The sequence below is a fragment of the Cryptomeria japonica genome, chromosome 8 (assembly GCF_030272615.1).
Source record: "Cryptomeria japonica chromosome 8, Sugi_1.0, whole genome shotgun sequence".
Taxonomy (NCBI): Eukaryota; Viridiplantae; Streptophyta; class Pinopsida; order Cupressales; family Cupressaceae; genus Cryptomeria; species Cryptomeria japonica.
Genome location: NC_081412.1, coordinates 272,576,186 through 272,720,364, shown reverse-complemented (window position 1 = coordinate 272,720,364; position 144,179 = coordinate 272,576,186). Strand labels below are relative to the sequence as shown.

At 36.2% G+C, this 144,179-nt stretch overlaps 2 protein-coding genes and 3 non-coding genes across 12 annotated transcripts; 4 read left to right on the top strand and 1 right to left on the bottom strand.

The window, feature by feature from the left end:
- The first annotated feature begins 35,381 nt into the window (after positions 1-35,381).
- Positions 35,382-78,937, top strand: LOC131072436 (uncharacterized). 3 transcript variants are annotated; one of them, XM_058008591.2, is made up of 6 exons: positions 35,382-35,656; positions 35,752-35,856; positions 37,834-38,421; positions 61,662-61,801; positions 78,130-78,234; positions 78,329-78,937. In XM_058008591.2, the coding sequence occupies exons 3-6, from the start codon at positions 38,224-38,226 to the stop codon at positions 78,738-78,740; spliced, it is 855 nt and encodes a 284-aa protein (XP_057864574.2). In that variant the 5' UTR covers positions 35,382-35,656; positions 35,752-35,856; positions 37,834-38,223; the 3' UTR covers positions 78,741-78,937. The 3 variants fall into 3 exon arrangements, with proteins under 3 accessions (XP_057864574.2, XP_057864576.2, XP_057864575.2); XM_058008593.2 differs by having other exon boundaries at positions 35,408-35,656; positions 35,778-35,856; XM_058008592.2 differs by having other exon boundaries at positions 35,408-35,656; positions 35,738-35,856.
- Positions 78,938-83,300: 4,363 nt separating this feature from the next.
- Positions 83,301-114,228, bottom strand: LOC131072435 (uncharacterized). 6 transcript variants are annotated; one of them, XM_058008585.2, is made up of 7 exons: positions 114,077-114,228; positions 113,687-113,853; positions 111,835-111,969; positions 111,385-111,700; positions 93,498-93,637; positions 84,147-84,251; positions 83,301-84,043 (listed from the first exon to the last, which is right to left on the bottom strand). In XM_058008585.2, exons 4-7 carry the CDS (start codon positions 111,580-111,582, stop codon positions 83,632-83,634), a joined length of 855 nt encoding a protein of 284 aa, XP_057864568.2. In that variant the 5' UTR covers positions 111,583-111,700; positions 111,835-111,969; positions 113,687-113,853; positions 114,077-114,228; the 3' UTR covers positions 83,301-83,631. The 6 variants fall into 6 exon arrangements, with proteins under 6 accessions (XP_057864568.2, XP_057864570.2, XP_057864571.2 ...); XM_058008587.2 differs by having other exon boundaries at positions 111,385-111,838; positions 111,930-111,969; XM_058008588.2 differs by having other exon boundaries at positions 111,385-111,838; positions 111,930-111,969; positions 113,753-113,853.
- On the top strand, positions 88,012-88,082 carry TRNAV-AAC (transfer RNA valine (anticodon AAC)). The gene has a single exon. It is a non-coding gene; the product is annotated as a tRNA-Val (tRNA).
- TRNAV-AAC (transfer RNA valine (anticodon AAC)) lies at positions 88,210-88,280 on the top strand. Its single transcript has one exon. It is a non-coding gene; the product is annotated as a tRNA-Val (tRNA).
- Positions 88,408-88,478, top strand: TRNAV-AAC (transfer RNA valine (anticodon AAC)). The gene has a single exon. It is a non-coding gene; the product is annotated as a tRNA-Val (tRNA).
- Positions 114,229-144,179: the final 29,951 nt, after the last annotated feature.

Here is a 144,179-nt window from a genome sequence, read left to right as displayed (position 1 = left end):
CAAATCAGATTGTTTCATCGAATAAATCAAGTTGAGGTAGGATCCTATTTGTAATATTATATACAATTAAAAAATTTCATAGAAAGATAAAGATCTCTATTAAAAATGTATTTCCTTCATCTTCTTGGATACTTCTGTTATATTGAAATCTCTTTCAAATGATGGACTTTTTCGGTTGATAAGAAATCTCTTTTGGTTAAACAAAATATTTGTCATGTTGAGTTTGAATCAGTACTGTGTGATTGTTTGAAATGTGTGTGTGTGTGTGTGTGTGTGTGTGTGTGTGTGTGTGTGTGTGTGTGTGTGTGTGTGTGTGTGTGTGTGTGTGTGTGTGTGTGGTTATATCAAAATGTTGATATCTCTGTTTAAAAACAGAACCTTCACTTTGTGAATCATTGAATGGACATATATAAATATGTATATACATATCCATATATGTATATACAGATTTATATATTGTTAGCTTGTAGAAAAACCAGGAATCTAAAAACAAGTATTTTTCAGACTTATATGCAAATGAAAAACAATTCCAGAATACCCATCTTGTAAACTTTTCTTGTTCAATTTACCTTTGAAAGATATATGGTCATAGCTTAATTGTCTTATTTTATACTGAAATTCACAGTGTTAAATCATTGAAGAACATGTGTGTGTGTGTACATATATATGTATATACATACATATATATGTATATGTATATGTATATGTATATGTATATGTATATGTATATGTATATGTATATGTATATGTATATGTATGTATATACATATACATATACATATATATAATACACACACACACACACACATATCTGTGTGTGTGTGTGTGTGCACATATAGATATGCAAATACATGTTGAATAATGTATGAAATGGATTTCTTTGTATGATTTTCGTGTATTTTATCAGACTTCAAACTGAGAAGAGACAACTTCTGAAACTTAGTGAATATTAGATTATCTTTGGGATACCTACGCTAAACACAAGAAAATATAAATTATTAGAATATATATGAAAATATATATTCACTTGAACATCAAACCTTGAAATAGATTATTGATATTATTTTCCTTTGAAAACTGAAACATAGAAGATGAATGACAAAACTTGGATTTTTTGCATGCTTAACATAGACTTAGAATACTTAAGGAACTTTAGATTTTAAAGAATGTGTGCTCATATCTTCATTTTTGTGTTCTGTTTATATGCAATATGTGCATACATGTGTTACACCTTCTTATTTTTAAAACTTATCTTATCATGTTGAAAAATGAAAGATTATTTATACCAAAATTGTATTTGGTTTATTTTGAATAGAAATAAAATAGGCATAATAGATGAATGATTATGCTAGACATGTGTATGTGGGAAAGTTTATCTTTCGGGACGGATGTCGAATGTGGAAATTAGAGAGAATGGTTTGCTTTTCCGAACTATGTTTTTATTTCTATGCATGGCATTATACTCGGACGAGTAACTTATTGACCATTGGAATAGATGGTGTGTATGGTGAAAAGTGGATAATGGAAACAACAATATTGAAAGACTAAATGAATTCAAACACAAAACCCCAGCCTAACAACAACAAAGATCCACCATAACATATGAAGATTACCTAAGACAATGCAAATCAACAAAATCAAAAAGATTATGCCATCACATGTCCACTAGGGTTTGAATCTTCATTCGTCCTATCTCCATTGATCTTGTTTGATATGTTTGCTCTCAGATTTTATGTGTGCACAAGAGATCAACAAAGAACGAAAATGTGGTTGATAGCATAAGATTGATTAGACACCTTGATTAGATGATTAGAGTGTTCATTAGTTGATTAGGGTCGATAATGAAGGAGAGTATCCTCTTATATAGAAGACACTGTGAGAAATGAAGGGATAAGATAAAGAGGTGTAAAGATAAATGGTTGGCTAGGATTAAAGGGTAGGTAGAGGAAATAATAAAATGATAAAGCGGGTAGGTAGTGTAGGAATTAAGAGATGAATGACATGTGTCATGGGAAGAAAGGGCTAATGAATTAATTAAATAAATAAATATTTATTTAATTAATAGAAGAAGTTGGATCGATTAAATAAAAGTATTTATTTAATTTAGGAAAAGGACAATTTAAATAAATAAATGTATTTATTTAAATGAGAAAAAAGGCTAGAAAAGGATAAATGAATTAATTAAATAAATAAAGATTTATTTAATTAATAGAAGACTTAGGATAAAATAATTAAATAAATAAATAATATTTATTTAATTAGATAGGACAATTTTAGGTGTCTACATTTTGCCCCTCTTTGAGACAATGGAGCTTGTCGCGTTGGCTCAAAGAAGATAAGATGAACTGATACAAAGTTGCCCCATGATGGGAATGATATGCCCCCTTGAGAGATTGGATCAATTTTGTTTGAAAAGATCATAGACAATCTCTCGATAAGAAAGAAAGGCTAGAAAGGACTGACAAGATAGGGTGATAAGGTCACGCAGGAAAAAGACTGACTCGAGAGGAATCAACAAAATCGTGTCTATGTCTTAAGAGGCCAAAATTGATAGTTTTGTGATGAACATATGCTATCAATTGGATAAGCTGCTGAGATGATTCACTCAAACAAGTGCCCTAGGGAAGACAACTGAAAACAAGGCTAGAATTGACAATTTTGTGATAAGCATACGTTGCCAATTGGATAAGCTGCTGAGAGGATTCACTCAACAGGTGCCCTAAAATAGGTAGGTTTGCTAAGCTGAGTGTAGGATAAGCCATTGAATTGATAAAATCCGGCAAGTTCTCTATAAAAATAGGATATAGTGCAAAGTGATAAACATATACACTAGGATGCAGCGCCATGTGATAAGCATAAGCACTAGGATAGAACCTGATGAACAACACCATGTGATGGACATAGGTACCACTAGGCTAGGATAGGATAAGATAAGCAACACTATGTGATGAACATGAGTACCACTAGGATTCACACGATTGATTTGATTGGATGCAAGAGTACTTACCCCAGATTGAGTCTAGAGAGCGATTCCCTGTGACACAATGGTTACAAACAGATTTCACTGTCAAGGACCACATCGTGATCAAGGCGATGGGACTGAGACACATTATGAATATGCCTGAGATTTGGGCAAACACAAGACTGTTAACTGCTTTAGTGAAAAGATGGTCCCATAGGGTCTGCAAGAGGGGACATATGAGATGATTCAGGGGTTGTATCAGTTTTTGTATGATGATGTAGACACCTTTGGCTGATTTTGTAGCCATATGAGATTTTGACATCATTGTATCATGACACTTTATTATTTTGATATATATGAGATGAGATGATCCATCCTTGCAGAAGCCATATGCATGTGTTATATGTGTTTATATTTCTATATGCTTTATGATGATTTTATGATGCTTATGATATGGATGCAAATATGTACATGATAAAATGCAATATATTTTTGTTCTTTTTCTGGGTTTATATGCAGATGTAGATACTAGCCAATGATATATGCAAGATGTGATGCGATTGTGATATATATATATATATATATATATATATATGAAATAAGACATGTTATCATGTGATGATGCAAGTGAAAACTACATGAAATGCAGATATGTTTGGCGTGTCATTATACTCAATCATGCGATAGCGAGCTACACAGACTCAAGAAGGATGATGGAGGTCAATCATGAAGGGGGGATGTAAGGTAGAAGATATGGAAGTGAAAGAGCTTCTTGTGCTTTATCATCATTGAGCTTTATTATGGCAAATAGGTTATGACAATCGAGGTATAGGTTCGACCCAAAAATTCATTATACCCATTTGCATAGAGATCAGACAGTCACAAACAAGGAATGCCCCAATTCACACTAGACTCACAACGTCCTCATATCCTTGGACAAGTCATAGCATTACTAAGAGACAATCCACATACAAAAAAACAATAGTAGGTGAATCATATCCCATCCTTGCCTTTCTAGTCAAAGACATCCTAGAGATATAATCTCTAGTCAGAGACATCCTGGAAAAGCTAAAAGACATGTCACCAAAAGATAAAATCAAAATAAAACAAAGACTTGACACCAACACACAATGAAATCTTCAAGTTATTTGTGTTTCTTGCCACATATGCTAACATGTTTGATTTGGTCACAATGTTGTTATCCTAATAAAGGACCGATTATACTGAAAAACCATGTTGTTGCCAAAGTCTACTGAAAGATTTGATTTGTTGAAAGCCCATTGTTGCTTGTGTCTCATCTGAAACTGACCGAATCCATGAAACTGATACTTTATTTTGGAGAAGAATGAAACTTTATTATGGATTGGCGATGCAAGTGATTTGATATTACGGATTATGCCTAAAAAGAAGGAGGAACGAAAAGACGATGCTCCTCAAAACATGCAATGCTCGGGGTACCACTTCCATCACTAGATTTAGGATTTTTCCCCCGTTACAGATTGGACCTGATGTATTATGGAAGGAAGGGGGTGAAAAGGGAGGGTTATTATGAATGGCTAACCAATCTTAGGTAGATCAATAACAAGCCATGATGGGAATGGGTAAGTTTATTATGGATGGATAGGTTGTGAGTGTGTGCAAGGTGAAAGGATGAGATTGAATCCTGAAGGAGGGAGGAGCAATGTCTCTACACATGGCGCCAGTAACCTAGTTTTTACCATGGTACTTTCCCAAGGCACCACTGAAGTTGTTTTTACCGTTGGATAAATCTATTTCTCTTTAATTTTTTTGATTTTTCAATTTATTTTTTTGTCACAAGGTGCATGTTTGTGAGGTTTTCACCAAGTAAAGATTTTTTATTTTTATGACTTTTTTTGTATTTTTGTATTTTTTTAATTTTTTGTATTTTTGAATTAGGATATTCTGAAGAGCTATGTGTAAAACCTATGAAGGTGCATGTTGTTGATAGGATCCTCCAAAGATTCTCCATCTGGTGTTGAGAGATGATTTGCACCTGATCCATAGACAATCGTGATGACATAGGGACCAAGCCAATTTGGTTCAAACTTGCCCTTCTTTTCTCTGTCTTGCTGATTTTTAAGATTTTTTCTTAGAACTGAGTCACCCACCTCAAATGTATGAGACTTTACCTTATGATTGTATTTGCATTGTTCCTTGACTAAATGATATGTAGCTTGAGTGACTGTCTTCCTTGATAAAGGAACTGAGATAGAATTACTAGTGTGTGGACTACACAGGCCCGTATGTGTCACCTACAGAAGTTTGGGCATCCCTGATAACAAAGTCCCTCGAGGAAGCTCCACTAAAGGTCCATGATGAATCGCCAAAAGGGGATGGATGTGTTGAACAAGTGGATGAGGAATGAAGGCTTATGATTGCAAAAAGAAGTGAAAGTAGGATAGCATGATGGAGACTTAGGATCAACAAGTATGCTTTTTTACTTAAAATTGTAGAACTTTTGCCCCTAATTATTTTGATATTAAGGGAGATCAACTCTTTCTCTTTTTCTTTCATAGGATTTTTATCCTTGACCTTGATTTTTTTAGAGTCCAATAGTTTTTTATTTTGATTTGGACTAAAGGCCTTTTCTTTATTTTTGACTTTTAGATTTTTCTTTTCAAAGCTTGATTTCTAATCCCTAATGAGTAAGGGATTTTCTAATTCTTGTTGATCCAAGTTTGGGAGAGGAGTGGAAATGGAATGAGTGGATGAAATGGTAAAGCTATGTGAGTTCTCAAGAGGGCTGGTGATACACTCAATAGATTCTTCACTGGAACCACTCTTAGGACTATTGATATCAAGAGCTACTTGCACTACTAGAGGAGATTTGCATTCAGACTTAGTAGCCACAATAGTAGATGGTTCACACCTAATTCCTTTATATTGTAAATTGTTTGTAGGTTGTTCCTGTTGACTAAATGTCTTAGGAGATAGTGGGAATTAATCAATATGAAAGATATACTCACCACACCCCATGTCTTTAACCTTGAAATTTTCTTTTAGCTCTACTTGTCTGGATGTAGAAGGTTTTAAGGATTCTGGATCCACGTATGCTGATGAAGGAATAGCCTCTCAATTGATTGGGATTGTTATTTCTAATCTTGGCTATAAGTTGTTGCAATATATAAATGGATTCAGATCACCATTCATGGTCACTTAAATCCCATTATGTGGAAACTTGATACACTGATGATATGTTGAGGGAACAACTCTCATTTCATGAATCCATGGGCATCCCAAGAGTATATTGTATGTGAGCTCTAAATCAAGGACTTGACATACCACATCCTTTGTAACTGGCCCAACTCTAAGAGGTAAGGTGATTGTGCCCTTGGATGAGTGCTCTTCGTCATCATATGCTTTTATGGTGATTGCATGTGTAGAATTCACAGCCTTTTCAAAATATCCCAATTGCTTAATAGTGTTCAATGTACAAATGTTCAGACCTGCTCCTCCATCTATCAAGACTCGTTTTATTCAGCTTTTATGGAGAAAGGCTTCAATATGTAGAGGTGCATTATGAGGTTGGCTTACAGATGCATCATCAACTTCTGTGAATGTGAGGCTATGTGGAATAGAAAGGTATCCCACCATTGCTTGAAATTGGTCCACGTTCAAATCAGTGGGTACAGAGGTCTCTCACAAAGTGTTGACAAGGATGGACTTATGTGAGGCAAATATGCGTAAAAGCTCAAGGATGGAAATGAGGGCAGGTGTTTTCCCTAGATGATATACAAGGTCATACTCACTCATTGTGGATGAAGAGGTTGTGGACTTGGACGGAACGCCTTGCAAGGTGACTTTACCTTGATGGGTTATGACATTACATTCAGAGGTTTCATTTTTAGAAGATGAGGAAGATGGTCCAATGCCTTTTAAGACAACCTTACTCCTTTGGGTAGGACCTTCGAGAGTTTTATCCTTGATGATGATGGTTGAAACATGGTTGTCCATTGAAATGTGATTAATGGTAGAATCATAGTCATAGGGAGTCTTGGTATAATTGGCTTGATTATCAGTAGTTTTTGCTTTTCCCTTGTCATGTTTAGGAAATGGCTCCTTGAACATCGCATGCTCTTCATTGGAGGTGTAACCATCAACCTCTATGTCACCTCTATCAATGAGATCATGTATGATACTCTTCAATATGTGGAAATTGCTAGTAAGATGTCCTTTTCTCTTGTGATATTCACAATATTCATCATCATTCCACCAATTTGGCTTCACTTGTGGCTCATATGGAAGATTATCTAGTAGTGTTATGAGCTTGTTTGCCACTAACTTCTTGAATGCGGTTTCAATTGGTTCTCCCAACAGGGTGTATTTTCTTCGAGGTTTTGATTGCCTTTGATTGTTCACTTGATTATTTGAGTTAGAAGAATTTGCATGAGGGAAAGTTATCTTAGGTTTCACAATATTTGCATCTACTACCCCATCATTGACTATGTTCTTATTCTTGTTCCAAAAATGGACTTTGTCTTTCCCATTTGATTCCTCTTTGTTTTCTTTGAATATCTCAATGACTCCTTGTTCAATAAGGACTTTCTCTATCGCCATTCCTTTCTCAATGACCTCTTTGAAGGTAGACAAACATGCTTTTCTTAACTCATATCGGATATCCTTGTTGACATTTTGAGTGAACATTTCTACCATTTGTTTTTGTGGTATATCACAAGAGCATCGACTAGAAAGATCTCTCCATTGCTGTAAAAATGAAGAGAAATATTCCCCATGTTTTTGCTTAGTATTGCATAAGGTGGCTACTGACACATTTGTTTCAATGTTATATGAGAAGTGTTGTATGAAAGCCTCTACTAGATCACCCAATGACTTGATTCCAGGTGGAAGTTGGGAGAACCATTCCATAGCTTGTTCACCTAAGCTTTGTGGAAACAATCTCATCAAGTATCTTTGTTTTGTTGCTACCTCAATGCAAGTTGTGAAAAATTGTCTTATGTGTGCCTTAGGATCCCCTTTGCCTTTGTATTTATCAAACTTTGGTGTCACAAAATGTAGAGGGAATAGAGGCATTGGAATGCTTCTATCAAATGGGTAAGGACATATATCTCTCATTGTGTATTGTGGCTTTGGTGTATTTATGTTTTCCATTTGCTTTTGCAAGTCCTTTATCTGTTGTTGCAAGTCATTCTTGGGTGGTGTCATTTCTCTTCGAGCTAGTCCCATCCTTGAGCCACCAGGCAAAGGAGGAGGGATATAATGCATATATGGATGCTATTGATCATAGATGTGTTCATATGGAGGAGGGATATAGTTATATCTTGCATATGGACCACTTGGTATGGTATTATAGTGAGGAGCACTAGGTCTAGGTCGACACATGTCATGATCATGGGGATAGGAGGTGTTATAAGAATGATCTTGGATATTGCCCCCAAATCTTACACAGGGTCTCCTCATGTCATGATTTTGAATGTTTGCTTGAGTGTAATTATATACATTGGTATTATCTTGGGTTTCATCATGGTTGTGCATGGTGGTAGTTCTTCTCCAAGGAAACGACGACTGTGGGGTTGTTCATGAGAGGTTCTATCATAATTGGCATGAGAATGAGTGTATGTGTTTGGAATCTCAGGTTTTTGAAATAGGGATGAAGGTGACTCAAGCATGAGACGCTCTTTCTTACCACCACTATTTTTGTCTTGTGTTAACTTGATTTGCTCGGTTTGGATCATCCTCCAAAATCTTTGACATATCAAATCCATGAGGTATTCTTGTCCCACTTTGTGCCATGACTTGTAGGAAATACTATCTATCCCTTTTCATGATTTCTTGAACCAATCTATTAAAGTGGGGATCCATGATAGTTTCCTTAACTTCTGTAGAATCCATGGATGCATTGCCATTGTCATTATCATTTCCATTGTTATTGTCATTATTGTCATTGTCTGGTATATTACTGCAGTTTTCAAATGGATTGTAAAATCTGTCTCCATCAAACTCATAGGTACTCATGTTTAAAAACCTCAAAGCTTCCCCAACTTCCCTTCTAGACTTTTGTGAACGGATTTCAACCATGGACTAAAGTCTTGACCCAAAAATGAAAGGTAGGATGAAAATGCAAAGACTATAGAAGACCAAGAGGTGTATAAAATGTAGATGAATCTAGGGTAAACTTGCAATGTCCAAGAGTGTAAGACCAAAGTAGGAGAGTAAGGTGTGGCTTCCAAAGAGATGGTGGATCTCTCGATGAGGTAAGTTGACCTTGACTCCAAGTATGTATGTTTGAGAGCAAGGTGTGGCTTCCAAAGAGATATGGATCTCTTGATGAGGTAAGTTGACCTTGACTCAAGAAGACCAAATGAGACCCTAAGATAATAGATCTTGATGCGGGACTCACCTAGTGTTGTGTTGTAGTAGGTTCACAAAGTTTGATGAGGACAAGAAAAGTAACCTTTTGACTCAAATTTGGAAGATATGTATGAGGGCAATGCAAGTGAAGGAAAATGATTGACTATGTGTGACCAAGACAAGTTGAATAAAGAATGAAGCCCTATAGGAAGCAACCTTGGAAGCTCTTTAGATCTAAAAACTTAAGTCCTTATTGTTCTCAAGAGTTTTCTTGTAATCTCTCAACTGTGAATGCAAACGCAATTTTAACAAACCCAGACATGATTTTGAAAATGTTTTTCAATTTTATCCAATTGTAAAGTTGTTGAATGTGACCAAATCTCAATGTTTTGACTTTTTAGTGGCAAGAAGACACAATAACAATGAAGACTCAATGTTTGAAAGTGTTTTGTCTTAAGGATCCAAAATGTTTCCAAATGTGAAGTATAATGTGAAATGTTTTTGCATGCACTTGAAAATATGGTAGACACAATGTTTCTTTTTTTTTGTTGAAAATGTTTGAGTGTTTTGATCATGCAAGCACAAATCCTAGGGTTGGCTAAGACAATAGTTGTTGACTCTCACGTGGGGGGTTACCCCGAGCTACGCAATTCAAAGCGGATACTTAGGTACTTGACCCCACTGGCTCCACCCTCAGGACTTACTTCTCTGGGGAAGCCAAGCACCAATCCCCATGAAAACTCCCCGTGGCAAACTTTGTCTCTACTAAGAACCGTAAGAATGTGAGCCGCTTCAGAGGTCCAACCTCTTGCGCCAACAACTAGAAGGTTTTTGGTCTTTTTAAAACAAAAAGGTGCTAGTAAGGGTTTCCGTTAGGAGACTAACCTTTGAAGTCACACAAGCACGATTGAGGCCTATAGCCCAACAAAGTACCAAACACTTTAGTAGTCACACAAGCATGATTTATACCTCAAGGGCCCTACAAAGCGCTTGATATGAGATAAATCTTAGATAGCTCCAACCTCCAAAATTTTCATCCCAAGAGGCCTATTTATTATAGTGAGTTGGAACGCTTGGGTTTTAACCGTACTCACTTGGGTCATTCCCTCCTCACTAGCAATCCTAGTGACCACACGGAGAGGCAGGCCCTCTAAAGATAAACACAAAACAGTCTAATGCTCAAAACACAAAAGACACTGGTTCAATTTTAATGCACCAATTGAAGTATTTGCTAGACTAAGAAGACAAAGCAAGCAATTTTAAAATCAACACTTTGCCAAAGTTCCTACAACAAGATTATTAGTAGTTTTGAAATAATACCCCTCCTGCAAGCACACAAGTTGGGTAAATTTTAAATCCAAAAGACTATGAAATAGGAGCCTTCAACAAGACGTTTTTTTGATAGATTCAAAGATCTGAATTTCCATGAGTTCTTTTGCATCATAAAAAACATACCACTTGTAAAATTTCAAGACATTTCCAGAAATGTAAGAAAATGCAAAAATTTTCTAATTTTCTCCAAAAATTAATTTTTTATGAAAAATCAAAAATATTCATATAAAATGAAAAATTGATCCAAAAAATCTAATTTTTTTACTAGAAACTCTTGATAGCCTTCCAAACTTTCATAAAAAAATGTTGCAAAAATTCCAAGCCGTTTGTAAGATATGATCAAAATAATGCAACACCCTAATTTTTAAAGATCCGATTTTTTATGAAATAGTTGCATCAAAATTAAGATCACAAAGAACAACTCCTATGTATAATTTTGAGAAATTTCTAAAACTGTAAAAAAATCCAAAAAATTCGCTCATTTGCTCTCAAAATTAATTTTTTATGAAAATGCATAACAAATTCATAGAAAATTCAAATATGCTCCAAAAAATCTGATTTTTTTACTAAGCACTTCTAATACTGTTATTGACCTATAAACAAAAATTTATGTAAAAATTCCAAGTTGTTTATGAGATCTAGTCAAAATAATGAAAAACCCTAATTTTTAAAACTCTGATTTTTTATGAAATATTTTGCATCAAAATTTAAATCACAAAAAATAGACCCCCAGTAGAATTCTAAGAAATTTCCAAAACTATAAAAAAATCCAAAAAATCCAAAAAATTCGCTCATTTTCTCTCAATTTTTTTAATGAAAAATTATAATAAATTCAAATATGCTCTAAAAATTCTGAATTTTGGTTTGAGAGCTCTCGATACTGTTCTCGACCTACAAAAAATAATTGGTGTGAAATTTCTAAGCCGTTTGTGAGATCGAATCAAATCTCTCCAAGATCTTGATCTTGTGTCCAAAACCCTAGTTGCATAGGGTTATTCTCCAAATTGTTTTACAAAAAAACAATACAGGGTTAGAAAAACCTACAAAAAATATAGATCTAACAAAAATCCATGTCCCACCGAGCATGCCAAAATGTGTATGGTGAAAAGTGGATAATGGAAACAACAATATTGAAAGACTAAATGAATTCAACCACAAAACCCCAGCTTAACAACAACAAATATCTATCATAACATATGAAGATTACCTAAGACAATACAAATCAACAAAATCAAAAAGATTATACCATCGCATGTCCACTAGGGTTTGAATCTTCATTCTTCCTATCTCCATTGATCTTGCTTGATATGTTTACTCTTAGATTTTATGTGTGCACAAGAGATCAACAAAGAACAAAAATGTGGTTGATAGCTTGATCACATAAAGGCTTGATTGCATAAGATTGATTAGACACCTTGATTAGATGATTAGAGTGTTCATTATCTGATTAGATGATTAGGGTCAATAATGAAAGAGAGTATCCTCTTATATAGAAGAGACTGTGAGAAATGAAGGGATAAGATTAAGAGGTGTAAAGATAAATGATCGGCTAGGATTAAAGGGTAGGTAGAGGAAATAATAAAATGATAAAGTGGGTAGGTAGTGTAGGAATTAAGAGATGAATGACATGTGTCACGGGTAGAAAAGGCTAATGAATTAGTTAAATAAATAAAGATTTATTTAAGTAATAGAAGAAGTGGGATCAATTAAATAAAAGTATTTATTTAATTTAAGAAAATGATAATTTAAATAAATAAATGTATTTATTTAAATGAGGAAAAAGACTAGAAAAGGATAAATGAATTAAATAAACAAATAAAGATTTATTTAATTAATAGAAGACTTAGGATAAAATAATTAAATAAATAAATAATATTTATTTAATTAGACAAGACAATTTTAGGTGTCTACATATGGATTTATTTATTACTCTATCAGATCCTTGTACTGTGTGTATTGATCCATATATTTTGGTAACTAACATGCTATGCTGCTCGGATGGATGTGCATGAATTGATGAGATGAAGATTCAATATTTCTTCGTTGGGGACAAGAAGATTGATGCGTGTGATCGCCACTGTCACGGTGCTCCTTGAATTTAATCCTTGAAGTTCAAACTTTGGCAAGGTTAGAAAAAACTTTTTTAAAAAAAACATTAGAATTTGCCCTAAATTTCATAGAAAAAATGGCTAGGGCTTTATTACTAAGTTGGTGGTAGGGGAATAGGCCGAGGAATGAGATCCAGGTATGTTAGTATGATGGTTTTTTCTTTGTGCGATACAAAAATTATACATTGGTGACTATACAAAATTCAAAATATATTTGATACTTCATACTAAAAATTAAATAATAGAATTGAAAATACATTTCACAATTCATTCATAATCTACTTATCACATCATTACAAAACTTGAAATAGTATATTCTGAGTTATTACATGGTTTCTATGAAATCTTGATGTTTGCCTTTGTAATGAAAATTGCATTACATGCATTTTGTAATTAGTGAAAATCTTGATAAAAGGTTTATTGTATTAGCAAATATGAAATTCATTTATCATGCATTTTACTAGATTTAAGATAACATTATCTTATGATTATTGTAAAGGGTTCATGTAATAGCATTATCTTTTATCGAATTTGCATTATTTGTTGTAAAATCTGGTTTTGCTTCATTAAGTTGCTCATATTTTATTGTCAATCTAGTACAGTTATTGGCCTATAGTTAGGTTGATAAATGAATTGAGATTTGTATGCTTTAACTTAATCTGTTATTTATTTTGCTTTGAAGAAGCACCTTTACTTTCTTTTGTGGTTATACTACAAATATCTACTTACAACTCCAAAAAATTTGTAATATCCTGATTTATTTTCAAATATGAAAAACCCTAGTTTCCAAATATAATAATTTGCACAATTAGCATAAATATAAAAATTAACCTAGAAATTGTAGTTTAACAATTTATTCTCCAATTAGATACAATGTTTAGAATACATCTTAGAAAGGCCAATTTAATTTCTTGTAGTAGTTGTTGTTTCACACTGATCTATTAATTGTTGAAAATGTCTTTTTTTGTCCTTGTATTGCCACAAAATATGTTCCTTTTTCAAATTTTTAGTTAACTTTTTATATAAGTGCTAAAAATTTGAAGTTTGCAACTACATTGACCATTTGTTCAATTTTTTATTTTATTTTAAAATTCTATATTTTAGGCTATTTGTGGCTTTTTCTCCATTTGACTGACTTGTGCAATGTCTACATTTGGCAGGAACTATGCTGCCATGTGGCTCTTGTTTATATTATTATATGTGAATGTTTTAATTAAATCGTTATAGTATATGGTATGATTTTGATTGATTTGGTATTCATTACTTATGTTTATATTTAAAATATTATTGTATTTTTAATTTTTTTTATATCATAGTTTTTCAACGAGCATCAAAATATAAGTTCTTATATTAGTTCATCTTAGCACACATTGCACTTTGTTTAGGCCGCAAAACCCTCATTAGCTTAACCACATAATTATGAATTAAATTTGTTACTTGGCATGTTTTCCAACTTTATCAAAGTGATTGAATTGATTGGTCGAGCTTCACTAAGGCAAAATATTGGAAGTTAGTCACCTTCCTCTTTTAGCATACAAAGTTTCAACAATGTTCTTCAACATCACCAAGTCTTCTCTTTGTAGGTGTAGGTACACAAATTTTTTTCCTACAAGTATCAAATATTTCAAGACATCGAATTTAAAATTGTATCAAAAGTTTAAAACCACAAATATTATGTTAGAATTATAGGTATAATATAACATTGACCTAGGTTTGTTCATAATCATTAATTTCATAAAGTATAGTTATCTTAAAATGTTCATCTCAAAACTAATTTCAAAATTGGGTAGTAGTTACTTGTCATAGCCAAATCCATCTCTCTCTTTAACACCAAGATAGACTTTTATGTTTGTTATATATATTTTCAAATTCAACCATGTACACATCTCAAGAGCTAGCTCTTTTGATTTACTTATTATTTCTTTGTTCCATTTTTGTATCCTACGTATTTATGTAGAGTCATTTTATTATCCTACATAAAATAGTGATCCATTTGATCTTACATCCCATAGGGCTTCACCTTGAGATTTTATCTATCTATGTTACTGTATACACCTAAAAATGGTCTGGAGATAATTAATTAAATAAGCAATTATTTAATTAATCTCCCTCCCCAATTTAATTGAATTCACTAAGCAATTTGATTAAATTCCCCTTTTCATCTACTTATTAATAAATCTAAGGATTTATTTAATAGGTTCATTCCAATAATACCCTTTGATTAATTAATTCAAATTAATTAATTTCCCCCATCAAATTCATTTCTTCTAAAAATCCTTAATTAATTAAAACAAATCAAATTCATGAATTGTTGAAATTAATTAGCCTTTTCCTATTATTTGAATTCCTAAATTCAAATTATCCTAACTTCTACCACTCCTAAACCCAACCACTCCTAAACCTAACCCATTCTACCTACCACCATGTCCCCTTTCATCCAACATCTTCTAGAACCTTTGTGACACTTGTCACTAAGTGTTCCCTTTCATCTAACCTCTTCTAGAATCCTATCGACACTTGTCACCATAGAGATGACATATGTTCCTTTTAATCCAACCCCTTTGCCATCCACCTCCAATTTAACCATTGATATCTTCAGATCAAATCTCGACCGTTGATTCTTGCCACCTCACCCGTAGCCTTGGAAATCCTATAAATAGACCTCATTTTGGAGCACAAAGGGTCCCAATTTCATATCGTTTTTGCATATCATTTGATTCGTATCATTTGCATTCAAGCATTGTTACTATAGGCATCTAGCTTCTAGTTTATCATTCTTAGCAATGTTATCATGCTCAATTTTAGCTTAATTGCATCTTAATCTTAGTTCATTTTCTAGATCAATCATGAACTCATATAGCTTAATCATGATATTCTTGCTAGATCATGCATTTTCATCATTCAAATCCTCCATCTAAGTGTAGTCAAGTCACCGTAATACGCATGATCAGATCTGAGAGCATTTTTCATACTCGCATTTACTAGGAGGCAATAAGCCGATTAGCTATGGTTTTGTCTTTCATTGTTTCAATTTACTAATCATTGCTTGTAATGATTTATTGAGTGCATTGTGGTTGCAGGTACAGGTACACTTCATAGAGAACGACAATTGCTATTTAAGATATGATATTTTTATTGTTTGCATCTTAATTTCAATTCTAATTGACACTAATTTTGGTTTAGATCCACCCCCTCATTGTGATTTATTGCTTGATCTTTCATATGGATTGTACTTAGCCCTTAGCCCTTATCTTTGACTTAGTTTCATTCCTAGATGAAGGATCCTAATGTCTTTTCATTATGTGTTGTGCCTCACCCATAGACCCTTGAAGACATTGTCTCCTCTTACCACATGGATGATTCTCCAATATCTATGAATGCATTGGCTCATAGTATCTCCCATTTTCCAACTTTCATAAAGATTGTTTGCATCTTTCCATTTATTTTAGAGGAATTTTATTCATTTATCTACTCGGTTCATGAGTATTGTACACCTTATGTGACAAATGATAATGAGGAATTAACACTACCTTTTCATGGTACATGTATGGATCTTACCTTGTGTCACGTTGTTATAATATAGTGCAAAAATTACACTCCAAAAGAAAACTTGAGCTTGTAACTAGAGGGAAGTTGACAAAAAAATTAACCATGAAAGCATCATAGGTTAGAAAAGAGGATAGTTTTGAAAATACTTTGATTGGTCAATTTGGTGTTCCTTTTACTCTACCTTTCTTGTTTTTGATAAAAATGTTGTCTTGACAAAGAACCAATGAGTTAGAATGATGCTACACCTAAAAAATAGGATAAGGTTGTAGCCTTCACAAGCTCATTGACGATCCAAACTCTCAAAATTAGTGCACGTGTACCCTTTTGGCATGGAATGAATCTCATATTAGATGAAACATAAGAGGCAACAAAGGTGGCTTGTAATGATGGCTTGAACTTTCATTCTCTTCAAAAGTGTTAGAAGGCCAAGAGCCTTGGAGTCTTCTTGAAGTAGGCAATAAGCTTCAATTTATTTGATAGGCTCAAGATGTGGATTCGATGGATCATATTGAGGCTAGTTGTACAATCATTATGTGAAGTCTACAATGTAGATGTAAAAAAACTATTAGTGTTTTTGTTTCACCAATTTAACAAATCTCGGTGATAGATGCTTTGTTTTTTATAATGAAATTATTTCAACAAATGTTACATATGTATGAAGTTATGTTAGAAAGTAAGATCTTAAGATACTAATCATTACGAATAAATATTAACAAAATAAAATGAGAATTACAAGATACACAAATTAAATAGATTACACAATATAAATAGGGGGAAATCCTTTATGGAGGGAAATAACTAAAGGGTATTAGTCACACCAATTCAAAATTTGTCATTTATAAATAATCAATAATATAAGATTTATTAGACTATAATTATTTTAAAAGGTATATGCTTGATAAAATATTAAATATATACAACTTATAACCTTACATTAGAAAAACGTAAAAATGTTATTAGGGTATGACCCCTAATAAAATTATCTTCTACTAGTCTCCATTAATGTTTTTGATTAATTAAAAACAGGTTTTAAAGGACCCGAAACCTAGATACAAAAGAAAGATATTCAATAAAGCAACAAAATACTACAGCATCAAAACATCAGCAAAAAGACCAGCAACATAGGAAAGGATAGCAAAAGGCCAGCAAGAAGTTGGCCCCAAGCCTAGCGAAAAACAAAATTTAGAAATTCTTCATGGTTTCTTCTGCATCCTATACCAAAAGCATCATTGCCTTTGCCGCTTCCCTCAAATCAGTATTTTCCTGAGCAGTCTGGCTATCTTTCATCTTCATTTCCTTCTCCGTCATAGTCTGCCTGGTTCTGCGCCTAGAGGTCTGGTGGCTTAGGCTGGAAGTAGGAGCATCTTCAATAACCACCAGGTTCTTCTCCTGGTTTTTCTTTTCCAGGTGATTCACCAGCGCGTTCATGTTCTGGGAGGAGACTTTTAGAACCTGGAGGCTATGATCCATAAGGCTTTTTAGGGCTATGATCCATTAGTCTCCATTAATGTTAGTAGGGGTATCACCAATAATTTTTTATAAAATAAAACATGAAGTACCTCCAATAACATAGGTATTCTTTTAATTTTATCAAATTTCCACAATCCATAACTGAATTACTTAGCTGTTTTTGGATTTGATTGTGTGTATCTTTTTTGCATCAATAAATGAATAATGCATATTTCAAACTATATGAAAGTCATCTCGTCATAATTGAAAATCCTAGAGTTTTAAAATTGATTCTTTATACAAGGCCTTACAAAGCTTTAACTGGAGCCCACAACTCTTTAAACTAGCCTCACCCAGTTTCATTACATAATTATTTTTGGTCTTATATATAATGTACAACACTTTTACAAGTGGATGATTTACAAATAGAATAACTTGTACTATGTCCAAAGGAATTTTACATATAATACCTAGAGGTCTTATGTTATACTTGTTAGGTATTACATCCAATATTTACCTACTAGGTGGTGTCACTGATATGCACACTCCCCCTTAATGGCATCACCTATGACCAAGCATGATGAATTTGGATCACACAATTCCTAGAGGTTTTATGTAATGTTTGTTAGGTCTTACATCTAGGTTTTAACCACTAGGAGGTGTCATTGACATGCACACTCCCCTTGAATGGAATCACCTTAAGACCAATTACGTTGAGTGAAGTAACCACGATCTTTATGTGCTTTTCTCTTTTTTTATTTTTTGTTGGACACGTGAGCATTTAGTAAAAGTAAAATAACTCCAATTATCATATATTAAGGTGGTTCTCTTACAAGTATCCAATTGAAACTCTTAGATAAATCTTTAAAGGCATTTGTACAAAAAAGTTGAAAATTTTGATTTTTTTAGTATGTCAATCTTCCCTTTGTTCATATGCTATTTTGAGTTGAATTGCATGTGGAAATATTGTGAAATGACTATCCAGCCATCAAGATGCACCATTGCATCTATGACTGGATGCTACATAATTGAAGTTTTGACTTCTCATTAATGAGAACTATTGTTATTCATTTGAGGTGATGGTACAATGAAAAAGTTGCAATCGATCTTCATTGATGATAAGTCAAAAATTTAGCTATGTAGCATTCAACTATGAATGTCATGGTACATCCTATGACTAGATAATTGTTTTTGAAATATTGGCTTATACAACCTATTTGGAGGATTGTTTTGACACTATTCTAGACATTGGTATAAGAAATAGGCCAGATTTCTCTCTTTGTGTTAATTCCCTCCAACCACATTCTACAATGATATAATGAAAAGACGTGGATCTTTTGGTGCGAGGGTTTCATTCACTAGTTGGTCAATACTTCTGACATATTTAAAGGAGAATTTCCAAAATCGACTTCCATTTAAGAATGACAGTTTCACATAGTTTGCATGCCTCTTTCACATGGTGCAACCCTCCATATTTGCCCAACACTCATTTTTTGACAATGCAATCAACTTTAGACTTCACAATGAAATTTGGGTGTAACGTCAATGGGCCCTTGGTCTACTGGTGAAGTTGAATGGCTCCAAATGAGCCCACCAAGGATCAAGTCTTGCTAAGTGCAAGGCTCCGACATCATAAGGGATGAGGTTGGGATCATGCCCCGGGTGAATTTGGCGAAATGGATACCCCTCAGTCCTTGGCTCTTAGTCGAAGAGGTTCAGCCTATTGGCTCGTGCCCCCATATCGGGTAGCAAAAAATACTTTGTGAAGGCCCTCGTTGGGCTGACAGCTCGCGGACTTCATGCCCTTGTTGAACTGTTGTACTCACAGATCTGAACCTCCATCAAAAAAAAAATTGAATTTAACTTTCATAAACATGATGTTATTGGTATTTTTGTTGTTCACAACAGTGTGACCTCTTTTTTGTGGGCTATTATCTACTAAAGATCCCTTCACTTATCCTACCCTCCACGTTGTCTTATACAAGTGCATATTGTGATTTGTTTATTGGTGTAAGTTCATTAGTGCCAAGTTTTTGACTCAATCAAAATGCCCTCCATGTCAAACTCCACTTGTTGGCTTCTTGGTCCCCTCGTGATCTAGTTTGAAGCTTCCTCGTGGCAGCAACTCATTCCACCTCTCATGCAACTAATTCTTATCTACTTTAACATATCTTTTAAGAATCCTCCCGTGGATCTTCCACACTTGTACGTGGCATTACTTCAACCTTTGATGACCTCTCATATCAACAAAGACGTTGAGGAAGATATGTTGTTGGCAAAAGCGTAGAAACATATGGTTTATGACTATTAAATTTATAATTGTTGTATTTGGGCGTCCTCTATTCACCTTATTGAGGCATGATGAAGCATTTCGACTTGCAAAGTTTACACATTCTAATCAATATTGGCACTCAAAGGGACATTTACCAGTTCATTTTGTTGTGTCGTTGACCTTTCGTGTCAACAGATTGAAATATGAATTAGGCATATTCTTTCTTTTATTTTTTAGCAGATCAACTCATAGTTTGGTGTGTGGATTGACCAAAGTAATTTCCTATAAATTTCAATGAACTTGCTAGAACAGGTCGAATCCATTTTTACATCTAAATGTTGTTTTCAACCTACACTCCTAACACGACCACCTCTCAGGCATGAAAACTTTCTCATTAACCTACACTTTGGATGTTTGGGCGACAATTTGTATTTTCAACTTCCAAATTTATTTCTATTGACTGCTGCATATTGGAATTGCATTGTTAGGCTTTTGAGCTGTTGCATATTAGAGACTTGGAAGTATAAGAAGATTTGGAAAAATTGAAGTTTGGTGCTTTGACAACGCTTTAACCAATGCCTTAACTCCACTTTGGCGTGGAAATACTACTCTTTCTTGGTGTAACTTAACTTTCAACTAATGTCTATTGAAAGCACCTAAATCAAAAATTGTTTTAGGCGACAGATCAAATTTTGTTTGGTTTGACATTTGCATTGACTTGTTTGATTTGTCTACTGACCTACAAACTATCATTTCAACTTGTTTTTTTCCCTATGTACTACACCTCAAGTGCACCAATTTTGGCATGAATTCGACCTTTGAGTTGCATCTCCAGATTGACTTGCAATTGTAATCCACTCATTTGAGTTTTCATCGACTATCCTTTTTTGTTTGGGCAAGAGTTATGGAAATTTGAAATTGGTTTGGGTCTGTAATTTTTGGTCATGGGCATCTAACCTGAGGGCAGAAGAGTCATTGTTGGCTTTCATTTTGGCATTTCATTCTTGTTTTTTTATATTGAAAGAAGCAAATAAAAGAATTACATAATAGAAAAAAAATTCAGAAAGGAACTACAACAGCTACAATATAACCAACTGACCTTTCATTTTGGCATTTCATTCTTGTTGACCTTCTGGTAGATGAGTTTTTGGTCGCGGGGAGGCACTATTTGTGGTGGTGAAGAAAGTCGACCTTTGCTTTAGATGGTCAATGATTTGGACTGAAATTCCAAATTGCATTTGGATATTTGCATTGGTACATGCATTTGTTGTATTTTATATTTCATTTTAAGAATTGCATTGCTCGACTTTTTTTATGACGTTTGTATGGTCATCAAGTCTAATCCAATTGGTTTGAGCACTTTTCACTTGTCAAATTGGAGAATTGCTTATTCCAACAAAGCCTCATTTTCTCCTCTCAATTTATAAAAGCAAATAATTTTGGAATTTTTTGCAAGGTATTTATTAATTTTTTTGTAATGCATTTTTAGTGGCAAATCAGGAAAATTCAAATTGACACAACATTTCAAAAATATCTCAAAATTGAGTGTCAATTTTTGAAAGTGGTCAATTTTTTATGCCTATTCCATTGGAGTAATTCAAATTGTAAGGGGGTCTCTAATACTAAATCAAGGAAGGGTGTAATTTGTGTTGTGTCTTATATGCTTCCACTCTTCCTTACATATTTTTTTTATTTTAAGACTAATTGAGACAATATGGGGATTATTCATTGTAAATGATCTATGACTAAACCACAATTACATCCTTTTGTTGTCAAACTAAATTTAGAGAACTATTTGTCCTGAAAATAAGCTATATTGAATCACTGTCATGAGCATTGTCTAATTACCTATCTCGATAGACTCGTTCCTAAGTCAAATGATGAATGGCAAAAATTCAAATGGTTTAACAAACATGATAAGGTTTGTGACCTAATAAGTATTATAATTTGGGACATATATTTTCATCACAAAGAGCACACAAAGTGCACTTTCATTACTTGAACCCACATGGTTTTCTCCTCTTCTTTATAAGGTACATTGTAATTGGGTACCTTGTTAGGCTTTGAAGTTGGGTCCCACTCTTATTCCTCTCTTTCTTAAGGGGGGGTGTTAGTCTGTTAATCATGTTGTGGTGGTTGATTAAGTGAAAAGGTAGGTAGGGTGGTAGGTAGGATAGTTTTCCTATAGATGTACCTCTTACAATGCATTTTCGTCAATCTAATATCAATCTTATATTTTGCTCTTGCAATTTGCTATTTAAATTTTGCCTTGTATTTTTGGTAAATTCCTAGACCCAAAATGATTATTTGATGAATTCTTTTTTATTGATTTATGAGAGATAGGTTTGGATGAGAATTTTATGAATTACTAAGATTAAACCTAGAACCTTAGATCTGATCCATTATTTGAATGATTGATTGGGAGACATGGCAAGCATAGAAGAGTTGCATATTGATTTAATTTCCAATTAAAACAATTAGCTCAATGTGACTAGATTTGAATGATTAATTTTCACATTTGGTTGAGGATTGATGGAGAGATATGGCATGCATAGAAGAATTGCATGTTAATTTATCTTCAATTAAAATAATTGTGTCAATGTGACTAGATGTGAATGATTCATTTACACATTTTATTAAGGAGATAACTAATTGAATGAGAGAATCGAGGGGAGTTGATCATTGCATGCATAAGTTAACTAATTGTGTGGGTGAGTGAAATTGATTTGAGTGATAAGCCGGATTGAGAGTAACTTTGAGTGAATGGATTAGACTAGATAGTCAACCATCTATGAGGTGGAATTGATTAATTTAATAAATAATTAATTGGATTATTTGTGTACATGAGGTGAAAATTAATATTAAATTAATTTAATAATAAATAATGTGTGGATAAACTATTAATTAAGTGGATAAATATGTGGATAATTAATCTATTAATTGAATGAATAACAACAATTAAATAACATAAATTTCTTAATTAAATTATCAAGCATTGGGGTTCCTAGGTGATAAGGTGATGACGTGTGCATACTAGGTAATAAATGAATAAATTAGACAATGATTGGATGAAATCATAACATAGACAATTAGGTGATGACACACTGATTAAATAGACAATAAGAGGGTCTAAAAGATGAATAAGGAGATTAGATAAAGTGCATGATTAGTGGATTAGTGATTAGGTGAAAGCGACATTTTTAGGTGCCTAGAGGAGAGAACTATAAATAAATAAAAATTCATGCTTGAAATAAATATTAAAAGCTCACCACATGAATTGTATTCAAACAATAGAAGTATGCGGCTAAGAAATTCATGGGGTTTTTGCTTGGTGGGTATGTCCTATTTTATTTTTGTTGAAGGCTTTTCCTATGGTAGATAATTTCATGTTATATCTTGTAGTGTCATTCTTTGATTTTAATAATTATAGATAAAAAAGACACGTTTTTTTACATTTAATTTTTTTTGAGGTCTTGCTCTTGCTAAGAGATGCCAATTTGGCCTATATGAACATTCATGGGAAAATTTATGTCTACTAAATATTTTTCAAAATTTTCAGTTCTTAGTTTTGACCTCCCTCCTAATCTTTGGGGGTGAACAATACTTTTGTAATTGTATGATGTGTAATATTTTAAATTGATGATTTGTATTTTAATTTTAAACTCTTGATGTTACATGGTTATCCTATTAGTGGTGGTGCTATTCTTATGGTACTACATGTACCGAAAGTTTTGCCTATCTAGTCTATAAGATTTGGGATTATAGTATTTTAGTTAACATAACCTCCTTTTTTGTATTGACATTACCCATAATTGTAGTGTAATTCTATATTGTTATTTTTACTTTGTTGTTGTTATCTATATGGTGTTTGTAGTTTTCAAGTGCTTATTATGGTGGATAGTCTATATAAATGAGATTTTTGTATTATAAAAATAAAAGTATTTTCAAAGGCTTGTAAGGACTCCATCACTAACACTACATTGATCATCACCTACAAGTCTTATATAAGACAACCATAACCCTAACTAAAAAATCAACAATTTAAGGTAGAGCTTTTATGATATTTTATTCGAAATAGATATGAAATTGTGCATCTAGATTCTATTCAAAGAAGAACAAATGAAGAGTTTGTATAGCCTACTAAAATTTAAAATACACCCCATGACCTTGGAGTAAAAATTTATAATTTTTTATTAGATTGTCAAGGTATTTCTTATTATAGAAATTTGATAAAGCATAATGTAATATGAATTTTGAAATAAGTTTGAGATAATGATACAATGAAATCCAAACAAAACCCAAAATAGAAAGTGTCTTAGTGTGGCTAAAAATGATGTTTCTTTCTTGGTCTAACACAATATTAAAAAATAATCTAAAATTATTATTAGCCAACGAAGTTGATCAGTTGGTTCGTATATATGAATTTATATGATAAACTTTCTACTTTCACAAATGATTTACACCACCACAAATAACAATATCATATAGAATACAACTCATAATTTGTAGTCATAAAACTATATTTATTAACTCACGAGAAGATATTAGGTAAAGTTTTTCCTAATATTTCAATTGAACTAATTTGAATTATCACATACCATAATTAGAGATGCCATTTCAAGTATAAGAGAATACAAGGGCACATGTGTGCAAAAATAAAAAAATCGATATTAAGAAAACTAGAGTAAAATACAAACGAATATAAAGGACAAATTTGTGAGAAAAATGGACCCCAACAATGAAACATTATAAGGACATTTTTACTATTTGTAAAAATACTATAAACAATAGTTAAAGAATAATACTAGTATTATATTACTTATAATAAATATCACACTTATTGATATTCTATTATCAAATATAAATTTTATTTTTTTTATTTTTTTTATATGTTCTAATTAATTATAACAGATAATAGTTTTAATATTTATGTTATACTAATTATGTACTTCAATTTTTAATTGGCACAATAAATATACAATTAAAAATATCATAGCAATATTTTGGTGAAGAATCAAAATAATATTGTAAAATATCTCTACAAACTAAACACTTCACTCAATACTTTCTTCTTACATCAAAAGGAGTACTAGTGCACATAATTCAAATAAAGCTAAGTATTATAACTCAATAATTAATTACAATATATATATATATATATATATATATATATATATATATATATATATATATATATATATATATATATATATATATATATATATATATATATATATAAAGTTGACAACTCTCGCAATAAAAGATAATTGTATCCTCACACAAAGACTCTTTTAAAGTTACTAAGTTTTGATATAATAACTATTAGAATTATGATAAAGTTTATCATAATTTGTTAATTGCAATTGTATTGCCCCTTCTAATAGGTACCCATAACTACATACATCCCTTTACATTTTGTTGCATGTTCCAAAAATAACATGGTGGTGTCTGCTGGTGGGGATCTCCCCCCACCACCCATGGCCCCTAGTCTGGACCCTGCCTTGCTGACACTATCTGCCACATCTTCTGTTGGTCCCACTGCGGTTCCTCCGTCCGTTCTGGCAGTGCCTCAATTTGATGGTCCTCCTTTGGAGAGCCCTCAGGACACGAGCCTAGCTTCAAATTTTGACCCTATTCCTGCCATGTTGATTGTTCTATCCTCAGAGCCTCTGGCTGGCAACATGAATCTCAAAGGATGGAAGAAAGCGTTGGTCAGAAAGTCGGACACTGTGGACCCCAACTTTGTCCTAGTTTACTCACAATCTGAGGAGGGAACATCTTTTGAGCTTCCTGACGTTGTCTTGGACCATATTTTGCAAAACATGACTAACATTCTGGTGGGGAAGTTCTTCTCCTTGCGCCCCATAGTGGAGATGGTCCAAAAATGGGTCAAGGACAAATGGAAACTGAAGGGGAGTGTTTATGTCAGTGTTATGCTTGGCACCCTATTCCTCTTCAAATTCACTATCGAGGAGGATGTCGTCCATGTCCTCTCTGGTTGCTGGTCCTACGTTCGTAATAACCTCTCCATCTGTCGCTGGAAGGTTGGTTTTGACCCTACGGTTGAGTTGCAAAAAATTGGCCTGGTAGGGGTTCGTCTCCTGGGGCTCCCCCTTGAATACTGGGACGAATCCATCTTCAAATGGATTGGGAACTCATTTGGCCACTTTGTAGGTGTTGATGAAATCGCCAGATCCAAATCACACTTGGTCTATGCTCTCTTTTGTGTCCAAGCTACTATGAGCAAGAACCTCCCCAACTTCATAACCCTCAAATCCAGGCTGGGCAGCTGGACTCAAGCTTTGGTTTATGAAAATGCTACCCTCTTTTGCTAGAAGTGCCACAAATCCGGGCATGCTATCTCTCAATGCAAGGCCCCAACACCCCCTCTCCTCAAGCTCAAGGGCCTGACCCTGGGGGAGGACTCGGTGCCAAATACTCCTATTATTCACCATGACCTTGTTGTTGGGCCTGTTATCCCCCATACTCCTAGCCTGGACCTGCCTCCTTTGGCTGCTGAAGACCCCATTATAGAAGAATACCCATTTGCTGAGAGTATCATCAACCTTCTCCAGTCTCCTGCAAAGATTATGGAGGAAGCCTCTATTCTGGCCCGAATGGTCCAGTGCATGTCCCTGACGCCCAGCTTGGTTTCTCTGGCTGATCAATTGGAAGATGGTGAGATTGTGAGGGACCCCTCTCTCGTCCCGGAGACAACTCGCTCCCCATTGGTGGTTCCTACCCTAAACCAGGGCTTATCTTCTCCTGGTACCACTAGTGCGTCATCTAGTGGTTGCATGACCCCTGCTGATGAGGGTTGGATTACTCAAAGACGCAAGACCAGGATTGCTAAGCCTGACGTGGGGATAGATCCCAAAGCGGGATGATCGCCACAGAGACTATCAAGACAAAAGGAGACAACAAGGGACATTGCCAACGATAGGCATAGGACCTTGGAGACAACCATAAAAGGTAAGAAATGAAGGTCCTCTCTTGGAACATGAGGGGCCTGAACAACCCTCAAAAGCAATATGCTCTAAAAAAAGCATTTTTGAAAATAAAATTTAAAAAAATGCATTTTTGAAAATAAAATTATGGTCCTTCTTCTTTAAGAAGTTAAGATTTCTCTGTCCTCCTTCTCCATGGTGGCTGGGAATATCTGGCCTGGTGCTAAGTTTTTTATTAGTGAGGCTACTGGAGCCTCTGGTGGTTTGGTCACCATGTTGGACCCCTCCCATTTTTCTTGCAGTTTTCTCTCCTCCTCAGCCAACCTTTTGGTTTTTAAACTCTCCTCCCCGATGGACTCCTGCATCCTTGTTAATGTTTATGCCCCTAATGTCCTATCTGGTAGATTAATGCTCTGGAATGATATAACAACTCTAATACAAAATGATGCCAATGCTCATTGGCTGATTGCGAGTGATTTCAACTCCTCTTTGATTCCCTCTGAGAAGCTGGGAGGCCTTCTTGAATACTCTGACGACATGACATATCTACCTAATTTCATTGGCAAAAATGGGTTAATGGATGTGGAACTATCGGGGCAAAAATTCACTTGGTCCAATCTTAGGAAGGGAAAGGATCTTATCCAGGTCAGACTTGACAGATTTCTCATCTCGGGTAACTGGGGAATTGGTCTAGCCTTGAAGCTCACTGCCCTCCCTAGAACGGTCTCTGACCACAACCCCCTGCTCCTATGGAATACCACTAATGCTGCTAGGAGGAAGTATCCTTTTCGGTATGAAATTGTGGATCTCTCACCCCGATTTCAAGGACTACATTAAAAGATGGTGGAATACCAACATATCTGGTACTCCTATGTTCAGGATTGCTTAGAAGCTCGACTTGACCAAAAGAAACATCTGGGGCTGGAACAAATACACCTTCAGGGATATATTCAAGCAAAAAAAGGAGCTCAATAGTAAACTGACTGCTATACAAGAGCGTATTGACCAAGGTGACCCCCTTGAAGCCACCCATTTGGAGGAGGCAGTCCTTCGCAGAAAATGGAAGGAAAATTCCCACAAAGAGGAACTATATTGGAAACATAAATCCAGGGTTCAATGGCTCAAAGAGGGTGATAAAAATACTACTTTCTTCCACAGATCTGCTTCTATCCACAGGCGTAGGAACCACATCTCTTCCCTCATGGACAACAATAATCTGGTAGTCAATGACGTTGACAGCTTGGGTCGTATGACTACCAATTACTTTGCAACCTTATTTCAGGATGATGACGACTGGGGGGACCCTATGGGAGAGGACCTTCTTAATTGCCTCCCACCACCCCTCTTGGCCCCTGTCTCTGAGGAGGAAGTCAAGTCTACTATTTTTGCTATGGGCCCCTTCAAAGCCCAAGGTCCCGATGATTTCCCCCCAACTTTTTTGCAAGATTTTTGGGACGTGGTGGGTCCTGATGTTGTTTTGGCTACTAGAGATTTTTTCAGATCGGGAAGGCTCCTCAACAAACTCAATCACACCTTCATTGCTCTTGTTCCTAAAACTCAAGAGGCATCTTCTCTCAAGGACTTCAGCCCCATCAACCTCTGCAACACTATTAATAAAATCTTCAGCAAAGTTCTTGTCAATAGGCTCAAACCTTTTTTGGATCCTTTGATTAGCCCATCCCATAAGGGTTTTGTTCATGGCCGACAGATTCTTGATGCGGTCATCTCTGCTCATGAGATTATTCACTCCATGAATAAATGTCATCAGGCGGGGATGGTTCTCAAGCTTGACATCTCTAAGGCTTGTGATAAGGTCAATTGGAACTTCCTCTTCAAAGTTCTCAGAGCTATGGGGTCTGGAGACAAACTTATCAAACTTATTGGGGAATGCATTTCTACTGTCACCTATGTTGTGCTGCTAAATGGGAACCCTCTGGAGAAATTTAGGGCCTCCAGAGGGCTGCGACAAGGGGATCCTCTATCCCCCTACCTTTTCATCATCATTGCTGAAGTGTTGGCCTCTAACCTGAACTCTTTGGTTCATAGGGGTACTCTATTGGGTATCAAGCCTACCTCTACGATGTCCCCCAATGTTCTATAACAGTTTGTTGATGATACGATCCTTTTTGGTGTCTCCTTTGTTTGGGAAGCTAAGGCTTGGAAATCCGTTCTTAACGCCTATGCTCTAGCTTCTGGCCATCACATTAACTATGATAAGAGAAGCATTTACTTCTTTCACACTAATGCCCAACTCCAAGATAAAGTCTGCAGAATCCTTGGCTGTCAAAAAGCCTCCCTCTCTGGCGCCTATCTTGGTCTCCCATTGACTGTTAAGGATGTCTCTAATTCCTTTTGGATCTCTATCCTTGAAAGAATGTAGAAAAAGCTGGCTGGCTGGAAAGGTAGATTCCTGAGTAGTGCGGGGAAGTTGCATATGCTTTCCTCCTCCCTCTAGGGGATCCCCGTGTACTTTCTCTCCCTGTTCAAGATTTATGCGGCTATGGCTGCTAAGTTGGAAAACATAAAAGACTTTCCTCTGGATGAAAATGGAATAAAAGAAGAGGCTCAGAGGCTCGCCTTGGTCGGTTGGGACAAAGTGTGTCTTCCCAAGGCCATGGGCAGTTTGGGAACTCGTAAGATCTCAAGATTCAATAAGGACCTTATGACTAAAATTTCCTGGAAGCTTCTGAACAAGGATACATATTGGAGTAGGATCATCAGGGCTAAGTACATGGGTAATGCAGAGTTTTCCTTTGTCCTAAAAGAGGAGGACCTTCCCAGGGGCTCCAAAATATGGAATAACATCTTAAGTTGCAAGGACCCTTTATCTCATGGTTTGAAGTGGATTATTGGAAATGGTAGGAACATTTTTTTCTAGGAAGACTGCTGGTTAGGGGAGAGACCCCTTGCTCCTTCCCCCTTCCTGAGACGGTTACAGGAAGCCACTAAAGGCTTCTTCGGTGAAAGGGTTAGTGACTACTTCAATAATTACACTTGGAGGGCCTTGGAGGACTGTTGTGCTGACTTCCCCTTCCTCCTTCTCGCTGCTAGAGAGCTCCAAAAGCTTTTGGCTAGTATATTCCTCCCCCTGTTCCCCAGGGATGACAAACTTATTTGGAAGTGGGACCCCTCTGGAGACTTTTCTATCAGGACTACCTACATCAGCTTACTCAGGGAACCTGTTGTCTCCTCTATCCGGAAAGAGGTCTGGAATCCCCAACTCCTCCCTAAGGTTAATTTCTTCTGGTGGACAACTTGGTCAAGAGGGGTTTTCATTTCCTTAATAGATGTATCCTCTGCAAAGATGATGAAGAAAGTCTAGCCCATCTCTTCCTCCATTGTGCCTTCACTCGGGAGCTTTGGGGGATGGTCTATAGTAAACTTAATATCAGTTGGGTTATGAATGACAATTTGCTAAATCTGTGCCAGGAGTTTTGGGGCCCCTCTTCCAACCCCCTTATCCAACAACTGTGGAAGTAGATCCCCCCCATGTTAGTTGGTGTATCTGGAAGGAGCAGAATGACAGGATATTCAGAGACAAAGAGACCTCTGTGGAAATGGTGTTTGCTCGGTTCCTCAATCTAGTTCTTAAGAACGTCTCTATTTCAAAAACTTGAATGGCGTCCAAGCCCCCTCTATCTGGGACTGGGGAATTGCCAGATGCTGGAACCTCCCCCCCTCGTTCTCTCTTGTTGACTCCTCCAAGAGACTTATAAGACAATGCACGATCTGGTTCCCCTCGGCTACCAATTTTAAACTCAATTTTGATGGAGCTGCCGGGGGGGCCTAGTTGGTGGTGGTGGGGTGATCAAATCCCATCTGGAGGCCCTCATTGCTGCTTATGCAAGCAACCTAAATGTTCATTCCTTTAATTAGGCTGAAGCGATGACCTTAGAGCGATGACCTTAGCTTGGGGAATCCGCATTGCCCTCTCCATGGGAATCCTGATTATGGACATTGAGGGGGACTCCATGCTCATCATTAATGTTGTCAAAGGGCAGAATAAGCTTAATTGGACAATTGAGGGAACCATCAGGGACACCTTGAGGCTTATCTTTGGGCTTGACTCGTTCAAAGTTATGCATATCTATAGGGAAGGCAACCATGTGGTAGACGCCATTGGCCTAAACCTCTCGGGACTGAGATGTTGGAGGAGTCACAAATCACTCCCAGACCATGTTAACTTCCTCCTTTAGGAAGAGAAATTCAGGATCCCCACTAATGATTGAGTGGCTGCTAAATGCTTCCCCCCCCTCCTTTTTTTCCCTCGGGTCTATCTGGAGGTGGTGGATTTATAATTTAAATAATGAGAATATTCCTTAGATCCCTTCGGATGAGGTGGTGACTCGTTCGACCAAGCTAGAGATGACGCACGCGTTGCTGTGCTGGCACTTCACTTAGGCTTGCAAAGCCATGATGAAGTATGACTAGATTGGAAACGTGTTGGTTGTCGCTAGTATTTGTTGGCTCTTAATGCCTCGTAACCAACAAATCATTACTAAAAGTGACTTCTTTTTTTCCCATGCGCCCAACCTCATTTCTCATTTATTGACGCTGGGATTGCACATTCCCCATTTTCTCTTCCTGGCTTGCTTCTCGAAGGGTCTCTGCAACTTCATCGGTTTTATGACTAAGAAAGCTCTGTTGGTAGACAAAATGGGGGGTGACAGAGTGAGATATGAACTGAACAATCCAGATGATTTAAAAAATGACCCTCTCATCTGGAATTTTTGTGTTGAAGGTGGAATTGCTGATTTACTAGACTACCTGAAGGGCCATGATGAGAAGCTCTCGACTGCTTTCACCTCCTCCTAGTCTGGAAGACGGGTCTCAATTGGCGGCATTACCTTTGATGTCTCTGAGGAGACCATTGCCCAAGCTACGAAGCTGACCCTGTATGGCTGTCGTTGGAAGCGTACCAGTCATGTTACAAATAGTGAGGGTTTGAAATGGTTTTTCCGCAACCGTGATATAAGGTATTCTACTACTACCATTTGCCCCTCCTCAATCACTTCCGCAATAATGATTTGCTTTGTTTGTCATTTTATTTACTGCACTCCATAGAGAGCTCTATTAAGGACATTATGGACCCTAAGCATGGGGATAAACCTCCTTTCCTCCTCCACCAGGGTCTTATTTACATGTTGTATAAATTCCATGAGGCTCTCTGCCCCCCTAGGAATCTTTCGCTCTCTCAGCCCCCAATGTCGACACCCCAACAGCTCACGGCCCTATCTCTGGCTTTCCCTAAATTCTTCCAATATCCCTAGGAGGGCTTTGCCACGACCACCATGTCCCTGCTTGCCTATGCCTTGGTTGTTTCTCTTTCGGCAGTCTCCCCTAGCTTAACTCTACCTGCCTCCCCCAGTGCTTCTCGTTCCCTGTCCAAGGCAAAAAGCAAAACCACCGCTAAATGCAAACACATTGTCTATGATGACAATTCTTCAACTGAGGACATTGAGGACGACAACCCTTCCCCGGACTCAGAGGTTAAAAGGAGATCCTCCAGACTTGCTTCCAAAGGCCGTAGGAAGAAGACCCCGGTTATTGAGAATCTGGACTCTGAGGAGGACCCCACTGGGGACAAGAAGGAGGAGGGCCCTAAAACTAAGGAGGCCCTTGATGGGGATGCTGATAATGTTAATATGACTAGGGACCCCATAGTCCCGACCACTGTTGGTGTTATTGACATGACTACCCCTAAAAGGAAATCCTAGGAACTCATTGATGATAAAGATACGACCCCTATGAACATGGACATTGAGGGTCTTATGAGTGTGTAAATCACTGACAACAATGCTCTGGATCCTGGAAATTTGAATAAGGATTTAAAATTGGCCAAACAGGTGATGCATTCTATCCCTCTGATGGACCTAGTTAAGGATACTGACAACTCCATTGTTGGTGGCGAGCCCAAAGAGACTACTAAAACTACTGATGACTTGGCTGATGAGAACCCCCTGGAGGCCCCTACTTTGCAGCAAATGGAAAAGCTAAGCACGGATGTGCTGGACATCACCGTAGAGAATTGAAAACCTCGACCCTGTTCTCGATCTGCAGTCTATCAAGGAGGAGGTCAAACAACTCAAGAACAAGATGGAGACTTGGGAAGCCCAAATGGTGGGCCTGAACAAATTCCATTTGCAGGTGTTACACATCTCCGCACTCACCCTCTCTCTGTTGAGGGAACACTATGTTGACACTGAGGAGGACAAACAGGAGGCTAGAGACCTCTACAAATTCATGTCTACCGAATGGAGTAGTACCATGGAGGCCACTGGGGTGCACAAGGCACCCCTGTAGTTTATTTTTTCTGTTGTTGTTTTTATTGTTTAAAAGACTTGGTTCCTTTTTGATGGATGGTGTTGTTAATTGTTGTTATAGTGTTGTTTCTGCGCTATGATTGATAGTTCTCCTATGTAAAGGGTCAGTGCCCTTGTTCTCACTGCTTTTTTAATAAAAAACATCCTTGTAAAATATATTGCTAATTACAAGTTCCATAAGAAATAATACTATCATCACTTCTAAATCTAACCATATTCACTGAATCATTGACAAATACCACATGAAATGTGTCTCTTGCTTAAATAATAGTATAATATTTCTTTAAATATGTATAAGTTTATAATTTTATATTATCTAAATCACAATCATGTGTGTGTGTGTGTGTGTGTGTGTGTGTGTGTGTGTGTGTGTGTGTGTGTGTGTGTGTGTGTGTGTGTGTGTGTGTGTGTGTGTGTGTGTGTGTGTGTGTCACACACACATATACATACAATAAACATATAGACATACACATATATTACATATACACATATGCATATATATACGTATACTATTAAATTTTGAGTTTTTTTTGAAAAAAATGGTTTAATACATTTAGTTTTACATATTGATAAATTCTTTTGTCAATTACAATTTTTTTTAAACATGACCTCATCTTATCCAAAGTATTCAATACATTTCCACATTCCACAATCATAAAGTCAATCCTATTAAAATAGACAAGAAAATACATGGCTTTGACAAATATAGTGTTTGGTATGAAACATAAAGTGATGACATTCTTCTTTTCAACGTCATTTTTTTTTATTGAATAAATCCAAGAACAAATACATATAAGAAATAATGAGCAGCTCAAAAAGAGCGGCAAGAAATGGAAAGAAAAGAACGAGATCTAATGTACAATGTACAATGCATAACAATATCTTTTTTGTATTGATTGAAATTGTTGCATCATGTTGCCTATAATTTATTTTTTATTTCAATAAACAAATATACTATTTATTGAATACTAAAATGATTTCTTTGAGAAAAATATACTTCATACACTTTTCAATATTATTTAATAACCCCACTTAATATACTTACTATCTAAGAAAAAAAGTTATACTAAATATAATTTTATACAGTTAATATAATTCAATTACCATTATCTTCACTTCAAAATACAATTTCATATTTATCAACTACAAAGGTATCTAAACATTTTATTAGAGGAGGTAAGATTGAGTAAAATTCATTAAGAGAAAGGAGTTTACAAAATTTATAAAACTTTAATGTGCTTCTATCTTAGAATGACGCCACAATTGTTCTTAATCCCATAAACTATTGTGATTTTGTAAACATTATTAAAATAAATAAACTATTGTGATTTTGTAAACATTATTAAAATATTTCATTTATTCAATCATTAATACAAGTCAATTGTCATTATTCTCACTTAAACATACCATTCCAACAATGACTAAGCAAATTGAACACAATCTCTTGTTTAATAAAAACCGATAAAATTATTTAATTAATTATTTTAAAAGTATTAATTTTTTTGTAACTTTTTTATATTGAACAAAACAATTTTTTTAAAAAGTTACTAATAAAAATTGAAAGAGATTTATATAAATGGATAGATTGAAAATGTTGTTATTGCACTCAACAATTGGTGGAGAGAGAATGACATTACATATAGAGTGTTCAACTTAAAATAGATAAAAATATTTTAAAAGTATTAAATTTGTGGAATTTTTTTATATTGAACAAGACAAATTAAAAAAAAAGAAGGATACTAGCAAAAATTAAAAGAGGTTTGTGTATGGACATATAGATAATGTTGTTATTGCACTCAAGAAGTTGTTGAGAGAGAATGGTATTACATCATTGAGTATTTGAGACGCTAAACGTGAACATCTTGACTAACCTATTTGAAAAAAAAGGATAACAAAAATTGCTTACTTCTTGATCAAGATACATGATAGAAAATTCAAAGTAGAGAGAGAAAAAAAAAATGAAATAAATAAGATATTATTGATCTTTTGTTAATGATTCATTTATGCTTATGAATTTGTTGAATGAATTGGATAAACTATTTCACCTTATAAGCTAGTAAAAACATTCATTCATTAAATAGTTTTAAAAATATTATTAAGTGTCAATATTTGCCTCGTACACGATGGCTGTAACATTTTCCCGGAAGAAAGTACCTAAGTAGGTAGTATTTATCAGAATTCCCTATGAGGCTCAAATAGCTTTTGGGTGGGACGGTAAGCATTCACTCCTAGTATTGTGGAGTAAATCTACAGCTTCCATTGCCTGGTTATTTGAGCCGTTTAACGCGTTCATATAAATATAAACATCAGAAAAATCGGTAGAACTGTTCAATTTAATCAAAGAAGCTGTGGCGTAATGGGACTCTGTTAACCCTTTGCCTCAGGTATTCTAATTTATCATACTTTGAGATTCTCCAGGGTTTCAAGAACAATTTCTGTCAGCCAATGTCAAAGTTTGTTTAAAGTTTTGATTTCGCAGTTTTTCTTCTTGGCGAGGGCTTTCAGTTCCACACTTCAGTTTTGCCACTGCTTTGCGAATTATCGAGATTATAGAATATAATCGAAGCATTTACAACTATACCAGGTACGGGGGGATTTTATCAGTATTCGTACATTAGAATTGTTTTTTTGTGCTTTAATATTTTTTAATTTCTAGGATATTTTCTCTAGGGTTTGAGAGATCTATCTCCTTCCACATCAAAAGGCTTGGGTAGAATGTGAAGGTGATTTTTTTTTTGTATAATGTGAAAGTAATGAATTACGGCAACGACGAAACCTATTATTTAGAAAACTTGAAATTGTTATTTTTCCAAAGTTTTTTCCATCAAACGAAATTTTCTTATATCGAGCTTTCAATGAATTATTTGGTAACGCTATCTGTATACATGCAATTAGGGTTGATTGCTCAGAATTTACATTTGTAATTATAGATATGATTTTATTAGGTTTTTCGTTTTATAATACTTCACCTATACCGCATAGCAAGGCCACTGGTTGGCATTTTAAGGTCTTCAATTTTTATTTATTTTGAAATGTATTCTCGTCAAGGATTTTAACTTTTAAAGCAGTTTTTGACTTGTCATTGACAATGACGATCTTGTGATGCACTTCCATTAGCATGTTTATCACTTTGGATTCGTAGATAAATTAGTATCATGAGAGATAGTTATTTTAAATATAAATTGACTGCAAAAGCAGTAGCATGACTTTGGATTTGTAGATATATCAGGATGATAAATATGTTATTAACAATTGTGCTAAATGTGGTTGCACTACAAATCTTTACTGCTATTTTGGATTCCTAGATATATTATGATGACGTGGGATAATATACTTAATATAAATTATACTGCAAAAGCTTTATGGTGTGTTAGGGTAGTTCTGTTAAATATAAAGTTAACTGCAAATAGTAAAATACTCTTTATACATTTGCAAATTTATGATAAAGCATTGTACTTCCATTCATTAGCATTGTACTTCCATTCATTAGCATTACCTACGTACTAGACTATTACATAAATTAGGATGACATGGGATAATTTTGTTTAACATGAATTTGACTTCTAATGCTGATTTCCTCTTTTAATGCACTTGTGAACTCATGGTGAATTATGTATTGCACTTCCATTTATTTGTATAGTGCCACTTTGCATTAGATAACTTTGGAGAACATGGGATAAATAAATATAAATTTGATTGTCAACTAAAAAATCCTCTTTCCATAGATTAAGATGAAATACAAATCTACACAATGCTGTTGAAGCATAATGTTTTTTTGTAAATACAAGTCAAATTTATCCACAATATTCTTCGGCCGCAGCTAAAATGGCTCCAAAATGGCACGAAAAGTCAATAACACAAATTTTGTCAAAAATTACAGATCGTCAATCATGATCAGCAGAATTAGGCTTTGATTTTTCAAATTTTTTGAAAAAGTCAATAACACGAGTTTTTCATGCCATTTTGGAGCCAGTTTAGCCCCGTCCATATTCTTCTGAGCAAATGAGGCCTTTTCCATGTAGATTTTTTTAAGCTTAACCATAAACTAGTTCCACTCTATTTACCCTATTATTTCATATATTGTTTGATCTGCAGGGTTTGTTTATATGATGCTTTGCAAAAAACACGACACTGAGGAATTTTGGAACATTTTGAAGCTAAGAGCTGTGAATTGAAACAACATTAGTATGCAATACTCTATATCGTATGACAGTAGCAAACAAGCATAAGATCTTTAAGCAATAATGCTGCATGGCATAATTTTTTCAAATATTTATGAAATCAATAATTAGATTTGAACAATAGCAGAAACTCCCTAAAAAGAGGACCATTTTTTAATTTTCTTTTATAAAATTCTTATGTTTCTGGAGAGTGAGTCAATGTTAACATTCAACCTACTCTATTTAAATTTCATCACCTCAATAAAAGATTCTATATGAAGAACGTTCTACATGCTTTATTATATTTGCTTGAAAACAATTTTAGTAACGTGGCTGCTGTGGTTTAAACATGTCAAATGTTGCAATTTTAATATGAATACTTTCTGCTTATGTTTTGGCAGGCGAAGATAAAAAGAGATAGATACATACACAATTATGGCGGTATTCTTTCTGAAGGTTCAAGCTGCTATTATATTAATTTGATTGCAATGATTGGCCACATCTTTCTCTTTATCTTCTTGTCTCAGTTGGACAGGCAGGTGGATTCATTTCCTCCCTGTTTGGAAAGGGGAAGTCCTACGGCAACTACTATTGTGGAAACATTTTCAAGGAAAACACATGAGTTGGGTCTTGACTCTACAAATTCGTCATTTTCATTAGGTTTTCCAGATAAGGATTCAAATCTTCTCAAGAGCCCTGGTCCAGATAGGCTGTTTATCAGTGGGCCTCAACCTTTCTTCTCATAGAGATTTCATATTTGAATTATTGTTAAACTCTTGTTAAGTTCGTCCATGGAGAATGTATCTATTGAACACTTCACATTGGACGCTTCTTGCAAGGATATGCAAACTTCTTCTGAGATTGTTCAAAATGAAGAAAATCTTGCTGTTACATGTAAACAGCACTGTTTGGAATCAAGTCAGAGGTTCAAGGAGGTATTTCTTGAGGAAGGAGCTGGAGAAGCAATATTGGAATCATCTGGCAAGAAGGTAAAACTTACATTTTAGCATTTCATTTTGAGTATTAGCTCAACAGATATGTATAAAATGCTGCTTTTTATTAGACATCAGTGCTGATTGAGCCTTGTTTTCATTTTACCTACAATCAAGTGGACTGATTAAAACTAAGCTTTTTGAAAAATGGTTAAACTGAAAAATGAGAAGAATGCCATAACTATTGATAGAAAGAACAGTCATTGCATTGATGGGTTGTATTTTAGATTCGAAATCATGAGGGAAACAACATTGTTAATGCTCAATAAACAAGATATTTAATAGAAAGCAAACCTATTCAATAACACCAGGAAAGTACCAGAAATAAACATACAATCGCCGTTTATATTAATAATTAAAGTAAAAAGTAAAAACATAACTTTGTAAAAAATTGCTTTTAGGAAAGAAAAACAAAAAAATTCTAGAGAGATTGTTGGGGATATGCAATCTTCTCTTTGCACAGCCTTACCAAAAACTATTTGTTTTAAAATATAATGAACAATGGAAGCATTAAGTTTTTAATCAAAGTACATATTTTTAGAGTGTCATATGGATTGCATTTTTTAAAACTACTTGAAAATTAATTTAGAATCAATTCTAAGGTGGTATACGGTGCCTTTACAAATTACTCTACTTGCTTGTACTGTAGGAGTTAAATGAAATTGCTATAGCAATAGTTGTGCAGGTAACTTAGTTGTTTATTGGATCCAGGATCATGTTGGGTGACCTCAAAAACTCAAATCTTCAACATCCACCATACAACAGGGGAACTCACTATTAACTTCCATGCCCAGCTCTGTCACCCACATGGTCTGTAGTGTTGACAAGTTTTTTAGTTTAAAACTTTAATCCATTGTTCCATGCAGTTTTGAAGATTGGAGGTGGAGGATGATTTTGGTGCAAAAATACACACATATATGTATTTGAGGGGCAGCATGTCCAGCATGGCTGTTCCTTGCGGGGTCCAGGGGCAGCACCCCTTGCATGTTCCCTGTTGAAATACAGGTTTGTATGGAGGGGCAGAGCACCCACTACTAAGTTCAAATTAAGGCCTTTAAGACCAGACAGACTTTAATGGTGCTTGTCATTTTCATAATTTTATCACTATGTTTTCGCCAACACCAATTCCTCATCAGTTCTAACCAAATCTTTATTTTTCAGAGATCTAATGGTGAAGCTGTAGAATCTGAACAGTCTAAAATTTAAATGATGAGGACTGTGCAGTTGAAGATAGGGATATTGGCATTCTTGAATCTTTATAGTTATTTTCTGCTCTGCTTTGTAATAGATGAGCTTTTGGAAACTCCTTACAGCAGTCAGCAGAAACTCACAGACATTTGTGAAAACTTGATAACATCTGCCACCTCCTACATTGTATTAATTAATCTACTCTCTACTAATCCCAAGGTGTGACTGATGTATGAATTAAGAAATATTTGTGTACCAACTTCCAAAATTTAATAAAGTGTGGATCCAAGTATTAAAAAATGATAACAGCTGTTTCAATAGTCTATTTTACGTCCAAATATGTAAATATTCCTTCTTTCTTCCAATGCCAACCATTTGTACATGCTAACATGTTGTCTACCTGTTACCTAGTCCTAGGTTCATCCCATTCAATTGAATGAGGTATCAAATAAAATAAAAGGCGATGATTCACTTTCCATAATCTCAGTTCCATCAATAATCTCTTTTCATAATGCCATAACAACCATGACCAAGCATACTCACTTGCCACGTTACCAAGAGAGCGGATCCACTTGATCCCATAAAGGTACTAAATCACATGGAAGGTACAAAGCATTTATTCAAGATATCCATAAGTACTCAAACATCCATTACAAGTTTCCCATAAGCATTCAAACAATCTTTTCACTTACTCATATCAAGAATCAACAACTATTGCACCCGAAGAAGGCATAAGTCAAGCAATCATATAAATCCCAATGCAAATCATAATGACAACATCAAATACATCCTCTAAAGCATAAATACATATACTCAACATCATAATAACATCCCAAGAGGTCAAATAAACAAGGCATCACAAGGCCATACTCAAGGAGCAGCCTCTAGGTCTCCGAGTCAAGAATCCCATTATGGATTGATTCCAAATCAAGCATACGAATACAATTCTTCATGACACAACTGAAAATCATACAAAATTCACTGTAGGTGACTAACATGAGGGTCAATAGGGCACTAAGAATCAATTAGGAGGCAAAACAGGGTCAACAAGGTCTACTGGCCAACCTAGGTCAAAAGCACCATTATGGTGATCAAATGCGCCATTCTCGGGATCAATTGCGCCAATTCGGTGATCAAATGCGCCAACACTCATCAATTGTGCTATTATGCTTAAATCAAATGCACCATTTTGTAGCAAATGCGTCATTTTTGGTCAAAAACTCAATCGGGGTTTGGGAGGCTAAGTAGGGCACCCAGTTGGACAAAAACGATGCATGGGAGGCCAAATTGGAGACCAAACCATTTGAGAACCACCTCATGACACTTCAAAAACATATAAAAAAACTCATACAAGTCTCCCACAAAGATTGCGCATCAATTTCCCAAAAACGTCCCATTTTTACATCCAAACCCCACACCCACGTTCAAAGCAACCATACAATCTATCAAACACATCCAAGGTTGGGTTTCATTACACATAAGGTTTTCAAATCCACGGCGAAATACATTTCAAGCATTCCAAGAAACCAATTTGAAAGACAAGGAGGAGATTGGAGTCCCCTACCTCAACTTGGAGAGAAACTGTAATTGCAAACTGCATTCCGCACTCTCCATCCTTGGTCACAAGATTCAAACTGCAACATGACCCCCCCAATCCAAATCCATCAACACCATGCCAACATAATTTCCCTTCCAAAATCATCCAAGCCCCCCCACACCATTTTACCATGAAGAGGGTTTTTGAGAGCAAACATGGAAAAATACACTAAGCATCGAAAGAGACTCCCAATTACACACTCTAAACTCACTTTTGGATTGGGATATAAAAATGCTAATCAAATCAAATTAAAACTATTTATCAGATAAACTCCCTAAAGGCCCCCATACATAATCATTCAAATCTCATTTAATCCATTACAAACAATATAGATTTCTCATTTGAATATCATTAATATATATACATTTACTAGCAATAATACACATATGATTGATTATGCACAAACAATCATTACAGACTGACCCAACATGACCAATAGATATCTGAAAGCTACCAATTATGGTTGTTGAGTCGTAAAACCATAAAATAATTAATATCATCAAAATAGCAAAACCAGGGAAAATTGCCCTCATAGGTTTAGGCTTGGGATAATTGGCCAATGTGCTATCTCCTGTTAACCACAGTCAGGGAATGTAGGCACACTCAGACCTATGAAGCCAGGTGGAGTCGATGCTTGGTACTTGTAGTCACTAAAGCATTCACACGTCAAGTGTATCTGCTCATACATATATTTTTAACCACATAACTCGTACCATTGAAGGGAATTCTAACATCGTATGCATTCTCATATAATTAAATGTTACGATATCATCCCTTTCACATCTAATCATCAATTAAACGTCATAGTAATAATTTTAATGTAATTAACTGCATGAAATATCATCATCAATATCTTACATTTGTAACACTAAGCATATAAATGTTCCCCGAACAGGGTCAACATCATAACACCGTTAGTAACATGGTATCTCTCATAAAATCAAAATATCACAAACATGATTCATTACTTTTAAATCAACGGATCTAGTCAACATCATATATCTCATTCTAATCATTACTCAAATAGCCTTTCACATACGATAATACCAGATCATGAATAGGTCTATATCATGCCATAGTAACAACCCAATGAAACAAGCATGCATCTCAATGTGACAATATCATGCAGTCACCATGAAGCCATCCAACACATCACTGGTCTTAGAAGGATCACGAAACATATATCAAAATTGAGCATAAGACAAATACTCAAAATCATATACACTGCAATGAGGAAGAATTCAAAGCAGAACCAAGAACCACAAAGAGATCCACATCAAGCTGGAAAAGATACAAACTGTGAGCACAAGGCCAAGTCCACATAAAGAAGGATGGAATGCAGAAAGCAGACGGGAGGAGCATTACAAATTAAGCTAGAAACTGCATTTAGGAAAGGGGGAGAAGCTTTTACAGTCTAGACTAAATTCAATCCATAATTCAGAACAGAGTTAAAATATTAAACTAGGGAGAGAACGTTTGACTGCTTCAACAGCATCCTCTCATCTGTTCTTTTTGTGGTTGTAGCTTTACTGTGAGTTGTAATTGTCTCTGGTAAAAGACAAATTGAATACCTGAGTGGGGAGATGAACTAATAAGGGCGAATAGTTGTTCACTTAGTCTTTGTCACGTGATATTTGGATGTGCAGTGGCATTCATACCTTGAAATGAATGCAGATTACCACATGAATGGTTACAGGATTATTAAAGCTTGCTTTTGGCATACATGAATTTGGCTTATTTGCAGTCAAAACATGCATTTGGTGTATTTGCATGGCCACCTGAGGAAATACTACTGGGACTAATGTTCATATTTGCTCCCTTATCATACTATCAATTGTCAAACAGGCCAATTCAATGTTTAAAGCCTATAAAATTCTAAATTGTATGCTTTCTTGTTAGATTCACATCTTTATTTGTTAAGCCATCAGTAGGTATATCACTGCATTTTATATGCTGTATGAGTTTGTTCTTGACCGTATCAACTACAAGTGAAGATTTTCCTTTGTTTTCTTGAGCCCCACAATCAATGCTCGAGTTTCTGATAGATTATGAGTGCTTTTCTCATAATCTTGATAACATATTAACAAGGATAATCTTTGTTTGATCTGTGAAAACACCACCCCTTCCAACAGGGTTTGGGTTTCCTTTATCTGCTCCATTAGATGTAGTTTAACTGTTATACGCCCCTTACTTGTGGAATCCATTTCACACTAACCACTTTAAAGTTATTAAGAACACATCCTTTATCAGGGAGGCTTTGTTAGTTCTACTTCTACCCTAACGGTAATTCTTTTCTCCAAATTGTTAGTTCTTTTCTCCATTTTGTAAGCTTTGCTTGACAGGCTGGTTTTTTCTAAGGTAGTCTCTACAAAATTCTATACAATTTGTGACAACATGCCTCCTTAAGTGAACTTAACAATTGATTAAAGCAATCCAAATTCAATGTACAATATTTGCATTGCCAATCAATTGCGAGTGTTGAAAATAGATAAATAACGAGGATATCATGTACAGGTAATTGGATGGTCACATCTTCGAACTGATGGAAACTATTAATAATGTGTTGGTAACAATGGGGATCATTTGTGCAGCAATCAAACTAGTTGAAAAAAAAGATACAATTGGACATTAGTGGAACACTTAGTGAACAAGTTGTCGAAACAAGGAAACAGTAGGAAGTCCAATTTAATGGCAAAATCAATTTCAATAGCACCATACAACTGAATCAAAGCATTTGAATTAAGATCAATCATTTCAAATTTGATAGAGAAATGGGATGATGTGAATGGATCAGCAAACATGTAATAATATTTCAACAAGCACAAATTTACAGATAAAGAAAAAGTTATGGCAGCACTATGGATTATGGAAGGGTGAGCACACACTTGGGGTGTGATAGATGGAACAAATGAAACACCATAGCCATTTATGTTTAGAACAATTTTGTTAAAGAGTTTTACTAAAATTAGGCTAATGTTAGGCTGATTTTTACATAGTTTGAAAGTACAACCTACTCATTGCATCTAGAATAACAAGTCAGAAGATGATCGAACATAAGAGTTCAAATGTATAATTAATGTTGACAATGTAATGAGCTTTACATCAGGAATTTATGATTGAAGATTTGTTGCTAGGGTTACAGCATTTCTTTCACCATCAATTGAGCAAGCAATTGATTATGCATTCCTCTTAGAGGAAGAGTTGCAAAACCTCAGAAGACATTTTTATTTTTAGCCCCATAACGCTCTTTTCATAATGGCCATTGAGAATGAAGAACTCCATATCATCAAACAACAAGGTGCCCTAAGTCTCAAGTCAAATTATCGAGGACATGCATGCAACCCAAAAAATTGTTTATAACCCAAGTTGTTAGAGGTGAAGAAAACGATGACAACTTCAAGATTAACATTAATTGGGATACAATGCACAACAACATAGAGCCTCGAGAGAGCTACCATCTCCTAAGATAATCTACAAAAAAATGTTATATATTACAAGAAGTCCAAATTGCACTTTTCAAGGAGATTGTAGTATTTTCTAGGTCATTTTTCTGGATGGATCCCATTTATGGACCAATCCTTTACACAAGTTGACACCATCTAAAATGATAAACATTTTGTTTTTGCTAATGGCTAGATTTGCAAGTAAGTTTACTGCTTTGTTTGCATCTTTGACGGAACGACAACATTGGTAAACAATAAAAGAGTTTAGCAAACTCCAAAGTTCCATCAAAATGTCATTCGACTTTCAATTAAGAGCTGATTTTTCTCCTAACTATATTGATTATGGTCTATGCCATAGGGTTCAATTTCATACATAAAATTTGAAATTCGGTGAATGTGAACACAAACATACAAATTAATTTAAATTTGCATCCAAATGCCGTCGCAGGAATGTGTACAATTAGGTTTTTTATTTTTTTGTTCATGTGCACTCCAACTCCTTCCAATTTGTTTTGTCGTGTGGCTGTTGCTATGAATGGGATTGTGGGCGAATCTTGTGAATGGGATGAAGTTTATTAACACTAGTTTCTTTATTTGTAATAGCATGGACAAGTTTCAATGTTCTTGGTTTCCATGTTAGGGTTTAGTTGTACTAGAGTTGATCAAATCTTGCAATAATATATAAGCTGCAATGAATAGATTCTCTACCACAAGGCAATCTAAGACATTCATGTTGTCCATATCGAATTTTCTAGCAATGATAGTCCATTGTGGCTGTTGATACAAAGCTCATGTAGTTCAAGTCTTCTTTGTGGGGACAAACACATGTATGACTATATATTTTTTAATTTAGTATTGATTAAGATTTAAGTAATAAATCTAAAGTTAGATATAATATTTATAAATTATTATTAATATTAACTTTTTCAATAGTTTATAATGTATTATTAAGTTTAATAATTAATTTGATTTTTATATTTTTTTTTAATAAATGTTATATTCAAATTTAAAATTATTCATATTTAATTTTAATCAACTTCTTTGTTTTTAATAGATTTTAGTGTAAGTTATATATATATATATATATTATCACTCATGAATTTGTCCTTAATTTGTTTTCACTAACTTGAACACAAACATGAACTTTGTGACATAGATAATGATCATCAAGTCACCTTTGATGAGAAGATGTATAATACCACACTATCTTGCCACCGTGAGCCTAAGTAACATTGCTTGTGCTTCTACCTCATTGTTTGCCCCTTAATTCAATTTCATGGAGTTTAATTCAATTAACAAACCTTGTGAATTTGTTATCACACACCTTGCTCTAGAGGGCCTCAAGCTACCTTTCAAGGCGCCACCAAAGTTGAGCTTGAAAACACCATTTTTTAGAGGAATTCATAGACTCTTGAACAAGAGGAAGGTTGATGTGTTTCCACGAGGATAGGTTTAGTGGTCCCAAGAAGAGAAGCTTTTGTTCTTTTGGGAGAGCTGGGTTATTGTGGCATCATTACCTTTGAAATGTCCAATTCCAATTTGCAAATGACTTCTTCCTAATTTTTCCTTTTATCTTTAAATATTCTCATTCCCTCTCCCTCCAAATTTCCCATATAAGTAAGGAAGGAGTAGCCACCTAGTTACAAGCGAAAGTTGCTTTTCGATGATTCCTAGACCACTGGTGGAAGAGTTGTAGAGGATTATTAAGAAGCCCACATGACCAATTAAGTTGTATGCAGAACCATGATTAGCACCTTGTTGTAAATGAACAACTTACACACAAATAGTCTATTGTTTTAGTTTCATTTTTATACAACACATGTGAAGGGACCCAACTTCCTAGATTTCATTAGCTTGTCTCTTGTTAGAATTCTATTGTGCATAGCCAACCAATCAAATGCTTACCTTGGGAAGCGTTGTGACGTTTTCACACATCACCCCATTCCAAATGGGGACCCCCTACCTTTTTGGTCCTCTTGGTCTTTTAGTTTTGGTTCTTTGGGTCTTTTCGCAGCAATCCCTTCCGTCTCCTTGATTTGCAAGTGTTATTGCTGAATTTTGATCAAGTCTACAAGTGTTTTGAGCAAATTTGACTAAGTGTGTAGCTTGTTTTGTCTATTTTAGGGTTTTGTCTTTCAAACATAGATTTGAGGTCTTTTCCTTCAGGTTTTGGAAAATCTGAACATTGCAATGAAGTTAGAGCCCTTCAAGGAAGCTACCAGTGAAATTTGAGCAAATATTAAGCACTTACTATTTTTAGTAAGTTTCATTGTGTCCCAGATTGGCCTAATTTTGCATTTAAACAAACTTAGTATTTTTAGCAGTGTCTATTTTTAGTGAGTCTATTTTTAGTAAGTGTCACCTTGACTCGGTTTACCTTAATATGATGTTTAGAAGTACTTACTATTTTTAGTAAGTCTATTTTTGGCAGGTCCATCTCAAGCAGTGGTCACGACACTGAAGGTAGAGCATTCCTGAAAATCCAAGTCTAAATCCGGAAAGTTGAAAAACCAGGGAGTTGATTTGAAAAAATGGCTGTGTCTGGAATTCTTTCCTCAAGTGGCAAAGGCATGGAAATCTATTCTTAGGCATGGAACAATTCCTCCACCCAAAAATGGAGTTCAAGACAAGAAGGTGTACATTTCACCTAGCATGGAGGATTTTCCAAAATCTTCAAAATTCCTCCACCTCAAATTAGCACTCAAGGAAGGTTGATGGGTCTAAAATCAAGACAAGGAGGAATTTTCCTCTCCAAGGAAATTCTTCCACCTCCTCCAAATTGCGCCCAAGGATAGAGGAGAGCGCAAATATCAAGTCATGGAGGAATTTTCCTCAAGGAGGAAATTCCTCCACCCCAAGAATGCACTCAAGGAGGACTCCAGGGCGCCAAAACCAAGTTAGGGAGGAATTTTCCTCTCCAAGGAAATTCCTTCCCCGACTCTGAAATGCACTCCAAGACAAGAGGATGGCGCCAAAACAAGGTCAAGGAGGAATTTCTAGTTTTCACAAATTCCTTTACTATGGCAAATTTGCACCCAAGGACTAGTTAAGAATGTGGATTCCATGCCATGGAGGATTTTTTCCTCAATGAAATTCCTTCCTTCAAGACAAAATTCCAAGAAAGTGAAAAATCGACTAAGTGTTGGAAATTCCTTCCTTCAGGACAAAATTCTTGGAAAATGTGAAATTTGGCCAAGGCATGAAGAAATCCGTTACTCACGGGCAAAGTAGAATCAAGGTTAAGGTTAGGCACCAAAATGAGGTTAAGGAGCAATTTTTCCTGCACATCAAAAATTCCTTCACCATGGAGAAAATATGCTCTAGCAAAGGAATGGGCACCAAATCCAAAGCAAGGAGGAAAAATAAAAAAGTGCCAAATTCCTCCATAAGGCAAAATAGCGCCCAAGTTTGGGGATGGGCACCAAATGGGGGTCATGCAAGAAATTCCAAGTCTAGCAAAAATTCCTTCACCAAGGTGGAATCCCACGCAAACAAGGAGATGGGCACCAAATCAATGAGAAGGAAGAATTTTCCTCCAAAGTGAAAAATCCTGCACATGGTGGAAATGGCACCCAAACTAGGAAGAGAGCGCCAAAAAGGCATAGAGGAGGAATTTTCCTACAAGGGAAGAAATCCTCCTCCTAGTGGAAATTCCGCCCAAGACTAATGTAGGGCGCCAAAACAGGGTAGGGGAGGAATTTTCCTGCATGCAACAAATTCCTCCACAGGGTCAAAATTTTGCCCAAGTTGAGATTAGGGCACCAAATCAAGGTTAGGAAGGAATGCCTTCCAAAAGTCAAAATCCTCCTCCATTTGTAAATTCCCCCCAAACTTGCAAGTGGGCACCAAATCAAGGAAGACGAGGAATTTTCTCCTCCAAACAAAATTTCTTCATCAGATGGAAGTAGTGCCCAAAGATAGAATTGAGAGAAGAATTCATGGCTAAGGAAAAAAAATTCAAAATATCTTCCTTAAGGAAGAAATTCGCCCAAGTTGAAGAATTTCAGAGAATTTCCAAGGCACAAGGAAAATTAGCTAAGTGAGGATTTTCTGTCTCCAGAATTTTGGAGAAGGTAGATTCCTCAGATAAAAAATATGGTCAACCTTTAGGATGAGGTGTGCGCAAGAACACAAAATTTTTCCTTCAAGATAAAAATCTCTCTAGAAAGAATTTTCTCTCTCCTAAAATTCTAGACGAAAAGGATTCTTGTAGGAACGGATATATTTGTTAAAATTCTTCCAAGGCAGTAAAATCTTCCAAAATGTCTTTTGTGAGCCCGGAATGGAAAGATTCTTGTAAAGGATGAGTTGGCGACATGCAAAGAGAATATTCTGTATTAATGGAGCACAATCTGAAAAATTATAGAAGTTCCTATGACGGCGGGGTCCACTTACATGGCGAGAATCTATTGAGCGCATGGCAGTATGGTGGCCCATTCATTGCTGGAATATTTGACCAAATGGCAGTTGAGTCAATGCATGGCGAGATAATGGAGCATTTATTGCATGTTGCTGATTTTGGAGATGATGGAGCATTTAGTGCATTATGGGCAATTTTTGCTTGATGGAGTATTTATTACACATTAGGTGAATTTGAAAGAAGTGCATTTAATGCACAACGGATGCCATTTTTGGCAGGAATATAATTAATTGCTAATGGGCATGATGGGTCATTAATGTTTATTCCCACCTTGTTGCATCATGTGTGTGGAATCTTTTGGGTCAAACTCTAATTAGGGTTTGTATGTAATCAAGGCTGGAGGCCTATATAAGGGGATCACCCCTTTATTTGTAAAGGGGAAAGATTTGTATGAAATTGTTGTGATAAGTTATTGATATAATAACAACGATACATTGTTCTCTGATGGTGTTCACTTAAGTTATTTTTTGAAACTTGCATGGTTTCACCTTCCTCACTTCGAGTAGAAATTTATTTTCAAGCATTTAGATGAACAAGGTTGATTGCAATGTTTTAAGGTGAAGATCGCTTGCTCATACCTTTTGTTGATAGATGATTTTTATCAACAGTGCAAGGTTGGACTAATCTATTTTATGTGTTCACTTAATCTGAATTGTGGGATGAACATTGTTCTCTAATGGTGTTCATCAATGGTTTAAAATCTTTCGAGCACAACCTTTGAAGATTGCACCCGCTTCATGTAGTTGTCTTCTAGTGGCGAAGTGAAGTGTGGTTGATCTCATCCGAAGCATTGCTATCCATTGAGTTCTTAGATTTAGCTTAGTCTTCCTAAACCCTTTCTCCTTTAATTTCAGTTCATTCCAATTCAGTTCGTTCAAAGCAAAAGCATCATAGAATTGCTATATCTGATGATAAAGTTCCATCCACAACAAAGATGTGAAAGATTGATCAACAAATGTAAGTCCCCTTGGATTACCAACAAACATCAAAACCAAACGAGTCTAAACCAAACGAGTCTATATCCACAGTAAAGTCGCTTGTACGCAGTTGGAACCTTGGAGTCAATGTATGATCTTCCTGCAATCTTAGCATACATTTGATTTTGATCACGAGAGGATAAAGTGACCGTTGGAAAACTTTATTCTGTGTTGGTGTGCTCACAAAACGCACATCAATAGAATTGGCGCGAGGAGGGCCAACATCAAATTGTTCATTTTCACAAATGCAAAAATTCAAGTTGGCCGGAACTAGTATGAGCTTTCAAGTGCCAAATCAGAGATATGTTAGATCTTTTATATGTCAAAAAATTCAAAAAAAGTGGAAAATCCAAAATCCAAAAAAAATCAGAAAATAGAAAATCAAAAAGAAAATTTCTCAATGGATGGGTGACCGTTTCATATTTCTTGCTATCAATACAGTCTCCTTGTGGACATCGCTCAATTTCAAGAAAATTTGAATGCACAATTGCACCTCAGTATTTGTCTCGATTTGCCTTACCAGGGGAGGTGCTGGATTCATGAAACCACCAAGCATGATGAGATGAATTGCTTGACATTCTTGTCAAGGATAGAATTTGGGATGCTCCAAAACCAGAATTGTGCATAAAGCCTAATGATGAGGTCAATGGAAATGATCTTTTCTCAAGATATAGGTTGAGAATTCAAAATCAAAAAGAGTTGGGCAATGAACGACTTGAAAGCATGTTGCTTCCTTGTTGGTTTCGGATTCACTAGGCACATCACTCAGAATTCACTTGTTCAATATGTGAAGGGGCCATCAACCAACTAGATGTAGTTGGGATTATCAGAATAGAGTGATTTTGTTCAAGAGAGCATAGAGTGTCTTTGGGTATCTTTATACTGTGTTCAATGTGTCGTAAAACATGCACCAACACTATCTACTCCTATAGGGCAACCACTATGTCTTCCTCCTATGCTTCTCTAGCTTGAATGCTGACCTAGGGAAATTTATTCACCTCAAAATCTCCCTCTATCATCATTTTGCCACTCTTTTGCTTGAACACCTCTTGTTCGTGCTCCACTAGTGTCATCTATGGGAGACTCTGTCTACCAATTGAAAGTGGACTTTTGCTTCGACATGCCTAGGGGCACTAAGATGTGTCTTGGGGAGATTTGAACCTTGGTCTCCAACATGAGAACCAATTGACCCTACCACTTGACCACAACGCCTTTGAATATAATTATTTATGATTGTGAGAATTTGTTGAAAATAGCCAAGATCTAGAGCTCAATGAATAGCACAATAGAGAGACAAAATAGATTGATAAGAATAAACTGTATTCTAATCAAGATGCAAAATATTGATCAACTGGATCATCAAAAAGTTACATACAATGTATGATGAGCCTGCTTATAAAGGCAAGGCTAAGAGACAAGAGAGCACACAATGATGACATGTGGCTCAATGAGATGCAAGGGTAGGTAGAGGTAGGTGGAAGAAATAGTAAAATATTTTACATGAGGTGGATCATCCACCGAAGGTGGAATTTTCACTCCACAATAAGTGGATATGATAAAGTAAGAACAAGATCACACCATAAAAGGTGGAAATTCTTCTACATACACACTCTCAATGTAGCACATCTCCCTGAGTGTCTCATGTGAAAACTACAATGTGGTGCATGTACCTAAGTAAATTTTATCCAACATGAATAAATAATTACACCAACACCCCCCCTTAAGTGCAACTTAGGGGAATGCACTCAAGTCTACAATGCAACTAAGCAATGCAAGATGGGTTCCGACTACAACGCCATGTTAGGTACCCATGTACAAATGCAAATGCAATCTCCCATAAAGCCAGGAAAGAGAGAAAAACCCAATGGGAAAAAACCCTCCCCCAAAAGAGAGATGAAAAGTATATACAAAGGAACTCTCAAAGAAGTATGTGAAGGACAAAACCCCATGTGAGGAAAAAGTCCCCCCCCATATGAGAGAAGAAGAGAGACCAAGTAGCCCCCCCTCAATGTAAAATCTGCACCAATGGTAGAAGGTCGAAATCGAATGAAGAAACTGCTCCATGATCATTGAACAACATTCCTCCCCTTGAAAGAAATAAAACCAAAGGTGTATCCATGAAGTCTCCCCAATCATGAAGGGAAGATGTAGGAAAAAAAACTCATGATGAATGGAGTCTCTGAAAACTGCTCAAGTGTCCCCATCTCGATGCTGAAAGTTGTTGGTGTTGGAAATAAGCCACACCTGGGCCGACAATGGACTGGTCCAAGAGGGGCCAGTAGCTCAGTGGTAGAGCACTCCAGCAGCGTATGGAAGGTCCTAGGTTTGAGTCCTAGCTGGTCCATGTCTCAACATGGTATTAGAGCCAAGTTAAGGAAGATCAAATTAAATTCTGTAACGATCTTATAGACTTTCACCCGGCCCTTAGTAGATCAGATTCTTATAATCCTAATGGCAACCGGAGTTAGGTTTGAAGATCGATTAGATGGAGCATCAAATTTTGTATCTTGGAAATTTAGGATCATGCTTGTTTTGAAAAAAAATAAAATTGACTCCCATGTCAAAAGTGAAATTCCTGAACCCTCTGATGATACAGAGAAAATTCAGTGGAGCAAGGACAGTGAGAAGGCTAGAGACCACATTTTGCCAGTTATCTCTAAATATGAGACAGCTTTTCAGATGTTCAAAGCCCTAGCTGACATTTATGAAATCAACAACACTAGTAGGGCTCTCACCTTAAAGAATCAACTACATCATATAAAGATGAATAAAGGAGAGACAGCTACATCCTATTTCTTGAGGATCACTGAGCTTAGGGATTAACTACCCACTATTGGACATCTAGTAGACAACAAAGAACTTGATGGCCCTAAATGGACTTCCTACCTCATGGGAATCATTCATTCAAGGAATCAATGCTCGTTCTAAATTTCCTAAATTTGATAGATTGAAAACTGATTGCATTCAAGAGGAATCTCGGCTTGTCACAAGAGGAATAAAACAAAACAATGGTAATGAAGACATTCAAGTTCTAAACTCTAATTCCCACAAGAAAGGAAAGAAGAAGAACTTTAAGAGAAAGAGGGACAACGACTCAAATGGAAAGAGGTCTTCAAAGAAGAAGAGAGACATTTCTGAAGTACAATGTTTTAGATGTGACCAATATGGGCACTATGCAATGAAGTGTCCAGATAGGATCAAGCAACAGGCTTCAATGGTAGAAATTAAGAAAGGGAGTGATTCCAAGAAACTAGTCTTCTACTCAGTCCTCTCTAGTCAAGTCACCTCCAGTTCCAACACATGGGTGATTGACAATAGAGCATCTCGACACATCACTGGATTTCATGAGCATCTAGATACACTTGTGGAAAATTCTAATGAAGAAGTGACAATTGGTGATGACTCAAATTATCCAGTTATGGGAATAGGAATTTGCAATATCAACCTAAAGTCAAGCATATCCCTACAGCTGACTGGAGTTCTATTTGTACCTGGTATAAAGAGAAACCTTGTATCAGTTTCTGCACTTGAAGATAAGGGTTATAGATTAACCTTTATGGAAGGAAAGGTACTTGCTTGGCCAAAGAACTCCACCATCAAGAAAGCCCACACCACTGGAGTAAGACAAGGGAGCCTCTACAGACTTTGCACCACTCCACCTCAAGCCTTGATTCATGAAACTCCAGATTCAAATGAACTTTGGCACAGAAGATTAGGGCACCTTCATTTCCATGCCCTACCTAAGATAGAGAAGATGGTGATTGGCTTACCCAAGCTAAGTCAAAATTCTGAAGGAGCCTGCAAGGGGTGTGCCTTGGAAAAGAATACTAAAGGGTCTTTCAATTCTAGCAACAGTAAATCCAAAAATGTATTAGAATTAGTTCATTTTGATTTATGTGGACCCATGTCTGTACCCTCCTTAGGGTTTTTTTTATATTATGTAATATTTGTAGACGATTATTCTAGGAAGACTTAGATATATTTTTTGAGGTACAAAGAGTCTGAAGAAATCCTTTCTAAATTTAAGGAATTCAAAGCTCTTGCAGAAAACATGACAGGTAAGAAAATCATAACCTTAAAAACAGACAATTGGGGGGAGTACACTTCTAATATGTTTAAAGATTATTGTATAAATGCTAGGATTAAGAGGGAGTTAACTGTACCTTATAACCCACAACAAAATGGGGTAGCTGAAAGAAAGAATAGGACTATAGTAGAAGTTGCTAGGGCTATGTTGCTTGACCAAAATATAGAAACCTCATTTTGGGCTGAAGCATCTAGGACAACTGTGTACATTCAAAATAGATGTCCTCATTCTCTTCTTGATAATAAAACCCGTGAAGAAGCCTTTACTGGGAACAAATCTGACATAAGTCATCTTCGGATCTTTGGGTGTTCAGTCTATATTCATGTCCCCAAAGAAAAGAGATCAAAGTTAGAATCTTCAGGAAAGAAAGGGGTATTTGTTGGGTACAATGAAACCTCTAAGGCTTACAGAGTATACATATTTGGTCAAAGGCAAATTGAACTAAGCAGAGATGTCATCTTTGAAGAAGACATAGCATTCAGGAGGTCCAAAAGCTCTAATGAATTAGAACACCAAGATCCTCCTACAAGCATGGATGAGGATTCCACCCCGGAGATTCAGAGGGAGACCCTTGAAAACGCTGAGCATGAAGTTCAAAACTTACCTTTAGAAGAACATTATCCCAAAACTAGGAAAAGACCACTTTGGGCTAAAAAGATGCTTCAAGAAGCTGAAAATTATGCTGCTCCAAAGGGGACCTTCAGAGAAAGTAAGAGACCTAACCTAATTTCCAGTTATACTGCCTTGATGAGTGAGATCATTGATGCAAAACTTTCCTGTGTTGGAGATGCTCTCAAGCATCAAGTTTGGAAAGATGCTATGTCAGAAGAGTATCAGTCAATTCTGAAAAATGATGTCTAGGATATTGTGTCTAGGCCTAAAAGTAAATCTATGTTATCTTCTAAATGGCTCTTCAAAATCAAACATGCAGCAGATGGCAGCATTAAGAAACACAAAGCAAGGTTTGTTGCCAGAGGTTTCTCACAGAAAGAAGGTATTAACTATGAAGAGACATTTGCTCCTGTTGCCAGATACACTTATGTCCGAGCAGTTTTGGCTATTGCAGCATCTGAAGGATGGAAAGTCCATCAAATGGATGTTAAGACTGCTTTTCTGAATGGTAAGATTGAAGAAGAAGTTTATTTGGAACAACCTGAAGGTTTTGTGATTCATAAGGCTGAATCACATGTTTGCAGATTAAAGAAAGCTCTATATGGACTGAAACAGGCCCCCAGAACATGGTATCAGAGCCAGGTCCAGGCTACGAGTCCCAAGCACACGAGAGGTGTGGCTTAAGGGGGGGTGTTGGTGTTGGAAATAAGCCACACCCAGACCGACGATGGATTGGTCCAAGAGGGGCCAATAGCTCAGTGGTAGAGCACTCCAGCAGCGTATGGAAGGTCCTAGGTTCGAGTCCTAGCTGGTCCATGTCTCAACAAAATTTACCCCCTCCAAAGGTGGTATATTGATCACACTGCTGAAAAAGGCACTCCAAGATCTAGTGGAGATGAATGTAGAACAATATCCAAAGACTCACTTGTCTCCCCTAAAGATAAAGAGACCTCCTCCAATTATTGTACATAAGAATCCACAATCATGTCAACCTTGAAAGAATGAACAAGAGTGTCAGAGTGTTCCCTCGTAACAATCGAAGAAGGATCATCTTCATCAAAGAGAAGATGAATGTCATCAATGATGTCTTCCAAATCTGCAATGTAGGACTCCACAAACAAACCTGCAATGTCTATCAAGTAGTCATCCCAATGAACGGAAGTTGGAAGACAAGGAATATCTTGCTGCACTGAATCACAAAAAGATAAAACTGTCACAACATTTGCATCATCAGGTGCAATAGGTGGTGTGATATCAATAGGAGGAGATGAAATGCAAGGCTCAAGAACAGGGTCACATGTGAGAATCCCCAAATTCAAGTACCCAAAGTTCTCAAAATCGGAATCATGATGTGAAGAATCAACCTGATCAATAGGACCAAAATGTGAAAAGGAGTACAATCGAGACGCATGATCAACCACCCCAGTCGCAATGATAGCTCTACTCTCCAAGTCTCTAATGATAACTGAATCAGGTGTGAACTCCATAGTTTTCCTTGTTGCCCCATGTGTGATTTGATAGATGGAAAGAAGATTGTTTGTCGAATGGGGTACACCCAACACATCATTGAAGGAGTTATCCCCAATGGCAATAGGTCATTTCCCAATCACATCCATATATGTATGATTGCCCATCAAAATCTGCAGCATGGTGCAAGGCTCAAATGAAGAAAACATAGATTGTGAAGATGCCATATGATGAGAAGCCTCTGAATCTAGAAGCCATCTCCTTGAATCATGACTTGTAGTAGCACAAAGAGCTTGTCCCTTTCCTTTATCTGTCCCAAAAGTGTGATCCTCCCTTTATCCTTTTCTTTGGAAGAAGAAGCCGATGAAGACATTCTAGAAGGCAAACTGATTTTATTCTTGTTCATCATGTCTTGACTTCTTGCAATATGCACAAAAAAGATTGTCCTTATTTGATTTCCTCTTGGGCGAGGATGTAGAATCACCTTGTTGTGGAGAGGAGGATTGTGCTCCATCTTGTTTAGGCTTAGGTTGCTTTTGGTTCTTGCCTTTTCCTTGATTGCTTTGATGCCCTTTATTAGCCACCAAAGCTTGTGACTTTGAAGATTTAAGAATCCCCATCTTAGTCAACTTAGATTGCCCAAGTATCAACATCTCCGTGAATGCATCAAAGGATTGTGGAGTGTAGGAGGCACCTTGAGCCAACCAATGGGTGTGAAAGCTAGAGACAAAGGTTGCGTACTCTGATGGAAGCTTGTATCAAAATCCTTGGGATCCAATGTTGTGAGTTCACTATCAAGCTTGTAGCCCTTAAAATCTCATCAACTTGACCATATAACTTCTCATAAATATCCCAAGCCTCTTTGATTGTTGTACACTTCTCAATGTGAAAAATGAGGTTATCTGATACATACTTTCTCAATGTTCCAAGTGCCATAGAATTTTTTGTGAGCCATTCAACTTGAGCATTAGGATCAGCCTTAGGATCAAGTGGTGTTGTTATTGTTCCATTTACATAATGAATGAGTCCTTTTTCCATTAGTTTACTCCATGCCTTAATCTTCCATAATGCATAATTATGTGGAGTTAAAAGTGGAAATTTAGGAGAACCCATAGCACCAAAATGAAAAAACACAAGATAGAGAGAGGCACAATCACACAAGACACCCCCCAAAATTACTCAATCAAGAACCCCCCCTCAAAAAAAATAAAAATGATGATTTGGCACTTTATACTTAGTGCGTATACAATGGGCCACTTGCAAAAACTGGCAAAGTGGACTTCTGATTTCAACTTTACAACTGCCTCAAATAGGCTATAAGAGACCCCAAGATGTACTGCAAGTGATCTAAACTGAGATCCAAGCAAAATACAAGTACCAAATACTGAAAGTACAATTTCTTCTCAAAATCACTGCAAACTGATAGCAGATTATGAAAGTAGATGAAAAATTATGCACTTTCAAAAAAAACGACACCTGAAAAGGAGGTTGTATGACCCCAAACGAAGCCTTTGAAGTTGCAAAATTGAGGATTAGACAGGTACAATCATCAAAAACTGCAAATTATGAAAAATTTGTCCATCAAAATCAGAAAATTTCTCCACCATTGTGAAGAGCACAAAAAATTAGCCCAATTAAAAAAAAATTGCACCAAAAAAGGAGCTAAAATGAGCAAGATATAGCCTCTTGAAGTTGAATTGCAAAATCAAAAAGCTCAATGAGAGGGGGGTAAATTTTTTTTAAAAGTTGACGCAATGCTGACATCAGCATTTCAGTAACTTAAAAATTGACGACCATCTGACCATCATCTGGCCATTGCATCCCCTGCACAAGATGTCTATACCATATAGACTGATGACGTGTCGAAATCCGATTGGCTGGAACATATGATGTGTTGTACGGATGGGATGATGTGTTGTTGACTAGAGTGTACGACAAGTACAGGTGGCTGGATCGTACGCTGACTATGCACTACGTGGCCGTACAGAGGATGACGTCAACTACTAACGTTGTGTACGGGCGCCGATGTGGCGGTCGACATGGCTAATAACAGGATCGTCCATATGGCTGACGTGTGTTGACTAGGTGTACCCGTGGAGGAATCGGCATCTGCCACGTGTCTCTATCCGTTGACTGTGCAGGCTGCATGGCGGTTATGTGTGGGCCCATCGGGAGCTGAGTCATAGGGCGGCTGGGTGACAATTCATTGTGTGGTGGCTAGTCTACGTCCGCCGCGTGGCGGTGATATGGCAGGGGCCGGCAAAAATAGTGACCGATGGCAGGCATGGTGGACCGGCGGTGCAGAAGCGGAGCGAACCACAGGGTCGGAGGACGGCAGAACGGGAGCCGCGGGAGGCAAGGCGGAGCAACCACGGGTGACAGTGGAGGGAGCAAGAGCTCGGGTATTGGCGTGTGGAGCGGAAGCAAAAACCGGCAGCCGGGAGGTGGAGCGGGGCGTTGAACAGCGACGTTGTAAGTACGCGAAGCATCGACCGGAGCAGTGGAAAAGCCAACAGGAGGGTGCCGGGGAGGAGCCGGGGCACTGGGGCCCAAAACAAACACGATGTTGATCGGTACGACAGCTGCCCCTGCAATTTTTGAGTCGAAGTGACAGTATGGTATAGAGGTGGGGTCATGGGATCCCCCCGTAATATATATATTTTTTGAAAATAAAACTTCTCACAAATAAATTATTAAAAAACTGCGAAATTTAAAATAGTATTGAAATAAAACATATTTCGCAGAAAAATAATTTTTAATATATATTTAAAAAAAAATAAAATCCATGCCATATATAGCCTTGTAGGCTAAAACTTTTTCTCCAAAAGCCAAAATTCACTTTTCATCAAAAGTAGGCAAATTTATACTCGATTTTTTATGGAAACGGCCTTCTAGACTCAACGATGAGGTCAAAATCGCCAAATGACGCACCCAAAATGAGCAGCTTCCCAGATCCTAAAATAGAAACCTCCAAAAGCTCTCTAAAAAGACTAATCAATGAAGCCCTATAGGCTTTGATATCATGTGAGAATTTGTTGAAAATAGCCAAGATCTAGAGCTCAATGAATAGCACAATATAGAGACAAAATAGATTGATAAAAATAAACTATATTCTAATCAAGATGCAAAATATTGATCAACTGGATCATTAAAATGTTACATACAATGTATGATGAGCTTGCTTATAAAGGCAAGGCTAAGAGATATGAGAGCACACAATGATGACATGTGGCTCAATGAGATGCAAGGGTAGGTAGAAATAGTAAAATATTCCACATGAGGTGAATTATCACTCCATAGTAAGTCGATATGATAAAGTAATAACAAGATCACACCATAAAAGGTGGAAATTCTCCTACATACACACTCCCAATGTAGCACATCTCCCTGAGTGTCTCATGTGCAAACTACAATGTGGTGCATGCACCTAAGTAAACTTAAGTAAAGTGTAATTATATCCAACATGAATAAATAATTACACCAACAATGATTGATGATAAATTGTAATTTTTTTACTCTTTTTAATAGTTCATTTTTCAAATATATTTTATTATATATTATCTGCACAACTGTCCACCAGCCATCCCCAAATATTAAAAACAAAATTCCCATCCTTGATGAGAATTTGGCTTGAATTTGTTGAGATTTTGTCATTGATGTCAGATATTGTTGATCAGACTACATTCTTGATAAGACAAATAAGATTCAAAATGACAAGGGATTACTCTAAGATTTGCAAACTTACTTCTCAGAAGTAAGTGACTGTGTAAGCAGCAGTAATACATTAGATGCAGAAGTAATATATTATATACACAGCAAACCTTTGTAAAGTATTTTAGAAGAGGGCAGTCTGTTATCTATTACACAGCCCACTCAGAAGATGGAAACAAAGACATCACAAAAGCAATGACTTATACGTTGTTTATTAACAACAAGACCCGACTCATTATATGTGCCACCAATTATCCAAAGAAATATTTTTAAACGTAGGTTTGTTTATTCTTAAAAACATGTATTTATGAAAGGACGTGGATTAGTCAATGGCACGACTTATGATAAGACTATATCTATTTTCCTTTCTAAGAAGCGGTTTATTATAAGAAACAGTGTGGATTAGATTACCTCAATGGGTGGCAATAATAAACAAGATATGAAATATTAATTTTGGTTCCTAATTGCCATGGCTTAACAAAAAGTGTGTCTCTTTGATAAACAAAAGGTATGTCCTTTGGTGTAGAAGCATATATATTTGAAGGCTCACAACGCAGATTGTTTTTGAGTTTTTGAAGTGAATAATTTGGAGGTTGCATACACCACGTTCAGTCTGAGTTATATCAGATTTAATGACAGAATTATATGAAGAAATTATGATTAGTTCACAGCAGAATTGAAGAATGTATTGGTAGACCGTAGAAGAGACATTGTGTTTATGTTGTGAGAGATTTTGAGAAAGACATAGTAGAACTGGTGATCAGACTTCTGGCAGATTTGGGTGAAAGTATATCAAATTGAAAAGAAATTATAACTCTTGTGAATACTATTTTGGAATGAGGGGTTGGTGCCTCTAAGTTGAATGAGGAGTTGGTGCCTCTACAAGTTGTAAAGACTATTGTTCATATAAAGCAATTTTATTGCCGTGGTTTTCTCCCTATTCAGGGTTTCCACATATATATTGTGTACTTGTGTTCTTTGCATTTAAGTTGTTGCATTATTTGATTAATAAAGTTTAAATTTAAAGAAGTAAGAGTTATGATGATCCACCCACTGCTCGCCCCTCCCTGCCCCCCCATCCCCCGCCCCTCAGTGACTGTGGGCCTAACAGAATTCTATGTGCACTATGGATCAAAGCTAACCAAGTGATAGCATACAGTTAAGATATACCTGAAAAAACTAGAATAGACAATGTACTCCATATATCGTGACCCAAAAGAAGCCTGGAAGAAAAATTCAGGGACAATGTACTAGTTAAAATCTTGCAGAGAGAATCATTTTGTCCTCCAATTAGTAGATTAGCTATATACATTATTGTGACATCAGAACTTTTATCTCCTCATCTTGTAAGAAAACCAAAGAAATTTTAGTGTGTTTGAAATTTTAGTTTTGGCTTCTTAAAAGTGGATTTAGTTATTTGTGATGATAATGTTGAGTAGCATGTTTGGGGGCTAGTCTCTGGAGATGTTGTTTATGTTAGAGTAGTTTAAGTTGTATCTGTTGCTGAAAATTTGTCTGCCAATTTGGATGAGAATATTAACGAAAATGCTCCGTGGCTTTTCTTCATATGTCATTATCACATTCTTTGACCCAACTTGATGTGATTTATTTCTTTATCATGCCTTTGCAGTTTCTTTATTTATACTTTCTATATCTTTATTGTCCTAGAGTCTGATTTGCAGTAGAAGATGCCATCTTCCTTTATGACTAAAAAGAGTTTTGTAATCATGTCTAGGAATATGATGACAAACAGAAAGGAATCCTCAATAACAGTATGCAAGAAAATTCGGATGATTTTTGGTTTTGTGCAATTTGTCATGATAGAATCATGCTAGAGGAGATTGCTCAGATAAAAGGTTGTGAGCATGCTTACTGGTTTGTCCTACACTCTTTATTCATTATTCATTTTTAATTTAATTTATTGTTTTCTGTTGCCATTTGTTTCGTTCTACATTTGCTCTTTATTTATGGTTGGATAATGTTGCTTCCAAATAATTTTGTTGGATTGAACCTAAATAAATTATAAACATTTTTATATGATTTGACTTTGTATAATTTGTACATATTTTCTATGATCTCTAAATATCTTGTAGAATGGAAAATGAAGTTTGTTTCTGGAGCTATAAAGGAATGAAATGAATGATTTTAATAATGTCCACAAAGCCAAGCAGTCAGTGGGACCAATAACAGTAACAACAGAGCAACATGCACAAATTCAACTCCGAAACAGAAGTCTTCCCAAAAACCCTATGAAGTTCTTAAGCCCATTTTGATATTGGATCTTCTATTGTGGATCATGATTAAGAAGTTTGCAGTTTTGTCCAGCCTTGCCTCCTCAAACAAGTCATTTAAATTGTTTTCTCTCAGGTTTTTGTTGTACTTGATATGGATATCACTGTATGCTGAGCACTCTATCATTTAATGCCTTTCTGTTACCAGTATTCCCTTCTTGCAATATAGGAATGTTCTCATTTCCCACTTCTCCTTAGGGATTGTTCACTTCCCAGTCCTGCATCTAAGATGACATGAACTAATCCTTAACTGGGACATCAACATTTTCTCTTTCCACTTTATTTCTGGTCCTATCTTAAGCTTTTTCACTATGTCCCTATAGAGGACTAAATTATTTGATATAGTGTACTTTTTTCCTACCAATTTCCTTTGTCCACATGGAAGTCCTGAGTTTCTCTTACATACTTTTTAACGTAGTTGAAAAACTCAGACTTGGCAATAACTCGGCAAATATTTCAAACATAAAAAAAATAGTAATACATGAATTTTCATAAATAGTTTTGAAAAACAGGCATATAACTGAATTTATATAACATATTACTGATTTTCATAATGTATAGATTAAAATTAGACTTTTACTGAAATATTAGCTCAATGCATATGGATTCCGATTTCAATATCAATGAATGTTTCATATCCATGATCAACCATGTGAAAATTGCTTATTATATTTCAAAACTCAGCTCATCCCATTTAATCTCCAAAATCAATTATATAATATATACCAAAAATATAAAGAACGTTAAAAAAAGAACACCTAAAAACCAGTCCATAACAAAATCATTCTAACAATTTATCAATCTTAAAAACATGTCATACACAAAATGCTTTATGCCATATGATCAAGTGAGAGGTGGCAAAGAAGGAGGAATGGATTGGAAGATGGGTGACAAGTATTCGCACATGGCTGCCGTAGAATAGGGTGAATAAATTGTGGTAGAGTTGAGCTCACAGATTTAAACACCATATGTGATGGTACAAACTTGTATTGAAGCCACATAGTTATGATTAGAACTAAAAACCAGATCCATTAGGTGCTTAGCTCTATTTATTGATTTGCTGCTATGATACTGCTACTCGTCAACCACCCTCAGCACCCAGCAAAACTTGCCAAAATTTTGTTCAATGCCCACATCCAACCTGTAAAACATTCAAATAACTGCCCACAAAAATTGCTATTGGCCGATTTTTTTGGTCCTAGTTGTGAGTTGTGGCAAAATAACTGGTTAATTTTGCATTCCATTAGGTTTTATTTTGCAACTTGCAATCTTCATTTTTAGATTTATGCTTGGATTTCAATCCAAATTCACAAGCATCCCTATAGGTTTCTCCTATGTAGGAAATATGGAGGAAGTCCATGTTGGTCTAGATATAAGGTCTCATTTGTGTCTTATACTTGAAAATGAGATTTTATTTGGACTCTGGAATGTTCAACTTAGATGTTATAGTGTGGAATATATCATTGTATTATTGAATACACTGATCGTGACCTTGGTGGAGTTAGGAATACTTGTATTTATCCTCACAATTTTTAAGAAGGAATCAGTTTTCTTTCAAAACATATATGAAACCATCCTCGATATCTATAGGTGTAATGTCATTGTCATTGGCTGTGTAGCAGTTATTATACCAAGTCTTATAGGTAAGGAAACCCTCAGAAGTGCAGAGGTTTTTTGTTTTCTTGATTATAAAATTGATTTACTGGATAATTTTCTTGTATAGTATGTGTACATTTGTTTTATTTGATGCTGGAGATGTCAAGTCTGCAAAAGTTGAGCAAAGTGATTGATAATTCCTCCTCTTTTATGTTTATAATGTTGCTCTAAGTTGTCTTTCTCCATTACAAAGCACTCTATCGTCTTTGAAACTTTTTTAAAGTTAGCATCTTTGACGTGGATTTGTCTGCCATGTGTTGAGACTTGATGGGGAGACGTGAAGGGTTGTGACTCTGAGGACCAAGCTTTTTGTACTCAGACTTGCGTTTGTGGGCATACGCACTACATGAAAGGATTAAGATAGTTGTGGTTTGATACCATTGATCTGAGACCTAGGGTTGCTTGGGGAACACTCAATCTAGTTCAAATTTGTTATGAATGGAAGCGAATTATGCAAATGATAGATGCAGACAGTATTAAACAGCCAGAGAAGTTCAAGAGAGATAAGACACCATGTTGGAATTGTAAATTGCAAGATGGCATTTTGCAGAAAAATTTGGTGAGAATCTGCGAGAGCAGATCTGCTAGATGTCTATCTGCTGCAATTGTTATTAAACCATCAATTTATGAAATAACAGTCATGGTACTGTTGATGGTGTTTTTACGCACTATGCAACACAGAATAAAATACCAGAGGCACTCTATCCTCTCTTGAATAAAGATTTCTCAAATGCTGAAGATTGGCAAAAGGATCACTTGAGATGACTCCACTATTGTCTTGTTGAAGCTCACCTTACCTAAAGGCCCAACCAAGTGAAGAGGGAGCAGGATTACACTCACCCACCTTCAGTCTCTAACACCCATCAACCACATTCCACAGGCAGTCCACAACCTACCGGAAGTGTGAAATGCAAAAAAATGGAGATATAGAGGAGTTTCAAGATGTTGGCGGCATGGACCCGACAAGGTTCTCGATGTTAGGTCTTGACGTGTTGGATAGCATCAATGGTATGATGTGATTTGCTGTACCTGCGAGGGGACGTACGTAGTATCTTGATTCAATCTCAATGGTATGACGTTTTTCAAATGATGTTGCAATATTGCTCTTTCTACTTCTACTGATCGTTGATAAAAAAAAAGTGAAAAGGGAGTAGTGTTTGGGATTGCTATTCTAAACCAAGAATGCAAGACAATGGACAATCTCAAGTGAGCTCAACTAAGCTTTTGCTTTGACATTTTATGAACATCTCCACAACGCTAGTGCAATCTTCTAAGGGTAGCTCAATGATTTTCAAATTACTAACTCAAGCATAGACACCTTCAAAATGAAGCATGTCAATGATGAATAACAATTGAAGTTAAGCTTGGGTTGAATGATTCCAGTTGACCACGCAAGGTGAGTGCACAATCAACAAACTGCTAGTGGTATGGATAATGGAGCTTCACCATCAATCATGCACATGCATCTTTCACTCATCTAAAATACTCAAAACAAACTCTATTCTATTTTTTTTTTCTTTTCAATTATAAGCCCTCACAAAAGGAATGAAGAAACAAGCAAATGCTCCAAAACTCAATAAGTCAACTACACTTCAATGATTTTATTAATTTATGAAACATCAAGCAACAATTCTTTCTGATTCTCAACTTCTAATCACAATTCTAATCTCTCATTCTAATAAGATACAAATGAAATGAGCTGAGCTTATATAGAGCTCTCAATTACAATGGATGGCCAAGATTAAATCAACATCAAGGGCCTATATTTTAGGGTTTGCTACAACAAAATACCTAATTTATTCCAGAACATTAAATGCCAGCCAATGGGAATATGACATCCATTTGGCACAAAATATGAGGAAAATCTTCCAATAGGAAAATTCGATGGCACATAGGATCATAACAAACTTTCTTCTAGAATCTTGTTACCCTTATCCTTTTCTCTTTTTGCAAATTCAACAAATCTGGACGTCATTGATTCTATTTCGGTTATTGGAACTGCAGGCATGTTCTTCAATTGTTCTTTTAGGCAGCTGACATCATCCAAGATCGAAGTGAAAGTTGTCTCCCAATCTGGCCCAAAGTCTCTTGTCTTGTTGGCAAGTATGGTGAATGAATGGATAGCATCTAGCTATTTCTCGGAAGGTGCTCCATTTGGTTCAAAGAAGATAATCTTCACTTTCTCCATCAATTCTTTGGCAACAATGTCAATTCCTTCATTCTTTCCTTTCTCAAGAATAATCTCAACTACTTCTAAGATCTTATCATGTATTGAATTGATTGCTTGATCCACCTGGGTGCATCCACTGCTGATGTCTTCGAATATGAGCCTCCTCATGCGAAGCAAGTTACTCCACTGCTGAAAATCAGGTGATTGCCCATCTTTTAATATTCCTTCATCCATTAGTGTTTACCTTGGTGTAGTCTTCATTACTTGCATGATAGGTATGGTGAAGTCTTTGGTGTAGACAAAGGTGTCGAATGCCACTTTGAGTGCTTGTGTTCTTTCAAGAATCATCATAGTTCTGTCAAATATCTTTACCAATTCTCTAATGAATGCTTTTGCCTTTCTATATGTCTTAGTGATCCAAGGCTGTGTTGATGCCTTTCTCTTTTCAAAAATCATCAACTGCATGTGGAGGAGGTAATGATGATAGTAAGGTTGACAGATCATGTTGCCTTAGTGGAAATTTGAGTTGTTGGAGGTACCCTCTTAATATACTGTTCTCCTTTTCTACTTCCAGCTCAAGCATGTCATGAATTGTCTTCACCATGTCATTCATGTCTTCCAATGCCTGATTTGTAGTGGGAGGACCTAGATTGATTGTCTCCAAATCATATTCTTCAGCTATAATCTCATCTTCGGGTTTGTCTACCCTTGGAATGGCAATCTGTATTAAGCTGGATCCTTCTTCATCTCTTGTCGTCTTGGTCATCCTTCTTGTTGTATTCTTTTCATATTCTTGATTCCTATCCAAATAGCTACTTAGATCAAAATGGTCTTGTTCTTCTTCTATCACCACATTCTTTTATAACCTTTCTTTTAGCCATGCAAGTATAGCCTGTCTCTCTTCTCCAACCTGCATCTCAATCACTTCTTGTTCTTGTTGTGGAGGAGATTTGACGTATTGTTCTTCATCTTCTATGTTCACATGTGTCATTGGTTGCTTTGTCATTTTTTGGCCCAGGTGAGGCTATCTTGTCTTGGACCACTTGTTTTCCCTTATCATTCATTCCATGATCAATACCTGTTCCAACTGTTTGATTCATTTCTACTTGGTGTACAGATGAGGTAGTGGAAGTAGGTCGAGGTGCTTGACTTGACTTGACTTGTGTTTCTTCTCTAGATGCTCTTCTACATTGTCTTCCTATTGCTTGGATCCTTTAGAGTGGGCTGAATGAGTGGCACTTTCATTCTGACTTTCACTTTCTATCTCTTCATCAGAAGACTTTATTTCTCCCATCATTTGAAATGTCGCCTAAACGCTTTTATCTTTCAACATATAGGTTTGCGCTTCCACCCATCGCTTTGTGTTGGATAGGACCGGTTTCATCAAGTCCTTCAAGTATGTACTTTCCATTTCGATCCAGTTGACCTTCACTTCTTTGTTCTTTTCTTTCTCATATACTGGCAGAAGATGCTTTCCACTGTCCTTTGTTTGTTCAGGAACGTTGAAAATCTTGGTTACTTTGATGATCTCAATGGGTAGCCTTGAACACAATTTCCACCTTATCTCTAAATCATCAGATGCATTTATAAAATGATCTTCCAATTGCAACTTATGCCCATGCTTTCTTCCACTAGATTTTTGGATGTTGTCGTAGGAATCAAAGTTGTCTCTAGGGGAATACAATGTTAGGAGGAAAGACTTCAATTCTTCATCTATCTCTTCTCTATTGCTTGCAAAGATGGGCATACCTCTAAGGACCGTCCTAATGAAATAGGAAATGAAAACTTCATCTTCAATTTGTTCTTTTGTACTTTGTTGTATGCCATTAGTTGCCTTACCAACTCAAGCGATATCAACTTGTCGGTAGGATATCTTGGTAATATAAGGGGTGGGCAAGAGCATCCTTGAACTCTTATGTAGGTGAACTTAGGAAATTGAATGGACTATGCACCAGACTTCTCTACTAACTCTTTTGCTTATGTGGATAACCTCTTATGAATACCTCCTTGTAATGTCCTTGTTATTGCAAAGTGAATGCATCATTTACCCTTCTGAAACGAGTCTTGTTATGGAAATACAGTTGTACATATGACTCACATGCTCTCAGTTGTCCTGATCCTATAACGAATGGGCCTCTATATATCAATCCTGCATATTCACAAGCCTTGGCAAGAGAATATATGACATGAACCCATGTAGAATATCCTTGTCCGCTCAAGCCTCTTGAGCTGTACATTAATGTTGTTGCTGATAATCCTCGCCCAATTGATTCTTTCTTTTCCCATTGATATGACTTGCATGAAGTAGAACATCCATGGCTCAAATTGGAAGGCTTGTGGAATCCCGAAGACTTGGCTAAGAAGCGTGATCAAATCCCCAAACTCCTACTTGAAGTCATTTCTGTGGAGCTTGCCAGGAAGCTTGGATAGACGGGGTCTACTCTTTAGTAGCCAATACTTGTTGACTATCTCTTGGCATTTTTTTGGGATCATCATCATAAACTACCTTTGCGGCATCCTTGCTTTTATATATCATGTTGTTGAATTTGGGTATGTGGAAGGCCTTGCTGATTACATCTTTGGAAAGGTAGGTGAGCTCTCTGCCATCAGGTGCCACGATCATTCTCTTATTTGGATCATACTGCATAGCACATTCAACAATGAGTTCATTGCATTGTACTCCCAAAGGGAAGCCTGCCGCCTTCACAATGCCACTATCCATCATCATCTTGGAGTACCCGGACGGTTTGGTAGTGTACAATGATCCTTGAAACTGTAATGTCCCCATCAAATTTCTAATATAAAACAAGATTTTGTTAGATATTGTGTAGCTAACTTAGGAAACTCCTTGTATTATCTTTATAGAACTAAGAATATCAATAGCCAATACAACATAAGACAGCAGCAACTATGCTACACTTGATTAGTCACGGCAGTAGTTCACCATGGATGAGAGAGATCAGTATATAAGTATTTAGATGCTGCATTCATGGGATATCAAGGAAACTGAAGAAAGTGTTCATATTCAAGGGAGCTGTTGAAACAAATATTATATGTCAAAATAACATGCAAGATAGCTACTATATTGACATTGGAGTTATTGTTAAATAGCAAATAAAGATTGGAGGATTTCAGCTTTACATTCCTGTAGTGATACAATTTCTACTACAGCTAATCACGATAATTCATGTTTAGGAAGACCAAGTATCCAGTCAACCAAACCAATATCAATAACCGCTGCCAATGGGATGAATGTAAGCAGCAGACTAAATAATCAATTGATTAGTTATTCAATGTATGGTTAGAACAACGATTGTAATTAGTAATACACAAACAGCATATTGAATTAAGAAATACTTATATCAATATCTTCTTAAAGGCATTCGATCAGGTCAAATATAATATCGTAACAAATAGCTGAGGATGATCCGCATAAACAAAGGGAGTTTAGTTATACTTATATGTGACAATGGACACTACTTATTCTTATCGAAAATGATCATTAGCTTATTATGATCCATTTCTGTACAAGAAGAAGTTAATAAGTTAATCATACAATTAACATCGTAAGCCATAAACTTATAAAGGGTGCGATTACCATGATACACCCCAAAGGGATGCATTACTATACTTTCTCAAGGCTACCAATGGCTCATAACTTTTAATTAGTTTCCAAGAGGAGCGAATACTAGGGAGGAGAAGATATGACTTATTTGAAAGGTTGTGACCATTTGGAAGGAGATATTCACCAAGGCGGATATTTATAGAAAGATTATAACAGATTAGGAAAAGGAGTAGAGGATCGGGCAGTGATCAGATAGATGGGAAATAATTATATAGTGTGTGCTCATAGGAGGATAGGCAATAACATTTTGTTCTGGGGGTATGCATAGGGGATGTGCTTGATACGTATGCCTAATATATAAAACCTGATACAATGTCTATATGCAGAATTCAATAGTAATATTATTATAGGCTGCAATACGTATGGGTTTCATTTCAATTTATATACATATTGGCAGACATGTCAGATCTGTCTGTCTTTACCAACCATTAAATATATTATTAATAATTAATATTTTAAAGCAGTAGTAGTATTAATAATCTATAGAATAAGTAATTAGCAAATACATAAATTATTGGTATAATTAATTCATTTATTTATTTATATATATACTCAAATCTGAATAAGAATTAAGGGTTATAAATATGGATATTGATACAATAATAGATATTAATATAATAATTATAATTAATACAGCATCTTTAGAAACTACTCTACAGTAAAACCATAGAGTGTAATACTATCTGAACTTAAATATATATATTTATATATAGAAACAGTAATTTGAATGAACAAATAAATGTGAGATTATAAATTTGATTGAATTATCAATTCAATATGAGGAAGAAGATTATGTTATCACTAATTGAATTCTGGTTAAGATGGTTTTGTCTCCTAGTCAATGTAGTTTAAGTCATAAGTATATTGAGATGGATTAATTCTGGTTAAAACAGGCTTAAATCTAGTAGGGGACATTACAGAAACTTCTTCATGTCGATTTGTCCTAGGTTGAGATCTCCCACCTTGCCCCAAAATGATGTGATCTTGGACTCCTCTATGACATTCCTTAATCTTCTTTGATGAGGGCCTGCCATGCTCCAGCCATCCTTGACGTATGAGAGATGTTTAAGTTAGTCTCATGATATGATATTTCTTTTGCTTGTAAGTAGAAATCAACCTCTAGGCTAAGAATCCTAACCCTAGATCAAAATCTCCTAACATAGCCTAAAACCCTAGGTTGCATTTCTAATCCTTAACATGAAATAGGATCCTCTATGCTAACAATAAGTCCTTGTAAATGCTCAAAGATGATCGAATACAATAAATAAGACCTCCAATGATCAAGACCATATTAAAAAATGATAAACCAAAATTGAACCATCATCAAGCAAGGTCTGAATTTCTTGAGATTATAGCTAAATGAACTTGTCTCAGACCTGCAAACAGATTAATAAGGATCAGCTAGTAATCGATCCTTTGGCTAAATTGCCCTCTTTCAAGGTCTTCACTAATGCTGGAGTACAGATATATTTCTGGCGATTTCAAATTTTAAACTTCACTGCTGATTGATGTTAGTTCGCCGATTGAATTTGCTGATGTTTGATAGTTGCAAAGTCGCTGCTCCTAATGACAAATTCATTAGCTTGAAGATGTCAATTCGCTGTAGGTGTTGATCTAGTTCAACACTTCAAAACAAATTCCCTCTTATTCCAAATCAAAATCGCACTGATAGAGTCACTGTGGTTGTGAATTTGGCACAATCTGAATCAAAATCGCCCCTCAAAGGTGGATTCGCTGAAGCTACTTGTAATTTGATCCTGAACTGATACTGCTGCTGGTATGATTTGCTCAATCAGAAGGTCGCCATCCTTGATGACAAGTTCACTGGCTCTAATCAAAATCGCTGTTGATTGTAGTTCAAAGGTCTCTCCTTAATGATAATTCAATTGAAGATGAATCACTGTGCTTGACAATAGTGGATCAGAATAGAAATCGCTGGGTCAATTGGCTGATGCAAGTTGAATTGTTGTAAAGGCAATGGCGATAGTGTTGATCAAATGAAACGATCAACACAAGTTATAGCGATTTGGCAAAATTCGGTATTTCTTCACAAATCGCTTGGCAGAATTCATTTAATGTGTTGCGATTGAAGCAATACATTGATTTCAAATTTTAAATGAAAGCTTGCTTGTTCAAAATCGTGGTACCTTGGGGAAACCAATTGGATATAAATTGCTCTTCTATGTTGAATACCTCACAATCGATTCATAAAGGCAAAATGTCATACATTAAATGTGTTGCAATCAATATTAACAAAAGACTTTTAACTTTGCACTTCAAATCTTTAAATGCAAGTGCCTAGTAACCATTTCGTAAATGCAAATGCCACATATTAAATGTGTTACAATTATCATATATAGCCAAGCTTTAGAGCTTAAAAAAGATTCGAATTAAATAGAAACAACTGGCTATATCAAATTTGGCGATTTGCATTGATCTCTTCAAATCGTGGTTATCAATTTTAAATGCCCTTTACTTGTGCGACAACTTCCATTAAATGTCTTGCCATCATCATTTGAAATCGACCTTGAGTATTGAAATGCATGTTAAATGGGCTTGTATGGACAACATGGTGGCGGGTTTAGCTTGAAGTGGCGCCATCCATACTCGCATCGCACAAATAAACTCACCAATTTGTTTGTACAGTTTGGACGTATTAAGAATGTCATCATTTTCTTGTTCATTGCATTCATCAAATGGACTGCCTTGTTTCGAGGCATCATCATCTTCATTGAACGATACATTCAAAGGCGAACTCACCTTGTTTCAATCATAGATCATCATAGTCAAAGGACGAAACATCCTTAGTCAAAGGATGGGATGGTTCTAGCCTAGGACAGGTAGCTTTGGTCAAAGGACGAGATGGTTCTAGCCTAGGACGGGTGGCTTTGGTCAAAGGATGAGATGGTTCTAGCCTAGAATCGGTGGCTTTCTATGCCTTAGCCATATTTTGAAATTAAAAGGTGAATTGCACAAGCTCACTTCATGACGATTTATTTTAAAGAAAGACACTTAGCAGTCTAATCTATAACCAAGACAAAAGCAAAGAGGGGTCCCCATTTGTGATGGGACGATGTGTGATTTGGTCACAACAGGTACATTAATATATAAGTGTGGAAGACAAGGTGATGTTTTGCCATTTACAAGAAACACAATTGTTCATTTTCGATTGACTCAATTAGTTAGCTTTTTGAATTTTTGGAAACGCTGCAAAACTGTTGTAGACATTATGGCATACTCGTGTTCTAGGGAAGTTCCTAAAACTGATGGTGGTTATTATATATTGCATGAGCCATTGTATTGTGAGTCAATCAAAGTTACATATCCTCCTGGATCACTATAGACATTTAGAACATGAAGAAAAGGGTACATCAAAAATGAAATAATATCACACTGGTAGGCAAGTCTCACAAAAATATGTGATTTCAAATGCAAAGAGCCTAAAAAGGTACTTCCATATGCCCAATATATGTTGAAAACAAGAAGCCAAAATGAGAATAAGCCATTTATTATTCAAAATTGTTAAACTGTCAACATCAGATGATTAAATCTTGTGAACTGGAGTATGTTACTATGAATCTCCGAAAAGAAATGCATCATTAAAATTGATTTTTAAAATTGTGTTCATATGTTTGAGATATGTTGGAAAAATGATGTGCAGAAATGGTAAGGCTCATGTGGGATGCTAAGCATTTGATTTCCACAAGCTAATTCCTCATTGACATGGCAAAATTGCTGATTGGGAGATAACAATTAGTTTTATTGTGGAGGGCTTTTGACTATTTGATTGAGTCCCACCTATATGCACCTAAAATGGTCTTACTAACACTTTTCTTAGTGAAGCTTGTTGGTGTATTGACCTCTCACATTCAAGATCAAGGTGTTCCAAGATAAGTATCTTGTTGATAGATGTGTTATAGTACATTTCCATTCACACACGCCTCATTCACAATTAGCCCTAGTTGTTTTGTTGGTGAACATAATGTCACCCTTTATAAAACTTTGAAATGTTGAAACCTTGAAATTTGGCCAAGTTTAAATCTATAGAGATCCTGTTGAACTGTCCTCGTGGATGTCTAGGAGATCTTGGCAATATTTCATCTAATTCCACTATGGCACCTTCCTTGGAAGCATTGCCATCATCAAGAAAGGTATGTTGATTGCTCAACTCCATGGTTAGCAGTTCTAGTACTAGTTTAGGTTTGGGTTTATGGGTACAGTCAAAAAATTGTTTGGAGCTGGGTTTATGGGTTCGTCCATGCAAAAATGTATGAAGTTCAGAAATATATACATATTTGCAGCAGCAATTAAGTTCAAAATGCCATAGATATCATTATATTGTATGATAAACAAAACAACCATAAAAATGAAAAATATTACGATGTCAATTATTCAAACTCGAATGTCATGACATATATTATATATTAAAAGTAAAAATAATAATGTCAAGCATCAACATCTTATTCGAGATCCAACATGGAAGGGCCTCATTTTGGGCCATAGAGGATTCCAAGCCCATTTTGCATCCTTAAGCTTAAGTAAGACAGTCTTCTACCTTCTCCTTGCTTAGATGTTATTATAAGACCTAATTTAGGTGTATACTCCACATTTCATTGTTGAAATAATTGAATGAGGTGACAAGGAAGTGGGCACATGTATATTTAATTTAGCGCATGGAAAGGAAACCATAAGAGTTGAACCAAGGATTCTCAAGGCATGTGGCCTCCTTTACTAATATGCCAAAAGCTTGAATTTGAAAATTTCAAGGCATGTTGCCTAGGAGCCCTAAGTATGAAACATTTGAAAAGTAAAACGTTGTAATCACCACCCTTCTGTTGCTACTATTATTTTTTTTAAATTTCACAAATACCAACTTAATCGAACAAGCTTCTTGTTCTATCTTAGAAGCATCATCTTCCTAGCTTCTTCGATCACAATAGTGGTGACAAACTTAAGCTTGCACTCAAATGTGGTAATCTTTTGAGGTCGGCATCCCAATTAGACCTAGACCTATGCCTCAAGGGTTCATTCCCAATGACCTTGCCTATGTATCCCTTCGAGGGAAGTCGGAGGCTTCGTACTTCACCCTTGAAGTTTTGAGGGAGTTCATTCTCTCCTCTCGTGTGAGATCTTGGATCTCTCTTCAAACCAGAACTATTTATTAAAAAATAGCCCAACAATAATAAAGCAATATCTAATTGTGTTCAAATAGTGTACATACAGACACAATTACATCGGGATCATACCCTTCCAAAATTCCCAATTCCATAAAGAGTGTTTCGAGCACACATCCCATTAACACATGGTGAGTAGCTCGTATACATCACATGCATGATGTCTAGCTATAGCTATACCTAATGACTAGCATTTACATAGTGAGGAACCGACATATCTATAATAGCTAGCTACCATTTGCCCATAGTACATCCCAGATAAATGAAATGTCAGTGCACTGCGCACTACACTGTGGAACACATTCTTTTGTCCAATATTTTGCACCAACGAGCAAGTGGGAACAAGGTTTGATGTATCCTATACTACACCAAGTGTCTAGTCTCGTCCTAACAAAGCCAAGTATACCATTTCCACATCAAGGTATGCCCAAAATTATACAATGAGACTGATCCAATTATTACCTACCTATTCTTCTTTAGAAATTCTCTTCTCTACAGTTCATTGGACAGCTAAGCAACAAGGACATCCATCGCCGGCATGCAACTGACCCCCAGGCCTACATGCTCCTAGGGGAATCTGCCCAATACCCTAGATCAATGCGGGTATGCCTCGCCTGCATGCAACTGGCAGTAACCATCCGCTAACTAGGGGGTACGACTGACAATCTACTGGTATAGTATGCTCCTTGACAATATTGAGTGGATAACCTTATCTTATGCGGGCCATAGGATTTATTCTTCAGTGATCACCTCAGATAGAGAGGACTAGTCTACATGCTAGAGGAATAAAATCCTCTACCTATGCCCTCGTAGGGTCATGTCTCCATCCGTCACTGTAAAAGTCAGCGCCTGTACTTAGCTTAGCACTATAACTGGAAGAGCGATTTCTAATTCAGAACAAGTAGATGACAAAAGACCAATCTAAGAGTATATACACAAGGTCTTATAGGTATAGGGTTAAATTTCACCATATAGGATCACTTGGATCCAACATAAGATGGCCTCTACTCGATAGATAAACAAACTCAAAATAACTCACAAAAATATCTTGTTGTAAATGCACTTCGTTTAACACAAACTATGTTTATGGTTGTTCTCCCACTGTAGCCTATCATTGACTTGATAAGTTGGCCTTGCCAATTGACTCTACCAGTTGCCATTCTTGTTTGATTTTGGTATCCTTATTTTTACCCCCCTTCTTGCATTTTAGTACCTGTAGAGCTATTCTTCATCTAGTTTTGGAGTTTTGAGGGCCTCTAAAAGGAACCTGCAGGATGACAAGTCAGCATAAAAGAGGCTTTTGAAAGGAACTCCTATACTTCCTAGCATTGTTAAAAGGATAGCTGAATTAACCTCACTTAATCACCACTTGCGCCCTTGCCAATTTTATCTTTTAAAAAATCATGTTTTTCTAATTTTAATCAGCCAACCTGAATTTGACCAGTTTTCCTGCAACTATTTGGTGATTTTATTGGGAAATAAAATGATTTGTTTTTGGAAAATTGTGACCTGATTTTTTCCTGATAAAATGACGATTTTTTTTGGTTGAAGAAATTATGGTTTTGGTTGTTTTTTCCCCAACTTCTGCAATGATTGTTTCTAATTTTTACCAAATTTTTTCCTGATTAATTGAAAATTGTATATCTTTTGGTTTACTGAATTATTTTCAAGAAAGACTTTTGCTGCTATGTTTCTTACAGTCTAAGCCTTCTTTTTGACCTTCAATGCTTTCGGTCTTGGTCTTGTTTCTTCATTATTGTTCCATATTTTCCCCCTGTAATTGTTCAAGAATATTCTGTTTGTTCTGAGTCAGCTTCTGTTTCAGTTAGATTTGAATAAGTAAACAAGTTATGGGATCTGGAATCATTGAGGGTTACTACATAATTTTGTTCATGGGCTGGTGAGGCTTAGTCCTCAAATGGTAGGCTGCAGTTTTAGGTGCTCTTTATATGCAGGTTACCATTGAATGAATCATTGATTGATGATATTGTTATTGCAATTTGTACTCCCTAAATAAAATCTTGTTGCATACGGAAATTGGATTTACCCAAAGATACATTGTCATGCTATGCAAATGGTTCTGTCTTTGCATTGGTGGTAAAGGGGGTAGAACTAGATTAGGATGCACCTGACATCTCCAAGGAAACCCACACCCAAGTGACTAGATATTTTTTACAAAAGAGCTAAATTTAACTAACCTAATACTTGGGTGTGGCTTTCCTTGTTGATGCCAGGTGCATCCTAGAAATGTCCTGGAGATATTTCTGAAGAATCCAAAATTTTACCATTGCAAATTTGTTTTTGAACACAAAATGTCCTGGAAATGAAAGCAGGGTGTTTGCTGTTTTCTGCAACATGGGTTGTAACCAAGTATTCTCTATTTCTGAGTCAAAAAAATGGTGTCTTAACTTCTCACTTAATGATTTGGGAATGAGGTATGAACAAATAATCCAGCTGCATAGTACAACAATAAGTTAGAAACATCTTGTTTGTTGATGATAGTTTGAAAATAGTTTTACTCAATTAGATCACTAAATTTTCTCGAGTAAAAAATATCCTTATATTTGAACTGAAAAATCTATTGAATATAATTCAAGTGTGTAAATTTTAGCTAATCAGGATAAAATTGTTTATAACTTCACACTTATTCTTAATCACCTTAAAACTCTCATCTTAGTGAATTGGATTATTTTATATTCAAGATTCAATTGATTGGTCTGGAACTGTCGACTAACAAGAGCATTATGTTTTTTTTTTCTTTGTTTTTAAGCTGGCACAACTATTGGCTAACTCGTAGTCCTTCGATATACATGAATAATTCACAGGATTAAAGCTTATTTTGAATCTTGTCATAGTATTGTTTAAACTTTTCCCGTTGAGAATTATTCAATTATGTGGATATTACACACTTCACCCAAATATCAATCCCCCATTCTTTTGATTTCAATGCGTGTTTGTTCTGCAAGGTTATGATTCACTAACAATGAATCACATCATAATTAATATGCGGAAAGAATGGTTTATTGGCATGAAATTAGGCTTGTTTGGTGGTTGAAATTTCTCTTTTAGAAATTTTTTGTACCCAGATATTTCTATAAAAAATCCTGCTTTATTCTGTTTGTGCGTTCAAAATATTACATTTGTGTACATAGTATTGCTTGTTTTCTGCTTTGTATAGAAGATGTTTTTATATAGCTGTAACAGGGAAAATGGGTTGTCACTGAAAAAAAAATGGATTTACTCTAGATATGCTGACTTTTTATGTTTCTGGCTATGGCTATTTACAGCGTTACATGTATCCTTAGATGGGCTTCTTATAAAGCGGACTGTTGGTGTCCTCAATGCAAGCTTCCTTTTTCTTTCCTCTTTGTCTATAAGTCATTGGATGGCAGGTATTATTTGGTCCATTTTATGCTTTTCTTTTGCTTGTTTATTATGCTCTGTGATTCATACGCTGAAGACTTTTTTTTATGTGCTATATTTTAGTGTGCATGATTACATGTCTGAGGAGAGTGTGTGCTTGCTCTTGAGAGCTGCTTGGTTCAAGCCTGTTCCAATTGAATTTAAGGAGGTGGTTGAAGAGAATGATGATTGGCAATATGAAGATGATATTTATGAGGAACGCTATTATACATCGAATTTGCGGTTGGGTAATCGACGTTGGGGTGATAATGGCTATGTTCGGGCAGGTCGAAAAGAAGCCAGGCCTGTAGGAGTTTCTCAAGTTCATAGTCCTGAGGATGACATGGGTAGCTCATCTACAAGGCCAAAAAAGGGAAAAGAAATTTCCAAAGATGTTACAGGTCGGCGAGCAAAGAGAGCACTAAAGCGTGAAGCTGCAGACAAGGCAGCTGCAGCAAGACATCAGCAACACTTGCATAGGCTAGGGCGTAACTAAATTACTTACAAGATGTGCATACAGAAGATGTTTGTGTTTATTTCTGTAGTGTTTTGAACCTTTTGCAAGTACATGCATCTAGATAAGCATGTAACTACTAGTGGACGGATTGGAAAACACATTGCTTGGTTTTCATGGGTCACGTATGAAAACATATAATCACATTCTGTTTTATAAATTCACCTACATTTTAAGCATTTTCTGTTTTAGACAATTTTTAGTGCCATGGGATATTGTAGCATTTTCTGTTATTTCTTTACTTCTTTTCTTCTTAGAATTCTATTGGTAGTGCATTTTTGACATTGTGAATATCTGGTGACATTGACTGAGTTTATCAAAGTTATACAAGTGAAACGAGTTGCCTAAATTTGAAATATTAGTTTCTCTAATTTGTGTTTAACAAACACCCTGTGCATGCCATCTACTGTGGATTTAAGTGTTTTAACATACATTTTTTAATCTCTTGTAAGATGCTTATCGTAGGCCTTGTTGACTTCAGCAGCTTGGCAATATTTGACTAATGCTCATAAACATAAGGTTGCCCTTTAACGTTTTGGGTGGCTTCTTTACTTTAGATCTTTGAATTTAATAAGTTTTGGGTGTTTCTTGGCATATACAGTGATTCATAATTTTAATTTGGACATATGATTTGTAATTGTTTTACTTGACAGATCATATGGCTAGAGACTTCTAAAACATTGTCCAACCTTAAATAATTCAATAGATAAAAAGTGATAAATACTTCTTCAGTCAACAAGTTTTAGGATGTTATAAATACTTCCTTTATTAACAAGTTTTAAGGATCTTATTATGTGTAAATTTTAATTAGAACAGTTAAAAGTTGACCTAATTTTGAGAACTGCAAGTCAAGGGAGACAAGGCAGCAAGAAATATGCAACTTTCAATATTATACTATAATGAGAAAAATGGCACATGATGAGCTTTCCATGATTGAATCTCAAGTGGTCAGAAGAATTTTTTAGATAAATGACTATATAAAGTTATATTTTAGATGGAAAACTCTCAAACTTAAAATTAAAAATAAAGTATTTAAAAATTTATAAAATGATTGCGAAATCAAGTATAAAGATACCATGTCAAAATTATGTTTTATAAAAATATAATTAATCAAGTAAATTAGTGATTTTATACTGAAAAACATTTTCTTAAGTAAAAAGAATATGATGTTGATATGTTGGCGTAAAATTAATCTTAAAACTCTTAAATATTTATATAAATATAAGTTGGTTAAGTTACGCTAAGATAGACTTGTTGCAACTGCCTTGATGATCATTCATAACACTTCATAGATATTTCTTCAATTGAAAAAAATTCTAAAATGAACTATTTGAAAACAATGTTGAATGATAAGAAAAATTGAAGAAAAAAAAATTATTATCTTAATTTTTTTTCCCAAATTTCAATGTTTGTTGTGTATGCATATGGTGATTAACATAATAAAATATAATAATTCCAAATGAAAATTGAAAATAAAATGGAAGCTGCAAGATACCATGTGAAGATTATGGTTGGGTCAGTCTCATCACAGCTAGCATGTTCTATGCTGTTGGGGTTCTCTACGTTTCAGCATTCTGAATGTTGTGATTGTTTCATCCTTATTTATACATTTCTTTACATAACACATTGAATGCAATTCAGTGCGCTGTTCCCTTGTTCTTGTTGGGCCCCATATGAATTTCTCATTTTGAGTCACCTTATGTGCTTTTTATACATTTCTTAAAGCATGTGATCTTTCATCGTACTCTCCTTGCCATATTCCATGAACCCAATTCATGGCAGAATTGAATGTGATTGAATCTGACAATACCTCAGAAACATTTTTCAAGGCCAAACAATATTCAATTTACAATCAAATCTGGATATTCCTATATTTGAAAGTAAAATAGATGCTGATGCTCTGTACAATTGGCTTATGAACTTCCAATGATGTGAGGGAAATCTTCAACATCCTGACATGTCAGTTGACTGCCTAAAGTCCTTTGTCCTATTGAATGAGAGCCTAAATTGTCTCCTTCATTGGGAAAGAGCATAAAATCCCTCAACCTTCCTGAAATCAGGAGAGAGAAAGTCACTTTATGTATGTGGTTTTCCATATTGAGTACTCAAACATTCTAGCTCCTTTGCTGTCAATTCATTTTCCATTTAGCGAAGTTTACCATTACCCTTCTTAGTTTGTGAAAAGATGGTGAAATACCTAATGCCCTGCTCATGAGGAAGATCTCACCCATGTAGATGCCCGGAATGGTTTTGTTGAAGCCTCGAAATAAGCCAAGACTTATTACCTTATAGAAAACTATGATCCAATATATCATGCTCTTCCAACTTCATGATGATTGTGATCAATTCGTTGAAAAAGAGATTGATACTTTTCATATATTGGCTCCCATTTTGAGTGTGTATAATTTTATCAGTGTTATGACTCTTTTATGATCGATTTTTTTCATTATTCCAACATCCTCTTTTAAACAATTGTATTACTAAAATATCATGTAAAAAAATAAAATCACTTAAAAAAACTCATTGATGTTAAAAATATTAAAAAGTTTTGTTATGGAAAAAAAAAACAAATAACAATGCAATGCACTATTTTTGGTTATATACTCTTGTTATATTTATTGCCCTTTAAAAAGCTTTTAAGATCTACATGCAGATTACAAATTAATAAATAATAATTGCTGTTAAAAACGTGGAAAGTAAATTTCTTAATAAATTGCTCTTTAAACTTAAGAAATTGCTCTTTAAGCTACACTTTTGTAAAAAGATTGGTAATCATTTTTATATATAATTTTTTAGTTTTAAGATTTATGATTGTTGTATCGTGCTTCAATTTGGGTCATTCTGGTTTCTCAATATTCTTTCTCCACTTTCTAATAGAAACCATTATCTCAGGCATAATTTTCGCATGGTATCTTGTAGCTTCCATTTTATTTTTAATGTAGATCAATAGAGTTAGATAATTCATTTGGAATTATTAATTTTTTTTTATGTTAACCATCATATGCATACACAACAAACATTCAAATTTGATTAAAAAAATTAAAATAATAAATTTTTTTAATTTCAATTTTTCTCATCATTCAATATTGTTTTAATATCTATAAAAAATTATTAATGATTATCAGGCAATTGCAATAAGTCCATTTTAAAGTAATTTGGCCAACTTATATGAGTACCTAAAGTTTTTTAATTAATTTCACCCCAACATATCAACATCATACACTTTTTACTTAACAAGATGGTTTTTCAGTATGAGACTACTATTTTGCTTGATTTATTATTTATAACAGCATAATTTTCACATGGTATCTTGCTGCTTCCATTTTATTTTCCATGTGGATCAATGGAATTAGTTCATCCATTTGGAATTATTATATTTTTTTATGTTAACCAGCATATGCATACACAACGAACATCAAATAGTTCAATTACAATTGTAAATTTTGAGATTTTCTTGCATGGTAGAAAAAATCTATAAAGGGTTATGAATGATTATCAAGGCAGTTACAATAAGTCGATCTTAGCGTAACTTGGCCAAGTTATATTTTTTTAAGTACTTCAAGTTTTAAGATTAATTTCACTCCAACATATCAACATCATATTCATTTTATTTAATGAAATGTTTTCCCGAATAAGATCACTATTTTGCTTGATTAATAATGTTTATATAACAGCATAATTTTCACATGGTATCTTTATACTTGATTTTGCAATAATTTCATTAATGTTTAAATACTTTATTTTTAAAGTTAAGTTCGCAAGTTTTTTCATGTAAAATATAACTTTACAGTCATTTATCTGAAAAACTCTTCTGACCACTTACTAGACATGAACACATTAGATTCAATCATGGATTTTTATCATTATAGTATAATATTGAAAGTTGTATATTTCTTGCTGCCTTGTCTCCCTTGATTTGCAATTCTCAAATCTGGATCAACTTTTAACTGTTCTAACCAGAATTTACACATAATGAAACTTGTTAAATGAAGAAGCATTTATCGCGTCCTAAAACTTGTTGACTGAAGTACTTACCACTTTTTATCTATTAGATTATTTAAGGTTGGGCAATGTTTTAGAACTCTGCAGCCAAATGATCTGTCAAGTAAAACAATTACAAATCAAATCTCCAAATAAAAATTAAGAATCGCCGTATACGCCAAGAACCACCCAAAACTTATTGAATTCAAAGATCTGAAGTAAAGTAGCCACCCAAAACGTTAAAGGGCAACCTTATGTTTAGGGGCATTAGTCAAAGACTGCCAAGCTCCCTAAAGTCAACAAAGCCTACGATAAGCATCTTACAAAAGATTAAATATAGAAAAACTTTAATCCACGGCAAATGGCATGCACAGGGTGTTCATTGAACACAAATTAGAGAAACTAATATTTCAAATTTAGGCAACTTGTTTCACTTAGTATAACTTCGATAAACTCAGTCAATGTCACCAGATATTCACGATGTTGAAAATGCATTACCGATAAAATTCTAAGAAGTAAAGAAATAACAGAAAATGCTACGATATCCCATGGCACTCAAAATTGTCTAAAATAGAAAATGCTTAAAATGTAGGTGAATTTATAAACAGGATGTGATTATATGTTTTCATATGTGACCCATGAGAACCAAGCAATGTATTTTCCAGTTTGTCCACTAGTAATTACGAGCTTATCTAGATGCATGTACTTAACAAAAGGTTAAAAACGGGATGTGATTATATGTTTTCATGTGACCCATGAGAACCAAGCAATGTATTTTCCAGTTTGTCCACTAGTAATTACGAGCTTATCTAGATGCATGTACTTAAAAAAAGGTTAAAAACACTCCAGAAATAAACACAAACATCTTCTGTATGCACATCTTGTAAGTAATTTAGTTACGCCCTAGCCTATGCAAGTGTTGCTGATGTCGTGCTGCAGCTGCCTTGTCTGCAGCTTCCCGCTTTAGTGCTCTCTTTGCTCGCCGACCTGTTGCATCTTTGGAAATTTCTTTTCCTTTTTTTGGCCTTGTAGATGAGCTACCCGTGTCATCCTTATAATTATGAACTTGGGAAACTCCTACAGGCCTGGCTTCTTTTCGACCTGCCCGAACATAGCCATTATCACCCCAGCGTCGATTACCCAGCCGCAAATTCGATGTATAATAGTGTTCATCATAAATATCATCTTCATATTGCCAATCATCATTCTCTTCAACCACCTCCTTAAATTCAATTGGAACAGGCTTGAACCAAGCAGCTCTCAAGAGCAAGCACACACTCTCCTCAGACATGTAATCATGCACACTAAAATATAGCACATAACAGAAATCAAAAAAAGTCTTCAGCGTATGAATCACAAAGCATAATAAACAAGCAAAAGAAAAGCATAAAATGGACCAAATAATACCTGCCATCCAATGCCTTATAGACAAAGAGGAAGGAAAAGGGAAGCTTGCATTGAGGACACCAACAGTCCGCTTTATAAGAAGCCCATCTTAGGATACAACTTAGACTGTATATAGCCACAGCCAGAAACATAAAATGTCAGCATATCCAAAGTAAATACATTTATTTTTCAGTGACAACCCATTTCCACAGTTTCTGCTATATAAAAATATCTTCTATACAAAGCAAAAACAAGTAATACTATGAAGTATGAACACAAATGTAATATTTTGAACACACAAACAGAATAAAGCAGGATTTTTATGGAAATATCGTGAACAAAGGTATTAAACGTGCAAAAACTTGACTGCATTAAAAAAAAAAGGCAAAAGGCATGCAGATAATATCAATAAAATCCAATTTTAAGCAAAAATGTCAGGTCCTTTTACTATTCTTAAAATTATTTTATCAAAAAGTTTATAGGCCAATAAGAAAACTATGGGTGGAGTATTTCTTATAGTTGATATGCCATTTTATTATTTGTTCAGAATTAGCAAACCAAGGATAACTATCCCTTGAGAATGAGAATGTTTTTCTTATGTTGGTCCTTTTATTGTTTCTCCAAATTATTCTGTAAATATGGATCTCCACATCATTGACATATAATTAGTCTTACTTACACTTCGCATTAGTCCTAAATATGGAGCAATTATCCTTGCATGCATTATCCACGTCATAGTAGCAAAAATCTTTCTTGGGAATAAATTGGCACACCAATAGATTTTTCAATCAATTGGGAAAAAGTTGGATTAATGGAATACTTGGGTTAGGGTTAGGAAAAAATCAGCACAAAAATCTCTGCAAAAATCAGAAATGAAAGCCAGAAACCATATTTTTTCTTGGCCAATACAATGTAATTTTATCAGATTAACTGTGATTTTTTAAAAATTTGCAATTTTTTCCCCTAGAAAATTTCCCAAGAAACCATTCAAAAATTGAGCTTTTTTAGTCTCGAGACACCTCTAAATGCAAGCCACCACCCATCCTTGTATTCACAAACCTTGATACAAGGCCCCTTGCACCAACTGCGTGTGACTCCTCTCCAGGCCTATCCCTAGAATGAAACACTACAGCGGCGTGCTGTGATAACATCGAGCCTTGGCATCTCCACTTCAATTACCTTGGCTGGCATTTTACGCCATCCCTCTTGCAAACTCATAAGCTATTGAGCCTTAAACTGACTCCACCTTTGAGTCTAGACTATCCAAATCTCCCTCAAACACCTACCTCAACCTTCTCCACAGCCTTAATTATTCCACACATGGCATCTCCAACCTGATCTGTCCAACTATCTTGCCTTTCTATGACATGCAACACCAATTTACAAAGAGTGCCTGACTTCCCTCACATTGATCACAGTCCCATTTGTTCTTTTTTGATCTTGAGCTGCAATTCCAAATAGAATAGTCCTTTGAATCAACCAAGCTTGGTCTAGCCTTATTTTTAATTGCAAGCATGTTTTCTTACTTTGATGGCTATGTGTTACTTTTCAAATGTTTCATACTTAGGGCTCTTAGGCAACATGCCTTGTAATTTTCAAATTCAATCCGAGGACAGGACAGAGATTGTACAAAATTTTCTCCAACTAAAAAGGCCAAAGCCTTGAAGACAACTACCTTGTGTATAGTGGCAGAGTTGAGCTATGTTACTGGTCCACTGGGCAGTAATATTTCATTTCTGATGTACCCTTTTCTTCATGTACTAAATGTCTATAGTGATCCAGGAGGATATGTAACTTTGATTGACTCACAATACAATGGCTCGTGTGATATATCATAACCACCATCAGTTTTAGGAACTCCACTAGAACACGAGTATGCCATAATGCCCCAACTCCTCTTCAATAGTGCAAATGATTTCAACAAATTCAAACATGCTGTCTACAACCATTTTGCAGCATTTCCAGAAATTCAAAAAGCTAAGTAATTGAGTCAATTGAAAATGAAAAATTCTGTTTCTTGTAAATGACAAAACATCACCTTGTCCTCCACAGTTGTATATTAATGTACCATGACTTATTTCATAGGATTGATGGTTTAATAACAATTGCAGAAGATAGACATCTAGCAGATCTACTCTTGCAGATTCTATCCAAACTTTTTGCAAAATGCCACCTTGCAATTTACAATTCTAACATGGTGCCTTATCTCTCTTGAACTTCTCTGGTTGTTTAATATTGTCTGCATCTATCATTTGCATAATTCACTTCCATTCATAACACATTTGAACTAGTTTGAGTGTTGTCCCCAAGCAACCCTAGGTCTCAGATCAATGGTATCAAACCACAATTATCTTAATCCTTTCATGTAGTGTGTATGCCCACACAAACAAGTCTGAGTACAAAAAGCTCGGTCCTCAAAGTTGCAACCCTTCTTCGCATCTCCCCTTCCGGTCTCAACACATGGCAGACAAATCAACATCAAAGATGCTAACTTCAAAAAAGTTTGAAAGATGACAGAGTCCTTTGTAATGGAGAGAGACAACTTAGAGCAACATTATAAACAGAAAGGAGCAGGAATCATCATTCACTTTGCTCAACTTTTACAGACTTGACAACTCCAGCATCAAATAAAACAAATGTACACATACCTATAGAAGAAAATTATCCAAATGACTAGATTACCCTTATTTGATGATAATGCAGTAAATCAATTTTATAATCAAGAAAAACAAATCCTCTGCACTTCTGAGGGTTTCCTTACCTAAAAGATGTGGCATAATAATATAATAACTACTACACTGCCAATGAGAATGACATTACACCTATAGATATCAAGGATGGTTTCATATATGTTTTGAAAGAAATATGATTCCTTCTTAGAAATTGTGAGGATAAATACAAGTATTGCTAACTCCACCAAGGTCACGACCAGTGTATTCAATAATACAATGATATATTCCACACTTTGACATCTAAGTTGAACATTCCAGAGTCCAAATTAAATCTCATTTTCAAATATAAGACACAAATGAGACCCTATATCTAGACCAACATGGACTTCCTCCATATTTCCTCCATAGGGCAAACCTATGGGGATGCTTGTGAATTTGGATTGAAATTGAACCATAAATCTAAAAATGAAGATTCCGTTGCAAAATAAGACTTATAAGTCTAGAGCCCAAAAGAATTAAAAATGAGTTGAAGGATCTTTGCATTAGAACCAAAAGAACACATCATCTAAAAGGCAAAAGAAGGAATTGAAAGCATGCGAGTGACATGTGATACAGAATTCTATGGACACTCCAATGAGGAATCTCATACTCGCTAAGCTTTAGTTACACAAATGGAAGCACCCATTCCTATAATAGTAGCACGAGATAAGCATAAGAAGATTGTGGACGTGAGCCAAGCACCATGATAGCACTGCCAACATTGTCTCGTATTCCAATTCAGTTCCATGGATATTGAGCATCTATACCATTCTCAAATGCAATTCAATAGACAACCTATTCACTTCAATGTAAATCATGGTAGCAAAAGGAGCTTCGTTTCTCTAGAAATAGTTTGAAGATAGAATTTGTCAATGAGAACTAAACCAAAATGATATGCCATTGGATGGTTTAGCTTGAACTCTAATAAAAGACAAGTCACCTCACCAATGCCAATTGGTCTACAAAATTGGGCCCTTTTACGGTACAATCTTTTGAGATGTAACAACATTAGAAGTATGTGGTGTTTTATTTGGGCAAAAATATCAGTTTCAGCAATATGCAGTCTGTAAAGCAAATTCTCAAAACATTATCAAAGATGTAGACCAAAATATATATAACACATGTTGGTGTTGGAAATAAGCCACACCCGGACCAACGATGGACTGGTCCAAGAGGGGCCAGTAGCTCAGTGGTAGAGCACTCCAGCAACATTGGAAGGTCCTAGGTTCGAGTCCTAGCTGGTCCATGTCTCAACATGGCATCAGAGCCAGGTCCAGGCTAGGAGCCCCAAGCACATGAGAGGTGTGGCTTAAGGGGGGGTCTTGGTGTTGGAAATAAGCCACACCCGGACCGACAATGGACCGGTCCAAGAGGGGCCAGTAGCTCAGTGGTAGAGCACTCCAGCAACATTGGAAGGTCCTAGGTTCGAGTCCTAGCTGGTCCATGTCTCAACATGGTATTAGAGCCAGGTCCAGGCTAGGAGCCCCAAGCACATGAGAGGTGTGGCTTAAGGGGGGGTCTTGGTGTTGGAAATAAGCCACAACCAGACCGACGATGGACTGGTCCAAGAGGGGCCAGTAGCTCAGTGGTAGAGCACTCCAGCAACATTGGAAGGTCCTAGGTTCGAGTCCTAGCTGGTCCATGTCTCAACAACACATACCAGAAGCAATCTCCAAGCAGTCACCCATTGGTGATAAGCAGTGTGAAAATGTAATTAGTTCTAGTAAGATAAGTTACTCTCAATAATAAAGACCTGAATGTGAGAACCATGTCCTTGCAGAACTAGCTAGTGAAATTCCATTAAAAATTACTACAATTTCATCTATTTGGTTGCTAGATATTAAAATATTATTATTTCTCTTCCTTCTTTATCAACTAAGATAGTGGGCAAGATTATATTTCCTATAACCTTGGTCTCTTCTCCTCAAGGTTTACGGTATGAGATTTGGATTCTTATTTTTTGCATGTTGTTTGACTTTAAGAATTGTTTAGAAGTGAAGAAAAAAATAGCATAATTGAATATCACAATTATCCATAAAAAAGACCTAGCTAGAACTCAACCAACCTCCCTTTTGGTGATGATGTTAATTAGGTAGCATATGTAGTCTCACGTGGCCAATATTTCTGTCTTTTCTTTTTCCTCATTTGGGGAATCTGATTCCACTGGTAATGCTGCATGCTTCCAAATGTGCATGTGTGTGCTATGTGGAATCATCCACTTGTAAATGACGATGCCTATAATATTCTCCACTCCAACTTGTAAATATTACATTCAAAGACCATGTATTTGGAGTGCTTGTTCTCATATGTGACTCATTTTGTGTATAATTGAGTTATAACTCATTTATTGTAGTATATACTCTTGAACTGTAACTTATTTACTATCCCATATACTCTTGAGAATTATTAGGAGTTTGGAAAACGTTGCTTTCTGCTTCTGTGTATACTACTGTCCTTTCTTCCTAGCCATTTGGTTCTTTACTATTCTTCTTTTATCCACTCTACTATATGACTTTTACATTAAAGTTCAACTATCTTAAGGCATGCTAGATAAGTGAATTAAAGAGGCCAATGTTATGGTTTAACTTCCATTTCTACAAGTGAAATTGCAGGTAAGTTATCAAATGGCCATTTTTCACTTCTATCATTAATAAGACCTGATTTTTTACTATTATTTTGTTCTTGTTAAACATGAAAACCATACAAAATTTTGTATATTTTATACGACACCTCTCTTTCAACATGATAGTTAGCTTGCTTTTTTATAACGACCAGCACACTTTGGTGGGATAAGTGACCTGGCCACCTCGTTTAATAAAAAGACACAGTCCATTAGAACTATCAAGGGGTTCTCAAGTATAATGTAAATGGTCATCCCCAAACTACACTTTAATGGTATAAAACTTCAACTTCTATAACTAGCATTTCCTAGCTTATCCTTGATGCCTGATCTTTGTTTATAACAATGGCTTCAATCTTCTTAACAAAAGAATTCACCCCACGTTGTTCCACACAATGACCTAATAGTTGACTTTTGATTGTTGTTTTTTAATTTACTTAATAATGCTCTTTCATCTCCTTTATTAATGAGGTAATCAATAGAATCGCTATGCAGAATTTATTCATTTCAATACTACATAGAAGTCATTGTTACAAATTGAATTTTGATGGTGTAGCTAAAGGCAACCCAAGTCTGGCAAGTGCAGGTGCAGATGTGAGTGTGGTGTTTTGATCTTCTTCAACTTTATTTGTTAGAGTGGTTTCTTTCTTTTAGGTTCCAAATCAAACAATGAAGTAGAAGCTTTAGCCGCTCTAGAATGGATCAAATTAGTTGTTGTATATGGGTTTATTTTTAACAATGAGAGGTTGGTGAGAACTCCCTTTTTTGTTATGGAGCATTTTCCCCAAGTGAGAAAAGAATGTTATTTTCCCATGTAAATAACCCTTTGGACTTTAAAAAGTGGTATAAAAGTTACAGATAAATTACCCTTTAGACATCTCCAAGACATGGAAATGCTAGAGAAATGCCTTGCACCACCCCCTTTTATATGCCCTGTAGAAGCAAGGGATGTCTCCAAGATGTGCCCTGTTGGGGGCAGCTACAGGATGCTCACAATGTCATAAAAAACAGTTTTTAGAAAACTCTTAAATTGCTAAAAAAAAATTAACCTACAAAAATGGAAAATCCAAAAATCATAAATTCATTTTTTTTAATTTCTGAATTAACCAATTCTTCTATGTTTGTTGTTGTAGCCTCAACTCTATTCGGATGTTGTGATGTTTCCTATCTGCCACCCATAAGCACACGCTAGACTAGCACCGGAAAACCCTCCCTTCCCATCCAAAACAGCATCATGCGATGGATTGGAAGAGCAAAGTTTTATGTAATTCTGTTACTTATCTTTCTAGCCAATCAAATGTCTTGTTTTTGTAAACTTTTGATTGTCATGGTATCTTTAGGTTTATCTCACCATTTTTACATGTGGTTTTCCTTTCCTAGGAAAGCTCTCCATAATACCCTTCACTTATAAAAAAAAATTATGTTCTATCGTCTATGCTGCTTCTTTAAGGAACTTAATGTCTTCTTACATTTTTTGTTGATGAATGTAGAATGCTTTGAACAGAGTAATTATTTGTGGTGCCCAGTGTTAGGTTAAACACTATAATGGTGAGGGATTATGACCACTATGATAGCAAAGAATGCATGCAAATGGAGCTCCAAAGCTCAGAAAGCTTGCTGTCCAAGTTTGGAAAAACTTTGCTATTTTTTTTGTTGCTAAAACAATTGAAGTCTTTACTATAGCTCAATGCACTTGACATTACCACTATGACGGCAAAGAAATTGTGTCTATGCAAAGCAGTGGAGACCCTTAAAGGTTCACAGATTAATGTAATGTACAATTCTTGGCATTTATTCTTAGTTTATTTGTTTTTTGATATAAATGGTAATCCTGTAGCTTCAAGCACTGTGTTCAGTGGAATGAAATTACCCTTAGGAGGGCAAAGAAGTTAGTGTCTATGCAATCCAACCTCAACAAGATGGTGACAAATGCTATGGCACCATATCATCAATAACCTTCTTGGTTATCCTCAAAGCCAAACCATGATTCATTTAAGCATGTATATGAATGCATTTAAGTTTAGCATTACCACAAGAAGGTTGATCATGCATCTCTAACAACATGATTATGAGAAAAAAAAATTACTCACCTTCACTAGAGTACTTAAGAAAATATCAATGATCTCATTACATCAACTTCAGATATATCCATTTCCTTCATTTTCATATTCAGATATGTCCACAAGGAAGAACACATGGATGAAAAAAAACAATAAGGGAATGAATAGATGGGACATTAATATGCAAAAGTGCCCAAAAAGAATGAAGAATTAAAATAGCATAGTTGAAAAAACACGAAATTACTTGCTTGACTCCTAATTGTAAAATAGAACCTAGGGTGACTTACACATGGTACTACTTGGAGCCAAGTAATTGTAAAAACAACCACAAAAATACCTAATGGAATGCAAAATTAACCAATTATATTGCCACAACTCACAACTAGGGCTAAAAACTCAGCCAATGGTTTAAAATAGCAATTTGGGTTGGATGTGGGCATTGAACAAAATTTTGGCAAGTTTCTGCTGGTTCCTGAGTGTGGTTGACGGGTAGCAGCATCACAACAGTAAATCAATAAAGAGATCTAAGCAGCTAATGGATCTGGTTTTAAGTTCTAATCATAACTATGTGGCTGCAATACAAGTTTGTACCATCACATAATGGTGTTTAAATCTGTGAATTCAACTCTCTACCACAATTTATTCACCCTATTCTACAGTAGCCATGCACGAATACTTGTGACCCATCTTACAATCCATTCCTCCTCCTTTGCAACCTCTTTCTTCATCATATGGCATAAAGCATTTTGTATATGACATGTTTTTAAGATTGATAATTGTTAAAATGATTTAGTTATGGATCGGTTTTTAGGTTTTCTTTTTTAATGTTCTTAATATTTCCTGTATATATTATAATAAGCAATCTTCACATGGTTTATCACAGATATGAAATGTTCATTGATATTGAAATTGAAATCCATATGCATTGAACTAATATTTTGGTCAAAGTCTAATTTTAATCTATACATGATGAAAATCAGTAATATGTTCTATAAATTCAGTTATATGCCTGTTTTTCAAAAATATTTATGAAAAGTCATGTACTACTATTTTTTAATGTTCGATATATTTGCTGAGTTTTTGCCAAGTCTTAGTTTTTAATTTTTTTGCATCAGCCAAGTTATTGCCAAGTCTGAGTTTTTCAACTATGTTAAAAAGTATGCAAGAGAAATTCAGGACTTCCATGTGGACAAAGGAAATTGGTAGGAAGAAAATATACCATATCAAAGAATTTAGCCCCCTATAAGGACATGGTGAAAAAGCTTAAGATAGGAGCAGAAATAAAGTGGAAAGAAAAAATGTTGATGCACCAGTTAAGGACTAGTTCACGTAATCTTAGATGCAGGACTGGGAAGTGAACAATACCTAAGGAGAAGTGGGAAATGAGAACATTCCTATTTTGCAAAAAGAGAATGGTTGTAACAGAATGGCACTACATGATGGAGTACTGCATACAGTGACATCCATATCAAGTACAACAAAAACCTGAAAGAAAACAATTTAAATGACTTGTTTGAGGAGGCAAGGCTGGACAAAACTACAAACTTCTTAATCATGATCCACAATAGAAGATCCAATATCAAAATGGGCTTAAAAACTTCATAGGGCTTTTGGGGAGCCCTTCTGTTTCGGAGTTGAGTTTGTGCATGTTGCTCTTTTGTTGCTGCTATTGGTCCCATTGACTGCTTCTTGGCTTTCTGGACATTATTAAAATCTCTCATTTCATTCCTTTATAGCTCTGGAAACAAACTTCATTTTCCATTCTACAAGATATTTGGAGATCATCGAAAATATGTACAAATTATACAAAGTCAAATCATATAAAAAATGTTTATAATTTATTTAAGATCAATCCCACAAATTATTTGGGAGCAACATTATCCAACCATAAATAAAGAGCAAATGTAGAACGAAACAAATGGCAACAGAAAACAATAAATTAAATTTAAAATGAATAATGAATAAAGAGTGTAGGACAAACCAGTACGCATGCTCACAACCTTTAATCTGAGCAATCTCCTCTAGCATGATTCTATCATGACAAATTGCACAAAGCCAAAAATCATCTGAATTTTCTCGCGTACTGTTATTCAGGATTCCTTTCTGTTTGTCTTCATATTCCTAGACATGATTACAAAACTCTTTTTAGTCATAAAGGAAGATGGCATATTCTACTGCAAATCAGACACTAGGACAATAAAGATATAGAAAGTACAAATAAAGAAACTGCAAAGGCATGATAAAGAAATAAATCACATCAAGTTGGGTCAAAGAATGTGATAATGACATATGAAGAAAAGCCACAGAGCATTTTCATTAATATCCTCATCCAAAATGGCAGACACATTTTCAGCAACAGATACAAGTACAACTTAAATTACTCTAACATAAACAAATTCTACAGAGACTAGCCCCCAAACATGCTACTCAACATTATCATTACTAAATCCACTTTGAAGAAAGCCAAAACTAAAATTTCAAACACACTAAGATTTCTTTGGTTTTCTTACAAGATGACAAGATAAAAGCTCTGATGTCGCAATAATGTATATAGCTAATCTACTAATTGGAGGACAAAATGATTCTCTCTGCAAGATTTTAACTAGTCTAGTCAGTAGATTTATCATGCCATATAAAATCATTTACCCATACCTTAGGTGATAGGAACAACCAAAGAATTATTGAAGTGCAAATCTAAGACTTGTTAACAGATAGAGGAGAATGTATGTACATTAATTAATTATAGTGAAAGTTATAAACTATAAAGTATGCAGCCATCAACCAGGAATTTTGTATAGAAATGAATAGCTTACTCCACTATGGAGAGATGTTGGTTAAGGCTAGGAAAAAGATAACTCATTCTTTCTCATCACAGAATTAATTTCCTTTACCAGCATCAAATAGACAAATCCACTATAAGGAAGCAAAACTAACAACTCGAATGCATTAAAAGTTGTTTAATTTTTGGGGAAACTAATGATTTAAGAGATAATGTTTCCTAAAATAGCTCAATTCTTTGTTAAAACTCAAAAAAATTATGTGGTGTAAGTGTAATGTTCCCTTTCTAGGAGACGGGCAGATGAGCATGGTTGGCCTATTATCTAGGTTCCCGTAGGTCAGCAAAATAGTTAGGGGACTCATTCTAAGGGGCATAGAGCTTTGCGAGGGCTTTGTGAAGTTTTTTGAGCGTTTATATGACAATTCCTACTTTTTAGGGAAGTTCCTACTAGACGACCACCCGGGGGACCACAGAGTAGAGCAGGAGCCTTTTGAGCAGTTTCTGGAATTTGGAGTGAGGTTCCTATTTTTTAGGGCAAGTTCCTATTTTTTAAGAGGACCTGCCAATTAGCCTGCAGGACTCGGGTGGCATTGGTGACCACAGTGCTTTAGACGGAATTCAGATCAGTCCCGGATTACATTTTATGGATAAATAAAAAAATATTTTAATATTTCCGAAGTTATGGATTTAAATAAATTATATTAAAGTGATATCATAATCACTTTACAATAAAATAACTTATAATAAGCTGACCCCCTTTTTCCTAGGCGTTTGAGGCATAAAATGTTGTAATAAAAAGGGGAAAACATTATAATAATAAAATATGATGCCTAAGGGATCAATTTTTAAAGAAAGGCATAGATTTTATTAAAAATAATAAATTGAAAATATGGAAACTCTAAAAGTGACGACCTAGGGTTTGGAGCCTTTTAAAAAAGCATTTAGAGGTCATTTTTCATCATTCCTTTGATCATTTTTTATCTCTCATTTGAAGAATAACAGCTTTGTGATCAGATTTGCAATGAACAGGTGTTGGAGAACGAAAACTCTTCAATTCCAGGCAAGCTTGGACAAAACCCCATGCCATATTTCAGGGAAATTCACTAAAATTTCCATTTGAGCTTCAAAATTCGGTCTTAATCAGCATTCTCAGACTACTAAAATTTCCATTTGAGCTTCAAAATTCAGTCTTAATCAGCATTCTCAGACCTGCAACAGCAAGGAGATCAGACATTAGAGGCAATTAAGGGCAGCAAATAACATTTTTCAGCTCCAAGAGGTTATCCTATGCAGGTCGTACCTTCTTGGTGACATCAGCTGGGTTAAAAAAATAAATCAGCAACAATAAGGGTTTGAATATTGTAGAAAATTCGTTGTTACTGGTAGGAATCAGCAAATAAGTGGTTTTATCAGACTTTCTCAGGCAGATTTGAACAGTATGAGCAATTCTGAGGATTTGAGGGCAAATTCGGTGATTTCTCCTGGGAATCTATTAAGAACTTGTAGCAGATTTAATTACTTCAATAAAAGTTTTTGATAATTATAGTGGATGCTAATAGACCTTATTGGAGGAGCTATTGCAACCGGGACGCCCCTATAATGCCATTTTTGTGAGATCGCTCAATTAAAAAGCACTATCCAGGCTAGCCGATTGGACTCTTGGTATGAAAATTATCTTTTTGTAGAGAAATAAGCTCTATAATTGAAATTATAATTTGCTGTTGTAAAATTTCAGAATTCTGAAAATTATTTTCAGTCCATTTATTTCCTTGTATCTTGCATTCATTATTCATTCAAGTCAAAAAACACAAAAAATTCATAAAACATCAAAACAAAACAAATATCAGCAAAAACCTCTTCGCTGGTCAAAGACAAATATTGGAAACAAATCAGCAGTCTGACTCAGATTCATAGTTCGGGATATTACAGTTAGGCAGCCATAGGAAAATTCACTCAAGTATCGAAAGGTTGGTTTGTAAAATGAATTGGGCCAGAATCAACTATGAGTAAGGTGTTGGGTGCCAAAATCTTCTAGAGGATTTACTAGGAGTCAGGACTATGATTGTTTGTGAAGCATCGCCTCTGCAAGCTGTTGATATGACAATATCAGGCCAAGCAGATTTTTGGGGTATAAATTTTCAACAAAACTTAAAAGTCAAAGAATTTAAAACTTTTGCACTTCTAAGGAAGATTTAGTCAATCCATTTCTCAGGTGGGTTGTTGGAATGAATTCCAATGTTGGTTTCTAATTAGACGCACGGATCCTTGATAGATGTCTTGATCAAGTAGACAATCAGAAAAAAATAAGGACTGCTCAAGTCTAAAATATATTCTGTATACAGAAGTGTCCAATTATGTAAGCCCTGAAACATATTCTCAGCTAAATTTCTCATCATTAGATCTCAAAGCAGATAGAGATAAAACATATCTCCTGCAGGAAACTCTCGATTTCTATCATTCACAGAATTACCAGTGATAATATCAAATAGAATGGTTCCAATATGGGAAATTATTGTTTAAAAGAAGGATATCACATCATACTATTTAAGAATATTAACAAAAAATGCTCTTCCCACAGCTTGGAGGGCTCCTTGGTGAGCTCCTAAATAACACACGAGAGAATAAAGAAAAATAGAATACACAAGCAATTTATGCTGGAAGAACTTTGCTACCCTAAGTAATTCCTTATTCCACAGAGCACCCTGCTATAGGATACAAGTATAAATGTAAATAGCAAATAGGATGAGATATGATTCCGTAGAGCACCCTGCTATAGGATAAGAGTATAAATGTAAATAGCAAATAGGATTGGATATGATAGAATCAAGGGTTGGTTTAGATTATAAATTTATTACAAAAACTAATCTACCCCTTACACAGTATAAAACAAGTGAGTTGGCTCCCTAAGCCAGCTACAAACTAATCATGTTGTTTATGAGCACAATATACTCCACTCAAGAGGCTTTGTACCCGAACTCTTTGCAAAAGTAGGAATTCTTGTGTAAACTTTTATGGCTCCATCTAGCATCTTTTTTGTCAACCCTTCAAATTTTAACAAAAATTAAATGCTTGATTTCCCTATTGCTTAAATGTTTTCTTTCAACTTATAATATTGTTTCAGATTTGAATATGATCTGCAATGTAAACAGAATATACAAAATTCCTTCCTCATCAGTAATAGGCAATTCAGATTGGCCCTAAATTTTGCTTCCAGGCTTCTTCTTGGGTCACAAGTTATGGAGTACATTGTCTATTCTAGCTTTTTCAGGTAGATCTAAACTGTATATTAGAATAATATCTTTCTCTGTGTTATTAATGGTCATTTAAGTTGTTTCTAATTTCGCCTCTAGTTAACGATTGTTTCTTTTAGAAACATCGTCTTTGTAACTCTATTTAAAGGAGTTTCGTCTCCTTGATTAATTGAACAACATCGATTCTTTGAAATCCATATGCTTTGCATCTGTATTATGGTATCAGAGCCTTGGTTATTTTCGAAATAATTTTTCAATTAAAAATTCGTCATGAATTTTTAACAGTTTTTTTTTGAAAAATTTCTTTGTTTATTCGAAAGTGCTACTTTGGCAATTCGTTTTGGCTGCAGCTACTAGGGTTTTCTGGCTATTTTCTGCCCTCTCCCGCGATCCGTCTCTCCTGCATTTCGCACAACCACGCGACATGTTTTTTTCCCGCCTGCAGATTTTTTTTTCTGCCATTTTTGGACGGAAATCTGCATTTTCGGCTAGGGTTTTGACCCTCCAGATTCGGTCGAAAAAAATTTCTGAGCACAGATTCGTGGTGGGTTTTTCGAGATCTCAACTGGGTCATCATCAAAATTTTGTAGGTGCCTCGATTTTCGAGCCAGCAGATCCAAATTCCGACAGCAAATTCTTTCTCAATTTTTCGCAAGGATTTATGGGTTGTCTTCGGTTTTTTTGGGTCAGCTGGATTTTTTTTTCTCGAAATTTGTGCCCGCCGTACTTCATTTTTTGAAGTTTGTACTTGCACCTGCATCTGCCTCTGTTTCTGCATTGGGATTCAAATTTTTTGAATTCTGTGCCAACACCTCTTCTCAATTTTTTCGTTTTCCGTGCATTGGGAAACATGCAAGATGGCGTCATTGACCAACTTGATGTTGGAAGGCAGTCAGGTTTTGTGCACTTAGCATCTTCTCAATACCTCGTTTTTCATGCCTCGAAAAGCGCAAATATGGCTTATGGGCATCGATGTTTGTTTCGGTTTTTAATATTTTTTTACCTAAAAAAAAATTCTGATGGGTTTTAATATTTTTTTCCCTTAAAAAAATCTATGGGTTTTAATAATTTTGTCCTAAAAAATTATCTGTGGGTTTTTAAATATTTTTTGTCCCTGTAAAAAAAAAATCATGAGGGTTTATGATTTTTTCCTCAAAAATTGTACTTTGCTGCAGTTTGTTTTTCGTCGCACCTGGAGTTGTTGTGCGAACATCTGCACTAGTCTCTTATTTGCAATCTATTTTCGGGCATCTTGCTCATCTGCAATAGTTTGGAGGGTTTGCCGATTTTTTCCTCAAAATCGTGACAGCTGTTCTTGGTGTGTCTCTGGTTACAGGGAGGGGCAGTTCTCCAACATCAGGTTGGACGGTTGGTGTTGTTTTGGGTATCTCCAGAAGTTCTGCAATTTCTGGGAGGGTTGGTGGCAGACTCATCTCAAGTGGCAGAGTCAGTGGCAGGCTCTTGTCTTTTGTTGCAGTGTGCTCTGAGAAGAAGGGGGCAACCTTCTCTGTTATTTCTCTTGGTAATTAGAACGATGACCATTAAGGGAGGGTATCAGAATAATATCTTTCTCTTTGTGTTATTAATGGTCATTTAAGTTGTTTCTAATTTCGCCTCTAGTTAACGATTGTTTCTTTTAGAAACATCGTCTTTGTAACTCTATTTAAAGGAGCTTTGTCTCCTTGATTGATTGAACAACATCGATTCTTTGAAATCCATATGCTTTTGCATCTGTATTACTGTATGCTATCACTTGCTTACTTAGCTTTGATCCATAGTACACATAGAATTCAAGCTGAATTCTCACCTCACCTTTGTTACTTTAATGTTGTCTATTTATAAGGTCAGAGTCTTATATAAACCATGTCTTCAAGATTTAAGGAACAGAGGACCATACCCATATAAAGCTTTGAAAGGTGCCATTCTGACTGATGAATGATATGTTGTGTTATACCAATATTTTACCACACGAATCCAATTTGTCTAGTTTGTCCAATTTGTCTATTTGCAGCATTCCATGAAGTTTCCGAATGAAGGGATGAGAGAACATGGGGACAGGTTTCAAGGATGGTAATTTTGTTTAAAATATTTGGGGACGGCTGGTGGAAAGTTGTGCAGATAATATATAAAAAAATATATTACAAAAACTAACTATTAAAAATAGTAAAAAATTACAATTTATCATCAATCATAAATAAATATATTCAAAGGTGTTGTGGTCAAGTGGTAGGGTCAATTGGTTCTCATGTTGGAGACCAAGATTCAATTCTCCCCAAGACACATCTTAGTGCTGCTAGGCATGCCGAAGCAATAGTCTACTTCCAATTGGTCGACAAAGTGTCCCATAGATTACACTAGTGGAGCACAAACAAGAGGTGTTCAAGCAAAAGAGTGGCAAAAGGAAGATAGAGGGGGATATGGAGGTGAATACATTTCCCTAGGTCAGCATTCAAGCTAGAGAAGCATAGGAGGAAGACGTAGTGGTTGCCCTATAGGAGCAGATAGCAAGTGAGGCATCCAAGCTAAAGGACTGTCAAGGAGAAGGGTTGAAAATGTGGTAGTCTTGCAGGATAATTAAGGATCTGAATTGTAATAGCAACAGTACCCCCCATTTGTAAAGCATTAGTTAAAGTGGTATCCCCACAAATAAATTGTATGATATGCGGGTCCCATAAAAAATGTTGGGAGATTGTATTATTCGTGTTCACATGTTTAATTATGTGTAACAAATATTAAGTTGAGAAACAACTTAATATTATAGTAAAAATTTGTTTGTATTATGAGTTGTTTTAACAACTCATATATTATAGGAGTTTGTTTATTTGTTACCCGGTAATAATGGAGTTGTTATAGGAACATTCCTATAATATAGGAAATATAACTCCTATATATGTATGTAATTTGTATTGAACGTATGAAGAAGAGAAGCTGATATTAGTTTATGTTTTGATTTTTGTAGCTTCGGTTTTGTCTATTGTAGGAATCCTTGCTGGTTCTGACTTAAGTTTCCAGCTTTAGACACTTAGGAATTTTGTCAAACGGTTGTCACGCAACCTCTATGTACACTGATCTGAGTTTTCAGTCTGATTTGTTTGCTTAAAAGGGCATCGAATATGATCTGAAGGCTTGCAAAATAACTCTACAATGACTAAGCAAAGAACAAGTGGCAAATGCAACTTCTTTTTGATCTTTCCAATGCATATATATGGTTTTCAAATGAGAAATGTTCACCTACAGCCAAGAGGCATTTTTCACAAACACTTGGTGTGCAAACTTGGAATGAAAAATAATCATTTCTAGCTAGGGAGCATTTTGACAAACACTTAGCTTGCAAATTAAACTGACTACATAACAAATTGCAGAACTGATTATACATATCATACCCGATTGAACACCATAAAGACTAATTTGACTAGTTTGCAAATCTGTTGTAGCTGAAAGTGTACGGCCTGCCCTGGGAAGTGTGCCAGCACTGAATTTGGTTATCAAATGCCCTCTAACTGCTGCGTTTTTAACCCCTAATATCCCTGCAATGCTTCTCCAATATTCTCAAAATTTATTGCAGCCTTTAGACCAAATCGCAGCCCCTGTAGGTTGTACGGCCTGCATTAATGGCTGGGAAATTACAGACCTGCTGTTGGCAATGATACGGCTCTAGTATTGGCAGCTGCGAATGGTGATAAAACCCCTCTCAAATCAGACAAATTGATCTACAGATGTAAACAATCATTCAGCACCAAAAATTCATTCAATTCTTCTCCAATTCGCTCAATTAGTGACTCAAAATTAAGTCACTCCCAAAGGCAAATATCAGTGATTATTGCAGCACCTCAGATGCCCTAACTTCGAAGAATTTTTGCTCCTCAAAGTCTGAAGATAAAACCCTGGTTTCCTCTTCTCACAAATTTCTCCAATTTTCAAAAAGCAATCATCAATCAGTAATGAGCTCTTCCTTCAATTAAACCTTATATATACTCTCATAGAGCTCGATTTCTCTCTTATTAGGCATTTATGATTATTAAATGACATTTAATATTAAATGTGCACAAAGTCATTTAATAATCACTTGATATAAGAGCCTAATAAAATAATATAAATGGCCCCAACTTATGATACCTTGACCCTCACTTAAGTTATAATATAAAGTTTATATTCTAACTTAATAATATAAGCTCAAAATCATTAATGTTTATTTAAACTAAATACACATTAATATCTCCATTATTACTCATCCTTTTTGAACGTCGTCTGAACTAGGAGCTGACATGATGAAGCTGCATATGACCATACCCCTTTACTAAAAATAGCAGGGGTCCGTCTCTAACATCTCTGACTTACTATAAATAGTAAGTAATGCATACGGAGTCCAAATGAAGCCGAACGAAAGCCAAACCTACAAAACTCTAATCACTGGAGAAGTTGCATCCCTCAAAGGACCCTCTATTCAATCTTATTAGCCTACGAAGGTCAGTAATAGGCTAATCCCATTGAATATCTAATGTCAACAAAAAGGGGACATCACATCTATGCACATATTTTCTAATATGGTATCAAAGCAATACCTAGCATTCATGTGCCTGTGGTGTGAATGAGGTTGAAAATTTACTAGGTGTCTCTCTAGACTATCGTAAGCACTGGTTTTGATAGCTCTTTAAGCCTATAATAGCTTGGCCGTGGTATTTTTTCTCAGGCATGAGCCGAACCTAATCTCCCTTTCACGCATAGTGGCAACAGTTGTGAAATTGTTCAATTGCGGCAGAATTTGATTGTAAAGTGGGCTCAGTGTCGCGTTCGCAAACAAATGTTTCCATGTCCATATATATTTGAGCCTACTTCTGTGAGACATTCGCATTTGTTGGCTTCATAGTCCGCTAGTTGTGGATCGGCCTGGGCATAAACTCCGTTTTTTAACTTCAACGTGATCTATTTGAATATGCTGAGACATCTTACAAAGAGCACGATCCGCTGTTACTAGACTAAGTGAGGCTCCATATTGTCTGGCCCGAGCTTGTTCGTCTCCAAATCAATGGGTTTATTGCATAAGTCGTGCATCCAATATTTCATTAGATCTGATCAAATCAGCAGCTTCAACTTTTCTATGAGTCGGCAGATATATTTTTTTGCAGGCCATCTGAGAGTGTAGCAGTGTGTTTTCTTCTATGAGTGATATCCAGTGTGTTTTATTGTCCGTGAACTTCATTTTCTTGTACAACTGGAAAAGCGTAAGGGTCGTGATTCCTCATACTAGGACATAGCCACCAAATTGAGCCGCGACAAGGATGTATCATTGTTTCGATTCATTGTTAGGCCCAAGCATAGTAGAAAAAGAACTGTAGATCAATATTGTGCATTATGAAATGGATCTGATCACTAATGTAGAGAAATTGCATCGATGGAGTTGTGCTTTGCATTTGGCCAAAGTGCTTTACCATTGTTGAGTCAACAGACGAGTTTGGAGGCATCCACTAAACATCATTATCTGATAGGCACATTCAATTTAGTTTTGAATATATGAGCCTCTTAGTCAAATTCGATTGAGCTAGCAATAGATAACTGGAGGATGGAGGCACCGAAGGCTGGAGGACAACCAGCAACCTCTCATCAATCACCGGCAATGGGGCCACACAACCGATTTGGTGACCAGTGTGCAGTGTCTTCAATTTTTTGGTGTTGTTTTTAGTTTTTCAAATTTTTAGTGTGGTGTATGGATACTGAAAAAAAACAATTATATTGGAGAGCAGATGACTGCAAAGATCCTCTGTCATACTTCGTTGGAAGATGGTCGACTGGTGAATACGTTCACTGACAATAATGACCATGTGCAACAAGATCCAGACAATAGTATGCAGTATGGTATAATTCTCTTTTTAGTATTCCTATTTGTGTGAATAAATGGAATTTCACATTGTGGGGGGGGGGGGGGCGCATAACATCAATGTTACATTTTCATTTCATGCCAAATTGACTAAAGTCAAGGGCAACTTCCACTGGCAGTGGAAGTTATGCTGTTCGAGATCAGGTAGCAGTGGTCGACAACAGTGACTGCAATTGAGAACAACATTTGGTTCTCATAGATGTAATGTGAAATCGTTCCATGTTTTGTTTTGTGTGAGTTGCATTTCCTATATTTTACCCTAATGTTGGAGAAATATAAGCACCAATGTAAGTTCATGGATCTTGAAAGGGTTTGTGGGAGGATCCAGAAAACCACACAAGGTGAACAGATGGTGGAGGTTTCTGTTCACATCAAGGTTTGTGGTAAGCCTGTTTAAAACCATGGGAGGAGAGAGCCTTTCTTTGGATCAAGATCATGAGCCACAAGAGTTTGGCATACTGTTGTTGTAGGGTGTGAGTTCTTAGCATGTTCACGCTAAGGGGGGGAATGTTGGGAAATTGTATTATTAGTGTTCACATGTTTAATTATGTGTAACAAATATTAAGTTGAGAAACAACTTAATATTATAGTATATATTTGTTTGTATTATGAGTTGTTCTAACAACTCATATATTATAGGAGTTTGTTTATTTGAGTTGTTATAGAAACCTTCCTATAATATAGGAAATATAACTCCTATATATGTATGTAATTTGTATTGCAGTATGAAGAAGAGAAGCTATTATAATTTAATGTTTTGATTTTTGTAGCTTCGGTTTTGTCTATGCCCATATTTTCTAATAAACAAGCCCTTGCAATTCAAAGACAAATAGGAGAAAGCCTATAATGTGCTGTACAAAAACCATCTCAAATGAAGAAAGAGCCAAGAGGGAGCAACATGAGTCTTAAAGATTGATTGTGGTCCATCGGATGGACGTCGAGAGTGCCTTCCTCAATGGTGAGTTGCAGGAAGAAGTCTACATGACACAGCCTCTTGTATTCAAGGTTGCCAATAAATAACACCAAGTGTGCAAACTGGTGAAAGCACTCTATGGCCTGAAATAGGCTCCTCGGTCTTGGTACATGAAAATTGATAAGCACCTCACTGATCAAAGCTTCCGAAGGAGTCCTTCCAACTCAAATTTGTATGTCAAAACCATTGGCAGTGATATCATCCTTCTTGTTATCTATGTGGATGATCTGATTATCACTGGCAATTCGATGCTTTTGATTTAGAAAATCAAACAGAGTTTGTGCCAGTCGTTTGACATGACTGACCCAGGGCTTTTGCATTACTACTTAGGTGTTGAAGTTTGGCAAAATAGTGATAGCATCTTCATCTCTCAATCAAAGTATGCCAAGGCTTTGCTAGACAAGTTTCGAATGCAGGACTACAAACCTACATCTACACCTATGGAGAAAGGCCTAAAGTTGTCGGCCAAATCTGACTCTCAAGTTGAAAATGAATCCGCATTCTATCAACTAGCGGGCAGTATCATCTACCTCACTGCCACTAGACCTAATCTCAATTTTGCTGTGAGCTACATTTCTTGCTTCATGACAGCCCCTACAGTTGAACACTGGGCTGCAGCGAAGCGTGTCCTATGCTATGTCAAGGGCACTTCTGACTTTGGCATTCTGTATGGCAGAAACAAAGAACCTAGACATCGGTTAAACAAACTCAAATTGGGCAGGCTCTGTTGATGATAGATAATCTACATCTGGGTATACCTTCGGTCTAGGAACCGGTGTCGTTACTTGGAGCAATAAGCAGCAGCAAGCCGTAGCTCTTTCCTAGATCGAAGCAGAATATCGGGGAACTATAAAAGCAGCTTGTTAGGCAATTTGGCTTCGAAGGATGCTTTCAAACGTGCAGATGTCTCAAGCAGGTCTTTCACCCCTCTTCTATGACAATCAAGGGGTGCTCAAACTTGCCAAGAATCTTATCTTCCACGAACAAACCAAGCATGTTGAGTTTCACTGTTATTTCATCCAAAAGCTGGTTGAAGACAAATCAGTAGATTTGCAGTATGTTCCAACAAAGGATCAGACTGCATATATCCTCACCAAGTCTCTGAGCCCAGATAAGTTCGTCAAATTTAGGGGGCAGCTTGGTGTAGTTGACAGATTGACCATTAAAGGAGGGTGTTAGAATAATATTATTCTATTAGTATTTAATGGTCAATAATGTATTTTACATGTAATTTTATTTCGTTTAGTCTGTTTCTATTTTTGACAACTGTTTCGTTTAGGAAACAGCATTCCTTGTAATTGCTATAAGAACGTTTATTCTTTTGTAAATAAATTATGCAATTACCATAATCTTAATAAATTTTAGCAAGAAGAAATGGTACCCTAATATTGCATCAGGCACAAACTCTATCCCACTAGGCTTAAGCAAAACAAATCCAGGAATATATAGCTGAGAAGGTTAGGGAGACAAGCAAAATGGATCTGGCAAACATGCATATTGATTCTAAAATACCAGATCTTAAATCAAGAGCCCTAATTGGGAGATTTTGGAATTTATGGACAAGTTGAGAGCAATGAGAAGATTGGTTAAAAAATTATCGAGGAGAATTTAAATCATGTTCTTGCTAAAGGGTTTCTTCATTGTTGTCTTCCTAGATCCTATGTCAAGTGACAAAATTCTTATTAGAAGGCCATGGATTTTGAAAGGTGCCAATCCCAACCTCCAAAAGTAACTACCAAATTTCCACCCCATGACTACCAAAATTGCGAAGACATTAGTTTGGTTGATATTCTACAATCTCCCAATCGAATATTAGGAGAAATCAATATTCGAAAAAGTTGGCAACTCGATTGGAGAACTTTAAATGTTAGGTGAGAATGGATTTGAAGGCAACATGGATCATTTTGTTAGAATTTGTCAAGATGGACACCTTAAAGCATATCCTACCATAGATGATTTGAATTTTTCAGCTAGGGAATGGAGGCAAATATTCACATAGCGGGCAAGTCCCCAATATGTTTTTTATGCCAAGAGTTTGGACATCTGAAGAAAGTGTGTCCAAGTGAAAAGAAACCAAGATGGAATGGAAAGTAGAAATAGCAAACATGAAAATCTTTCCTCAAGAGTTCACCAATCATTTGGCTCCTAAGTGAAACAATGAGAAACCCAATGTCTAGAATGCCAAGTTGAAGAATGTAAATTTAAACAAATTTGTGATAAAAAATCCTTCTTATTTGAATCTTCCCTTGAAAATGTCAATTCTCTCATCTTGCCCTAACCCTGATGCTATCAATCCAATCTGCACTTCTTTGAAGGTGCAAAAGGTTAATTTGGATAAGGCAAATTCGACTAACACTCTAGTAAGAACATCTATCAATTCAAATAATATTGATGGCAAGACAAATGTCTTCAATTATCAAGGCCCTTGAGGAAGGTTGTTTGAAGAATATTAAACCTACAATAAGGACCTTGTAATGTCCCAACTTTGAAATGGAATTTAATAATAAATAATTATATTAAAATTTAAATATTAATAAATTTAATTTAAAATATTAAAAAATATAATTAAATATTATTAAAATTTAATTAAGTTAATGAGTGGTCAAAAGACATAAAATGAAAAGTTGCGACTCCCTCAAACATGAGATATAAAAGGGAGAAGAGAACCTCATTTGAGGGGGAATAATTTGGGAATCAGAAGTGCACATCTGATTTAAATAAGAAGTGCAAATCTGATTGTGAAAGGTTGTGTCCCTGTCAAAGGGCAGAAATAATGAAGAGCTGCACTCTTTCAAAGGGTGCTAATGGTGAAAGGGTGTGTCTCTTGCCAAAGGGAATACATGATGAAGAGGTGTGACCTCTCCATCACATTGAGAGATATAAAGGAAAGGAATCAAAAGCATCCAGTGAGATCACCATGGATCAGATCAGATCAGAATTGTTATTAAGTTACAGGCAGTAACATCTTTGTTCTTGGTGGTATGCATGAGGATGTGCTTAATATATGAAGCCTGATAATGTTCCTATGCAGAATTTATTAGTAATATCAATATAGACTGCAATATGTATGAAAGTCATGCTTAATTCCATATACATTCATATTACATGAAAGACTATAATATTAATAGCCCATTCCTTAATACTTCTGCTAATGCCTAAGGAGGATGGGCTACATTTGTGCTTAGGGAGAGGTGGTCTAATTCCAACGAATTAGGTAGTCCCAAGATGAGGTAAGGATCAGATTCCGTAAACCTTGAGGGTATAATCCCGAGATGGGGTAAGGGTCTGCATCTGTAATCCTTGAGGGAGCCTGTTCTAGTTTCGTTTCCCAGCACCCCAGCAACATAATCACCCCTCCCTCCCTTAGGGTTTGGTAGTAACAAGGTTAGATCATAATATAGAAGGCTATGAATTATGAAATATAGAATTAATTGTAAAAAGGCATAATAACTTGGTAATGCATTCGGTAATGTATCATAATTGTTGGAAATATGACAGCTTCAAAGTAGGGGACATCACGCACCTTGGAGGGAGCAATAATTGTGATATGAAGCAAGGCTTCCTTGATACAATTGTAGAAGGAATTTTGAGTTTGGATGATTAACGTGCAAAAGGATGCATAAAGAAAGACAAAGACTTGATCAATCTAGAGGTTTTCAAAATCTCCTCGATGCCTTCACAAATTGACAAGCCAAATTGCATTTGAAAGAGGAAAAGAAGGCAACCAAGAAAGGACAAACTTCAAGAAGATATCAATAGTGGGTAGCAGACTACACCCAAAAATCTAAAGATTGAGGAGGGCCGAAACCCCTCCTCAGGGACAATGAAGGTCATTTTTGGAATGCTAGGAGTATATCTAAGATTGATGAGAGGAAAGTACCCTCCTTGAGGCCAATGAAGGTCTGTTTGTGGAATGTCAAGTGCATCAATGGAAGGTCTGTTTGATTACTGCACAAATGATCCCCATTGTTACCTCCACATTATTAATAGTTTCCATCAATTCAAAGAGGTGACCATCCAATTACCTGTACATGATATCCTCGTTATTTATCTATTTTCAACACTTGCAATTGATTAGCAATATAAAGATTGTACATTGAATTTGGATTACTTTAACCAATTGTTAAGTTCACTTACAGAACTGATTGATGGCATGTTGTCACCAATTGTCTAAAACTTTGTAGAGACTCCCTTGGAAAACCTGTAAGAATCTGACCAGCTTGTCAAGCAAAGCTTACAAAATGGAGAAAAGAACTAACAATTTGGAGAAAATAATTACCATTAAGGTAGAAGTAGAACTCACAGAGCCTCCCTGATAAAGGATGTGTTCTTAATAACTTTAAAGTGGTTAATGTGAAATGGATTCCACAAGCAAGGGACATATAACAGTAAAACTACATATAATGGAGCAGGTAAAGGAAACCCAAACCCTGTTGGAAGGGTTGGTGTTTTCATAGATCAACAAAGATTATCCTTGTTAATACGTTAGAGAAGCACTCATAATCTATCAGAAACTTGAGCATTAATTGTGGGGCTCAAGAAAACTAAGGAAAATCTTCACTTGCAGTTGATATGGTCGAGAACAAACTCATACAGCATATAAAATGCAGTGATGGACCCACTGATGGCTTAACAAATAAAGATGTGAATCTAACGAGAAGGCATACAATTTAGAATTTTATAGGGGCTTTAAACATTGAATTTACCTGTTTGACAATAGTATGATAAGGGAGCAAATATGAACATTAGTCCCAGTAGTATTTCCTCAGTTGGCCATGTAAATACACCAAATGCATGTTTTGATTGCAAATAAGCCAAATTCACATATGCCAAAAGCAAGCTTTAATAATCCTGTAACCATTCATGTGGTAATCTGCATTCATTTCAATGTATGAATGCCACTGCAAATCCAAATATCACATGATAAAGACTAAGTGAACAACCATTCGCCCTCATTAGTTCATCTCCCCACTCAGGCATTCAATTTGTCTGAAGAACCAGAGGCAATAAAACTCACAGTAAAGGTAAAACCACAAAAAGAACAGATGGGAGGATGTTATTGAAGTAGTCTAGTGTTCTCTCCCTAGTTTAATATCTTAACTCTGATCTGAATTATGGATTGAATTTAATCTAAGCTGTAAAAGCTTCTCCCCCTTTCCTAAACGCAGTTTCTAGCTCAATTCATCATGTGTATCATGGAAAATTCCATTAAAACCTTGAGAGTGTTGTCTGGTAATTCTTAACATGATGGAGATCCTGAAGTGTGGATGGAACCTGGCTATGAAAGCTACTGAGGAGGAAGACTGGTAGGTATTTTCTAACTGTTCTTGTTTTACAATTTAGAATAATAGAGATCAGCTGTATGCAGGAGATAGGAATACTTAATAAGTGAGTATAGGTTAGGTGCTTTCAATTTTATTTTCCTCTATCAAAAGAGGAGGGAAGTGATCCAATGGCTTTTTGAAGATTTCTTTAGGGGCAACGGGCTCCTTTTAATTTACCAAATTTCACTTGGTGGATCAATTTTCCAGAGAATGGACTGTCAGTGCAGGACCTGAGCCACTGAACAGCTTAGAGCTAAAGTAGAACAACCATATTGTTTTGCAGAACTTGATGGTTCTACTGAATTCCGTAGACCCATGAGGAAGCATCCCTCTCAGAATGCACATTTCCTAGATGGGGATGGGGACAAGGCATCCTCCTGCAGCCTCCCTGCCATCATCACCAGGGACGAAACATTTCCAGACATCCTGCTGCAGCAGGGGATATTTCTGGGACAACCCCTCCCCTGTTTGGGATGCTAGAGGGATGCCAGAAAGCCCCCAGGATGGCTTGAGGACTTATATCAGAGATGCCAGGGAGCCACCACAGTTTCTCTATGTAATTATAATGGTTTTTATTTATGTCAAAGCTTTCAACAGGTAGACAACATGATAGCATGTACAAATGGTTGACATTGGAAGAAAGAAGGGATATTTACATAGTATTTGGGGGTAAAATAGACTACTGAAACAGCTGTTACCATTTCTTATTACTCCGATCCACACTTTACTAATTTTTGGAAGTTGGTACACAAATATTTCTTAATTCATACATCAGTGACACCTTGGGCTTAGTAGAGAGTAGATGAAGTGACAAAATGTAGGAGGTAGCAGATGTTATCAAGTTTTCAGTTTTCACAAATGTTTGTGAGTTTCGGCTGACTGCTGTAAGGAGTTTCCAAAAGCTCATCTATTAAAAAGCAGAGCAGAAGATAACTAAAAAGATTCAAGAATGCTGATATTCCTATCTTCAACTGCGCAGTCCTCATCATTTAAATTTTAGGCTGTTCAGATTTTACAGCTTCACCATTAGATCTCTGAAAAACAAAGATTTGGTTAGAACTGATGAGGAATTGGTGTTGACGAAAACATAGCGATAAAATTAAGAAAATTACCATTAAGGTCTGTGTGGTCTGAAAGGTGAACTTGGTGGTGGGTGCTCTGCCCCTCCATCCAACCCTGTATTTCAAGAGGGAACATGCAAAGGGTGCTGCCCCTCAAATACATATATGTGTGTATTTTTGCACCACCATCATCCTCCACATCTAATCTTCAAAACTGCATGGAACAATGGATTAAAGTTTTCAAATAAAAAACTTGTCAATGCTACAGACCATGAGGATGACAGAGCTGGGCATGGAAGTTGATGGTGAGTTCCCCTAATCTATGGTGGATGTTGAAGATTTGAGTTTTTGAGGTCACCCAATATGATCCTGGATCCAATAAACAACTAAGTTACCAGCACAGCTATTGCTATAGCAATTTTAATTAACTACTACCGTACAGGCAGATAGAGTAGTTTGTAAAGGCACTGTATACCACCTGAGAATTGATTCTAAATTGATTTTCAAGTAGTTTTAAAAAAAGGCAATCCATATGACACTCTAAAAATGCAATCCATATCTGTTAAGCTAATACTCAAAATGAAATGCTAAAATGTAAGTTTTACCTTCTTGCCAGATGATTCCAATATTTCTTCTCCAGCTCCTTCCTCAAGAAATACATCCTCAAACCTCTGACTTGATTCCAAACAGAGCTGTTTACATGTAGCAGTAAGATTTTCTTCATTTTGAACAGTCTCAGAAGAGGTCTGCATATCCTTGCAAGAAGCGTCCAATGTGAAGTGCTCAACAGATAAATTCTCCATGGACGAACTTAACAAGAGTTTAACAATAATTCAAGTATGAAATCTCTATGAGAAGAGAGGTTGAGGCCCACTGATAAACAGCCTATCTGGACCAGGGCTCTTCAGAAGATTTGAATCCCTACCTGCGAAACCTAATGAAAATGACGAATTTGTAGAGTAAAGACCCAACTCATGTGTTTTAATTGAAAAGTTTTCCACGGTAGTAGTTGCCGTAGGACTTCCCCTTTCCAAACAGGGAGAAAATGAATCCACCTGCCTGTCCAAGAACAAGAAGATAAAGAGAAAGATGTGGCCAATCATTGCAATCAAACTAATATAATAGCAGCTTGAATCTTCAGAAAGAATACCGCCATAATCGTGTATGTATCTATTTACTTTTATCTTCGCCTGCCAAAACATATGCAGAAAGTATTCATATTAAAATTGTAATATTTGTCATGTTTAAACCACAGCAGCCATGTTACTAAAATTGTTTTCAAGCAAATATAATAAAGCATGTAGAACGTTCTTCATATAGAATCTTATATTGAAGTGATGAAGGTTAGATAGAGTAGGTTGAATGTTAACATTGACTCACTCTCTCCAGAAATATAAGTGTTTTATAAAAGAAAATAAAAAATGGTCCCCTTTTTAGGAATTTCTGCTATTGTTCAAATCTAATTATTGACTTCATAAATATTTGAGAAACTAATGCCATGCAGCATTATTGCTGGAAGATTTTATGCTTGTTTTGCTACTGACATACGATATAGAGTACTGCATAGTAATGTTGTTTCAATTCAGAGCTCTAAAGCTTCATAATGTTCCAAAATTCCTCAGTATTGTGTTTTTTGCAAAACATCATATAAACAAACCCTGCACCTAATCCATTAGTAGCTAAATCAAACAATAAATCAAATAATAAGGTAAATAGAGTGGAACTAATTTATGGTTAAGCTTATAAAAATCTACATGGAAAAGGCCGCATTTGCTCAGAAGAATATTGTGGATAAATTTGACTTGTATTTACAAAAATACATTATGCTTCAACAGCATTGTGACGATTGTATTTCATCTTAATCTATGGAAAGAGGATTTTTTAGTTGACAATCAAATTTATATTTAATTATCCCATGTTCTCCAAAGTTATCTAGGAATGCAAAGTGGCACTAATACAAATAAATGGAAGTGCAACACATAATTCACCATGTGTTAACAAGTGCATAAAAAGAGGATATCAGCATTAGAAGTCAAAATCATGTTAAACACAATTATCCCGTGTCATCCTAATTTATCTAAAAGTCTAGTCTATAGGCAATGCTAATGGATGGAAGTAAAATGCTTTATCATGAATTTGTAAATGTATAAAGAGTATTTTACTATTTGCAGCTAACTTTATATTTAACAGAACTACCCTAACACACCATAAAGCTTTTGCAATATATTTATATTAAGTATATTATCCCACGTCATCATAATATATCTAGGAATCCAAAATAGCAGTAATGATTAGTAGTGCAATCAGTATTAGCATAATTATTGATAACATATTTATCATCCTAATATATCTAGGAATCCAAAGTGATAAACATGCAAATGGAAGTGCATCACAAGATCATCATTGTCAATGACTAGTCAAAAACTGCTTTAAAAGTTAAAATCCTTGACCAAAATACGTTTCAAATATATATAAAAAATTAAAGACATTAAAATGCCAGCAAGTGGCCTTGCTATGCGGTATAGGTGAAGTTTTATAAAACGAAAAACCTAATTAAATCATTTCTATAATTACAAATGTAAATTCTGACCAATCAACCCTAATTGCATGTATACAGATAGAGTTACCAAATAGTTCATTGAGGGCTCAATGTAAGAAAATTTCGTTTGATGAAAACAACTCTGGAAAATTAACATTTTCGAGTTTTTCTAAATAATAGGTTTCGTCATTGCCGTACTTCATTACTTTCACATTATACAAATAAAATTCACCTTCACATTCTACCCAAGCATTTTGATGTGGAAGGAGATAGATCTCTCAAACCCTAAGAAAATATCCTAGAACTTAAAAAATATTAAAGCACAAACGAACAATTCTAATCTACGAATATTGATAAATTCCTCGTACCTGGTATAGTTTTAAACGTTTCAATTATATTCTATAATCTCGATGATTCGCAAAGCAGTAGCAAACCTGGAAGTGTGGAACTGAAAGCCCTCGCCAAGAAGAAAAAATGCAAAATCAAAAGTTTAAATAAACTTTGATATACGCTGACAGAAATTGTTCTTGAAACCCTGCAGAATCTCAAAGTAAGATAAATTAGAATACCTAAGGCAAAGGGTTAACAGAGTCCCATTGCGCCACAGATTCTTTGATTAAATTGAACAGTTCTCCCGATTCTTCTGATATTTATATTTATATCCGTTCAAAATAAATCAGGAACGCGCTAAACGTGCTCAAATAACCAGGCAATGGAAGCTGTAGATTTACTCCATAATGCTAGGAGTGAATGCTTACCTTCCCACCCAGCAGATATTTGAGCCTCATAAGGGATTCTGATAAATACTACCTACTGTTTAATGAATGAATGTTTTTTATAAATAGCTTCTACCAGCTCGTCTATTTAATTTCTTTTTCTTCCTGAATTTTGAATCTTTTTGATCTTGAGTGTCTTTTTGAATGTAATAACAATTACAATTTTTATATGTGTATTTATACAAATTTCTTTTAATCTCTATTGGTAACTTATTTTTAATTTATTTTTTTCAATATAAAAAAAATTATACAACTTTAAAAAAATTTAATAATTAATTAAATAATTTTCTGTTTTAATTAAACAAGAGATTGTGTTCAATTTGTTTAATCATTGTTGAAATTGTATGTTTAAGTGAGAATAATGATAATTGACTTTTATTAATGATTGAATGCAATAACAATAACAATTTTTCTCTTTATTTGTACAAATTTCTTTTAATTTCTATTGGTAACTTATTTTTAATTTATTTTTTTCAATATAAAAAAAATTACACAACATTAATATTTTTTAATAATTAATTAAATAATTTTATCTGTTTTAATTAAACAAGAGATTTTGTTATATTTGTTTAATCACTGTTGAAATTGTATGTTTAAGTGAGAATAATGACAATTGACTTGTATTAATGATTGAATAAATGAAATATTTTAATAATGTTTACGAAATCACAATAGTTTCATTATTAGTTTAATAATATTTATCAAATCGCAATAGTTTATAGGATTAAGAACAATTGCAACTATAGACACCTAAATTTGATTAATTAATCTAATCAAATTTAAACCCTTTTCTTCCAATTAATTAATCCCTAATTAATTAATTTTCCAATCCTATCCTCCTAATTAATTAATTATCTCATCCTCCCAATTAATTAATTATCCTTGTTCTCCACCCCTTTTGATTAATTACTTTAATAATTAAATCCGCTCCCTTTTTCCAAGCACATGAATTAATTAATTTAATTAATCAATTAAGCTCAAATTCCTATTTGAGCACATGTCTCCTACCATTTAACCACTTCCCCTATCCTAGTCATCCTTCCAACCCACTTCCCTAACCTTATCCTATCCCTTCTAACCTCCCACACATGTGTGCACATCCTAACCAACTCCTTATTTTGGGGAAAGTATCCTATTTTGGGTGGCTTTTCCCAAAATGGACACTCTTCCTATTTTTGGGTGGCTTTGCCCAAAATAGACATGTGTCCTCGTGGACACATGTCACTCCTTTTCTTTATAGTTGAGTCACTTGTCCTTTTGGAGGACAAGTGTCTCCTCTTCACCTCCCCTCTCCTTCCTCTCATCTCCTATTTAATCCCCCTCGTTTTAGACCAAATCATCCACTTTTTCACTCAATGCATCATTAATCTACCGAAATAATCACTCGTACTCACACATCCATTTTTCATCTCTCATTATCACTTGCATCTACAATCATGGAGCACAAATCAGACATTCGTTGACGTCATGAGCACACATCCAATCATGAAATAATCAAATCGAAGCAAGGATATTGGTTTGCATTGCTTGTCATTTGGGTTTTTGCTTTGGTTTTATCATTTCGATCTCGAAGTGTTGAGTTTAATGGCTTGTTTTGGTTAATTAGTTTATCTTTTTATCCTTTAGGTTAATGCGCACATTTTCCCTCATACATTTTCTGGCACACCCAATGGGACCCACTTCATGGGTCGTTTTAACGTTTTTTGTTGTTTGAGTGTGTTTTTGACAGATTTTGAGCACTTGTAGGAAAAAAAAAAGAAGCGGAATTGCGCCTGTTGTCTTCAAAATCTGATTCACTTCAACATCCTTATAATAATATGATAACTCTGTGCAGAAGAGATATTAAAGAGAAGGAAACTTCCAGGACAACATATGACAAGGTTTGATTTAACCTTCTACACTTTGGACCTACTCTAAGTCCAAGCGGGTATACCTTTGTGAACTAAATTCACACTTTTAAAAGATAAATCCACAGCAAACCAGTCCAGAAAACCAGTGGATCTAATCACCTTAAAACTTACTGAAACAAAGGAATGAAAATTGTACTCATATTCAGTATTTGACCTACAAAATATGTAATAAACAACCTTGATCTATACCAGTGCCTTATCCAAGGTCACAGAGTCATCTAAATTCAAACAATACTCCCCCAATCAAAATATCTCTACACATCCCATTAGCTTGGCTTCTGCAAATCCCTATATATGCCTGAAACACGTAAGAATTCATTCATACCACATCAAACTACGCTCATCAAGATTCAAAGTATCCTACAGAGAATTTACTGGTAGAAATAATTCCTGCATATTTAATTCCCCTCCTGAAGAGAAAAGCTAAGAAAAATATCTACTGAAAGTTGCCTTACAACCTTATTCAAACAAAATAACCCTGGATTATTCAGAATGAAACAGTAAACACTTGCAAACACATTTGAAGACGACACAAAGTTTAAACTCAAAACCGATGGTCTGTATATTGATATTATCTTCAAGAAAGTATTACAAAAAACTTTCGAATATTCTCCATTAAAACATGAAAAAGCTCAGATAAATTTCTACAGCGTTTTCTTACAATTCTTTGCGATCATTTTTCTACTAGTCCTGGTATCCATTTATAACAATATGGATGCACATAGCTTTGGACTTTCCTATGAGAATTTGTTACAATCATTTCTTCTCAAGAAAAAGTTACAAAACCTTTTACAAAAACGGTTACAAGTCTTTTTCAACCTCTGCGGCTTCTTATGCTTGTTGTCCTGTTGCAACCTCTTCTAATTGTTTAGCAACTTGAATGGCATATTTTCTTGTCCACTCATTGTATACATCATCAGCTGGCCATGCGAAGTTAATCACTTTTGCTTTCGCCTTGGTTAACCTTTTCCATGAATTCCTCATCTTGTTAACCTTTGAATTGAGAAAACCGTAATGGGATTTGATTCTCTCTATCTCCTGAATTGTTACAACAAAAAAGGAAGCATCATCTAAGTCAACAATTCCTTTTATTCTGACTGACAATTTGGCCTCTAATTCCTTAAGCCACACTTGTTTGTCCTTCAATTGATTTGGGCTGACAAAAACTCCTGAAATCAATTCAAAAACCTGATCAGTGTACTCCTTTTTGTATAAGTTGATCCTCCTGTCAGCATTGTCTATCCCTTTTGCTAATTTTACTAGATCCTTTGTGGTGTCACAAGTGGAATTGATGATAGGATCAGCCCCTGCTTTATCATAAGATACACAAATAAGCTCCAAATCCTGCTCTCTGGGCTTCCACTTGTCAAAAATAGGCATCAAAATGGCCTTATCTCCATTAAGCTCATTCCACATATCTAGAATCTTGCTCATGTTGTTATACAATAATGAGGCCCCTATGGTGTTTGCAAAACTTGAAATGGTAGCCCTTACTCTTTCTTCATACTTCTTTGCATACAAGGCCTGAGCCTGTTTTAAATTCTCCAATTCTTGGGGAGTGATCTCAACCATTTGAGAACTAGAAGGTGCTGGAGATGGTGGGAACTCAATAATGGGGCTGGTAGGTGGAGGTCTTGCAGGAGAAGAGGAGATCATTAGTGTTGAAGACTCACCTTGATGGTATTGTCCTGTCAACTGGCTTTGCAGCTTAGCAATGATGCTATCTTTACCCCTTACCTCTTCCTTAGCACTGTTGTAAGCTTTCAAAACTGTCTCCAACTTAACTTGGAGATCTGCCTTTTCCTTAGCTTCCCTTTCTGCTACTGTAACACTAAACTTTGCAGTCTCTAGCACAGTGCTAGCAGCTTCCACTACCCTTGTGTTTTGCACTCTTTTTACTATCATTCCACCAAGGTAACTTGACCCTGGGGTGTCCTTATTTCTCCTATTTTCATCTCTTTTGAGAGACCACACGACCAGTGCAACATTGTCTTTGCTAAAAGTGACTCCCTCCATGGGTTTGGTTTCTTTTCTCACTACCTCCAATACCAAGGCATCTGCTGTGTCCCACTCAAGGAGAATGAGTACTCCAGCTTGTGCCACCATATCTCTTCCTTGCTCAGGAGTAATGGTCTTAAACTCATCTATCATTTCTTGCTTTATTTCATCCTCAACCACAGCTGGATCTTTATGAGGTTGCTCACCTTTTCTCTTTTCACACCTTGCATTGTATTTATCAATGTTCAGCTTCCACACAAATTGCATGAATACTCTTGATGTAACAAAGTTGTTGTCAGCCAAGAAGTCCTCACTGGCCTGCTTGATCTCAGGATCCCACTCCTGGCCCTTGAACTCATTGGTAGTGATGTTCATCTCAGCAGCAAGGGGCTCTTCTAGCATTCCCTCTTCTACTTCATCGTATGTGTAAGCTATTTCTCCCAGACTGCGTAATTGTATCAATTGCTCAGCTGCTGCCTGTTCATCTCCTATATGAATAGGGGATTGAGATGGAGAATACAAAGGTTCATCAGATTGTATTTCTTTTCCCACTCTCTACTTCTTTGGGCTATCTTGGATGTCAATGACATCTTGTATCTTCCTCTTTCCTTTAGAGGTAGAGGGCTCCCCTGTTGTAGGCATTAACACACTATAATTAGACTTCTTGTGTAACATGTAGTCACCAGGAGGGATTGCTCTATCATATGCATACCTACTTAGAACCATTCTTACTTTTTCAAGGTTGTTTTTAATTACAACCTCCCTCTTTTCTTTTAAAGTCTGCATTACATCCTCAAAACAAAGAATTAGGAACTTTATTTTCTCCTCAAAAGGGTGAAAGCTAGACAATGGATCATAGCTGGTATCAAACTGATGTACAAAGTCTCAGGCCTTTTTATAAGCCACCCACTTTTCCTTCCTCAGCTCCTGCTCATCTAGGTCAAACTCATTTCTAATGAGGTCTTCAGGAAACTGGAATTGATGGGGTCTACCTCTGCATATTGCCCTCTTTCTAAACATGCCATTGAAGAAATCTTCAGGATCAACACACCTGGATACTGCAGTTGACAAATGATAAGGTTGAAGAAAATCTTCAAAATAGTTCCAACCTCCCTTGGTTATTACAAATTGATGGGCTATAGTAACTGTAGGGAAAATAGTCCCTTTACCCCTGCCTGTTAGCTCTGCCTCTTGCACACTACCAATTTGTCTGAGGACTTTTGCAGTTCCCACTTTGAGAGGGACCTGATAGGGCATTAAAAATGGAGTGCCTCTGAAACCAAATACTCTAAGAACTGTGGAGACGGGGTATAAGTAAATATCACCCCAATTATGGACAATTTTTATATTTTCTGCAAATTCTTTTGGTCTAATAAATTCCAAAAGAACCTCAGGGACTCTTGGATTTGCTGAATAGAGGAGAGTCCTAATCTTTGATGCAAAACATTTATCAAACTTTAAGAAACTAGCATCATTTTTGTCCCATGACAGCACTGTACTCCATAATTGCACTGGCATCTTTTCCCCATCTTTCTCTTTTACAAGATCCATTCCATTTGCAAAATAATCACCACCCTTGAATAAAAATAGATGCATGAGGAGGGAATACCATCCAAAAGGTCTATCCACTTTCCCATTCTTTATTCCTATCAATCCTTCATGGATAGCATCAGTGATAAAGGAAGCATAATCAAAGGTTACTGCAAGAGAAGGATTCAAAATCTAAGCAATAATTAGCATGTAATGAGTGGGCATATTTGCCTCAACATCCTCCCCTAAAATCTGGCAAAGTGACCAATACAATCCCTTAGCCCTAAGGGTGAACAGATTCAATGAGAAGGGCTCTTCAGTGTTGGGTCCTACAACTGTCAACCCACCTATCTTCACAAAGAATTCTTTAAGAGGCTCGTTTCTAAGGTGGTTCCTCTGCACACTGTATACCTAAGCTAATGATTTGAAATTAATAGGCTTTAGAAAATTAGTAAACTCATTAAGCCCAAAAGCACTTCTGAATTCCTCATTATTTATTTTATGAGGGCTTTCCCATTTATATCCCTAATGCTCCTTGTGACTGGATCATAATTATGTGCAATCTGAGTTAGGAGATCCATATCTATGAATACTCCTGGAACTACCAATTTTCCCACATCTAACTCCCAGATGTTGTTCATTGGGGCTGGTGAATTTCTCATGCCAAATCCAACTTTGAACAACCCCAACCCAGACAACCCAACCTGTGAGTCTCTCAACTAGTTGCCCTTATCATATAACCCCTCTCCTATTTTCAAGCGAGGAGCTCTTGGCACTAGTTCTTTCACCTTTGATGCCAAATTAGTTGATAATGTCAACTGTTCAAGAAAATCATCACAAATGGCCCTTTCTTGGTAATTAACTTTCCCTAAGAATTCTCTCTTAGGTGCCATCTTAAAATATGCAAGCAATTTAACTATTACCCCCAACTGGTTCTGTGACAAATCAAGACCTCAATTAAAACACACTACTAAGAAATTGCCAAACAAGAGTACAAGAAAACTTGTTTTTAGCTTGAAGGAATCCGCTCTGCAACTGAATGAATTTCCTCTGTATTTGAAGAAAATAGCTCTACAATCGCTTCTCTGCAACAATTCTTTGGAATGATATTTTCATTCGATTGATATGAGATCATATATGGTACTCAGGCTCTTAACTGCGACATTGATACCGCATGCTTTGGTCGTCCCTTCAGAATTGAATTCATGAGAGAATTTGAAATTTTCGCTCCAACGGGTTACAACATGCCTGCACATTTTTCCTTTTCGCTCTTTCCCTATTTCGCAGAGCATAACCTTCGAGCAATTTCGTCAAAATGAAATCACGCCAACCGTCTGATCAAATGAAACTTGATCAGTCTTTACACTGACTTAACAACTTTGCCTTAGCATCGGGCCTTACCTCCTTTTCGCCATTTCGTGGGCTTTATCCTCCGAGCACTTTTTTTTCACGAAGCTATGTCAGGCGTCAGATGAGACTCTAACCGCTCGGCCTTTAACTCTTACCGAGACCGTCAACTTTTTCACTAACCACGCCTTATCTTGATGGCTAACGGTCTTTCGCTATTTCGCATAGCTTAAACCGCTTTTAACTTTGGGCCACGAAACAACATGAAGTGTTGGATCAAATCGGAGATGACCATCCTTTAAGCGATACCTTTATGCTTGCTTCACTTACGCCACTCTTTCACTGGTTACCAAATACCACGTGGCACTCAACCATTAGCTTTGGAAAACTCTTCGAGTTTAATTCAAAGTCAGCCACGTGTCTTTCCCTTATAACCGTCGGTTACACCTTGGCGGGCCCTCAATTTCCTGTAAAACCACGTGTCAATTGACATGTCACCATCAAGCTTTACACCCAGATGAACCTTCTCTTCCTTTCGCTATTTCGCGAAGCATATCCCTCGGTTGGTTCGCAGCCACGAAACAACGTGAGCCCTTAGATTGAGTCGAAGTTGATCCCCTTTTAACTTCATGCTTTATCTGTCCTTGGGGCCCCAAAACCTTTTCGTTGTTTCGCTGGTTTTAAAACACGAGCATTTTACCTTTGCGAACTCACGCGGACCACTTGATTTTAACTGACTTGCTCGATGCTTAACAACATAATTGAATTCGGCAGATGTGGGCCCTCTAACTCAACTCCATCCTCCTGGCATCTAGTCATTTCCAAACTGACATGTCAACCTTTCATTCGCTGAGAGAAAATATCGGATTCCACCTCATCCTTGCCACCTGTATCTGCCAGGTCACTTCTCATCCCGCGGCATGACTCATGTAATGCCCCGCCAGGAACCCTAAAGGAAAACAACACAACTAGGCATCTAAAGGGTTAAATAAATTTTTTTTGTTAAAGACTAAGTATACTAACTATAATCATTGCACGTTTAACAACACAATGGAAGTCTATCATAAGTTTTCCTAAGGGTAACCAACGAAGATTAATTTCATAGATTTATTAACACCACAGTTAATCCATTTAATTAGATAAATTGAATACTTAAGTTTAAAACTACACATGCATCCAAATTTCACAATAAAGAAATAAAAGTATTCCAATGTATCCAATTTCCATAAACCATTTAAACATAAGATCAAAACAATTACATTCATTTCACTGACATAATAATATTACAATATCCATAAATACATGGCTTCCAATAATACCACTGGTTACAAAGATACAATATCAAGGTTACATAAAAGTCTGATATAATGACCACAAGGTCTCAACTGAACAATGATCTTGAACAAGAGCTGGTACATAAACCACGATCCAAGAAACACCAGCGAAGCCTTTCCTCGCCTGAAGATACAATCCAAAACATCCGATGGGAAGTGGCACTACCACCCAACCATGTGATCCCGAAATGGAACCACCCCACCGTGCTAGGAGATAGTAGAAACCCTCAAGCAAGCAAAGTAAGACAAGTACAAAAGGACTGCAAGACTCTGCAACCATCCATGTAACACAACTCACAAAACACTAGTGATTCTAAGAAGAGAGTGTCATCGCATAGCTTGATGGTTACCATGGTATAGCCTCCATAGGTCCCGAACCCCATACTCGGGTTTCTCCTGGTAACCTCTCCCGAGCCTCTGGTTCCAACTAAGTCTCATGTGGACCCTACCAATCCTTTTGTGAAGACAAGGTGGTAAGTTTGCCATTCCAGGCCTTCTCGTAACATCACGAGCCCTATACAAGCACTCACCTATGCACGAGGCACAATTGTCTTAATTAATATTTAATCTACCCACCCCCTAATCAATTATTAGGTTATCACTTTTCAACTAACTTTCGACGGGTTATCCTGTCATCCACTTCGGGCACGGCCCCCGCTCGAAAGCCACTCTCTCTCTTAGGACACTAATAGGAAATGTTTCTCTCTACGAGAACTCTATGGCAAAACAGGCAACCATAAACAATCCTGACAAGCACAGGTGATGGATACACAAATACCAACCCAAGATTGACCATTTGGACAAAAACACACCATGGCTCATATCAAATAGGTTATACAACAACACCTGGTCTAGGAGAAATAATAACATAGGACACAATGACAATTTAACCAAAATTGCAATGAAATAAAACTTGACTGAGAACACAATATACGCAAGATCCTATTACAGACAATCTTTCCTTAAAAACAGCCAAAGCATAAATAACATGCAATTTACAAATTTCCAGATAACAAGAATTTACAACTTTTTAATACCAAAAACATCCACTTTGTCATTTGTCCAAAAAGATTTAAAATACAAATAATTCTCCTAATGTATTTTCAACATCTTTATTTAAATTAACATTCCAAACTGTAATTAAATAATAATTTAAATAACATTTAAAATATTATAATAACTACCAAAAGAAACATATCTAACATATATATATATATATATATATATATAACACGTATATGAATACACATATATTTATTTATATACATATATAATATAATACATAATAATATTTAATTTATTTAATCTCCTGGGTACGAAACCCGAAACAGTGGACAAGGTTTAGAAATTAATTAAAAAAATTAAAAACCACTTTAATAATTACCAAAAAGTCCCTGTCACGGTAGCCTATGCTACCGCCGGTAGCACTACTACCGTAGGTAGCGGCTACCACCGGTAGTGGATGCTACCATAGGTAGTTTGCTTTAATTTTTTTTAATTTATTTTTTTAATTTTTTTAAACAATACAAAAAAAAACAATATTTTTTTTATAATTTCATTTTAATAAAATTTTAACAACAATAATAACAAATTTCCAATAATTCCCTTTTTACAAAATTTCAATCCTTCTTCATTTTTTTTCAAAATTTAATTAACCTAAATAAATTTAATGTATAATTAAATTTATTTTCTTAAGGTAATTAAAACTATTTCTCAGGTAAATACCCTTTTCTCACAAATTTTGCAAATTTCCATGCATCGTAAAATCCGACAAATTATCTATAACAATTTTCCTAATTTTCACAAAATTACATACTTCCCATAACTTAGAAATTCCCATCAGACATGGATTTTAAAACAAACTCAAATTCACTAGAAGAGGGTTTTGAATTTGACAATTATTTTACACACACATCAAGCAGAGACAAATAGAAATATTTTTAATAATGCACACAACTAAGAAACCATCCAACCTAATATTTTTAATAATGCACACAACTACGAAACCATCCAACCTGGTATAGCTTTCCTGGAAGAAATCTGTAGAAGAGCCCAAATCCTTTCAATAACTTCCAATAAAATTTCTTCACCTAAATTCTTGACCTATTTCTGTGCGTTCCTGTCTGTTTCTGAAATAAAGACCTAACCCCTATTTAAACTAAAATTCTAGGTTCAATAGTTTTTTCACAAAAACCTAAACTTAGAATAATAATAATTTTTTTATTTTATTTTCTAAATTTATCACATGCAATAATTAAAAAACATTATTCTTTCCTTTCTTTTCTCATGCACATTAATTAATTTTCTAAATAAAGAATTAAAACAATACTTTAATTCCAATTAATTCTTTTTCTAAATAAAGAATTAAAGCAATATTTTAATTCTAATTAATCCTTTTTATTCATTTATTTAATTAATTATTTATTTAAAATTCTAGAAAACAATAAATATAATTAATCTAATTTATTTTTCCATTTAAATAAAAATATATTTCTAATATCATGCAGCTTGCAACTTAATTTAATAATTTCTTTAATTAACTAAATTTATAATCTCAATGCATAAACAACACGATAATGAGATAATTTCATAAACTTAATTAATTAATTAATTAAATCCACTAAAACACTCAAATTAAACAAATCTCAAGCAATTACCCATAAAAGATAGAATGACAAAATACGAAGACCGAACTAACTGACAAAACGACTAACTGACGACACTCATACGAGTGTAATTGAGTAAAATAGGGTCAACTACTATCTCCTCCACTTCCATCGAAAAATATAAGGCACGCTCAGACCTGTGAAGCCAGGTGGAGACGATACCCCGTACCTACCTGGTACTTGTACTTGCAATATCCTACATCACAGAACCACACATGCATATATATAATATAGAAAACACGACATACACACCGATGAAGGAGAATCGCGATATTCCCTGTCTCACCGAAATGAGTGAAGGAAAATTGTCCCCTTGCATCCAATACACTCGCAAACACACAACATATAATTCCACATTGCATAAATAAAGTAAAATGTCAGTATATAGCAATAATACATAAAATGCCATAAATCACAAGTACTGAAATACTACAAATAAATTATACATCTCATCTCCAAATAAAGCATAATGTCATAAAAATCTGAATAATATGTCATGGTAATGTATCCACTGAAAAACAACCAATAATAAAATATGAGTCTAATGAGTTCAAACTAGTAGGGGTACTACAACTCACCTCTGGGACCCACTTTTTAATCCTTAGATCCGACTTGCTGACTATTTTGATCTTCTGCCACGTGTCATCATCTTACTCGCCATCTCGACCAACTGGACTGCCTGCTTGGAGCACCATGTCATTTCGCTACTTCGCGAAAGCTAACTGTCGAGAATCTTCCTCTTGCGAAACTACGCTAACCGTCAGATCAAATGAGACTTGCACATCTGTTATGCTCTTATTAAAACTCCCTTTTCATGGGCCGAAAAACCTTTTCGCTATTTCGTAGGGCATAACATGTGAGCATCCATCAGCCACGAAACAACGCGAACCGTCGATCTCTCTTGAACCTGATCACCTTTTAGCCTTTTGAAAAGTCTCCACTGTCGGGTCCTGCCAAGCATTTTCGCCATTTCGCGAAAGGTATTTCACTCACTAGTTTCGGTTGCGAATTAACGCCAGTCGTTAGATCTTGAACGAGATGGAGTCTTTTTAAACTAGACCAAATGCGCACCATTGAACACGCTTTTCCCTTTCGCCATTTTGTGAGTCTTAAAACACGCGCAACTTTGCCTAACAAAATAGCGAAAACCATAGATCCATCTGAGAGCTGCGTGCAACTTACTAGGCCCGACAACATTAGGAAGAAAAGACATAAGGCATAAATTTTTACGATTAATTCAACAACCTCCTAGGCAAATGACAAGGGGGGACACCTCATACGACCCCAAGACCCATTACTTAAGTGGATAAAGTAATGCAGGAATAGAAACCAGAGGGTTTTTTATCAAACATTGAGTGATTTAAAATTAAAACCCTAAACCCTTAAGACCTAACACAGACTTGAAGCAGTTGATAATGTGTCTGACTCAAAATTTCAAAAACTTAGCCAATTATGGGAAAAGAAAACCCATTTCTTAAACAGTGATAACAGTGCCACGGCGGAAGTCTATTTTATCAATCCCGAGATTTCGTGAAACAGCGAGAACGAGCTTTGAAGCAGCGGGAACGCATCATAAACCAGCAGGTTCGCATTTCCGTAGCCAAACAAAAGGTATAAATCCCCATTTTAAGTTTCAGGATTTTTTGTAAATGATTTTGGTATTTTTTGTATAGTAGCACGAACGCACGAACCAATGGGAACGTTTCTTGAACCAGCAGGAATGCACCCTGAACAAGTGGGAACGAACCCTGAAACCGCAGGAATGCAATATAAACCAGCGGATTCGTGTTTTAGCTATTTTCATGAAACTTGTAGTTCTATCTAATCAAAATTTGCAAGTTAAGTTTTAGTTTGAAATAGCGGGTTTGCATTATCATTTACATGTTTTTCCCGAATGTTGTTTTTAGTACTAATCTGCTAACTTGTATGTTGGATGGCTTAATTTTTTGCAATTTTGCATTCTGAAACAACAGGAATGCAACTTAAAACTGTGGGTTTGCATTATCATTTACATATTTTCCAGAATGTTGTTTTAGTACTAATATGCTAACTCATGTGTTTTTGGATGAGATTTTGCAAATGTTTGTGCAGCAAATTGAGTGATAAGAAGACCCCACGCTTTTAAAACATTAACAATTTATTGCAGGATCACTAAAGAGGGGTTTTGCAAAAATAATATTTCCTTTATTGCTTCCATTTTTGTATTTGTGTATTTGGTTTAATCTAGGCACGCTTCAATTCAATCAAGGAAATGGACATGTGTGTCTTTTGAGTAATTAGGCACACTTCAATTCAAATTAATGGAATGAACCCCATGTCTTTGGTGTTTTGCACGCTTGTGCATGTGTAGAGTGATCCTACTGCTAACACACACTATCCTCTCCCTCTGGCTCTCGTGGTCGTAGGTGCAAGAGAAAAGTGTTAGCGACGCTCGTTTTTACTTTCTAAGTAGGAGGGCATGTCCCCCCCAGTAGACTATAAGGTCGGGTGAGGGGAAAACAACCCAAGCGATACTTTCTTTAGGTCTGCTATATAAATATTTGTGATTTTAGTGAAAGTTATAAATCAACTAGTAATGTTGTGTTATACTGATGGTTTCCCTTAGTATCATTATGCAAATACCTTTGTGGTCTTGACGCAAGTCAAAATCCCCTGGTGCTTGTGTGGTAGATGCGTAAAACCCATGTTCTACGGGCTGGGATATCTCTTAAATGAGCTAGCCACTGCATGTATGACTACCCGATTCACCCTGAAAGTTCCCCCACTATGAGCCATTTGTTCTTTAGTATCCAAAAATCCTTCTATGTGTTGACTCAGGTGTTGTGATATGCACATACTGAAGATACTCCTCATGTACCCCCCAATTTGAGATAGAAAATTCACTGGGAAGTGATTACCTAGGAATTTGAAGCTTGGCATGCTCGAGAAGTGTGTGTCGAGGGTGAATCCAGTGATGTCAGGCTTCTATCTATCCAGTTGGAAGTGGTATTCTAATGTAGGAGCATCCCCAGTTGATGAGCAATCTTGCATCAACCCAAAATATTTCCTTTCAGTTTTGATCTTGTTTAGTTCTTTATGCAGTTTTATGTGTTCTTACCGGTTGGTACTAGTAGTTGCTTTCTTTTCATGGCAGATCTTATTTTCGGTTTCCAAGCTGGTTCATGTGCTTAATTCTATATTTTGAGTTCATTTGGGTTCTTTTTCGGTCAGTTGTCACTTCCAGTCGACTGTTTCTGGATTTTGGGACAATTCTTATGCTTACCAGTTGGTTTTCCTTCATTATCAGTGTGATTCTTGGCATATGGATCTATTTTGGGTCTTGTCTGATGTTCTTTGGCGTGTGGTTGACCTTCCTGCTGAACCGCACCTCTTGGTTGTTATTTTTCGGAAAGATTTCTTTAATTCTTAAGGCCGACCTAGTTACACATTTCATTTTCTTGCATTGGTAAATGTAATCTTATGAGGTCGACCTGGATATGTTTCGGTGGGTATAAATATGTTATTATGTAATCATTTGTAGGGGCAGAGGAGGTAGAATTGAGAATAAGGATCAAGATTCGCATTTAGTGACCCGGTTGATTCTTAGAGTCTCGGTTGGATTGTATCTGGCTTGAGGCCTGCATGTAACTGGTTAACTACCAGATGTCCTATGATGATTATATGATGATAACCGGATAGTTGTCGGAAGTTTTGAAGCAATAATATGATTTGTCTATGTAATCTTATTATGTTTTCTTGTTGCTTTCATTGTGTTATTCCTGTTGCATAAGCCGGTTGATTCTTTTTGAGGATTTTACCAGTTATGGTTGCACCATATTCTAAGCTAGGAGATTCAACACATACTATCATTTAACTATCCATAGGGTTGTACTTAACTGATTTTATTTGTTTTATGGTCACATTTTCATGCTTCTTGTGTTTGGTGTCAAGTCTTTTGTCGAAATGTCATTCTAGCGAGAATGTTGTTCACTTTGAGCCAAAATTGACATACTTAGCATAGTCATTGTCATTTTCTCCACCGGCAGGTTTGCATCTCAAATCAGTGGGTTTGCTCTTTGTTGTAGCAGGTTTGCTCGGGCTATTTTTGAGTCCAGTTCTAGCGGGTTCGCTTTTGATATTACCTATTGTGTTGTTCCAACGAGTTTGCACCTTGAAACAATGGGTTTGCATTTTTAGTGTTGTTATGTCGTCCAAGCATTTTTCAATCTTGCTAGTCTTGTTCTTCAGCGGTTTGTGCCTTGTCCTAGTGTTTTGGTGACCTATTATAACGAGTTTACCTCATTTTCTCACGATTTGTCAGTTAGTCTCGTTATGCTATCGGATTTTTGTTTCATTGATTTACAATCTTACATTTCCCTAGCAGTTAGAGTCTATCTTTTGTGATCCCAGTCTTCAACGTCATTGTACTATCGTTATGTTGTCTACATTACTTTATATATTTCTTTATCTATCGACAGTTTACACCTATCTTTTATGATCTTGTTCTTAGACGTCATTGTGTTGTCATTATGTTGTTTGCATTGCCTTAGAAGTTACTTGATTCTTCAATTGTCAGTTATCTTTGTGATCTTGGTTTTTAGACATTGTCAAAATTCTGTTCATTTAGCATTAGAGTTTCCTTCACTCTTCAGCTATTAGTTATCTCTTTGATATTGGTTTTTAGACATTGTCACGCTGCCAGAATTATGTTTGTTTAGCGTTAGATTTTCCTTGACTCTTTAGTTGTCAGTTATCTTGTTGATATTGGTTTTTCGACGTTGTCACGCTGCCCAAATTATGTCTGTTTAGCATTAGAGTTTCCTTAACTCTTCCGATGTTAGTTATCTTTGTGATCTTGATTTTTAGACGTTGTCACGCTGCTAGAATTCTGTCTGTTTAGCGTTAGAATTTCTTTGACTCTTCGGCTGTTAGAATCTATCTCGGTGATCTTAGTCTTAGAATTTGTCACGTTGTCGAAGTGTTGTCTGCATTACGTTAGAAATCTCTTGATTTTTTAGCAGTCAGTATCTATCCTTGTGTGTTCTGAGTCTTAGACGTTGTTGCGCTAGCAGAGTGTTGCTCATAGTTCATTGGTTTTCTCTCGATCGATATCATTTGCGCTTCACTTTTCACATTCAAGTTTGGGTTGTAATATCTTGATTTGCATCTAGATGCTGTCGATTTTTCATTAGATCACTTGTTGTTGCACATCTCTTAGCATTCAGATTATCATTATCGTCATCGCTAGTTTCATAGCACTTTGGTCATCTCTTTGCAATTTTGATTGGTCCAGTTGTCAGAGTATTAGCTTTTTACCACGATAGATCTTTCATCATCTTGTGTACGTGTGTCATTAGGCTATCAATTCATCGTCTTTGGTTTGATCTCTCATCATATCACTCTTCACTCTTTTCCATTCTCCGTCCATTGGTTTACTTCTTCATCGATCTAGATTTTGATCAGGTCAGTCTGTATCCTTTTGGCGACAATTATCATCTCTCCTTGGACTATATCGTGTCCCAAGGTTTTCTCATCACGTATCACATTGTGATCTTATCACCTCAAGCTAGAGGTTCGATCTCCAGTGTGTTACCTTACTGGATTTTGTGTTTGGTGTATCCTCCAGAGCTATCCCAGTGTCTCATTCTTCCTCATCAGACAGTACTCGATCCTTGTCTAGGTCTTATTCTTCTCATCTGCTTGATCAGATCATCCTTGATAGCATAGTCTCTTGTTGCGTTAGTTCGCAACATCTCTCAATCCTTTTGTGCGGTTCATGCCCGTAACTACTCGATCCAAATCTAGGCAAGCTATGGAATAATCGTCCCATATGGGATTAGGGTTTTCAAACCCACAACAAAACCCTGAGTTGGTTGTCAATCACACTATGGCGAGAAATATTCCTCTCACGTATGAAATGTTCAATCCAGCCATAATCTCAGATGACGCCATGGTAAATCAACCTAACGATGTAGATACTCAAATCAATCATGTCGATCAATTCTTAGCTAACACTGATTACGCCCAAATGGTCGATGAGATCATTGAAGTGCGTAAAGACCTCATCTTCGCTAACATGGTCGCAAGTGGCATGACTATTGCATCACCTAATGTCCCTGTAACTGCTAGTCAGCAAGAATTCCCTCAGCAAATCACTTTACCTTCGCTAGCGTTGTCATAGAGTGACATATCCATACCACATATGCAAGTGCCTATGGATTCCCTTGCACGATGCTACCAACCGTTTTATGATAAGTGGCAAGGGCCTGCCTCTGCAGGAAGCAATATTTATAATGCACCAGTTAATGTGTTATCCACACAACTCACCACCTATCTACCATTGATGGTGCAAATACCCATGATATCAAGCGTGATGCAAGTCACACCTTTTACCAATCTGGTCTCTCGACCCATTAATGTGCCTTCTGCACAAATGCCATGCTGGACCATCGGAATGCCAGGTTATCCCCCCGCTGTTACCACACAAGTCTTGATTGGGGGCATGAATTATATAATACCATCATCATCATACATACCCCCACCTATTCAATCAGTGTCGCAAGTCATGGGTAACACTATAGGGATGATAGGATACCCTCTCACATCCGCTATGCAGATCCCGGCTAGGGGCACGAATTACACGATGCCATCATCATCATACATACCCCCACCTGTTCAATCAATACCACTGATTGTTGGTATGACCCAGTATCAACCCCAAGTAATTGTCCAACCACCTATTTCTCAACAACGATTCAGTTACTTGCAAGCATCGCCTGCCTCCTATGTGGTCACAAATTTTCATCATGTGTAAAGCGGCACAAATCAAAATCCCCTGGCAGGAAATGCTCAATCTAATGTATATCCCAATTATATAGGGGGCAGTTATCAACAAGGCAGCACACCACAAATTCAACAGTTCTAGAATCTGCAATATCAACAACCACTTGGCGTCCTGCAGCAGAACGCAACAACCTATTTGCAGATACCTCAATACCAGCAACAACCTTTCGGTCAACAACAAATTTCGGGTTATCAAAACATCACTAGTTATCAGAACCCGCCACATCAACAAGGTTATCATCAGTCTCAACAAATGTCACATCAGATACCTCGATATCAATCAACTACACCCTCTCATAATCCCTTCTCGGTCAATATCGAATGGGAGGAAATGAAAACTTCTCTTAAAACATTATAGGAGAATAACTCCGAACGGGTCTTCAAATTCGAAGAACTTTGTCAGTATCCGTTCAAAAAATCTATCACAGCTATGCCTTTTCCTAAACACTTCGAAACGCCCAAATTTGATAAATACAAAGGAAAAGGAGATCCAAGACACCATGTCAAGGAATTCTTCATGGCTTGCCAAGAAGTATCATGGTGTGACAACTATCTTTTACAGTTGTTCCCTAAGAGCCTTAGTGGTCCTTTATTAGAGTGGTTCTCCAAATTACCATTTGGGCTCATCACCACCTTTGCAGACTTGTCTGAACGTTTCGTGGCGCAATATCACTATAACATAGAAAATGGCACCTCTATGCTTGACTTATGTCAAGCTAAACAAAAGGGTGGTGAAAGTATTCTTGATTTTACCCAACGATGGAGAGCCCTGGCTGATCGCCTCCCATGCAAACTATCAGATACCCAGTTGGTGCCTATTTTTATCAGTAATCTCCATCCAAATTTGGGATATCACATTCGATTGAATTGTGATAGAACAAGAGCAAAACATATGGCAATCCTTGAGCAGGTATTTGAGTGTTTGGCTAAATATAAGTTGCGCCTTAACCCTAAAAAGTGTGTGTTTGGGGTTACATTAGGGAAGCTGCTAGGGTTTATCGTTTCTTAGCACGACGTTGAGGTTGATCCCAAGAAGGTCAAAGCAATGATGGAAATGCCTCCTCCCAGGACATTAAGGAATTTGTACAGTTTACAAGGAAAGTTACAATCTATCAAGCGATTCATTGCACAACTAGCTGATAAATGCCACCCTTTCACTCATCTACTCAAGAAAGGTGCAAAATTTAAGTGGGATATCTAGTGTCAACAAGCTTTTGATAAGATCAAAGAATACCTAGATAATCCACTAGTTCTAATGTCTCATATTCCAGGTCAACCGTTGATTTTATACATTTCTATAACTGCAACAACAGTGGGGGTGTAGACACCTAAAAATATCTCTTTAATCGTATACTAATTATTCGTTTAATTAATTAATTCTTTAATTATTTGACTAAACGAACTATTTCTTCTAATCATCACCCTTCAACACAACTAATTATTCTATTTCTATTCTCAAATTATTTTAATCAGTTAACTCTATTTCAAATATTAATTATTTAATTAAATACGATTTATTCCTTAGTTAAATAACCTTTATTATTTAATTAAGCTCATTTGCAATATTTAAATAATTTTATTTAAATTAATTAAATTATTCTTCCAAATCCCCAAATTCTAATTTCCAATTAATTTCTTTTAATTTCACATTTTCAAATTCAAATTCTCCCAAATTCTAATTTCATCACATTTCATTAAATTTGAGTTTCAACAAATTTTAATTAATTTCACGTGCATCTCAACATTCCAAAATCTAAATTCAAATCCAAATTGAAAATGAAAATCAAATTCAACTTCAAAATCCTACAACACATGTTGAAAATCAAACTGATTGATCAAATCAGTTAACTAGTTAGTTAACTCAGTTAACTCTTCAGTCACCCATTTTCACTCAAAATCAAGTTTTTCGAACTAATCAATCAATTCAGTCTTCCAATTGATGCAGAGAGTCTTGAAGCCTTGTTTGATACAACTTCTTGAGTGACCTGTCCTACTCAACCCTACAACTACTCAAGTCCTTCCCATGGCACTTGGTAGGGCTTATGATAATGAGTCCTCCAAGGTCTAAACCTTCTTGACTTGCCTCCTAGGTATAGCCAATGGTTTATGGACAATCAACTCCTCCATTTGAGGTTGCCACCTCAGTTACTCACACACTCCTCTCCTGGGCTCCAACCACTCCTGCAAGGATCTTAACACACAATCTCTTCCTATGGTTTCCCAATGAATCAACAAGGTGTCTTCAATGTGTTTGGAGGTTTAAGACTCACCAAATCCATCACCTTGGCTTCTTAACCCTTCTAGGTCTCTACCAACGCCTAATTAGGCCTAATTGCATTAGCCCTCCCTAGGTGGTTTTAGGGGTTCAATTTGCAAAATTCCCAAACAAGCCTAGAAATAAATCATGGATTTGAGTACCCTTTTGGAGGTTACAGACAATACTAGAAAAGTGCATCTGGTTTATCCGTACAAGTGGGGTTTCCAATGCTGCACTATTTTGAAGGGTTTTAGGCCTAGCCGATAAGTTGGAAAGATGGGTCTAGAACTCTTCACCAGTCAAATCTCCTTCTCCAAACACCTTAGTAACATTCAAGGGGACTCAAAGGGATTTCCATTCATATGCCACTTGGTCCTGAACCAATCTCCATGTGCTCACAAAACACACTTTTCTTGTTGTCCTAACTCACCTACTCCCAATGGTGAGCCTAGGGCTTCATTGTTTCTCCTCCTCTTGGACTTGCAACATCACAGAACCTATTACTAAGATATGTATAGACCCTAACCTAACATTATTATATATTTCAATAGGTGCCATCAAAGAATGCCTAGGTTAGAGCCATTTCTTGCTCTTAAACCCTACTTGCAAGGGTTTTGCTCTTAGTTGCAAAGAATGAAAGAAATATCTACAACCTGGAACAATCAAACCTGCAAATCAACCTCAATTAAAGAAAATATAATTAACATACAAAGATGGCAATTATTTTACACCATCTAGTTCGTATTGGACCGTACAAGCAAGGAAAAACAAGACAAAACTGTCAAAAGCCGGTGGAAACAAGGTTGCTTCACAAACCAAAAACTTTCTCTTGCATTTCCAATCCTCCAAACCATAAAATGAAGTGAAATTTGGCTTATATCAACTTGTTTCAGTCATTTCAACCAACTTCCTAACGCCTATAACCAAAAAATGCAACTTTTGCAAGAAATTGCAAAATGTTCAGCAACTTTTGACAACTTTTCCTCCAGGATGCAATTTTTGCATTCTAATGCATTCTAAGGCTCTTAAAGGTCCTAAAACACCATATAAGACCTAAACACAACTCAATTGACTCCCAATACATGAATACATGCATCTAGAGTATTTTGCCTGTGAACTACCTAAGCATCTCACTTCTCAGGCTAACAGCATCCTGAGCACAATTGACTCAAACCAAGATTTGGAAAACTCAACCATGGCTCTACTGAGTCCTCAATGTTCGGTCCATTAATACATCATAAATTAACACACAAACTTAAAAGAAATCAAAGCTTTCATTCTTGGAGTTCTAGGTGCCCTGCGCCATACTCCCCTGGGTCAGAGAACTCAAGTCCCTTGAGTTATAAGGTCTGAAATCTCCACTCCATGTTGAAGTATATCTGCCTCTGACATCCACATGGAATCTCATGTAACCCTTTCCACTTAACAAGATAGTGCTTGTAGACTCCTTTCCTTGTCTTCTTTACTATCTTGGTATCCAAAATACTCTCTAACTCAACCGATTGACTAGGTGGCAAATCCTTTACCCAATCTTCATGAACCAGTGATGGCATGTCTATTTGATTTGTTGGTGTCTCTCCCTTGTATGGATAGAGATCACATACATTAAAAATAGGAGATATCTCCAAGGTAGGTGGAATTTCAACTTCATAGGCATTCTGCCCATACTTGTGCACCACCTTGAGAGGCCCAATTTTCTTCATCATGAGCTTGATAGGCTGCCCTTTTGGAAGTCTCTCCTTCCTAAGCTATGCCAGCATGAAGTCTCCTACTTGAAATTGTAGCTTCCTCCTTGTTTTATCAGCTTGAACCTTATACTACTCGTATTTTTGTTGTAAGGATTGCCTTACCTTATCATGCACCTCTTTAATGCCTTCTGCAAAGTTATCCCCTTGTGCACTCTTGGGTGCCATTGAACTGAGATATCTGAGCTTTAATATGCCCCTAGGATGGAACCCATACACTATCTCAAAAGGACTTTTACCTGTGCTATGGTTCATTGAGTCATTATATGCATATTATGCCTGTCCAAGTACTAGATCCCAAGTCTGCCCATGTTGTTTGGTAAGACATCTTAGCAAGTTACTCAATGACCAGTTGACTACCTCTGTCTGACCATCTGATTGAGGATGATAGGTGAATGAGAAAGATAACTCAGTGCCCAACTTCCTCCAAAGTGGTTCAAAAACTTCACATCTCTATCACTAACAATGTTGATTGGAAGACCATGAATTCTGACTATCTCCTTGAAGAAGAGGCCTGCAATATAGGTGGCATCATTGGTACTCTTGCAAGGTGTGAAATGTGCCATTTTGCTGAACCTATCTACTACCGCATACACACTATCAAATCCTCTTAGTGTCCTAGGCAAGCCTAACACAAAATCCATGCTCAAACATTCCCAAGGCCTCTAAGGTATGACCAAGGGTTGATATAAATCTGCATTACTTGAGGTTCCTTTTGCTCTTTGGCAGATGGTACATTTCTCTACAAATCTTCTCACTTTCGATTGTAACTTGGGCCAATAATAAAACCTGCCAACTTGCTCCAAAATCTTATCAATGCCAAAACGACCTCCTAGACCTCCTTGATGCTTTTCTTGAATAATATTTTTCCTCATAGAACATTGAGGTATGCAAAGAAGATGACCCTTGAACAACAAACCCTCTTGTATCATGTATTTTGAATAAGAGACATGTGAGGTATTAGAAAAATCAGAACAAACATTATATATCTCTGCAAAATCCTTATCATCCTTGTAGAGGTCTTTCAACTCGCTCAAACCCACACTTTGCAATTGAATCTCTTGCATGGTCATGATTCTCCTACTTAGTGCATCAGTAACTTTGTTGGATGTCCCTTTCTTGTGTTTAATAGTGAATGTATAAGATTGTAGGTACTCAACCCACTTTAGGTGTCTTTGGTTCAACTTCTCTTGGCCATTGAGAAAACTAAGGGCATGGTTGTCAGTGAAGACTACAAATTATTTGGGCAGCAGGTAGTGACACCATTTTTTCAATGCTTGAACCATTGCATACAACTCCAAGTCATATGTGGAGTACCTTTGCTTAGCTTCATTTAACTTTTCCAAGAATAAAGCTATAGGATGTCCCTCTTGGCTTAAAACTACCCCTATTGCCCTTTGGCTTGCATCACATTCTACTATAAACAACTGATTGAAATCAGACAATGATTGAAATCAGGCAATCTAAGGGTTGGAAGCTCTTCTATCTTGGTTTTCAACATCTCAAACCCCTTATTGGCTTCCTTAGTCCACTTAAAGTGACATTTAATCCCTCCTTTAATGGTATTAAGAATAGGAGCACAAACATGGCTAAAGTTTCTCACAAATTTCCTATAAAAAGATGCCATTCCATGAAAGCTTCTAACTTCACTTATGCCCCTAGGGATAGGCCAATTAAGTATTGCTTCTACCTTACTTGGATCCATTTTTAAACATCCATGAGAAATAACAAAACCAAGGTAAACAAGCTCTATTTTCAAAAACTCACATTTTTCAAGGTTAATATTGAGTTGAGCCTCCTTCAACTTCTTCAAAACCATCTCCAGATGGTTGAGGTGTTCCTCCTTGAACCTGTTGTAGATCAAAATGTCATCAAGATATACAATTACAAATCTACCAATAAACTCAACTAAGATTTCATTCATGAGCCTTTGGAAGGTACTAGGTGCATTGGTGAGGCCAAATGGCATCACCAACCACTCATATAGGCCTGCGTTGGTTCTAAAGGTTGTCTTCCATTCATCTCCAGGTCTGATGATAACCAAACTTTAAGTCCACCTTTGTGAAGTAGCTTGCACCTCCTAGATTGTCTAATAGGTCTTCAATCCTTGGCATGGGAAACTGGTACCTTATAGTAATCTTGTTGATTGCTCTGGAGTCCGTGCACATTCTCCATTTGCCTTCCTTCTTAGGCACTAACACAATAGGAATAACACATGGACTCAAAATCTTCTTGATAAACCCTTTGTCTAAGAGTTCTTGCACGTGTTTGGCGATCTCTTCATTTTGACTAGGTGTCATTTTGTAGGCAGCTTTGTTTGGTAGATTGGCCCTTGGTATTAAGTCTATTTGATGATTTACATCTCTCATTGGAGGAAAAGAATCATGTAATTCATCCCCTATCACTTCTGCATATTATTTGAGTAGACCTTGCACCTCTTGAGGTACTTCACTCATTGGATCTGCCTTAGCTTCTTCTCTAAGTTTCAACACTATAGCATGGCCCTGATGTCCTTCTTGTTTCAATACCTTGAGAAACTCTTTTCTAGTCATCAACATCACACTTGAACCTATTTGTTTTTCTTCCTTTGGTTCAGGTAGTGGATCCATTTGATACTTCTTCCCATTCTTGGTGATAAGATAGTTGTTCTTCTCCCCATTATGAGTAGCTTTCACATCATATTGCCATGGACAACCCAACAACAAATGACAAGCATCCATAGGCAATATGTCACATAATAATCTGTCCTTGTACTCACCAATTTCAAAATCCACCCATGCTTGTTCATCAACCAATACATGTTGACCCCAGTTGAGCCATGATACCTTATAGGGAGTGAGGTGAGGCAATCTTTTCAATTTGAGTTTGTCCACCATTTCAACTAAGATAACATTCTTAGTGGAACTAGAATCTACAATCACTTTACAAATCTTCCCATGTGACCTACAAGCGGTTCTAAACAATCTTTTCCTTTGTGGTGACTCTTGAGCTTGGGGTATCTTGAGCATTGTTCTCCTCATCATCAAGTTTTCTCCATTTGTCAATGGCCCTGCCTTACTGATTGAATAAGTTACACTCTGAGTGTCCTCCTCTTGCAACAATTGAGTTCTTCTTTCCCCCATGTATGAGCTTGTGGAGCTTGAGGCTTTCCCAGGACACTTACTCATAGTATGCCCAACTTGATTGCAATGATAACACCTACTGGTAAAAATAGTATTTCCTCTTCCCAAGTTTCCAAACTTGCTCCTTCCTCTATAGGATCCTCTAAATGCTGCTCTCTGAGAGTCTCCACTGCCTTCTTGGCCTTGCTGCTCTTCACTTCTTGGTGATTGCTGCCCTCTACCAAAGTTTCCTCTACCTTTGAAATTCTTACCTCGCCTATGTTTCTTATTTTGTTCACTCCTCCTTTTGTTCTTCTCTTCTGCCCTCAGGGAAAACTGAAAACACTCATGGACAGTGTCTGGTGTGAGGATACTTATCTCATCTTGTATATTTTGTCTAAGGCCACTCATGTACTTGGCCAACTTCTCCACCTCATTCTCATGCTTTCTGGCCCTCAAATTGAGCTTATGGAACTCTTCAGTGTATGCATTGATATCTAACTCCCTTTGTTTTAGATTTTGCAGTCTCTTATGAATTTGAACTTCATAATCTCCTGGAAGGAATTGTGCCTTAAGTCCGATCTTCATACGCTCCCATGAAGTTATCTTCTTTTTGCCTTCTTGTATCCTTTCTTCTTGCATCATATTCCACCAAACCAATATTGATCCTCTCATTCTTGATTTGACCACATTGACTCTTTTCTCTTCTGCTACCTCTTTGTAATCAAAGTGATTATTGAGAGTTTCTATCCAATCTAGCAACTCTTCTCCATTGAGGTGTCCTCTATATGTGGGTAATCCACCAAAGTTATCTTTAGATATGGATTTAACTGCATCTAAGAATAACTTTTAGTCTTGGGGCATAGCTACTGCTGCTGGTTCCTCTCCATCTTCCACTTCTTCATTAGTCTCATCACCCCATTCTGTTTTAACCTTCTCCTTCTCCTTCTTTACCTCTCTGGTTCCTCTACTTCCTTCTGCATCCTTCAATCCTTCTATCATCTCTGCCACCATCTGTCAGATGGCTTTTGGAGTCATTGCATTTGGAGGCATTGAACTTTCTTCTGATTCTTCACAATCTGAAATGCACCAAATCTTTCAAAGAATGGCTCTGATACCACTCTGATGCAGAGAGTCTTGAAGCCTTATTTTATACACCTTCTTGAGTGACTTGCCCTACTCAACCCTACAACTACTCATGTCCTTCCTATGGCACTTGGAAGAGGTTATGATAATGAGACCTCCAAGGTCTAAACCTTCTTGACTTGCCTCCTAGGTATATCCAATGGTTTCTAGACAATCAACTCCTCCACTTGAGGTTGCCACCTTAGTTACTCACACACTCTTGCAAGGATCTTAACACACAATCTATTCCTATGGTTTCCTAATGCATCAACAAGGTGTCTTCACTATTTTTGGAGGTTTAAGACTCACCAAATCCATCACCTTGGCTTCTTAACCCTTCTAGGTCTCTATCGGTACCTAATTAGGCCTAATTGCATTAGCCCTCCCTAGGCGGTTTTAGGGTTTAATTTCCAAAAGTCCCAAACATGCCTAGAAATAAATCATGGATTTGAGTACCCTTTTGGAAGTTATAGACAATAATGGAAAATTGCATCTGGTTTATCCGTACAAGTGGGGTTTCCAATGTTGCACTATTTTGAAGGGTTTAGGCCTAGCTGGTGAGTTGGCAAGATGGGTCTAGAACTCTTCACCAGTCAAATCTCCTACTCCAAAAACCTTGGGAACCTTAAAGGGGACTCAAAGGGATTTCCATTCATATGACACTTGGTCCTGCACCAATCTCCATGTGCTCACAAATCACACTTTTCTTGTTGTCCTAACTCACCTACTCCCAACAGTGAGCCTAGGGCTTCATTGTTTCTCCTCCTCCTGGACTTGCAACATCACACACCCTATTCCTAAGCCATGTAAAGACCCTAACCTAGAATTCTTAGAGATTTCAACAGGTGCCATCAAAGAATGCCTAAGTTGGAGCCATTTCTTGCTCTTAAACCCTACTTGCAAGGGTTTTGCTCCTAGTTGCAAAGAATGAAAGAAATCTCTACAACCTGGAACAATCAAACCTGAAAATCAACCTTAATGAAAGAAAATACAATGAACATACAAATATGGCAATGATTTTACACCATCTAGTCCGTACTAGACCGTACAAGCAAGGAAAAACAAGACAAAACTGTCAAAAGCCGGTGGAAACAAGGTTGCTTCACAAACCAAAACCTTGCTCTTGCATTTCCAATCCTCCAACCCGTACAATGAAGTGAAATTTGGCTTATATCCACTTGTTTCAGTTGGTTCAACCAACTTCCTAATGCCTATAACCAAAAATGCAACTTTTGGAAGAAATTTCAAAATGTTGCTCAACAACTTTTGACAACTTTTCCTCCAAGATGAAATTTTTGCATTCTATTGGATTCTAAGGCTCTTAAAGGTCCTCAAACACCCTAGAAGACATAAACACAACTCAATTGACTCCCAATACATGAATACATTCATCTGGAGTATTTTGCCTGTGAACTACCTAAGCATCTCACTTCTCAGGCTAACAACATCTTGAGCACAATTGACTCAAACCAAGATTTGGACAACTCAACCATGGCTCTACTGAGTCCTCAATGGTTGGTCCATTATTACATCACAAATCAACACACAAACTTAAAATAAATCAAAGCTTTCATTCTTGGAGTGCTAGGTGCCCTGCACCACCAATCCATCTAATCAGTTATCTCCCCAATCAGCCCAGTCAACTGGCTAATGAATTGAGTTCACTCTTCAATGAATCTAAGTTAACAGACCAACCAATTTAGTTCACCGATCAATCAAACTTAGTTATCTATCAATCAACACTTGAGTTCTATTTCTCACCTCCTTTGTGTTGAAAATCTATAAATTCAACCTCTTTTCTCAATTCAATCTAGAAACTCAGTCTTAAAAATAGTTGCTAATCTATGCAGGAAATCAGTGCAATACCTGAGAGCCAATTCAACAACTAAGGAGAAGAGCAATGGAAGCTTTGTCAAATCGATTGAGGGAGTCTTAATTAGATTCATTTGCTCAATTTAATTGATTTTACATTATTCGATTGTTATTTAGGATTAATTCTAATTAGATTAGAGTTTGTGATTCACTCTTATAATCTAATTAATTATGATGATTTCAACCCTAATGCAGGGGGCATTACTGGCACAACTTAATGATGAAGGCAAGGAAAGAGCAATTTATTACATCAGTCACACCTTAGTGGGATATGAGCTTAATTATTCTCCAATGGAAAAAGCATGCCTAATTGTCGTCTTTTGTTCTCATAAATTGTGACAGTACATGCTAAGTCAAACAGTGAAGCTCATTTGTAAAATTGATCCTCTTAAATATCTGCTTTCCAGAACTACTCTAACAAGACGTATGGCTAAGTGGGTCGTATTGCTCAGCAAGTTTGATATTCAATATGTGGATCGAAAGGCTATCAAGGGGCAAGTCATCGCCGATCGGTTAGCAGAAACACCATTAGTTGATGCATATCCACTCATCACAAAATTCCCTAATGAATATGTCTACACAGTTAATGCACAACCTCCCTGGAAACTATTCTTTTGTGGTTTGTGTACTCAAAAGGGAGCTAGGACAGGATTTCTAGTTGTAACACCCCAGGGAGATCTAATTCCAAAATCTTTCAAGCTGGCATTCTCGTGTACTAATAATATTGCTGAGAATGAAGCCTTAATCATTGGATTAAAGATAGTTATACAATGGAATATATCAGATCTTTTGGTCTATGGAGATTCACAACTTGTCATCCACCAAACTAATGATAAATACCAAACTAAAGATGATAAGCTCCTACATTAGAAAATGATGGTTGATGACCTTAAGAGTAATTTTTAGAATATCATCTTTGATCAGGTTCCACGAGCTCAGAATAGGTCAGCTGACGCAATGGCCACCATTAGATCCCTCCTGGACATTAGATCAGATAGTCCGAGATATGAATTCTTAGTTGGACAACTTCTGCAACCAGAATTTGAGACATCACATACGGACATGGTGTGCAACATTGTTGGACCCCAATCACCCTGGTACCATGACATCCATGCTTACCTCAAAGATGGTACCCTCCCTGAAAACATATCTCGTAATGACTGTTGAAACCTTATCTGCTATTGTTCCCGATTCACCCTTATAGGAGACAATCTATATCGTCACGACTATCATGGCATACTTTCTTGGTGTCTCGATTCGAATGAAGCTAAACTTGTCAAGCAAGAAGTGCATGTCGGTACTTGTGGTGCTCACACGAGTGGATATGTTCTCGCCAAATAGCTCCTAAGAGTGGGATATTATTGGCCAACCATGGAACATGATTGTTGTGAATATGTGAAGAAATGTGTACCCTGTAGCAACAAAGGGATTTGATTCATGTTCCAGCATATGATTTGTGACCTATTGCAACACCATGGCCTTTTTCCACATGGGGTCTCGACCTGGTTGGTAATATCCATCCTCCTTCCTCAAATGGATACAAGTTTATCATTGTTGCAACAGAATACTTCACCAAATGGGTGGAAGCCATTCCACTTACCCTCACTACTGGTGTCCAAGTGTCCAAGTTCATCCTATACCACATAATTTGTCGTTATGGGATTCCCTCCACCATTATTACTAACAATGGAACCCCATTTTAAGAAAAACACATGCACGACCTTTGCTCATCATTTCATATCCAACATCGTTGGTCTACACCATACTACCCCCAAGGGATCGACCAAGCCGAGGCAACTAATAAAATATTGCTCTGTATCCTAAAAAAGGTTGTCAATGAAAGTGGTAGTGATTGACACCTCAATCTCAATATCGCCTTATGGGCTTATCGAACCAGTATTCAGATTCCTACGGGAGCCACCCCCTACTCCCTTATTTATGGTGCAGAAGTGATCTTACCCAATTGATGTCGAATTACCATCACTGTGCATTTCACTGAAAGATTTTGTTTCTAATGAAGACTATAGAGTGGCAAGACTATCACAACTAGATCTTCTTGACGAACAACATCAAAAAGCCTATGATCATATGCAAATATATCAAATCCGCCTCAAGAAGCAATATTAAAAGTAAGTCCACCACCATGAGTTTGCAGTGGGTGATCTAGTCCTAAGAGAAAACCCACATAATCAACAAGATTGACAAAAGAAAGGAAAGTTTGAAGCAAACTGGCTTGGTCCATATGTGGTTACAACAAAATATAGTTCAGGTGCATATCAATTATCCACTCCAGAAGGGGAACCTCTCAGCGATCCCCTCAACATCCTGCATCTGAAGAGATTCTATGCCTAGTCTATGACAGTATACCTCATGTTTTG

Coding starts and splice junctions, on each gene's coding strand:
- LOC131072436 (XM_058008591.2), top strand. CDS start 38,224: ATGGAGAATGTATCTATTGAACACTTCACATTGGACGCTTCTTGCAAG. Junction 61,802..78,129: donor GGTTGTGAGCATGCTTACTG/GTTTGTCCTACA, acceptor GGCTATTTACAG/CGTTACATGTATCCTTAGAT. Junction 78,235..78,328: donor TATAAGTCATTGGATGGCAG/GTATTATTTGGT, acceptor GCTATATTTTAG/TGTGCATGATTACATGTCTG.
- LOC131072435 (XM_058008585.2), bottom strand. CDS start 111,582: ATGGAGAATTTATCTGTTGAGCACTTCACATTGGACGCTTCTTGCAAG. Junction 93,638..111,384: donor TGGAATCATCTGGCAAGAAG/GTAAAACTTACA, acceptor AATCATGTCTAG/GAATATGAAGACAAACAGAA. Junction 84,252..93,497: donor GGTTGTGAGCATGCGTACTG/GTTTGTCCTACA, acceptor GGCTATATACAG/TCTAAGTTGTATCCTAAGAT.